The sequence below is a fragment of the Fistularia commersonii genome, chromosome 36, assembly GCF_037954325.1.
Source record: "Fistularia commersonii isolate RoL2024-O1a breed Wild chromosome 36, RoL_Fcom_v1.0, whole genome shotgun sequence".
NCBI lineage: Eukaryota > Metazoa > Chordata > Actinopteri > Syngnathiformes > Fistulariidae > Fistularia > Fistularia commersonii.
The window spans coordinates 2,516,984-2,661,162 of record NC_141319.1 but is presented as its reverse complement, the minus strand read 5'-3'; the positions used below and the strand labels follow the sequence as shown (position 1 = coordinate 2,661,162).

Sequence of the window (144,179 nt, the reverse complement as noted above, 5' to 3'; positions counted from 1 at the left end):
CTTCTTAGTAGTGAGGGAAAGGGGGAAAAGAGTTGAAACAAGAAAGCGGCGCTGCTGTTCCCTACCACAGAACTAATTATTTGATTAATACCTCCCCCACTCATGTCCTAACTCTGCAGTCTCTCTTTGTTTGTCCCAGCCTGCACACATCCTGCCTATTTTTGTTATTTATTTTATTCATTACAATTTATTTTTGTCACTGTATTTATAGTGTTGTTAGGTTCCCCATTAATGGGGTAGATCTTTCCGTTTGGCAGACGATGGCCTGGAAGTAGATTTATCGCACAGTCCCAGGGACGATGTGGAGGCAGCGCAGGGGCCCGTTGTGGACTGGAGACATCATTTTTTTTGACAAACCTGATCTGGGGCAGCTCAAGCATCAGCACAGTAAAAAGTCCTGAAAGAGAAAAGTTTTTACCTGTTTATTGAAGGTTGAGAGAGATGATGCTAGTCTTGTTGCTTCCGGAAGTTTGTTCCACCACCGAGAACAGTTTTTCCTGAGATCGCTTGGAGCGAGCAAAAAGGTACTGCTAGTAGGTTTGTATTAGAGGAACGCAGCTCTCAGCTCTCATAAGGTCTTATTTTGCTCAGATATGCTGGACCTGTTCCTGAGGTGGCTTTGAATGCCAGGGCCTTGTGCTTGATCCTGGCAGCACTTTTGGGTTGAGTGAATACCAACCGTGCTGCAGTATTCTGTACCATCTGCAGTGGTTTTATTGCACAAGCAGGTAGTCCAGCTAGGAGGGAATTGCAGTAGTCCAGGCGGGAGATGACCATGCCCTGAACCGATAGCTGTGCCGACTGTTTGGTCAGGTAGGGTCTGATTTTCTGAATGTTGTACAGCAACATTGTCTTAAACATGTAGAACCCCTATTCTAAGCTGAAGGGAGGAGGTCTGACAGTTGACTTGCCTGGGAGAGCGAGGTTTGCCCATCACTGATCGTACGATGAAGGTGGGAGAACATGGGATCCAGGGAATTTGCAGCTGCCGGCAGAGTGCACCGGAGATGAAGTTCCCCGCCGAGCCGGAGTCTCGGAGGGCATGCACAAGGTGGGTAGAGTCCGACACGTAAAGCTGGGCTGAGATAGTCAGTTTTAAATGGTCAGGGGAAGTCACTGCGCCCACCATGGTTCTTGGAGGTCTCGTGGGGCAGCGTGAGATACGGTGATCCTTCTCTCCGCAGTAGAGGCAGATGTTCAGGAGTCTGCGTCTTTCTGTGGTTGACAATTAAAGGGTATTCTCCTCCATGGCCTCATCTCCTTGATCCGGCTGGTTCAGGGATGGCCCTTAGGCAGTGGTAGACCCTCCAGGGCCCGTGAAGCAGGTCTCTCGCCAATGCAAGACTCGAATTGCCAGTTGGACGAACCTCTCCAGCCCCATGGTATCATCATACGCCGCCAAGTGGAGGCGCAAGGAGGGGTTGAGGACTCGTCGAAACGCTGTCATGAGGGCCAGTTCGTTCCATCCACTGGCGGCTGCCAGCGTCCTGAACTGCAAGACACTCCGTGATGGGCTGCTTCCCTCGGCGGAGGGTGAAAAGCCCAGCCTGAAGGGACGAATCACCATCTAGAAGGCTGAAGACTTCTCTGAAATGCTCCATGAAGCTCTGAGCCGTGGCTGTCACTGCATTTCTACTGTCACTGCAAGTAGAACTGCAGGTGGGTTTAATGTGTTCTCAATCTGGACCGTTGCTATACAAAGACAAGCTCAAGACAGCATAACTTCTTCTTCTAACAAACAAGACCAGACACCGACTGAAACTTTGGGTCCGTCTTTATACTCTGGCCTGATTAGTTGAATTGTTTTCTGGTGAGGTGTGGCCTCCAGGTGCGGAGGATAATTGCAGTGATTGTTGTGTCGCTGAGGATTTGAGGAGTCGTGACACATATGCTTTCTCTCGGTCTACAAAAACACAATGCAGCTCCCTATGGCCTTCTCTGTACTTCTCTTTTAGCATTCTTAATGCAAATACTGCATCTGCAGTACTCTTTCTAGGCATGAAGCCATACTGCTGTTCACAAATGCTGACTTCTGCTCTCAGTCTAGTTTCCACTACTCTTTCCCATAACTTCATAGTATGGCTCATCAACTTTATCCCTCTATATTTGCCGCAATTCTGCACATCCCCTTTATTCTTAAGAATAGGTACCATCACACTTCGTCTCCATTCTTCAGGCATCTTCTCACTCTCTAGGATCCTGTTGAATAATCTAGTCAGAAAATCTAACCGCTGCCTCTCCTAGACACTTCCACACCTCCACAGGTATATCATCAGGACCAACTGCTTTTCCACTCTTCATCCTCTTCAATGCCTTCTTCACTTTTACTAATTTGTGCTACTTTGTAGTCTATAATAGTCATCTCTTCTACCCTTGCCTCTCTCTCATTTTCCCAATTCATCAGCTCTTCAAAGTACTCTTTCCATCTTCCCATCACTCTTCTAGCATCTGTCAATACATTTCCCTCTCTATCCTCAATCACCCGGACCTGTTGTGCATCCTTTCCATCATTATCTCTCTGTTTCGCCAACCTGTATAGATCATTCTCACCCTCCTTACTATCCAACCAAGCATACAAGTCACCGTACGCCCTTTGTTTTGCCTTTGCTACCTCTATCTTTACCTTACATTGTATCTCCCTGTACTCCTGTCTGCTCTCTTCAGTCCTCTCAGTATCCCACTTCTTCTTTGCTAACCGTTTTCTATGTATATATTCCTGCACTTCCTCATTCCACCACCAAGTCTCCTTATCTACTTTCCTTCCAGATGACACACCAAGTACTCTCCTTCCTGTCTCCCTGAAAGCACTAGCTGTAGTTGTCCATTCATCTTGAAGCTCTCCCTGACTACCCAGACCCTTTCTCAACTCCTCCCTGAAAACCATACAACACTCCTCCCTTTTCAGCTTCCACCACTTTGTCCTCTGCTCTGCCTGTGTCCTCTTCATCTTCCTTGTCACCAGAGTTATCCTACAAACCACCATCCTATGCTGTCTGGCTACACTCTCACCTACAAGTACTTTGCAGTCACTGATCTCTTTCAGGTTACCTTGTCCATACAAGATGTAGTCTACCTGCGTGCTCCTACCTCCGCTCTTATAAGTTACCCTATGTTCCTGTTTTTTCTGGAAAAAAGTGTTCACTATAACCATTTCCATCCTTTTTGCATAATCTACCATCATCTGTCCCTCTGTATTCCTATCCTGTATACCATATCTGCCCATCACTTCTTCATCCCCTCTATTACTTGCAACAACATGCCATTTGAAGTCTGCCCAAATTACCATTCTCTTATCTCTGGGGATATTCTGCATCTCTCCATCTAGCTCATTCCAGAACTTCTCCTCTAAATCACATCCCACCTGCAGGGCATAGCCACTAACAAAACATAGTCCCGATATTCAAAGTCCCTATTCTAAGTCCCAGGCTCTTTCCTTTCCTCCTCTCTCTCTCCTTCCGAACACGCACTCCTCCTCTTCTTCTTGTTCTTGTTCTTCAACCCACTGCAGCCCAATTTCCATTAGTACCCTGTAGGTCATCAGTACCAATGGCGGTCGCTGTTAACCTGGTCCACGACCAATCTGGTATGATATGCTTATGGTTGACTCGCATGTTTGGTTTTGGCAAAAGTTTTACGCCAGATGCCCTTCCTGACGCAACCCTCTGCATTTATCCGGGCTTGGGACCGGCACAGGGAGACACTGCTCAGTGCCCCCCCAAGGCAGGCTTGGAGAGACACGGCCAGTGCTGCCCTGAGGCTGCATAATGGAAATTGGACTACTGTGGGTCGAAAAAGAAGAGGAGGAGGGCATATTTGGAAGCAATGAGCGAGGAGGAAAGGAAAGAGGCTGGGACTGAGAGTAAGGACTTTGAATATCGGACTATGACAGGAAAAGGTAGAGTTGGTCGACAAGATGCAGAGAAGGAAGGTGGATATACTGTATGTCCAAGAGACCAGGTGGAAAGGTAGTAAGGCTAGAAGCTTAGGAGCAGCTTTAAGTTGTACTATTATGGTACTGACAAGAAGGGAAATGGAGTAGGAATTATCTTGAAGGAGGAGTTTGTTAGGAATGTTCTAGGGGTGAAAAGAATGTCAGATAGACTTATGAATCTGAAACTGGAAATTGATGGTTTGATGCTCAGTTTTGTTAGTGGGTATGCCCTGCAGGTGGGATGGGAATTTGGGGATCAATAAAGTTTATATCATCTTAAAAATGCCTCCTGTGTTTTGAACTATTTGTTTGCATATTCCTGGTCAGACGGCCTGGTGCCTGCAGAGAGTGATGTGCGATGGAGTTGCGTCTCTCGCTTTAACCGTGTTCGCTCAATGTCCAGAAATCTCAAATCGTCAAAGAACTTAAAACAATCCAACGCAAAAGCAGCAAAGATTTCATGATTTGAATGTCACCTTTATTATTACTTTATTACAAAAATATGAATTGAAGGGTAACATGTCAGAAACAAGCAAAAATAAAAGAACATTCACTGCAGACAATGTCGTTGTGAATCATTCTGAAGATGACGTGACCACTCATGGATTTAAGAGACACACTGACCCGCCGGTTGGTGACCAGAACCTGCCGACTCTAAGCGTTAAGATTCTCCTGGGATTTTAGATTTAAGCAAAGTTGATGGAAAGTTTCGTTTGAATCAGCAAGACGTTTCAAAGACAGGGAATCTGGATCGGTGGGTCGCTGCATCTTTCATCATCATCCTCATCAGAAACAGAAATCAAAGAATTCTGTACATAAAGAGAGGAAATATAATCAAGTTATCGAGCCCTAATTGAACTAAGAGGGAATAATATATTCCATTATTTTACAAACTAGAGATTGATTAGTCTGTCTATAAGTGGACAAAACAATAAATTAGATTAAGAAGTGATGACATAATGAAGCAAATGTTAAAAAAAATGTATAGATATATATTTATGAAATTCAACATTTAGAAGCATTACATCCAACAGTCAAGATGAAGGATTTCAAGTATTTCCCTGCAGCTGCAGCCTGAGTTATTGGGCATATTTGAAAACAAATTAATAAAAAATACTGACAGAAATGTGAAAAATGTGATTAAACACAGTGAAGTCTTTCAGCTTAAAGCTCCAGTCTTAAAGTCTGTTGACAGCAGCACAATGGAAACCGGTGGATTTGAATCAGCCTGGTTCTTGGAGACTGAGCCAAGACACTGCAGAACATGTGAGGATGATGATTGTAACAAAGGTGGATATATTGCTAAGCTCCGTCCCTCAGTGCGATCACGCACACGATTGAGGACAGATGGTCGGTCACGGTGGAGAAATGTCTGCCAATATGAGTTCCATGGATGAATCCAAGCCGCTTAGGCTTTTCTAACGAACAGGAAGTTACAACCCTTTCACCCCAGAATAGTGCTGCTTGTTATTCTGTTCCGTTACCATCCTTTAAACCCCTGCAATCTTAATCTATTAGTCCTGGATTATAATAGTGTTGGGTTTTATAAGTTTCATCAGTTGGGTATCTGAGAATTTATACAAAAGAAAACTGATTTTTTTTTTGAACCCTTTCAATGCCGCATGGTTTTTGATGTAACGAAAAGAAAAAAAAAATCAGACCAAAAGTACCATCAAATTGGTGATATTTTTTTTTTTTTACTAGAAGCCAGATAAATGCTGAATTTTGTTGCGAAATATGCTCTTGATGGGTGGGACTTACAGATGTAACACACATCTCTATTGGACAGTCTATAAATCATGTTAACAGTCAGTGGGCGAATAGCGACATAGGTTACTTCCTGCTGGTCCCGCCACCAGTCTGGATGTTACATATTACGTATATGATAACTGTTTTAAGGCCTTGCAGATAGTTTTGCTCTTAATTTACTGCACTTTTTCTGTCGGCCTGAAAAAGCTTCTGGAACGTCATTAAACGTCATTTAAGAAAAAAAATCTATTAATTTCTATGGTTGTGATTGATATTTTGTAACAGGAGTGCTAATTACATGAGTTTTGACTGCGCTAGTCTTCAGAAGGTCGCAGACTTCTGTCCAAACACCCAAACAAGGAGTAAATGATCGTAAGTGATGACAGGAAGTTAAAACATATATTATGTTGTTTTTTTTTTTCTAAGGAGGTTTGTACAAGCCGGTGCTATAGTGGGTCGGTTTCGGTCAGGACCTCCTGTTTCTTGAGGTGCAGGGCAGCAAACTGGTCCTGGCTCTGCTGTACCATGGTCTGCACCTGGCTATCGTTCAGACTCTGAAGGCAGTGGAGTCTCACCAGCCCCGTCTGGCCTCCGGACGCCAACCACGTGTGGCTGCTCAAGTTGGGGCTGAAACGGACCTGAAAGCGAAGGAATCCCAGGACACCGTCACTGCCGGCCTAGAAAATCCGTTAAAATCCTAAAGGGTCCTCTTGAAAACCTGCCCCCCTTAAATTTTTCATCCCAGTGGATTAAATCTTGTCCCTTGACCCCAGTCTCACCCAGTTTCCATGGTTTTTCCCCTTGAATTTGACTTCATATCTCGGGAGGTTAAGATAAGTTTTTATATAAATAATTGCCAAATTTCAGATCATTTCAACTCAAATTGCCAACATTTCAGTATTAATCAATTTCACAAACCTCATTTACCTGATAATAGATATTGTTTTTCAGAATCAAACTGAATCAACAGGAAGGACAGTAGTTCAGGGGAAAAAAGAAAATACAGTTTGTTAGTATTTCTTCCTTTCACTGAGGAGTCATATTTATTTATTTTTTGGTCCAAAGAAATTCATAGGAGAACATCGCCCGTTCATCATCTCAACTGGATGTTCCCCCTCCACTTGTAAACACACACACCCTGAGATGGCGCCAGACACACATGCCTCGCTGATCCTCATCTCACTGACGGCGACGTTTTTCTCATTTTACACATCATTAGGCTCAGTGTGTTTATAGACGGCATCAGAGGAGGATCCCCTTCCTCTCACCTCATATAGCTTCTCTGGAGTGTGTGTGTGTGTGTGTGTGTGCATACCTTATGCAGTGCAGCCAGTGGCAGCTCATCCATGTTAATCTTCATCTTCCCTTCTGTCTCTTTCATGCGTTTCCACAGAGGACGCTTCTCGCTCTTAGCAAAACTTCGCTGCACGTCAGAAGGAATTTATCATTATTTTCATCATCATTATTGTTATTGTTACACAAAAACATAAGAAAAATGGGAAGCGGTGCAGGTGGGAGATGAATCTTGTAGGTGAAAATGAATCCGGTGTTTGTGAAAGATAACGTGGCATTTTTTCCAAAAGCAGCACATCATTCAGCATAATAATTATAATAAACGATTTTCTCAGTTGCAGACTAAAAAACGAGTTGTACTGGTGTCACAGCTCACTCCTGACAATATTGAACATATTTCAAGTTTTTCAGTCTTTATATTGACATAATACGATAAACAACCAATAGGATGAGCACTTACAAAATGGGAAAAAGGAAACATCATAGACAAACAATCAACAGAGGGGTATTTGTTGGCAGTATGGATGAATGGGAACGGCGAAGGACGTCCCATCAGTGTGGGCCATCCAGAAGGGGGACTGGATAGTGGAATTGTGGGCAGAACAGCTTGGCTTGGACAATGTCAAAAATCAACATATCACGACTGAGTGGAGAAGGAAAAGCGCTGGACTGCAAATTAACGGGGAAAACATTGCATGGTGGGCAATTTTGCAATTTTGGGTGGAATTTCCAGTCCTGGGGAAGTAAAGGGACTGAGGCTAGTCTACACAGCTTTCCAAGGAACAAGAAAAGAAAGGATTGGGAAATTGCTTGTGAATGAACACAACTTCCCAAGGATCCACTGCGGTGTTCTTGCCGCTTCTCTCAAGGGCGCTGCTAGTTTTAAACGAACACTGAAGCAAACAGCGTGCCTGCAGTTTTCTTTCAGAAGCATACAAAAGGTCCTTGGGAAACAAGTGAAAGCCCGCTCCAAGAAACACCACAGGGAGGAGACATTGGATGTTCTCCTACAAGGATATCAGTAACCTGCAGAAGTAGCATCTGATAAAAACTGGGCCCCGATACGGTAACGGGGGAAACTGACATCTCAGCCGGTCATTCAGCACAGCGGGCTGTAAGTCTGCTGTGGACAGCCAATGACAAAAAGTAGAGCTCCTTACAACAGACGCCATCTCTCTCTGTTAGCATAGCACACCGGTGACTTTTGCCAAGTCTTGCCTCTTTGCGTCTCTGTTTGCCTTCACTTTGAAGCTCATTTGAACTTCTGTCTTCAGCGTTATCCTCCTTGATCACGTCTCTCCCGGTTCCAAATGGGAGGTATTACACAGATGACATGTTTTTGCACAGCTGCATAAAATGATCTGGACCGAGCCCATGACAACCTTGTGACATCACTACCCAGACAGCGTTGTGATGTAAACAACAATGGTGGCCGACAAGTTTTTTTTTTATAATTTTATGCAAACTAAGACATGTTAATAGATTTTATTATTGTTTTTTATTTAGCTGGTACAAATATTGATCAAATGGGACAATAACTTCTTGGTATCTGGGTATTCCTTTAAAACTCTAAAGCTTTGAGATGATAGTCTTTTTTTCAAATCTTTTCTTCTGATGTGAGGGTAGCTTTATTTCTCAATTTGCTTGTTTTCATTTTAGCTGATCTATTTTCATTCTGAATATGATATGAATATGAGCACCAGACACGCACACACACACACACACACACACACACACACACACAAAGTCATTATTTTCAAATTCTGTTAATTCATTTATACCTTGTTTTGCTTAGGAAACGTCCAAAATTGTGAAACAAGTCAGATGAATCTTTCTTTCTGACTTAAAATCGGTAGCATGATAATGATCAGATGATGAAGACCAGATGATCACTGTCTGGTGAAAGGTTTTTCTTCTTAATTTAACTGAACAGGATAAAAAAACAACCTGCTTTTGACGTTTGTGAAATGTTTAATAAAGATCTCAGATCAGTGCTGAAGTCCAAACTCACCACGTCCATGTCGTCATGATGAAGGTAAAACCTCCTCACTGAATCCCTGTATGTCCGATACAGTGAAGGCCTCACGCTTCGATCCCCATCATCTCCATTTTCTTCATTCTTTTTCTCTGATGGTTCCCCTCCCTCCTCTGCTTCTTTGACCTCCTTGTCTTCCTCTTCATCCTCATTGTAAGGCACGAGGGAGGAGAAGTAGACAGGCTGTCGGGAGGCGTTAGACACACCAGTTGTGATCACAACAGCCAGAGAGATTAGCTGGTCAATAACCTATTTGGCAAAACACATGGTCTTTCATATCAAAAATCCTCAGGCTTGCCACATGGTAACATTCAGAACATTGGCTGTTAGCAATCTAATACTTCAGGTGAGATGTGTTATGTGACTTCAGGATGTAAAAACCCTATCCTTTTCTCACTTTTCTTTGTTTTTTTTTAAAGAGAAGCTATACACTCACAGGTCTGTGAAGCAGCAGTGTAGGAAGTGAGAATATTTCAAGTCTCAAACTCGAAGCTTGGATCGAGTATGTTTCATGAGTCGATGCTCACAGACCAGCCCGTGCAGTTGGCCATTTCTCTCTGGATGTATTCGATGCATTTATCTGGGTTAAGTTACTGAAAGAGCCCATGGGTGCTGCTAGTGTTAAACGGTCACTACAGCCAAACAACGTGCCAACAGCTTTCTGTATGACAAGCATACAGAAGGTCCTGGATGTTCTCCTATAAGGATATCAACAACCCGCTACTGCAGAAGTAGCATCTACAGTAAACAACCAATGATATAAAACACTCTCTCTCTCTGTTAGCATAGCAACACAGTTGCTGCACGCACACAGGTGACTATTGCCAAGTATTGCCTCTTCGCATCTTTGCTCGCTTTCAAGCTCATTTGAACTTCTGTCTTGAGTGTTATCCTCCTTGCTCACGTCTCTCTCGGTTCCAAATGGGAAGCATTGCACAGATGACATGTTTTTGCACAGCTGCATAAAATGATCTGGACCGAGCCTATGACAACCTTGTGACATCACTACCCAGAGAGCGATGTAAACAACAATGGTGGCCAACCATTTTTTTTTCCACAATTTTATGCAACTAAGATATGATGATAGATTTAATTGTCCAGGTAGAGCAGGCAGGAAGCTGCCCTGTCAGACTAGAATGTAGGAAAGGTCACCAGACAGGAAACTTACAAAGCGTCGCTCTGAGGCCCGTTTGATGTACTGAGGGCTGGAGCTCAGCTCGGGCAGCACCAGAAGGATGACTTCACCCACCATGTCTGATGTCACCATGCTGTTCAGCCAATCAGAGCAGGAGATTGACTGAAACACACACACACACACACAAAGGAAAACTGAAATTTACCCCTATTTACTGTGCTGGATGTTAAATAAAATGAATACATGCTATATGCATACATGCATAACAAATAGTGTAATTTACTTTTTTTGCCTTGCTGACATTTTGAGATATTGCTGTGGTAACGGTCAGTAAAGAATAAAGAATGGAAGCGGGAGGGAAAGAATCCTACATACCCACAGCGTTGCCATTCTGGGTGCAGCGAAGAAGGAGCGCATGTGGTGGTCAAAGTAGTGGATTCCATGGGAGCCATTTCTAATATAAATAAATAAATAAACGAAATCAAAAACAAAACGAGCCTCTCTTAGAGCCCTATAACATCAGGAATAACATTCAGTGTTAGGGACACGAGGGTGTAGAAGTCTTATTTTGAAAAGAGACTTATTTGGCCAAAGCTGTGATAAATCCCTCAACCACCCCTATTTTCTGACATTAGTCCCAATCTCACGTGGCATAGGTGACCTCCTGGGCCCACAGGAGCCCCGGTGAATTCAGCGGCCAGTAGATTTCGTTGACAAGGTTGCGTTTTTGGACAGTGATTGGCTCGTAAAGCCTCCTCAGATCCCAGGTCTTCAGGAATCGGTCCTCTCCTGCCGTCACCAGCAGGTGCCTGAGAGACACAGAGCAGGGATTAATCAACCACTGCAGACCATGGATGGGTGTTTTTCTCAAATTGTTCCATTTCTTTCGTACCTGCTTGCTGGACAGAAGGAAAGGGCTCGCACAGCGTGGTCATGAGCCAGGAAGCATTTGTATGGCAGCAGGCTGAGAGACTGGTGTGGGTCTCGCACTCGGAGCAGCGACGACTTGGTGGTCAAATCCCACAGGCCGACAATTCCTGGGAGACCCGGGGCGTCAGAGCACATACAGTAAGTCATTTTCTCCCGCTGGGGACCGGGAAACACACACACACACACACACATACACACACACACACACACAGTGCAGGCGGGGGTGGGGGGGTCTGACCGTCGTAGAATCCCAACGCCATGATGTTGTGGGGCTTCTCAGGCAGCCAGTCCATCGCCAGGACCTGTCCGCTCTTCTCTTGGCGAGGACACTTCAGCGAGCCCAGCTTTAGTGTCACCACTTCTTCCACCTGCAGAGAAAACAAACACAAACTTGCACATCACTTTGTGTAAGACCTGTCAGGAAATGTGGGGACTGTTCATCATCTTGACTAAATGCTTGTAAACACCCTGTATCTGGACTTGATTAGACATGAATGCTTATAACAATTCTCCTGGTGTTCGCCTTCTGCGTTATAACCTGTATGACGAACCGGCTGACAAAGATTACATAAACCTTGCTCTACAGATCAGAGGAAGGAGCTTTCTTTTTTCCTCACATCCACTCCACACCTCCAGAGCGAACTGCCTTGGCTACCTCCCGGTGTCTTGCCACTGGTGACTGCCAGAGGAGAGGTCTGGCAGTGGAGACCGACTGCGTCCTGCTAGCTACCATGCGGTTAGCCATCAAAAGCATGAGGTTGTAGCATTGCAGTTCGGGCCGTGGTGGAACAGTAGGTGGCAAATGCCAAATTTGTTAGCCAAAAACTTTGAATGCTCTCGCTAGCATTTTAGCATCAGGGGATGTTTTTCAACATTTGCTAGCAGAACTTCCGTCGCTAACGACGCCCGCCTTTTTCCGTGTGTCAACTAAACACGGGTATGGAGCATGTCATCCCTAAAGTGGGGCCTCCTGTTTTTGCGTGGGTGCGGCCCCTTGACACAGTCAAGCTAGCAACTGCTAAAGAGGAGTTTGCCACCATGGAGTTTCAGGGGATCATGAGGCGGTCCAACAGCCTCCCAGCTTCACATGGTGCCCGTGGCACTCTTGCAGCGACTTTCGCAGGTAAAACAACATCACCGTGAACGACCACTACCCTATCACCCACATTCAGGATTTTTCCGTGCAGCTGTCAGGCGCCACCATCTTTTCCAAGGTGGACCTGGTGCAAGGTTATAACAGGTGCCAGTGTGCACGAAAGACGTGCTCAAGACTGCGGTGATCACCCCATTTGGGCTTTTCGAATTTCTGCGTATGCCTTTCGGTTTGAAAGGAGCCACTTAGACCTTCCAGGGGCTCATGGACTCAGTGCTGCACGAACTCGGTTTGTGTTTTTCTATCTCAGTGACATTCTGGTGGCCAGCCCGTCGGCTGATGAGCACAAAGAGCACCTGACACAAATTTGCAGTTGTTTAGGAGACCATGGCCTCATAGTTAATCTGAGTAAGTGCCAGTTTGAACTGCTGGTAATTGACTTCTTGGGGTACCACATTTTCACATTTCGTCAAACTTAAAATTTTAAAAATATGAGTTTGAAATAAGACAAAACAGATCGAGAGAGAGAGAGAGAGAGAGAGAGAGAGAGAGAGAGAGAGAGAGAGAGAGAGAACACGAGAAACAAACCCACCGTGTAAATGGGCAAACGCTCGCTGACTCCCCCTGCTGGTGGAAAGATGAATCACAGTTAGCATTTGGATAACATATTGTTACAACAAATACAAATGATTACAGTTATATTCAGGAGTTATTCATGAGAGCATTTCACAGCTGTTCGTATAAAATCCAGCAACTGCTAAAAAACTCAATATTGCTGAATGTCTTGGTTTAGGTTTATCTTTAAAAAAAGCTTTCTTCTGAAATGATCTCAAGAACATGCTGGGACACACAACGGTTCAGCAGTGTCATGTCATGTCAAGAACAGTATTGATGAATCCATGATATGATATCGGCTTTAGTAGTAATTCTAAATAAAACAAAATGAAATTCACGCTGTGACTTATTTTACAAAGTATTTTTCATTTTCATCTATTCTCCATTAAACCAGGTAAACAAAACAGAAAATAGGGAATATGTTATTGATAATTACCAAAGGTGAGGCAAAACACTTCTACAAAAATTGTGGAATAAGAAAAAATAATCATAATGATTATTTATTCTTTATTAATTCCTTGTGGGGAATGTGGGAAAATTGTTCTCTGGGTTAGGGTTAGGGTGAACCCATCATGGATGAACCATGAGCTGTTGGCTGCCATCCGTCAGCAGAGCAGTTAAGGGTTCAGTGTTTTGCTCAAAAATACTTGGACACACTAGGAGGAACCGGAAATCAAACCAGGAATATGCGGTTCCAAAGACGATTAATAATAATAATTTATCCTTTATTAATCCCTCGTGGGGAAATTCATTCTGTGCAATTAACCTATCATGGATGAACCATGAGCAGTAGGCTGCCGTATTATTATTGTGCCGTAGTATTAACAAAAAATATTGCATGTATATTCAAGTGATTTCAAAATGATGCTAGAACACAGTTGCAAATTAACAGGTTTCTTTAAAAGGTTTCTTTAAGAATTGTGTTCAAGGTTAGGTGGAGAAATATAACTTAAAATTAGCACTTGTGTTATTCTGCCACCAAAACCACTGCTGTTATTGAGAGATGACAAATCCACACATAATTAAAACTTTATAAAAGGCTGTTTGAGGCGCAGATGTTGAATCAATGGAGGAGTCTCTCACTCCATCAACCCGTCACCTGCAATGCCTGATTAATACGCCCCCGCCCCCTGCTAAATCAAATTCAACCATTTGAAAGTTAAATGACAAAGCAAAAAGGTGCGTGACAACATTAGGGTTGCCGAGAGCCTCTGCTTTTCACAACTTAAAGGATTTTTCAGCGTAGCTAGTATCAGACTTCAGCTGATTTCTCTAAACATCTGGTTTTGCTCCATTCATTCCAAACCTAAAAAACTAGGTTTGGGTAGACATTGATTCATTCATGCATCATTTATACTGCTCTCCTTGCACACAGGCCGGAGCCAATCCCAGCTGCCATTGAGGCGAGAGGCTGGGTCGAACCTGCCATCTGTCAATCACAGGGCCACATATAGAAAGATAAAACAAATCACCGTTTCATCAAACCTTTTGAGTGGGAGAAAGGAGAACCTTAAGACGAACTACACAGGAACAGGGAGGACACACAACTCCATGAAGACCTTCCTGCTTATTCCTGCTGCTCTCTGGTTGAATAGATATCTTTCTATTAACAAACCCATGAGTACAACATATTGTAGTATTTATTCTTTCCCAAATGTTGACAACTATGATAGATCTTTTTACTCCCAATATCAAGGTCCTCTTCTCCAAGTAAAATTCAATTCACAGCTGGCTTTTGGACAAGTTTAAAAGTCAGAAGAAAAAAAAATTAATACATTTATTTGCAAAATCGTGATAAACTACAGAAAAATATAAAAAAAAAAATCATCAAAAATCTGCATGGAATCGGTAGGTAATGCAATTCAAACATCAGTTAAAATGACAAAAAAAAAACAAAAAAACACCACCACCAACACTAGGCCGCCAAAAAAAAACCAACTAAAAAACATAAAACATGTACGTGATTCAAAAAAGAAGAATGACCCTGTGAATTTTATTTATCAAAAGTTTTTCATCCTCTGAGCCACACAAGCCTATACACTTATTATTCCATCATTCCCGGCCTGATTTACAGAACACCTGCTAGGAAAAACACTTTTTATAACAGGGTTTCCTGATTTATACGGCGCTAAAAAAAAAGAGCCTAACAGGAGGTTTAACCATTCAGCCTGAGCTATCAATTCATGTTTTACAAATATCAACACGTTTAGTTGGATATTATTTTTGTAACAATACCATCATTTTAATTTTATCAAATATTTCGAGAGTCAGCAGGTTCCGAGACTTATCACATTTAAAACTCAGTTGACCCTGGACCGGAAAGTGATCAACTGATGCGCTGATGTGAAAGTGTATTTCAGCTCTGTACACAGACATGAAAACATTCTTTTTCATAATTCTTTTTCAGATAGGCCTCCTGCAGATGGCCATAATTAAGCTGCTATTTATCAAAAACAGTGGTATACCAATGATTAATGTTGCTGAAGAAAAAAAAAATCTAAAACACAGTAACGCATGTTAACCTCCGCATGAACCCCCCCCCCCCGCCACGGGATGATTGACAGCACAGGGAGGAAGGAGGCGTCAGCTCCTCTGCCTAAAATTCATAGCGTCCAACACTAACAACCAGCTTGGTGATGCATCTTCTTTGTCATTTCAATTATAGATCCTTGTCTGATGCCGAGCGGTGCTGTATATAAAGCTGTATATAAATTATACCAATGCCACTAAGCATTCTCCATATCGTGTGTGTGTGTGTATTGCTTTCAGTTGAGTGTTAACCACTGCACTGCCACTATGTTGTTCACATTTGCTTTCATTTATTATAATATATAAATATACAAATCGTATATCATAAATTATAAATAAACATTTCTTTATTTGTATACTACTTAATCTAAATCATTCTGATTGAAATATATTTTTCAACCATATATTTTTGAAGTTAGAAAGTTATTAAATCATACCATGGCAAAACACCTCCTGTCTCCTCCGTCATCTAATCAACTCAAATTACCAAAGGCTGAAAACTGAAAGAAAGAAACAAAAATGAGATAAAAAAAAGGAATCACCCCTTTGTTGGAAAAACCATGAATAAACCATTTTAACTCTGTCAGTGTGTGTGTGTATGTGTTTAAATTCTCAGGTGGAACCTTCCAGTGACCACAAGGTTCTTTTGAGGTGGTGAGGGGTGGAAACCAAACCTTATGGCCTTTACGTACAAAATGAAATGGAAACTCAGTACCATAAATACCGTGCAAAAAAAAAAAAAAAAATGTCAAGCTATATATGGGTGCAGCAGTGGAGACTCCTCTTAATTTCAAAGGCAAGTGGAGTGTAAGATGCTAGGCTGTGTGTGTTTCTGTGTGTTTCATCAAGCGTGGGCTCCTCTTAAATCAGACCGAGGCAGTTTGCAGCCCTTGGCTGCTGAAATCAGAGGAAACACAAAGGACAAAGCTGAAAAATAATCACAGTGCCCCTTTGTGGGATGGTTGTCATTGATGCTGTTGCATTTCCAAGCTGTTTAGTGACCAAAATACATTTTCCATAGGTAAACATCCACACAAGGTGACTCCCTTCAGAGGTCAATAGCTTCAAGTTCCAAAATGTAACATCCATCCAACATCTTAATAATGTTATACAGAAGTGCTTAATGTTAAACCAATGTCTTCCTCACAGTGACCTTAGCAATGCAGCTAATCATTACAGATATTAACAATATTGTGTGTTAATATTAGCTTAATTCCAAGATTGTAACAGTCCTCCAAAACGTCTAAGGAATGAAATGCTAATTTGGAGTTTCTGTGCAACAAATACTTTTGACATCTCTAAGAATCTTTTTTTTTATATGCTTAAAAAAAATGTATCGGCTTCTGCTGCAAGACCTGTGCAGCATAACACGCTGCCAGCAATAGCAACATTCCTTATCCTAGATGAACCTCTAACTCAGAAGCACGTGCACTCAAATAACCTGCTTCATCACATTATCAGTCTGCATTTTTCCAGCGATGAACTAACACACACACACACACACACACACACACACACACACACACACACACACACACACAGCAGGTTTCTGTGTATGATGGATGTGGCAGATAAACTGGCCATTAATCTGCTTCATACAGTTTTCTATCAGCGCAGCCCCAGAGGCAGCTGACGCAGTCGTCTGAATAGACCGGACCACGGGCTGCACCATCCATAATGTCCTCCTGGACAGCCTGCTGAGTGTGTGCATGTGTGTGAGTGTGTGTGCACGCTCATGTGTGTGTGCATGCACAGACTTTAGTGCAATGCTTAACTACGACCATTATCTATGCTGCATGAAGTGGTTTTATAGGCCCTCAAGCATTATATATAAACACATTTGGAGCATTAAATACGAGACTGCGCACGTGCCCACACACACACACACACACACACACACACACACACACACACACACACACAAACACACACACACACACACACACTTTCAAACAGATAGCAGTTTGAGATGCTGTTCTAAACAGTTTCCAATCTTTTATTTTTTGGCCACCTTGCTAATTCTGGTTTCTTGGCTTACCCTGCTTCCGGCACAGCAACTTCCTCATTATTACAGATACTGGCCATATAGCGGAGTACCAGGCTATTCCCTACACTTGGACTTCCAAAAATGTTGATTTTTGAAGGTCACAACTCCATGGACTCCAATCATTTCCTTAACCCCCCCCAGTCCTTAATATTTTTCAAGCTTCTCCATCTACCTGATGTTGCTGTCAAATATCAATCGATCACTACTGATTAGTAAGTCTTTCCCCACTGACTGATTAGTCTATCACCACTGTCTTCTGTTGAAGATGAGGGCAGTCAATCAATATGCCTGGCTGTCTGGTTGGTTACCATTATCCAGTTTGTCAGTCTGGGTGGAAGTGTCCGACAGTCCGACGTCTCTGCCACCTAAGGACAGGTGTCTCCACTCAGCACAGAGTCCAGATGGCCCTGGATACTTTGCCGAACATTTGGCTTTATCATGCTACATTCGCTTTTCCTGCCTACATCTTATACCCTACAATCATGAATTTATCTGTCACGGGGACTTCTTAGTCCAGTCCGTACCAGGGGCCCTGTCAGGTTCTGAAGACCCATGGCTCTAATACTCCGAAGCAGTACTCTGGGGGGGGTTACGCTCCAGAATCAGCCGCGATTAACGAAAATCCACAAAGTAGCTTTAATTGTATTATTTATACATATTTTAAAACGTAGAGCCCTCCCAGACTCTTATTAAACTTTCCCACACTCCTATTAACTTTTCCCATACTCTTAGAAACATTTCCTATATACAGTAATTATATACAGTAAACAAAAACACAACACTGCAGAGTGTACACTGTGAGTAGTGAGCGCATGTCGATGCAAAACTGATGAGGCGAGATGCTAAATCCATTCTATGTGCAGGAAATGCAGTGAATGATGCAAATTTCGCTGAGCCAATCAGAACCCAGAGTACAGACCACCATCTTGTGGGATGGTTGCCACTCTAGAAAATGCTTATTTTGCCACATAAACAATAGAAACAAGAAATATTTAAAAATACATTTATACCATAGTATCCACATATCTTCAATATTGTTGCAATATAAAATTGCCGCTAAAGGTGAGCAGCGATATGAAGAGGGACAAATGTAGATAAAAGTGATGCCCCTCTTTGGTCTGAGCAGTATTGCCTGTTTTTTGTGTTTTTTGGGGAAAAAAAAACAAAACATTTCACATGAGAGTCTATGAGAAAACACTAAGAGAGGGTGGTTTCGTGCAGAGCCCCACAACACACATTTTGGGCAAAATGTTCAGAGGCAGCTACAATGGTCAGAACAGCTGTAGTAGTGGAAGGATGTGATTTTAAAAATTCCCCCCCTTTGGAGATAGTTGCCCAGCTTGCTCTCATGAACAAACTGCCCTGCTCTGAAGCTGTGAACATCTGTTCACAGAGCATACAAGCATACATAAATATATAAACATATAAACATATATAAGTATGTATGTTAATAATCTGAAAATAAATATAACGGTGCAACTACAGTGTACATTATCCACTGTGTCATAAGTTGTGACCAACAGTCTTTCCCCATAGTGTTACAGGGAGATGGAGTGAGAGAGAAAGATGGAGAGGCAGAGACAGAGAGAAACAGAGTGACGGATGAAGGATGGTGGAAGAGTGGTTGAGAGAAAAAGGTGGATCGATGAATCCCCGCAGTAATGTGTCTTTTTATTCTTGTCCATGAAAAATATGGAGTAAGGATGGTATGTGATTCATTGCAGCATGGCTTGCCATTGTGTGTGTGTGTGTGTGTGTGTGTGTGTGTGTGTGTGTATGTGTATGAGGCATGAAAAGGCTAACTGTTAATCAGGACCCTGTAATCACCACTGAGCTGCCAACATCCTTACGACCCCTTTGTCTTCCCTGGAATCCAACGTGCAAGCTTTATAAAGACAATACTGCCCCCTGTTGAGTATAGGAGCCACTGCAGCATTTCACACCTAATTAATTCCATCATTGGTTGCTCCAAAAGCCATGCTTTTACTTCGAATGAAAGCTTTGACACTAATAACTTTATTGTTAATGCCATGGTGATGTGTTTTAATAGCCCCTGACTGGTAAATTTGTGCAAAAAGTTAGTCCTACCACGGTCGGAGACGTGTCCAGCATTCAGGGCATCCGGATGCGGCAGGCTGTAGATGGTGACCACAGAGGTGGATGTGGCCACAGCGAGAAGAGCCAGTCTGGGCAGGAAAGGAGCCTTAGAAGATCAGTAAAATAAAAGCGTTCAGTCAGATTTATTCCATCTGAAGCCATCAAAACCTAAAAACACACTCCAGATGCCCACCTCCCTGCTGCAGGTTGGAAGCTCCCAGACACCAGATGGACAGAACTTCAGATGCCAGATGAAGCCTCTCTCCTGGGCAAGGCCATACGCTAAGGCAGGCTTGGACTCCGGTCTGCAGAGGAGGGAGAACATAGGAGTCTCCGAAGACATGCAGAACCGCGTCCGGTCACATAACCCTGTACCTGACATTGTACTCCAGCTTCCCCATGTCCCACAGCTGCACCAGACCCGAGCCGGTGTAGGTCTTGTGGAAAAAGTGCCGGTCGTCCATCCCTTGGTGGCAGGCCACAGCCAGGTACTGGGAGGCCGGGGCGCCGTCAGGTGTCGGACACCAATCCATAGCCCAGACCGGCCCACCGGCATTCAGGAACATATCCCAGCGTTCCGGGTGGGGGGGCAAAGCATCGAATCTGGTTGGTTATATTGAAAGAAAGTTCGCTCTTAAATGTAACTGTTGTAATGTCCTTTCATAGTGTCGATTGTCCACTTTTCAGCAACAGATTTATGGTCATCTTTATATTTAAGTTCAGCAACAACTGTTGTTAAGTGAGATGTTTATAAACATGCATGTAAAAACTCTCAAAAACACATGAAATCTTTGTTTGTTCTCCAGAGCTAGTAAAAACAACAAAGACAGAAGGAGATTACAGGCCTGAAATTCAATTCTTTTAAGAAAAAACAAATATAACAGCTCACAACTCTGAGTTTTGAGGTGGAAACTTTCCTCCTCAGCCCATCAAAACTAAAATGTGATCAATTAAAAGTCAGTGGAGGTTTTCTTCTACAGTCTCACCTGTCAAGTCTTACTGGAGGCACGCTTTCCTGTTTGAGTCCTTCTCTCACCACCTTGAATCCTGCTGACTGAAGCTCCTGAGGTACATATTTCTCCAGCTCACTGAAAAAAACATCACACACACACACACACACACACACTTCTGTTATTTTTTTCATCGGTTCACTGAGCACTGAGATTCTGAGAGCTCTGTCTTTTGCAGCTTGAGCTGCAGTCAGTTATATTTTTGTAATTATTGTGGTGATGTAAAATGCATTAATTATGTAAGGGTAAATATACGTGGAAATACATAAATAGTGTGAGAGAAAACAAATATGTCCACTTTTTTAATCACATAAGATTGTTTTCTGTGATTTCATTTCCCTGTGCAGTGAAATTTTGAATAGCAGTCCCTTTCACAACAGAACAAGTATATTAAAAAGACCAAAGTATAAGTAGTAATAAATTAAATGTGAATGTTGCACTAAAATAGACAAGTATTTATTTGAATTTTAAGACTAAAGCAACTCCTTTCAGATTTTAAAAAGTATGAAATGATGATGTAAAGATTACTTTATTAGTTTGATATATTTATCGCAGGTATCTTACAACAAATAACTAGATTGCTTCTATTATTATATTTCTAGTGATGATACTATAAAGGAAGATAAATCTCAATTAGGAAACAACCACCACAATTTTACAGTAAAAATAGGGAAAGTACCTCTGTGGCACAGGCTTCCAGTCGCTGGTGGAGGGAATCCAGTCTGGGAACACCCAGCTGCTGAGGTGCTCCTCCCGGCTGAAAACGCACACCAGGGAAGAAAGTGACACACGGGTCACAGTACACATTATAGTAAAATGGACTACAATATATCTTTATAAACATCAAATAAAAAAATTAATGACGATCACTGAAAAGTGCGCTGCCATTCAGTGAACCATAAGAATAAAATGTCTGCTCACAATTTCTTGTGCGTGTTGGTGGCGTCCCAGATTACGCTCATGGTGCTGACCGGCAGTCCCGACGAGGACATTCGCCCCTGCTGGAGAGACGGTAATTTGACTTTTACTCCAAGTTAAATTTAACATTTTGATAAAAGTGAAACGTTTGTTGTCATGAAGGACAAAGGTCTTTCAGTCACTTCTGTGTAATTTAGGCGATTATCTGAACATTTGAACTTTCAAGCTCATTTGACAAATTAGCTTCCTGCTTTGTGGTGATTTCTGGTTACAAAATGTAAGTAGTTAAAATTATGTTTTCTGAGTGGAGTTTGGTTGTGGAGAATAAATACTTGATGGGGATTTGCGATTTTCACAGTTACTTTGTTTTACACTCGCAGATGTTTAGAAATTGGCATAAACAACTAAAATATATATGTTGAAATTTATACATAATTCGATTAATATACTTTCTTTACCTCTTTGAATCTCTTTTTAGCATTCTAAAAGTCTACAGATTTTTTTTTTTTTTAAATCACTTTTTTTTAATTTCTCCTGGTAGAGCTCACATTTCAGTGATGACATCATGGATTACCTCCTGATGAAGAAGGCTGGTGACCACAGCTCCAGGCAGTTGGTTAAATGGATCAAAAACATTACAACTACGATTGAAAATAATTTTACAGTTCATAACACAAAGCAGGGAGTTGAGAAACCACTGACATGATTCTTGTTGATGTTTGAAGTTCTTCGAGTCATCCAAATCTCTTCCCTTAGGTCCTCCTCCTCTTCTGCCTCCTCATCTTCCATCTGCTCCACTTCCTCTTCATCCTCTTTGTCTGGAACAAATTCTTCGTCTTCCGCAGAGTCGCTTTTGCGCCATTTTCTCTTTCGTCCTTGATGTCACGAGAGAAAATAATGTGGAGAAACAGATTTTACTGAGCCGATCAATATTATCGCCCTTGCTAAAATTTGCAAAGCGTCCATTCAGTGGTGTTCAAAATCATAATAAATATTTTTTTAATCAAATCAGGATTTTAATCTACCTGCCTATAAGTTTATACTTCGTAGATATTTTATGCAGATTTTGTGTAGTTGTGGGTCAAACAAACAATCAACTTCAATCAACAGTTGGTGCCAATACTGCAAACTGTTTCAGTTTGTTCTTTTGGACTCCTAACGAGGCAAATTGTCCTTGTTTATCGAAGAGAAAATTAATAATTCTGCCTAAATGCCTCACAAAAAAATTTAAAATATTTTGAACAAGAGTTTTATTGATTTAATCTGAAAGTATAAATGATACTGAATTTGTTATTTTAACCCCTGACGACATGGAAAAATCATCACAAGTCCAGAAAACACCAGTTTCTTCTCATCGAAAAAAATTGCGGAGGCTTTGCCTGTCTCTTCAAGTAAAAATAACAACCAGATCCTTCAATCAATTCCCAAAATGATGTTGTTTTTACAAAAACACCCCTCAGAGTTCCCGGCAGATGGTCATCTCCAGCGAGTTTTTGAAAGAAAGGAACAAATCTTATTAAATTAGGGCTTCACGGTAAAACTGTTCCACATTCTGAAGGATTATTTGAAAGGCAATATTGGCTATACTGAGAAATTAATCATATTTAATTATATTTATATTATAGCCCATCAACCCCCTACATGGATATTTACTTTAATATTATATACCAACAACCGGTATTCTAAATTAATATTATACCAAAATCACTTATGTATATTGGAGGATTATATCTCACCATTTTTTTGCTTTGCTTCTTTTTCTTTTGTATGTGTTCCTCATTGAGTTAACTGCTTCTTTGCTGACTCAGTGTTTTCCATTATTTTATTCAAAAGTACTGCACTTCACTTCACCTGTCTTCTGCTCTGTCACCGGGTGTGGTTCTGCCTCTCCGACTTCGCCGTTGGCTTGGACCTCATCGCCTTGATGGCTGAGCTCCTGGGTTGCCAGAGCCTGCAGGTATTTCAAGGCCCTGCAACATTTTTTAGAAATTTATATGAATGAACTGCTGAAAGAGAGAAAGAGAAACTACATAGGACGTGGAGCAGGATTATGAAAGGTGGAGTTGTGAGGAAGTGGTTGTAGCCACCATGACAGTAACTGTTACTTCAAATACTTCAGCATGCATTTCTGTTGTTTTGCAGACATGGCCATAATCACCATGGATGAGAAGAGGATATAGATGATTCAGATGTTCATATTTTTGATAACGTGTGTTGTTCCACCACAGACAATTATTCAATTATAATTCTTTTTGCAGTCAGTGCCCTCTGCTGCTCTCTGACTCAAGAGGTTACATCCCTTGTTTTTAACATATGGGATTCCCCTTGATTTTCACCTGAGAAGAAAACATTTGTTTGCACGAAGTTGGTAATTATTTGAAATACGACAAACAACCTTGAGTAACATCTCCAAAAACTACTGTCTGATGTGTCATGACTCACGCTTTAGCAGCCCCCCTTTGCCGCCGACCCAAGGGTTGGATCCCATCATTGGGTTCAGCCTGTATTTCCTTTGGGGACAGTGGTATTGTATCTTTGACAACCTGCTTCTTCACATACTTCCTCTTTGGCTTTTGTGTGCCATTTTCTTGTTTCGTCGCATCTGACAAGCCCTCTGCTGGAGGCAGGGATGCCTCCACCTTTTTAGGAGTAGTTTTTGATAGTGGGGATACGTCAACATTTTGAGCAGGAGTTTTTCTGGTAGGATTGCCTTTTGACTGTGACCTTCTGGGTCTGCCCCTCCTCTTAGGAGTTTTTTCTGAGATTGCTTCAGGCTCCTGAGGGGCTCTGTCCGCTTCCAGGCCTCTGTCCTCGGTCAATGTCCTGGTCCTCTTAGGCCTACCCCTCCTCACAGGGGACTTTTTAAAAGATTTTTCTTCATCTCCAGAGATGGCCTTTTCTTGTTCATGATCACTCTGACCATCAGTGGTGTCATAATCAAAGTATTTGGGGTTTTTCTTCCGCTGGCGTCCTTTGTTACTGGCAGGTAAATCGTGCGACGGCTGTGACAGCGTCTCTTTTCCTACAAAGTGACCAATGTCATCATCACACATAGGGTAGTATGAGGTTGCATTGAAAAACTACTTCAAAAAATGTTGAATTGTAAACTATCACTGAGCTACATACTCGCAATACGTAGGAAATCTTACTTGCGATGAAAAACAAGCCAAAGAGGTGTAAATGTTATTGCTATCCTTGGCCAGTGACTCAAATGTTGGTGAAAAACTTTGTGCTGATACTATAATAAAACTCAGAACTGAATTTACCTGGTTTATTCAAACAAACTGACCTTGTGCAGGATCGGGGTCATCCATCGGCTCAGTGAGTCCTGTGACTTTTGCTATAACAAGAATAGGACCAGGAATTGACAAAAAACAAATGACCAAAATAATATTTTGTCAAAATGTCATTCATACTAACCTAATTATAATCATGATATGTTCAGAATATCTTATTTAAGTCAATGTGTGAACTATTTATTTTTCTCCACATCTAAAACTATCTTGAAATTTATCAAGAAGGGAAAGCTACATTTGCAAAGACAAAAGGGGGAAACACGCTAATGTGGGGGGACCCTGACGGTATGACGTCACATGGGGGAGCCCACGGTTTGTGCCGTCATTGCGCAGCTGCAGTTACACTGCTACATTAGTTCAGTTCAAAATTGAGCAAAATGTTCACGCTGTGTCGCCTCTGGCTGCCAAATTCGATTTAATTCTCTATAGTCAGCTATCCATAATGAATATTTCCATTCACTATTTCTTTATATAACTTTGTGTTCAACTGTTATTGTGAATATGTTGCTAAATGATTATTGTGGTAAAGAGAAGTCAATACATAAAGTTATACCGACATCTCGTCACATGGCGTTGTCCTATCAGGATGCCAACCAAACCTCATCCAGTGTTGTGACAGTTTAAGCTTTCGTCCTCGTTCCAGAAATGCCGTGAACAACAGACAAAAACTAACCTATTTGCCTACACAATATATCATCAAACGCGATTTCGGCTTATCTTTTCAACACGAACTCGCAAAAACCATTACTATTTGTTTACAACTTCCAGACTCTATCATTGTTATTGACTCATATCCTCTTTCAAGCTATCGAGCTAAAACCTTTTAGCTAACGCGAAGTACAGCAAGGTAGCAGGCTTTTATCTTTTACACCACGATTAAACTATTGTCATATCAATCCTGTTACCAATAAAGTAGTAACACACACCGGGCCGGCAGATTTAAAAGCTCCCCTGGTTGTCAATGGAGGTTATTTTCCTCGGTGGCAGACGCTGGGCGGACTCGCACTGAGCTCCGTTCGTTACAATCTGACCGCTCGAGATCGAGTCCCGAACTCAGCGACCGTTACCGATTCCGGAAGTTGATATCCGGTGTAATGTCTGCACATCGACAACACGATTTCGGTGCTTTTTGTTTCCCCACCGATCGAAAGAGCCGTGCCGTTCCCTCCGCCCGTGGCTGCTAAAACCTGAAATTGAGCTCTCATCAGTCCGCCATGTTACCGTATAAGCGTGGTTGCCCAGAGCGCCCCCTAGCAACTTAAATAGGAACTAAATTTTCCGATGTTTCTCGTTTCATTTGAACAAGCGTTTGAAACGTTCATTCGTATTCTTGAATTACAGTATACCCTTGTTTTTTTGTGGGGGTTACGTTCCAAAAAGAACCCGTGATAGGAAAAATCCGTGAAGTAGAAACCCCTTTTTTTTTTACAATTGTTATACAATAAAATACTCTATTATACATTGCTGCTGTCGTCCTTATGTTTTTTTTCTTCCTTCTTTATGGAACGAACGAAAGATTCATTCATTCCGTAATGCCGACCTACAGCCGCATAGCTTTTACCTTCCCTTAGCATGTCCAGAAGTTTAACTTTTTCTGCGATAGATAGCATCTTCCGCTGCCTTTCGCAGGTGCTTTTGTCGGTCCAGAGCGTTTTGTCAACATTATGGGTTTTAGAAAAACTCGAAATTGCAAGAGAATTTGCACGTACGTCATGTAAATTTGGCAAGCTGTTTTACGTACGTGTACATATTAAACTGCAACGTTATTGACGCACAGGTAGAGAAGAAGCGGATGACTTTTTAGCCAATCAGAATGCAGAACACAATGCACGATGCAAATCCGTGAAGTAGCGAAACCGTGAAAAGCAAACCGCGTTATAGCGAGGGATCACTGTACTGTGGAAGCTAATTTAAAACAGTGGGATAAAAAACAACAGCATCATCATCTCATTATTTGTGGCATGTCTCCCTGTCATTGATGCGAAGAAAAACTAAATAAAAAGTCAAGTTAAAAAAAACATACTCAAGGGGACACAATCAATTGTTCATTGTCCCAAACCAGGTGTAAGGCCCGGATTATGCAAATTGAGTTTATGACATCCACACTTACGACATCCACACGGGTTAAGGGAAATCACCACCGTGCAGATAATCTAGACTCCAGATTTTCTGCACGATAGTGATTGCTGTTAACCAGTGGCACTGATAAACGAGGGCTAATAGAGTTAGATGAAATGGTGCAGAATATTCCCAGAGGTGAGGAAGTGCTAATGGGTGAAGACCTCAATGGGCCTGTTGGTGCAGGCAATAGATGAAGATGTGATGGGTTGGTTTGGTCTCCGGGATGGGAATGCAGAGGAACAGATGGTGGTAAAAGGATAGAACGGAATAGAATAGTATAATTCTGATAATGTGCTTTGATTGTTCCACAAAGGGTAAATTTCAATTCATACGACAGAAAGTGGACCTTTCAGAAGAGGTAGTTATGTTATAAATATTCCATCCATCCATCTTTGGCGCCAGGGCCGAGTAGTTATTCTACGATTATTTTGCAAGCAGGTAGTATTAATGGTTCCGCCAGGGTGTGTAGCTGTTTGGATTGAGTTCAGCAACTTTGTAATTAGCTTTCAGAGCTTTCTCACTCGTCCTGGTGGTTTTCTTGAACGACTGTCTGTTTCTCAGTGTGTTGACGCAGATGAACAAAATAGTCTGTGTTCTTATCTTGAAGTGAATGGTGTTTAGTTTAGAAATGGTTTGCTTGGAGTTTGCTTGGAACCATGGCACTGTAAACAATTTTCAGCACAATCAGGTGAAAGTGGGCTTTTTCCACGGCACACTAATGTGCAGCGGTGCACTGGTTGGGAAACGCTGTTTTAATCAACTCTTGTTGAAGCATTGCTTCCAGTGAGGTAGCTGCACAAAACTTAACAAAAAGCCCAAACTTTATTTAGACTCAGACTGGACATACTAAATTTCCTGTATAATTAGAATTACATAGTGATAGGATGTACATGAGAGACATAATTTTACTATCATCAAAGAATCCTTGACTGCTTCTTTGAAATGATTTCAATTATCATAATCACATCCAGATCACTCAAACTTACATTTAATCGCTTTTATAAAAAAATCTGACATGTTTAACCGAACAATAACAGAGAAGAATCAGGCTCAAATCCCTCCTGGACAAAGGCTATTGCTGCTGAAAATCCATACTGGACATCTAGTTACCATGTATACAACCTGTCCCCTTTATGTCCTGTAGAGGAGACGTCAACAAGAAATATGACAGATAGTCTAATTTCTTTTTTTCACCTCGTCATTATTCAAACCAATATTATTCCCAAATGATCCAAATATGGTAGTAACCTGCATCTTCCGGTGCTGCGATAGCATAGGGCACTGCTGTGGTAGATCTACCACCACAAATGACATTTTAAGCCCAAAATGATATAATCTGTGGTTCCAGGTTTAGCTCTTAATCTGATTTAAATCGATACGAAGAAATTCAAAATCTTAACAGGCAAAAGGAATAATCTAGTGTCCTCAATTATAAAAAGATGAAGTGTTGAAATTACAAACGTGCAGCTTGAACTTTAAGGTTCGTATTTCTGGATTTAGCTGCCATATTTTACCGGCTGACACAAATTTGGTCCCAACGGGAATTTTTAACACCGCTCAGTCTATGGGATTGTTGTCATAAAACATGGCATAAGAAACAGGGATAAGGAAGCGGGTTAACTTTCAGGCAGCTCGACTTTATACATTTATATATAAAGTTTTATATTTTCTCTTCATTCTGTTACCATTAAATGGATCTAAATGTGAAAAAAACAGGAATATTTACAGTTATAACGGTTAATGAACTGCAGGATTTTGGGCAGATGGCGGTGTTACCTGCCAGGCTTGGCGAGAGTCGGTGTTCTGAGTGGCACACAGAGGCAGAAATGAGGGAACCTTGGGTTGTCGGAAACCATCGTGAGGTTGTGTGACACTTCATCATGTTTGATGGAACATGCTTACACTTTCATGTAAATATGGAGGCGGTTAATTAAAGGAAAAAGTAGACCTTTTGGGAAATGAGCCACCAGACCGCAGCAAGACAGGAAGATTGCTTCTCTGCTCTGTGCAGATAATATGGAGCAAAACACCTGCCTGCCATGTGTTAGCTTAGCACAATGAATGGCAGGCTATAGTAACTGTTAACCTGTCTGTGTAATGTCAACAATTACTCGTCTCATGCAAACCACAAAACTTTAATGTCCAGTTCTGACTCACATGAACACCGTGTTATAAAACAATAAAGAAACAAATTATGATGCAACCCAGCTGGAACTACTTTCCTGACATACGTGCTGAGTTGAGTGACTTCAGTATGAAAAAAAATGATCTCTAAAGTGTCTTCAGTTTCAGGACAATGATTAAAAATAGACCCAGATACTGATTTTAAGGAACAATCATTTCTGCTTCATCACCTAGGAGTGCAATGTGACACACTATTCAGCTCAATCAATTTATCTATTTTCAATTAGTAATTTTTTTTAAAACTCAACAAGAAAATGTGGAACAGTCAGTGAACTTTAGAAGTACGGGAGTGTAAGAGCTGTGTCATTCTGTTTTACTTTCTCATGCTTGAGTTTTGATTTTTCTATCAAATCTGTACCTCTGACCAAAACTCTTTCTGAGAAAAATCTGCTTTTTCTACATCTTCGGAAAAAGGTTTCCATATCTTTAGTTTTTAATTCACTACAACATAATGAGCTTCTAATTATGATTTTTGCAAAGATTTTTCACTATATTCACTGTTCATTAATTTTCAAGGTCTACCTTTTCACTTATTTTTTTAAACCTGAATTATATTATCTGTAACATAAATATTTAAAAGTTTCAGTCAGATTCGTGAAAAAAGCTGCATTCATACATGACTAAAATATCCATCCATCTTCTGCCGCTTATCCCTCATTGAGGGTTGCGGGGGATGCTGGAGCCTATCGAGAGGCCTGTCAGTTCACTTGCCAACTCATTCGGGGCAAATTTCCCAAGTTTTTCCAATTAACCCCCTGCAGGTTTTTGGAATGTAGGAGGAAAACGGAGAACCCAGAGGAAACCCACGCAGACATGGGGAGAACATGCAAACTCCCCACAGAAGGGGTCCCTTGTTGAAATTGAACCAGAGTTCCTTCGTGCTGTGAGGCTAAGTAAAACAGATTCACTGAATTCTAATTAATTACAATTAATTGTGCAATAAATTTCAAATTAAATAACAATAACCGATCATTTCACCCCATTATTTTGAAACATTGAGACAAGAATTGCACTATAACGCAAAGTCAAAATTGATTTTTTTTTTTTTTCTTTTTAAAAATCAAGAGTAACTATTTGGATCAAAGCTGATTTTTATTTTCCCATTAATATTTTTCCAAATATTTTTTAGATATCAAAAAAGATCAATCTATTTTTTCCCAGTGGGTTTTCTCTCATTTCAGGGTCATCAGTTTACCTTCAGATAAAATGTGGAATCACTACATTTCTTTATTTTAAATGAGCAGATATTTTTTGGGGTGGTATGACGCAGGGGGTAGAGCGATCGCCCTTGGAACAGGACATTTCTGGTTTGATTTCCGTCTCGTCCAAGTGTGTCAAAGTATTGCTGAGCAAGACACCTACAACCTACAACCTTTTTTCTCAGTCCCTTTAAACAGAATCACGTCGAGCGTTTAAAGATGGAGAACTCGGAGGGATAAATTCGGATGGGTGATCGTGACCTTTTTAAGACAGAAATGACCTCTAAATCCTTACGAGGTGAGCAGCTGAAGAAAAGGAAAAATACCATCTATTATCAATATGATTTCTGATAACTTGAATAATTAGGTTTTATTTCTGATTTTCAGGGCAATTCCTTTCCTAAAGTATCATTTTCTTATCAGTTTTGATCATTTCTCCCCATTCACCCATTCTTTTCATAACGGTTTCTATATACTTTAATATTTTAATGTCTTATTTTACATTTTCAGGTTATTAATGTTGCATCAGTGAGTCATTTCTGGCTGATATTCAGGAGATAACTATCTTGCTGAATAGTAGTTAATGTAAACATGTTTTTAAATTCACTTGTGCCATTTTCTCAACAAGTGAGTTCACCGAGGTGGAAAAATTATGTATCAAAACAGGAAATAAATTCAAAACATTTGAAAGGACATTTCACAGAACATAAGTATTACATACTTATTATTTTAATAGTATTTTTATGACAATTTGGGATACTGCTCGTTTATGATTATTAGGCCTCTAACGAAAAACTGATTTAGTTTTATATTGGGTAGGAGGTCTTCAGTGAGGAACGTTAACGTCTCGGACATGAAGAGGCTCTACTCAAGGCCAGGTGTGTGTTCTGTGTCTTATGTCCACAGGGGGATTTGACGTTCTTCATCTGAGCCTCCATTTTGGCCTCCAGGCTCCGTCAACCTCCGCCTTCCTTCCAGCATGAAACGTAAGATGAAATCTCAAAAAAAAATTCAATTCATGTCATTTTTACAAATTTTTGGTTTTCCTGGGTTGTTTTTCCTCCATGACCCCAGGACGCTTCAGATTCCACTGGTCCATCTGTCTCCGCTCCGCCTCTGATTCCCCAGAAAAGTTCCCACCGTGTTCGAAGCAGTCCTTTCGTTTCCCATTGGACTTTCCCCGCTCCTCCCTCTCCCTACACTTGACCCCCACCACCGCCACCTCTACGCTCTCCTCTTCAGCTCTGTCGGGCAGGTCCATCTCGATGGGCGCCTGCTCGGCGTCTGGCGTGGCCCCCCCGGGGTCCACGTCCAGCCACAGTGGGCCAGGCGGAGGCTCCAGCGGCGTGTAGTGCAGCTGCTGGGCGTTGGCCTGCGGCGGGGAGAGGTCCTGGTGGTCCGGGTACAGTGGCTGCATCTGCTGGGGGAGGTGGTGCAGCGGCTGCAAGGGGTGGTGCTGGTGCTGCTCATAGTGCTGCAGGTGGTGATGATGGTGGTGATGTAGGTGGTGGTGATGGTACTGCTCCAGGATCTGCTTGTCCACATTCTGAACAAACTCCTTGGACTTGTTTTTGAGGAACTTCTCGAATTTTTTGGAGGCCTTTTTGTTGGTTACAAACCATTCCTGTTTAGATTAAGACAGTCAGATTCAGAGAGTAAAGAATGAGATCGGATCAGTTGTTGTTGTATCTACGCTCCCACCTGGACACCAACGTTGATTTGACGTTGGTATTTGGTTGAATGTACGTTGTGACGCTTCTGAAGACAGCTGACATCTCACTCATTTTTTGATAACAAGCTAATAAACAACACCTTTTAGATTTCCAGATGTTGAATTCCAATTCTTGTGATGTTTTACCATCTTTTGAACTTGATATCTAGTTCCTTCAGTCTAGTTTTCGATTTGTTTGTTTGTTTAGAAGTTTATTAGGACAGTGTACAAATACATTAAGCACCGAGGCAGAGATGTTTGTACCAGATTATAGCTCATAGCTAATTTCCATCTGTAGTCCTTAACCGTCAACCTGATTTTCATGTCCAACTAGGCCATTGCTTCTCAAACACAGGTGCGTTGCGATGCCAGGAGGGGTGCGTATGACCCCGGGAAACAAGCTTATGGTGTAGTATTAGCTCTACGGTGTAGGTTTTTTTGCACTGAGCATCCGGACACACAGCACAGAGCAGGAAATATGAAGTGCAGTGAACAAACCCTCGTGAGACACCATGGAAGAATATTTAACAGGGATGATAAGAAAGGCAGCGAGAGACGGAGATAATGAGACAAAAGAAAGTCACTCGAAAGCTAAGACAAGCGGGAGGCGAGGAAAGACCGGTGTGTTTACTGTGTCTAAAATTGATGGCAGTGGACAACATGAAGCCAAAAAAATTTAGGCAACACCTAAAGACATTTCTCCCCTAGTACGCGACAAGCCACTTAATTTTTTTCAGCAAAAACATGCCAAATATTGCCAACAATCATCCCGCTTAGCTACTTCAGTAAACCGGTGAGCACTGTTATGTTAATAAATATTAATATTATTCTTTGTTACAAGTAGATCTATATTTCTTTTTTTTTTCTTTAATGTTAATAAGGATACAATGTTTGCAGAGGTGTACATATGACAATTTTATAGACAAATGATACTACTTATAGTTAAATGTTTTCTTCGTCCTTCGGGGGGGTTGAAATTGATTGGCATAGATTATTCAGTGGTTTGTGTTTTGACATTAGCTTTAGTTGATGTTTTATTGCAATCATTAAAAAATAATGATCAATATCTAGCTTTGTGCTTGTTTATGTATTTATGGGATGTGTCTACTCCCACATACCAGTGTCATTATAAAAATCCTGTCCGGCACAAGATGTAAATGGGACAAAGTGATTGGCTAAAAAGCAAAAGCAAACAAATTTATATATATTAAAAAAAACAGTTAGATTTTATCACATTGAAATGATTAAAATGATCAACAATGAATGGTAAAAAGAATTAACTGCACTTCAAATTCAGTGCTAAATGGTTGGGCTCAGGAGGCATGAACAGTGTGACTGTATTTACCTGTGAGTGGATAGAGTTGATGTGATATTTCACTCCGCTCTCCGAGTTGAACTCTTTATTGCAGATCAGACATCGGTACTTTCCAGCCTCAAAGTCACCCTGGGAACCAAAGCCCATGTAAAGAATACAAAAATATGAAAAAAATGTCAACCTATTGGTGAAAGTGGAGAAGACCTCTCTCTGGTTTGACTTTTGTGTAATATATTGTTGGGAGCAAAGCAGGTTTGTGTTTCTCTCTCTGTATATGTTACTCTCATGCTTAATTGAGCGTTAACTTTCAACAACGAAACCCTTCATGGTGTGTATATCAAACCAGGTTAGGACAAGAGCTGGGTGACTTTTGATAATGTTTACCTAAAGCAGCAAAAATCGGACAAAAAATCTCAGGGCAATTGATTTTTAAAGTGATAAACTTTAGGTATCCTTCTTTGCATTTTGCTTACACTGGCATGCTTTCAGGACTTACCAGAGTGCAGAGACCCAAGTGTGCCTTCAGTCCAGACACACTGGTGTAAGTGCAGCCGCATCCCTGTAAAGAAGGGAAAGTTATTTGCAAACTCTGCTGGCCGGAAGAGCAGAATTTCCAAAGGAGCACTGAGATTAGGAATAAATAAAATACATCAAATTCAAGTAGAAGACCAGGTTTTAACAAAGAAGTGATCGATCGAAATATCAACAACAAAATCAGATAATGGATGCGGGGACCAAAATGCTGACGCTTTGCAATAAACAAATGTATTTACTCATTGAACAGGGAAAGGGATTTTATTGTTGACATTTTTCATAGTTACATATCCATCCATTTTTTGATCACTGAATTTATTTATTACTTCTGTTAATGGATTCCTTTTTGAACACAATTTTCCAGTTCTCGAGTTTCATCCTGCAATCACAGTGGCAACTTATTTTTTTAATAGCTTTTGTACTCTGTCTACAGTAAGCCCACCTGGTTGGGACACTGGACCTTCCTCTGTAGCTTGACCTCGTTCTTCCACTTCCTCAGGACTTCCTGGCTGAAGGCCGGCAGGCCGGGGCGAGCGTATTTCAGCTGAGACGGACAGACGGTCAGATTAGAGAGGTTTGTTTATTCACCTGACAGGTTCCTCCTCGGCTGCTGTGTGTCTGGGTGAATATTCCTGTGGAACGTCAGTTACGTCTTTCAGTTCCACGCACTGATGCAGGTTTAATCCACTACTGCGGGGCAAACGACAAAATGTTCAGACTGAGATCTTCACAAGATTTCAGGAGTCTCGCTGTACACTTTCTGTGCTGTTTTTCATTTTTTTCAACATTATTCCCATGGTTTCTTGAGGTTTCCAGGAAGTAACTCTACAGAGCATACCATCCATCAGAATATTAAAAAGTCTTTAATCTCATCATGTAATTTAAAACTTTGATCAATCAGACAGTTTGCTTTGTGTCAGTGAGTGATAAAATAATTGAGAAAATTGACCAAAAACGGTGCCTTCCATTGAGAATTTAACACGTTTAAAGTTTTATTTCACCCTTGAGAGTGTCTGGAAAAATGTCACATCTGGAGAATTTCCAGACGGTGATTGAGGCACCACACTGACAAATCTTCATCATGTGACGCGTCTTGAGTCTTTTTATTCAGAACCTGAATGAATAAATCCCTCTTGCCTTCTTGTCGTCGGGCACCAGGTCGTACTGGAACTTCCTCTTAGGCCAGTCTTTGGGGAGGTCATTGTTGGCAATCTCAGCCATGTGAAAGTTGGCCAACTGAGCGGAGGCCCTCTGCACGCGACCGCTGGCCGTGCGCTCGGTGTTGTCCTCTGCATGTGTCTGCAGCGCCTCATCGTCCTCACTCTTCTGTGTTGTCTATGTAATGGCGAACGAACAATACTTTAATAACCCTCATATTATGTCAAGGGTCAATTTGACCCATTGGGTCAATGGGTGAAATGGGTCAAATTGACCCTTAACATAATATGAGGGTTAACAAAAAATAACAGCCTTTGAGAAAATAGAAAAAATAGTGGCCTGGTTGATATAAAAACATTTTTTTAATGCTTATAACTAAAATTGACCGAAGCAGCCAGTAAAGCTTGTTGATCAATTTGCATTTATTTTTCCACATTTTTTCCACTAAATTACTGTGCTTTTTTTTGATAAATAGAAAATTCTACATCATGTTACATATATAATTTTGTTTTTTTAAGTTTCCTAGAATATTGTTTGTCATTTGCTCTGTGTGGAGGTAAATAGATGCGGGAGACATGGAGCTTTCTTCGGTGAGACTTATGACAAAGATGTTGAAAATGTTTACAGTTATTGCTATTGTATTGTTATTGTACTTTACTAATCCCAGAATCGGGAAATTATATGGCAGCAGCTGCCATAACATAACATAACATAACATAACATAACATAACATAACATAACATAACATAACATAACATAACATAACATGCGGTGATAAGCCAAAAATGAAATGAAATCAAATAAAATAAAATGAAATTATATTAAAAAAAACAATGAAATGAAATAATATAAAAAACAAAACAAAATCTGAAAGTAAAAAAAGCACAGAGTATTTTCTAAAAAATGTCTACAAGGATTTACCTCATATATAGCAGGAAATAAATGCAATTAGCAGCAATTAATAGTTAATGTGCGTGGGACTCACAGGGGGGTGCTCGGACTTGAGGTGATATTCCAGCCCAGCCTTGGACCTGTATGTCTTCCCGCAGTGGAAACAGCTCAGCATCATCTTCTCCAGCTCAGACTCCTCCTTCCCACACTTCCTCATGTGGTAAAAGTATCCCATAATGCTGGTGAAGGCGGACGTGCAGCCCTGAGAAGAGAGTCGCTGTCCTTAAGCCCTCTCAGCCTCAGGAACCTGCTGGGTTCAATGAATCTGCCCGATACAGGGGCTTGCCGTCACCTCTTTGGAGCACTTTAGCTTCCCCAGTCTCTTCAGGGCTTTACGCAGTTTGTCCTTGATGACACGATTGTCCAGGTCCTTGGCGTCCTCTACCGACGGCTGGCAAAAGGCGGGAAAAAACAATAGGAAAGCACAGTCTAAAGTTGTAGTAGCTTTAAAAGACACTGATGTGCAAAACGATTACCATCATAATGACTGTTGTCTAGAAGAACATACAACATCTCTCTTGGGTATTGTCTACCAGGAAGTAGAGGCCCAAACATCTCAACCTGTTGTTAATTAATGCCTCACAATTCATTCTTGATCAAAATGTACTCTTTCATTTATTTTTGTATTTCAAAAACCTTTCACTGAAATGAAATGATTTAGCATAGCATATATTAATTAGTACTAGAAAAGATTATTTTCAAAAACATAAATGCCACCGACTATAAATGATGATTGGTTATGATAGTGGGTCTTCTATAACTGGGGGATTTTATTTACAGACAGCAAAAAGTTGGATTTTTGGCAGCTACTATAGATATAGGGGATTATACAAATTTGTCAAAGACTTTGTAACAGACAATAACAAAATAAAAGGTTTCTGCTAAAGGTCTATCTCAGAAAGAGACCCGTCCGCTGTTTAAGGTGAATATTAAAAGGCCTAGGATAGTGAGTGAAGTATTATGGTATGGAAAAGTGACGGGTTCATGTTTGCCGTTCTTACCAGGTAGCTGTGGTCGGCCATGACGTGATATTTCATCCCAGTGGACGACTTCAGCTGCTTCCCACAGTGTGGGCACGTGAACAGCTGCTGCAAAACAGAAACAAGACGTTTGAAGACTCTTCAGTGGAGTTGTGATTTATCTGGGTTTTAACCATCTACACAGTGCAGCCTTAAATCCAACACACAAACATAGCTGTCATTTATATTGATGTTTGCTCCACATAGCATTCTCTTCGAAACTGTTCCGTTGTAATGGCATCTTTTTTGGTTTTATTAAGATTTTTTTTTCTGCTGCTGCTATTCATTTTGGTCCCATTCTCTCTGCATTATCTCACTGACCACTTTTCATTTGGAATATTACTTAACTACATTTCATTCGCATGGTGTTTTGTATTGTAAATCCCATTCTTTTGTCCAGTTGTTGTTTACCTTCCCGTCACTGCAAGGTGTAAATTAAAAGTATTTGCAAACATACTAGGCCACTGAAACTAACTCTGATTTTGATTATTAAATAATTTCACCTCTGAAATCAATAGTCCAAGAGACAAACCCAGTAATATTGTTCTGGATTAAAGTTGTGTATTGTATAGTTTGAAATGTCACAAAAGCGTCAAAGTCAGAGGTGAACCTGTGAAGGATTTGTTGATATGATAATTTTTTGTCTGTGTATGTTTTCATGTCAATTGACACTTACCAGCCTACAGTTCTCCATGTGCTTCTTCAAGCCCTCCACTGTCTTCCTGCTCACACTTTTGCATTTCGGACATGGGACTCTGCCTTTAGAAACGATCTGGACCTGCCAGCGTTCTTCCTGACTCCCTACAGGGGACACACACACACACACACACACACACAAAGGAGAAAGTCACAGCGGCAGAGCAACCTTCACCCATTCAGTGAATTGGTGCTTATAAACTGCTGATCCCGAATTATTAATCCCTGGAAATCTTAAATCTGAGGATTATAATCCGGTGCTGCGCTGTCACCTGGGGGATACGTGGGAGCCTCCTTCTTAGTGGAGACAACCACTGGTTTCTGGTCTTCAACGGGCTTCGGGTCGCCGCCTACTTCTGAACCTGTGTGATGACGCAGTGTTTTAGGGGACGTGTTGCTAGCTCTTTTTGGTTTTGTTTGGAAAATCCGAGAGAGGGTTTCAAGAGTTTTCTTTTAGAAAGAAACAGGTAAAAACTTTTCACTTTCAGGACTATTTACTGCGCTGATGCTTGAGCTGCCCCGGATCAGGATAGGCACCAAGATAGGCTATGCAGTGTGTGCGTGTGTGAGTGTACGCTTGTGTACGTCTTTGTCCAAAAAAAAAAAAAAAAAAACCAACAACAACTAACCCCAGCTTACTGTTCTGTATATTTCCTGTGCATCTTGTATTTGCAAGTGTTATTTGCAGTGCTTATGTCCTCTATTGTAAGTCGCTTTGGATAAAAGCGTCTGCTAAATGTAATGTAATGTTTATTCTTGGATTTGGGTAATTTCTTTGAATTTTTTCTTTTAATGTAATTTATATTTCTATTGGAGCTTTAGAAACAAATTGAATAAATATTCAAACAGAAAATAATTCATACACTTGTACATTCATAAGGCAGCGGCCATTTAAATGTGGCAGAAAGAACTCACCGGAGCGTCTGCAGGCAGGAGGGAAGTGACCAGGCAATCTCTGCTCCACCTCCGCCCTCGGCACTTTCGTCATGTTTCGGTCTATGAGGAGAATCACACACACACACACACACACACACACACACGCACACACGAAAAATCATTTTAAATTGCATAATTCCTAGGGAAGTCTGGAATAGAGCCACAGCCAGATACAGAGACGCCAGAAAATCAGACAAACGGGTTTGATCGTTTTCAAATCCCACCTCAATCAGTGCGGTGGAAAAACATAAGGCAATTTTTTTTGGAAATAACTGCTAAGGTTATTGGAAATATTACCAAGAGTCTAATCACACTCGTGCGTGTTTTGATAAAGGAGAAGGAGGAGTCTGCGGTGTCCCTGCTCACTTGTGCTCAACGGGAACAGCAATAAAGTAGGAAAGAGCAGTGATGGAGTGTCAAGACTTGTGGTCTTTGCTTCAAGAACTTGCGTTTTAGATTTCAGAGGTTGTCCTGAAGATAAAGGCTGTGACGTCAGAAGACGTTGGGCAACCTGGGGGTGAAGTCAAGAGGAGGAGGCTACAGATGTGGTGACTGTCTTTACACTGCAATTATTCCCATCTATTCAGGTGTCATTTATGTCTGATTATAAGGTGTTTTTTTAACTTAGTTGGAGATTTTTTTTTGCATACATTTAGAAAATATCAAGCAAATTAATATCTCCTTTCTAATTTTCTTCATCCTTATTTTAAGAAAAACAATCCTTCTTTGACATTTTTAGTTAAATATACAGCGGTTCAAAATATGACCGATCAGAACATTAAAAAGGGTCCAGACATTTTTTTAATAATAATAATCACCGGGCCTCCAGACATTTCCTCGGTCTCCGCTCGAGTTGCTCTGGTCCAGTTCTAGACCTTGGACTGGGCCCCAAGTCTGCTCGGAGTCTGGGGATCCCCGGCCCCGTCCGGGATCCCGGTCTGCATTCCAGCCTTCGTCCGGAACTTGGTCCCACACAGCCTCCCTTCCACTGTCCTGAGCCGCCACTGAGGCCCAGTTCGTTCCTGTTGGAGCCTGGTCCCCGCCCTGCGCCCGCACCTGGTCCTGACCCGAGGGTCCCTGGCCCGGCCCCCAGCTGACGGGCCTCCGGACCCTGCTGGTCGGGCTCCGGCCCTGAGGCCGTTCTCCGCTGGCCTCTGCACCTTGAGGCCATACATCCTTCGACGGCGGTCTGGGAGGAAGCCTGGCAGGGGGCGGAGCGGCAGAACCCGGGTCTGCCCCGTTGACCACCCCTGACAACATCACTGAACAGCTGACGGTGGGGAAACCAACCACTCCCATGGAGACGCTCTGCAGGTCTTCATATCTGAGAAAGCAACGAAAATTTTATTAGTAAAAATGTGAAACTGAAGACAGATTACAAGGAAAAATAAAGTCCAGGGTGTAGTTTTGCTCTAAATTTGACCAAATTTCTACGTAGCTGAAAAATTCATTCGAGGAATATCATGTCTGTTTACAGTCTTGTGATCGTGAAAATCATCAATTAAATTTTTTAGGAACAGAAGCTATGAAGAAATAATGATGACTAAAAATAGTGATAAATCTGAAATACATTTCAGAATAAAAACATTCAAGAATTTCTTATTAGTGGTTATTTTCTCAAAAAAAAAAATCTTCTTTATTTAGGGGGAGTAATCATTTGTTTCCTGAGAACAAAAGCAAAACGTCTATTAGTAAGCAATATATTAGAAACGCTTTTACGAAATGAAAATAACTTGTTTTGAACTTATTGTATTTAAAAACAAATCTGGATAGAACGGGATGTTTTTACAATTTTTACATTGGAATCAGTAGCGGTCTATTTAAAATGTATAAGCTTCTCACCTTTTTCTTGTGCAGCTCCTCCTCATCCTCTGACCTTCCTGAGCTGAAGCCTCCTCTCTCTGCTATATCAGACAGAAAAAAATTGCTGTTTGAATCGGCAGTGATTCCACCTGAAGACCGAAATGTTTGACTTTCATTATCGATTTTTTTTCCAGTTTATTATCCTACTTCGTGATCCTTAAAGGGAATAAGTAATCAGGTTTTAAATATGATTATAAAGGTGCCGGTGAATTCAGAAAAAAAAATCAGCATTTTCGTGTCAAACATTAGGTGGAGGAGACAGTGGTGAGATGCTCTACTAACAGTGACAATGACCAAAAGACAGAAGGCAGAGCTGGAGGTCGCACAGACGAAGATGTCAAGGTTCTCTTTGGAAGTGACCCGGACAAATAGGATAGGGAATGAGTCCGTCAGAGGGACGGCAGATGTTTTGGAGAGAATGTAAGAGATGGTCATGGACAGAGGAGGGATAATGAATATATTGGTAGACGGATGCTAGAATTGGAGCTGCCAGGCAGGAGGTCTCGAGGAAAACCAAAGAGAAGATTTATGGACGTAGTGAGAGAGGATATGAAGGTAGTTGTTGTGAGAGAGGAGGATACAGAGAACAGGGTTGGATGGAGAAAGTCGATTCGCTGTGGCGACCCCTGAAGGGAAAAGCCAAAAGAAGAAGAAGTGTCTCAAACAGAGTTTGAATATTAAAATGCACAGAGATCTATTTTGTGTCACCTTTTGTGTATTTCTGTTGCGAGAATTTCTGGTCTAAGGTTTTTCCTGGTTTTCCAGGATGTGTGGCTGGGACCTTGATTACTGTTGTGTGCGCTTGCGCTCACCTTTAGGTGCCCTGCAGCATTCGCGTCGCCTGATCTTTCGGGAATCCGCTGAACCACTGAGGGCGAGACAATCGGGGTCAGGTCAAGGTCACAAAGAGGTCAGACGACTGAGCTTCCACTGGAAGTTCAGAGATTCCGACCTGAACTAAAAAATCCAGTAGAACAGACGGATGTTTTAAAGCCAACATTTTAAGAAATGTCAAAAACCAGACATGCGCATTTTGAGTAGGGGTATTTTTTGGGGTTGGAGGAGGTGCCTTGTATTTTTGCAATAAAGATACTTCCAGTGCCTGGCTTTGATTAACAATTCAGAATTGATGTGCGTTCAAATCCATTTGTGGTGATTTTTGCAAGATTTTTATTGCCAACAGAAGTGAAAATGATTGCCTGCATACAGAGCGGATTGCCCGCCTGTTTTTCTTTTTAGCAGTTCCTAAGAGACCTTTTTTGGCTAATTTGCAGAGAAATGTGTTAATCCTCAAATAACTTGCTTTCATGTTTTGAAAAAATTACATGAATGGATAAATGGAAACATACGGAACCGAGGGGGGAAACGAATCACGTTTTCCAAACTGCCAGCCCCTTCACACCATCCTCCCGAGGACACTGACCTGGGTACGGCACTCCACCTCTCGGCTGCGACTGGATGGTATTCCTCTTGTGAGGCACGTGCAGGGGTGATGTGCCCCTTCTCATGCGAGCAGCATCCATTCTTTGCCCAGCAGCCTGGAGACAAACGAGGCGCCACAGCTTTGAAGTGATGCAGCTCACGGTTTCATCATCGGAGAGTTTTTGCACTCTAACAAGACTACGGAAACAAATGCTGTGAGAAATTATTTAAAATATCAAAAGAGTCAGGTTACAATGCAGTCAGGGGTGAACCCTGCTGTAGTCCCACCTCCACCTAGAATTCCTCTGTCATGCCTCACCACTGTTTTATGGTTCTCATACATGTCCTGCACCGAACCATGCGTACTTCTCTGCCACTCTTGACCTCCTCATACAGTATCATAGTTCCTCGCTCGGTACCCTGTCGCTTCCTTTACTAGATCTAAAAAAGGAACATAGCAGCTCCCTCTGACCTTTTCTATCAAATTCTCAAAGCCAAAACTGCATCTATAGTACCGTAATTTCCAGACGATAAGCCGCGACTTTTTTCACGTAAACAACGATGCGGCTAATGTATGGACGTTTTTTGGGGGGGAGCCACTAACGAGCTTCACGCCGCTAAAACGTTTATCCTCGTCACATCGGACCAATGAAATGACAGGTAAATTCTGAGTTCGTTCAACTCCGACACCGAAGAAGACGACTTTGACGGTTTTAGTGCGCAGGAGGAAGCCCGAGATAGCGATCGGCTAGCCGGTGCGGTTTATATTGAGGTGCGCTCAATAGTCCGGATACTACGGTACTTTTTCTTGGCATACAACCACAATACTGCTCACAAATGCCCACTTCCGCCCTCATTCTAGCTTCCGCTACTCTTTCCCATAACTTCATGGTATGGCTTATCAACTTTATTCCTCTGGAGTGAAACATCTGTGCACATCTCTCTTGTTCTTAATGATTCACAACAGCAAACCTTCTTCTCTTTCTCAGGCATCTTTTCACTCCTTAAGATTATGTTGATCAGCTGAGTCAAAAACTCGACTGCCACCTCTCCTCGACACTTCCATACCACCACAGGTATATCATCCGGATCAACTGCATTTTCAGTGCACTCCTCACGTCACCTTTCCTAATATCTGCTACTTGTAGCCCACAATGCATTACATTACATTACATTACATTGCATTTGGCAGACGCTTTTATCCAAAGCGACTTACAATAGAGGACATAATGCATTGTTCTCTCTTCACTTTCCTCATTCATCATCTCTTCAAAGTACTCTTTCCATCTTTCCATCACTCATCTGGCACCTGTCAATACATTTCCCTCTATGTCCTGAATCAGCCAATATCATTCCAGGTCCTTCCAATTTCTATCTCTCTATTTTGCCAACTTGAATAAATCACTCTGTTCCGTCTTGCTGTCCCACCTAGCATACATTGCATCATATGCCCTCTGTTTGGCCCTTGCCACATCTCCCTTCACCTTGCGCTGCATCTCCCTGTCTGTCCTCATCAGTCCCCTCAGCGTCCCACTTCCTTGCGAACCTCTCTCTGTATATACTCCTGCACTTCTTCATTCCACCACCAGGTCTCCTCATCTACTTTCCTTCCAGATGACAATTCTCCAGTCATCTGGAAGCTCCTCCTGATCACCCAGAGCCTGTCTCAACTCCTCTCTGAAAACCACTCATCATTCCTCCTTTTTTCAGCTCCCACCAATTCTTCCTCTGCTCTTCTTTGTCCTCTTCATCTTCCTGGCCACGGGAACATCCTATACACCACCATCTGCAACTTTGCGGTCACTGATCTCCTTCAGATTTCTTTGTCAATACAAGACGTTGTTTACCTGTGTGCTCCAATCGCCCCTCTTATAAATTACCAAATGTACATGCCTCTTTAGGGAAAAAAGGTATTTACTACAGGCATCTTGTTAGCAAAATCCTGTCTCATCACCTGTTTCGTGCACCACATGCACAATGAAATCTGCACCAATTACCGTTCTTTCTACCTTTGGGGATATTCTGCATCGGTTCATCTAACTTATTCCAGAATTTCTCCTTTTCCTCTCCCTCACATCCAACCTGTGGGGCATAGCCACTAACAGCACTGAATGTCACACCTTCAACTTCAAGCTCAAGGGGTGTCACCCTATCTGACACCCCTCCAAGATGACTCCTGCTCCATAGCTCTTTCCATCAATACCGTGATAGAAATTCTCCGCATTTGATCCACAAGCGACCAATTGCCACCCGTACCTTGTAGGTTCTCAGCACTACTGTCAGTTGTTGTTAACTTGGGCCTTGTCCAATCTAGTATGGAAGTTTTGCACAAGATTTTATAGATTTTAGATGCCTTTACCTGACACAAGCCTCCACATTTATCCATGCTTGGCACTGGCTCAAGAACAACACTGGCTTGTAACCCTTAAGACTACATTCTCACTTTATCTAATATTATTAAGAATTCATTACCATTAACTACCTTCTTGGCCCGTTCAGATATACAACTTTATTAGCGAAATAACTGACCTCTTTATATTATGGCCTCATTTCTGCCAATTATGACTTAAATCTCACGATACATGTTTTTAAAATAAAATTTCTCTGCATACCCCTGCAAACATGATGGCGCATTAATAATGTCAATACAAACATTTACTTCCAAGATTGTGTTTTGAGTACAACAAAGTTCACAACAGGAAATAAGTGGCAGACCCAAAAGCCCTAAGAGATAGTCATGCATTTCAATATCATGTGACTATAATAGTTCATCATGCTTTAACTTTAAACTTTAATATCTGAGGTTATTGATAAAGAAAGGGTGTAATCAGTGGTGTGTACAGAGTGATCTAATGCAGAAGGAAGGTTAAATACCTATTTAGGCCTTTTTTCCCTTTTTTAACCCCTTTATTCTTATATCTCAGATATTATGTTTCCACCCATCCTCAGGATAAACTCAGTTAAGACAGAAATTAAATATCAGGTAAACAAAAGTCCATTCTCCTGATCAGCTGCTGCAGTCGAGTTGGATCGAAGTGAAAATAACAACAATAATAATAATCATAATAATATCAATAATCCAGAAAAATTAAATGTTATTAAAGTAGCATAAACGAGATTTTTTCCGGGCTTGTTCTAATACTTCTCTACTCGGTTGATGTCCCCGCCGGGTCCGATCGTTACGCGGCGTTTAAAGGCTGCGCGGAGCCGGATATGAATCGCCTCAGGCGGTCAGGAGAACCGCGACATCAGTCGTTTCCTCCATCATCACCTCTCCTCCGGGTGGGGATGGGGCAAATAACCTCGCTTTCATGACGACGGACGAGATATATGTCGAAAAAGAAGGTGAATGCTCATAAAAAACCCGGAGCGTGCTGTTAGCTAGGCGCTTCAATGTTTGCTCCAGAGAGGGGACTCGGCTGCGCAGTCTTACCCGCCTCTCATTGTCTCCGAGCGGATGAAGAAACGCGAAAGAACCCTTTCCGTCCTCCGGCTCATTCCCCTCTGCGCGGACGGCTAGCCTCCATGTCTGCCTTCCCAGCCCTTCTCTGTCGACCCTTCACCGGCAGAGACACCGCCGAGAAGGACGGGAAAAGCGGGGACGGGGTTGTTTATGTTCGGAGGGCAAACATTCGGACACCGACGCACCGTCGTCCCCGTCCAGGGGCCGGAGGTCCGGGCTCCGTGCGGCGCCCTCGGCGGAGGAGAAACGCCGGACAAGTAGAGCCGCATCTACTGCTGCCTTCAGGGACCCCCGGAAATAGAGCCACTTGCGTAATCTGACCGAAGAAAACAAAAACAAACACCGCAGCAATGAAGCACAGGGACACGATTTTTTTTTATTTTCGCAACGCGTTAGACATTATTTGTTTTCATGTAACTCATTTCTGTCTTCTAAACTACGAGTCTTACTGTTAAATTTGAATCCGTTATTTTTTTAGAAATAATGTAAACCCACAAAGTAACAGTGTGTTTTCTGTATAGATGTCATATGCTGTAACTTCGACATCTATATCTACATAAGTCGTGATTTTATATATTTACATTTTTTAATGAATAATTCAGCAATTGTTTTCCCTTTATTTTATTTTATGTTTATTATTATGCCCTTTAATTTATGCCAATGCATTGGCCATTTTTTTGTAATTTAAGACACTCGGTCTTCCAGGTTTTTTTTGCGGAAGGTATTTTCAGATACAGTTTTTTCCTTTTTTCAAAATTTAAATGTTTTTTTTTTTGTTGAACTATTGGAATCATTTTCACTAATGTTCAAACATGGTTCATTTCTTTAAATCGCCCCATAATTATAGAAGAAAATTTAGTTGTTTTCTTTATTCAAATACAGCATAATTTTGTCAAAACACCTATTTCTTTGCATCATTGATTTCTTTCTTAAATCCCCAACAAATCTTCCTTACTGAGCATCATCAACAGTAAACACACACACACACACACACACCCACACACACACACACACACACACACACACACACACACAAACTCACCCACCCACCCACACACACACACATACACTGATGTGTTTCCTAAACAGATTTTTCATCACTAATCTGGTTGCTGGCTTTCAAAAGTTAAAAATCCTTGTTGCAAGTCTTGAGGGATACCCATAAAAAGGTAGTATTATAAAATGTAATATTCTTGCATAGAAAATTCAGTCATTGAAGTTTGACTTCCTCTTTAAAATAATGAGAAAAATTGGTAATATATTACTGTAAGTGTTGATCACAGAAATTAGAAGTGGTGGCATCGATTTATTTAGTATTGAATATTGAATAGTATTTCATATTGAATATTGAATATAAGTATTTAACTTACCTTTCTCATTGTGTTGTAGTTCTTGTGTATTGCTTTTAATTTTGTTAAATTCTAACTGTTCAACATAATTCTCATTTCAATGTCATCTGCCATCTGTTGTTCCCTCCCTTGGTTTCAAGTTCTGTCCTGTGCAGAAATTTTATGGTTTATTTCTTCATTTTTTTTATTTATGCTTGAATATACATATCACAAACACTCATTGAGAAATAGACATGCACATGTAGAAAACAATTACACACACATAAATATGGACACACACATAGATCGAAGTTGTAGTTTCATACAAATTTAATTGGATTTCACGTATTTGATTTTTGTTAATTGCAATTTTTAGTAACTGATATCCATGTGCGTATACTTCAATAATACACCAGGTAGGCACAGAGGTAGTCCTGCAACAAGCACCGAATCTCTGCAGCTCTGCAGGGGTGGGGGGGCTGTAAGTCTCCCTGCGCCGGGGGAGGATGAAGGGGGGTGTTAAGGTTACGCCTCTGGCCTAAAAAGGAGAGGCAGAATACCAGAGGCAGGGAGCAGCTCTAAGAATAACCCGCGGGGGGGTCCTGAGGCTGAGAAGCATAGCGTGAATGAGTTTCTGCCTCATTTGAATCAAAACTTTATCGTCCAAGAAAACACTCCAAGTGAGTGAGTGTTCGTTCAAACGCAGGGTTTTTGCAAAGTGTCTTTAAGTGACATGAAGACAAGCTTGTCAGTGACCAGGAGGATAAAGTTACCCCTCTTTCCCCTCCGTCATCCCGGAGTCTAAATCTGTCAGAGGGGAGGTGGGGGGAAGCGGAGGGAGGTCCGCGACTCCAGCTTCGGCCAGGCAAAGGGCACAGAGTCGGACCGCCGCACACGCCCTCGGCCTCGTCCCCTCGGGACACAATCAGCTTCTTGGAGCCTCCTGTGATCGCAGGGCTCCCGAGTGTGTGGGCTTGAGGCACTTACGGGAGTCATAGCGGAGGTGGGGGTGCCACGAAGTCTTATCCTGGATTGGAATTAAAAACTGGGATTAAAAAAATCACACGGAGAAGCGAAGAAGCTGGTCGTCAACGTTCATGGAAAACTAGTCTGCTCTGAGGATTAGCTGTTTGAAACAATGACAGAAATTGAAGGTACTAAAGTCTTCTTTTTCTTAGTGAAGTTACTTTTGCTAGAATAAAAGCAGTTTTTGCAATAGATCAGCAATTGACTTAAAAAAATGCAAAAATTATCAATTCATTTGTAAAAAAGTCTGAATATAAAATAACCAATTTCAACGCAGTTCTATTCGTGGCTATGTTATCCAAATATTTTATTTCACTTTGTTCTTAAACAGCCAAAGATAAACGCAATAAAAAGAAACAAAAACTGAAAAACTCAAGGAGAAATTAAATTTTCAACATTTTTATCATTACATTTGAAATTAAATATTGGGAAAATATTCAATATTTAATTCAATGGATGATTCATAAATATCTTTATTAATTGGAGTATGTCTCATGAATAATGCATTTGTTATTTCTGAGTTTTGACGTTTTCGGGGTGCTTGGATGAGGAGACCATTGGCTCAGGAACTGTTGTCATTTGCATCAAGGGCCATTTTGTGTGTCTTTGTGTATCACGGATATTGGGAGTGTCTAAAAATACGCTGCTATCATGTATCGGCTATTTGTGAAGTGTGTCGCAGATCCGCAGATGTCCAGAGCCAGTCTGCTTTCCGCTTCCCGCATGGAGCATTTTATTTCATTTTATTTTATTTCATATATTTTTTTGTTGTTTTGGAAATATGATGAACCAAACAGTTTTTGTTCCATAAAAAGCTCGAATTGCTCAAATATATTTTACACACAGAAAGAAGCTTCTCTGCAAGACATTCTTTTGCTTTACTTTGATTTTAAGTTTGACTATTATTGTTATCATAATTAATACTATTCATTTTACTGTATTTGTATCTCTATCTTGCCAGCTGCAGCTCATTTCATACATGAAGCACTGCTTATGTGTGTCAACAAACGCGGCACATCAAAATACTGTCTCGCTCTATTTATAACGCATTAATCTTTTGACATTTTGGGGGAGTTTGTGGGTTTAGTATCCAGTCTTGAAGTTGCACAGCTGAAGTTGGGCAAAGTCACCAGCAAATCATTGCTGTGGCTGAATGATTTTGTTGAATCCCAAATGTGGACATTTTAAACAGTTGGAAACTCTGATACCAAAAGCCTGGGTCCGGATCTCTTATAACACACCAATAACTGATTAAAAGTCCACACTTCTTTGACTAATTCCCCCTGAAACCTCTGGCTTCTTGTAATTTTAAGCCGGGAGAGAGGTGTCTTGAAACTACCAGCCAGCGTTATCAATTCCTCCCCACAGCTTTCAGGCAGATGAGGATTGATCGGTTGGGTGACCTCACTTACCGATAAGATCAGTATTTAAACTTTACTGATCCAAATACCGTTGTATCTACACTCCCAGCTTGACACCGGTATTGTTAAGATGTTGGCATTTGAGGGGGCAGCTTGTTGGCGCAGGGGTTAAGGGATTCTTGCCTTACACCAAGAAGGTCCTTGGTGCGACTCCAAAAGTTTGCCTTTTCTGTATGCCATTTGCTTGTTCTCTGCGTGGATCTCCACTCTCCTCCAACAGTCCAAAGACATGTGATGGGTCAGTTTGGGACAGTAACTTGCCCAGTGGTTGTTTGTCTCTATATGTGGCTATGTGATCAACTGGTGACTGGTCCAGGGTGTACCCTGCCTCTGGCATGGTTCGAGTCCAGCATCCTCCCAAGGGTAGGGTAAACGCTACAGATAATGAATGTACATGCGGTATTGAATGAGTGTAGGTTGTGATGTCAATGTCATTATGTATGACATCTATGTTGTATTGTAATTTGGTTGTTAATGAACCAGAATATAATGTCTGCTGATCTGAATATTAATGCTGTTTGTGTTCATCTAGTTGTCATACAATGGCGATCATTTTACTTCTGATTGCCATCTTTATATTCAACAACCATCAGGCCTCTTTTTAAACGATCGTCGTTCTGATGTTGACTCAACCTCCACGCAGTCAAGGTTGTTTCCATGGCACGGCGTCCGTGCTGTATCTACTGTTTGACTGTCAATTAACTTTAGAAAAATAGATGAGGAAACCCATTAGACTCCATAAAAAAACAACATTGCACTAAATATTGAAACCACCTTCTGAAGCTTCACCTTCTAACTTCACCCTCAGCTCAGATTCCCCCACTTCAGCCAAATGACATTCCATAAATACATCTCGATAATGTCATTATCTCCGATAACAAATGGAGGCTACAGGAGCAGGTGTCGGGTTTGACTAATGTCGTCCCTCTGTCGTTGCCTGTGTGTCGGCATTGGTCTTCAACATGTTCTAATCCCTTACTTCTTCTAAACTGCTTGATTTTGACCTCTAGATAAGACTAAACTCCCTGCAGTTAAACAATTAACCTGGTTAAAGTGGTAGATCACAAATTCAGACAAGAGGCGGTGATTGAGTTTGTAAGGAAAGTTGGCGCCTCCAATGTTATTGATTTTTTTTTTTTTTCTGATGAAAAGTAGATCAGCTAAAAAGATCTTTTGCAGATCAGTAATGTCAGGGTAGACGTAACTAATCGACAACATCTAAAATACATTTCTAAATATTAATTTGATATCTTCTGGTGTTCTCGACCTCTCCCCAGAGTGTCTCAACAGCGAGAGGTTGTTTGGAAAGCAGAGTTTCACTAAAGCCTGAACGTGAAAGGGTGTGAAATATTCACAGCTTCTTCCGGTGTTCCATGGCCCAAACAGCATGTGCCGAGGGTTTGTCTTTGTTACTACGCAGAGGCTACAAAATACATATGTAAAAGCACAATTTTAAAATAAGCATGAAAATGTTAAAATGATCAAAAAAAGAGTAATTCGATGGTGGTTGATTTCTCGCTGACTGACTTAATTTCGACTTGAACGATGGGAGGAAAGAAGTTTGAAAAAGAGATTTTCATTTACAGTATGGGAAAAGTGAAAATTCAAGGTGGGACATTTTTAAAACTGTGTTCTAAAAGGAAATTGTCATTGAAATGTTGCTATTTTCATCCAAATAGGACAGTATTTTGTAATTTGTCTCGATCAATGAAGTTTGGAATTTGTTTCTGCTTTTTAAAACAGGTTTCATTTCAGGTCATTTATATTTGATACTGACATCTTTTGATGAAAGTAATGAGCTGTGAGAGTGCACGTCTATGTGTGTGTGTGTGTGTGTGTGTGTGTGTGTATGTGGCACACTGGCCCGTGTGCTCTTCAAGTGTTGCTAAGCTGTTTGAGTCAGCAGAAAGAGAGAGTAACCTGTAGTGGCTGCCAACCAACATGAAGCTGAAGCGAGGCAGCAGGTGGACACACACCCACCCACCCACACACACACACACACACACACACACACACACAGCCAAGGCAACATTAGAAATATTTCTAATTAATCACTTAGCTACAAAATATGAGACAAATATTGAAATATGTTTAAATGTTGACGTTTCTGTCGACAAATTCTGGTAACAGTCAATATGATTAACAAGTTAGTTAACGATCTACAGCTGAAGGTCATACGAACTGGAAGAAATTCAACACGCCACTTTGAGGAAAAAATGTGATCAAATCCCAGGAGAGTCCCGAAGAATTTACTGAAAATTTTCTCCTTGTTGCTTCAAGCTTCTTTAAAACTACTGATAAGTTATTGACAGAGAATTCATTCAATGAGAAATTGTGCAAATATAAGAAAGAAATCATGCGGTAAATAGTGCACAAGTCAGTGGAAATTATGCAAAATTGCGAAATCAATAAGAATGTAAAAACAGGACAATATCCTGTTCCCTGATCTTTTCAAGGCAAACCTGAAAAAACAAACAAACCTCAATGCAGGTATTTTTTTGTTGCTCTAAAAGGTTACTGTTTACCTGGCACGCCATGCAGACCGCTAAGTCGGCGAGTGTAAAGAAATTAAACTCTGCAACCGAGGGACGTTGCTTTTTATCGTGTGCGTGTCTTTCCCCCACTGCCATGGACGTGTACTCATAGCAACGACCTTCAAAAAGTCTCATGATTTGATTGAAAGTGGGCAGCGCAGTGGTTAGCGCTTCTGCGTCACAGCAAAAGGTTTCTGATTCAGTTCCGACAGGGAGTGTGTGGAGTTTTTGTGTTGTCTTTGTGTCTGTGTGCATTTCCTCCAGGTATTCTGGTTTCCTCCCACAGTCCAAGCACATGCAGCAGGTCCCTAAATTCCCCTGGAGTGTGGATGAGGAAGGGAGTGGTTTACAGTAGAACCTCGGCTTACGAATTTAATTCACTCTTTGACTTTGTTAGTACACCGAATACATTTTTCCCATTCAAGTCAATGAAAATCCTATCGATCCATTCTCCAGTCCTAAAAAAGCATACTGTACTGTTTTTGAAAAATCGTATGGGTTAATTTGTGCCAAAAATACAGAAAGGAATTCAAGATGGCCTTAATTATTAATGTGTTTCCAGTGTGTTTTCTCTTCATATCAGCACTTTTACTCAACATTTCCTTCACTAAAATCACTGTGCCAAAGTAAATGTATCTCCAGCAAGCTGTATTTAATTAAGCCAAACTAAGAATCGCGTTTCTTCTTCTTCTGAGACTTGAGACTTTTGATTTGTGAATGTAGTCGCCTTTTTAGCCGCATCAGCCGTCTTTAGCGTATCTTTGTTCTTCAGGATTGTACAGATGGCTGCTTCGTGAGATCAGTAACACAAGCGCCACTCTCACAATTAGCTGTTATTTCCTTCTTCAGATCGGCTGTAATTCTTAACTTCTTAGCCCAAGCGTCACTAGCACTTTTAAACTCTTTTGGGGAGCTATAAATAGGGCTAACTTGCTGAAAAAAAGCACGAAAAATCAATATGACAGGAGAATATGATGATGAATAATGTAAACAACGCAAAGTACCGTGCACGACTGCTGCTACGCAACTATGCAGGAAGCCCATGAGTTTGTTTGTTTGTTTGTTTGTGCGTTTGTGCAAATTTGTTGGCAGGTCGATTCAAAATGTGATCGGAAAATGTTCGATTTGTTTGTTGTCTATTGTATGTCTCTATGTGTGATGTGTGTATGAAAAAGTGAATGGTTATAGGATAAGCTTTTTTCGGTTTATCGGTTGCCACTTGGACTCTGAGATGAAGGGATTTCGAGGATTGGGAGTCAAAGGTCACCTCTTTGATTTGAACAACATGCCTAAGTAAGAAACCCCTGAAGAAAAATTTGTTATTATAGCTGGAGAAAATGTCAATTTTGCACACTTATAAGACTGGTGTCAAAGGTCAGCATCACAACTTCAAAAAAACCATAACAAAATGTAACACTAAATGTGGTAAAATGCATCAGCAATGTTATGTGCAGATTTCAACAGGGAAAGGGTCAAAGGTTAAAGGTTAAAGGTGTCTTCTGATTCATCACATGCCTTAAATGACCATATTTCTGTCTTTTATGACCAAAAATTATTGTGATGAGGGTTTTTTTCCCCACAACGCTTTGCTCAAGCAAAGCCTTGAAAGTTAACAGTCAAACAGTTACTTCTGGTAAGAGAACACAGAAATGACTTAATTCATGAATTTAATTGATTCTTTGAAAGAGCTCATAATTTATTTTGCTCTTTTATCAAATAAAATTTCCCCATTGAAATGTAGTGAAATGCCGTTAATCCTTTCCAGCCCCTCGATTTTGTTCAATGATTTTTAAGAAAAATGTACTTTATTAATAACAAATAGTATATAAACAATAATAATACTTAATAAAATAGAATGTGAAGAAATAAACTGGCTTTGTTAAGTGTATTTACTGCGGAAGCTTAACTTAACTTACTCACTACAATCTTAATGTGAGCAATGCATTGCTTAATGTAACTTGCATTCTATGCTACACCGAATTATTACATTTAATTTAGCTATGGAGTGAATGTCAGTTCTCTTTTCAAAATAATCAAACCATCCCCAATTGGCTTTGAATGAATCTTCTAATGCTTCATCCGTCGATGTTGCCGCCCTGCGCTGCACTAAATCCCTGTAAATGTGCCACGCCTCTCACAACTCTCCATCTCATCATCAACATGCACACCTTGCAAATTATTTTAGATGATTTTTGAAAAAAAACTATGTCGTAAGTTTGGGCACTTGCAAGTCAAGGTTCCACTGTAATTGTTTTTTGTCATTGCTGCTGAAGGCTGAACTGGCTAAAAACCAGCTTGATGGTCCTGGTAACTAGCAGCCTGCATTTACTCTGGTGTGCGATGCTTTTCTCCTCAGCGAGGTCATCCACCACCACCACCACCATGGTCATCGACAGTAAGAACGTGGACAGCAGCTTACCTCCTGCCACGACGTCCAAGAGGACGTTTACGGACGACCTGTACGCGACGTTCAGCTCGCCGCTGGCCTGGATCTTGGTTCTGGCTCTCGTCATCACTTGGTCCTGTGTTTTTGTCATCATGTTTGATCTGACGGATTACAAGACCATTTCAGGCGAGTGTCTCCGCTGCTTCCTCACAACATCGATGATGATATGACTCAGGTGTTTGACATTTACTCACAGATGGTGAAAATATAACAATAAAACCCCAACTTGGTCATGACAAACCAGAAAAATGAAATTACCAGGGCTGCGACTTTCATTATAGACCAAATAATATGAAAATATGAACACATTTCAATTTGCAAAACATTTCTCAGTGTACGACTTCCAGGCGTAGAGATTACATCGGTGCACTGAGTGATAGCGTTACAGATGGGGAAGATAAGCCAAAGTTGGCTGGAGGGAAATGTACATATATAGGAAACTCTCTCCAGAGGGAGGTAAAAACAGAAATGCTGCTTTTTGGACATTGTGAGAGAGGAAGTTTGAGTTTGTATCACCCTTGACCCTTCATTAGCGCCTCAGTTTTAAACACAGTTGGGCTAGCATGCAGGTCGCTAATGCTAACTTTGTATAAGCATGCGGGTCGATCATTTTAATTTCGTACGAGCACACACATCGCTAATTTGAACGTTGTACGAGCATGCGGGTTGGTAATGCTAAATTTTCACCAATGTTTACTTTCCATAAGCACCTGTCATTGATGTTAACTTTGCAGGAGAAGGAGGGATGCTAATTTAAACTCTGCAAGAGCACACGGGTCGCTAATGTTAGCTTCGTATGAGCGTGCAGGTTTAAGCATTAAACTAGTTTTGATGTATATCGATTCGTTCGACAAACACTATTTTTCTCGTGTCGGTTATTGAAATGCGATGAATTTTGGTTCCCTAATTAACTAAGCCTCTGATTTATCGGATTTAATTTTCGAGTGCCAAGCGTAATAATTATATGCGGGTTGTGTGTTTCCACGAGGCCAGGAAAAGCCCCCCTCCCGTGGCCAAACAATAGTATTACACCGGCTTTTCATACCGCTACCTCCATTTCTCTTTTAATGTTTGTGTTTCTCCCATCTTGGTATTTTAAACTCTAACAATCAAATCCTGTACAGAATGACAAACATTCTCCACCGGCTCCCTCCATCACTGCTCCCTCACCCTGCTGGAAGAATATTATTGTTTTTTTCTCATAAAATGAAAGTGAAAATCTGGCTTCGGATGTGTTTCTACTCACTTTCTAACAACAGAATGAACCCAATAACATTGTCATAATAATTAATCTTCACAAGGCTGGAATCCGTCATTAACTTAAAGCAGGACAAAGATGAAACATCCCAAAAAATTTAGCTGTCAAATAAAAATGTAATGCGGCAGTTATCTGACCTTCTCCAGAAGTGTTTTTCCTTCTCCTACTGTAAATCTGAAGCAAAATTGAAGATAATTTTTTTTTTTCCCCATTTCTTTTGTTAATTTTCCAATTAATTTTTATGCAATTTCCCAAAGGGCGTGAAACAAGTTTTGTTTTCAGGCATTAATAAAAGGTTTGTCTGAATTTTTATTTTTATTTGGAGGCAAAAGGCGGTGGTTTTTGAAACCACCCACTTTAGCAGATATAAGTCTCCTCTTCCTCCTCTTTTTGACTCTACCTTTGCTACTGACACTGTGTTTCTCATCCACCCAGGTCGCCCCCCTCCTCACGTCAGGAAGGTTTTAAAGGATTCAGGGCATAGAGGCAAGGCACCTTATTGACCTGCTGCTTCCTCACCCTTAGAAAAAAACACTAACTGGCCGAAAATGATCCGCTAGCTCCAGCTGCCTGTTGCACAAAGAGTTCACACACCACGTTTCACTTGTGCCAAAATGACGTTAACCGACATGACAGGTTTTTACCTTGAATAAAAAAAGAGGTTTGAATTTCTTTTCCATTCCTTGATGTCTGAAGGTAATCACTTGTAAAGGGATTCCTTGCTGATTATCATTTCCTGAGTTTTGGGAGGGACATTGGAATGAATAAACATGTGGTTTTCGGAGCTGATTTGTTCCAAAATGAGGAAAAAAAGCAGTAAAAATAAAAGTTATGATTGGTGAAGTTGGTGGCTATCAACAGACCAGAGCAGAGAGGTGCGTGTTTGGTTACATGATAATGGCAGCGTACCTTTGGCACAAATGACTCCACATACATGCAGACGAATGACGAGCTCTGGTTAGATTTCTTATCGCTGTCTTTCTGTCTGATGTTTCTATTTCCAGGACTTGACCTGCGCTGAGGTTTTGCAGATTGTTCCGTCGATTCTTCTTAATGTCTTTCCATCTCCTTCAGCATGTCTGTGTTCGTTACTTTTGCTTCGATCGCCAGAGAAGCGAAGCGATCCATTAATCGATCGATTCATGTTTTTTTTTTTTTTTTTGATAAATAGGTAGAAATGTTAAGGGTCAGGTCAAACTGAAGCAGGAGCGATACGTTTCTGCATCTCCTCATCATTGAAAACCCTGTGAGTGCAGAATGAGTCATGGCACATTTTAAAACAGAGAAGACGAGGATTTGAAGTAGTCGAGCCCTATTTCTCATACTTATATCGGCATACTTTAGATAACTGACAAAGTAGAAGGAAAGTAGGACTTTTTATCTGAGAGGATCTTTAAAAATCAGTTCATGCAAAATTCAGGACTTGGCTTTGTGAGTCCGAATGTTCTGTCTGTCTCAGAAATGCTTTCAATAGTTTTCCTTTTCCTCTCTCTCTTTTTCCCTTCTCCTCCTTTTCCTCCAGTGCGGAAAACTTCTTCTCTCTGCAAATTTTCATTGCCGCCTTGAGAATTTGAATTCCCATTACATATCCTGTTGGACGTCTGACATGCAAAGAACAAAAAAAAAAAGTTTCAATGCAGAGCTGATCAGAGCTGATTTGCCAAGGGTTGATGGGAATTTTCAAATGTATTTTTTTTTTTTTTGCACAGCGACATCTTCAGGGACTAATTGCTGTGGTTAAACTGGAAGATAAATTTCATATTATTTTGTTGAATTCGTTCTCCGGGTTCCAGTTTAACCCTACTGGCTTCGTACTTGGACGTTGCATCGGTGCATTCACACTCTTCTGCGCTGAGCAAACTGCGGCAAAAGTTTTAATTTAACCACGTCTCCATATTGATCCAGGAGGTCTCAGTAAAATCGGCTCCGACCCGATGAAGGTGGTGAACGATGCTGTGGAGGAATCGACAAACTTGGTCGGCGCCGTGTTGAAATTTGCTGCAAATCTCGTTGCGCCTGAAGAAGATGAAGGTACAGGAGAGAATATGAAAAAAAAAATGTAGATGTGGAAAATATGTGCGTAATTTCAGTATTAATCTCCTCCTGTCTCTCCCCTTTAGGAAATCTTTATGCAGTGAGAAAAAAAGGTTTGTATTCTAGCGGCTTATTAAAAAAAATTGAACATCCCGTAATCCTAAATTCTCCACACTTTGAATGTTCACAATGATGTAATGACTTATTTCTATTGTTTTGGGCTACTTTCATAGTCTGACATCAGTGAGCTCATAAAACAACTTTAAATAACTGGGTTGCTCTTCTTCCTAAAATGACATGCTGGTGGCAAATTCTTTAATTTGGGATTGAAAGAAAGCACAAGGGATCAAAAGTGGACCTAAAAAAACTAAAAAACAATAAATTGACGAGTAATGACATTTTTTTTGTTGAAGAAATCGTCCAGAATCAGCCAGAAACGGAGATTTAGGGTAAAAAGACTTCTAACCTGCCGATAGAAATTACAATACAATTGGAATACATTTTAACACTATTGTTCTTTATCTTATCACTACAAAATAAAACTGACTTCCACGTCAAAGGTTCACGATGGTTGGGAGAGGAGGAGGAGGAGGAGGAGGTGAAGAATAAGAAAGAGAAAGGTACCTTGTGGCTGGTCTCCTTCCACGACCATGTAAAGAGTCTGACCGCTTTACCCATCAGCCAATATCACCCATCAGTGTTTTGTAGGTAAAATACGCTTAATGCGATGAATAAATGGTATATGAAATGTATATGATTTTATTTATAGCTGTGTACTTTTGATACTTATGGAAAAGTACAACTGCAGTATCGGTCGGACTCTGAACATGCGATCCCCTCTAAACAAATTCACCCAAATCTCCTCTCCCTGTAACAGCCAACCAAGTGGGAAACAAATACAGATGCTGTGTTTACATTGTTTGAGTTTTAAAACTTTTCCTAACTGCTAATGGTTTTTTGACTCACGCTAAAATTGCGTCTGTGTGTATCGGTCTCTCGTGTGATTGATTCAATTAAGCCTATATTAATTTATTTTTAAACTAGTTTCCATCTCCTTAATCCCACAGGGGAGTTTCTACCTTCTCGACGAAAAGGTTCGTAAAAAATATTCATCCTCTCATAATCCAGCCTGATTGACGCAAATAAGAAATATTAGCATCTTCTCTGTTGTGTCAGTCATAGTTAACTGTGTTCATTTGGCAATTATTTACCATCACGATTTACAGATACATCCGTTTTTAAAGACTCCGTGCTCAAATAGCCACGAAGTCATAACATTTTGCATCTGTGATTGATTCATTAATTGATCGGTCGATTGATTGGTTGATCGGTTTATAAGTGGGTCGACGCATCCATCCTTCCTAACTTCAGTCTTTTACCCATGGATATTAATTGTCACAAACATTTGACGTCTCGTTTCAGTGTTTAAGTGATAAGCGAAACCACTGTTACTATGGAAACTAAACTCTTCTTCTAAAACACTTCCCTATGTTTGCTTTAGTCGTAGAGATGCAGGTCAAGACTAAAACACAGCCAGTGGTTGAAATTGTGGAGGAAGAGGAGGGAGGAGAGCCGGAGGCCACTGGGGAGGAAGAGCAGGAAGAGGAAATAGTCCAGGATGAAGAGCCGGAGGAGGATGGGGAATATGAAGATGAGGAGGAATATGAGGAAGAGGATGGCGAGGAGGAGGAAGAGGAAGAGGAGGAGGAGGAAGAGATAGAGGAGGAAGAGGAGGAGGAGGAGGAAGAGATAGAGGAGGAAGAGGGGGTGGAGGAGGAGGATGAAGAAGTAGAAGAGGAAGAAGGGGTGGAGGAGGGGAAAGAAGTGGAGGGGGTGGAGGAGGAGGGTGAAAAAGAAGAGGAGGAAGAGGGGTTAGAGAAGGATGAAGAAGAAGAAGAAGAGGAAGAGGAGGTAGAGGCTGTTGCAGAGAGGGAAGGAGGAGGAGAAGAAGAAGAGGAGGAAAAGGAAGAGGAGAGGGAAGCGGGAGATGAGGAGGTGGAGGAAGAGGAAGAAGGGCTGGCGGGAGCGGAGGAGGAAGAAAAGCCGAAAGGAGAGGAAGAAGAGGAGGACGATCATGAAGAGGAGGCCACAGGAGTAGCTGAAGAAGAGGAGGATGATCATGAGGAGGAGGCCACAGGAGTAGCTGAAGAAGAGGAGGATGATCATGAGGAGGAGGCCACAGGAGTAGCTGAAGAAGAGGAGGAAACGGGGGGACAAGAGGAAGTGGAGGATGGAGCTGAAGTAGCTGCAGAAGAAAAAGAGGAGGACGATGAAGAGGAGGCAGCTGCCGAGCCGGGAGACGAAGAGGCGGATGACGGGGATGGTGATGATGATGTGGCGAAAGGTGAAAAAGAAGCGGCGGACGAGGACGATGCCGAGGATGAGGGAGAGGAATCCGATGTCACTGAAGAAGTCGCCGATGAAGAGTCTGCTGAGGAAGATGAAGCTTCCCCAGAATCCATTTCTTCTCCCGATGACAGAGATTCTGACACACCTGTAGACTCAGAGGAGAGCGAGGAAGACGCTGCCACATCAGCGGAAGAACACGATACTGAAGATGACGACAGCAGCAAATTCACCGACACCTCGGACACGACCGAGTCGGCGTCGCTCTCCAGCGATGAAGACGAGGATGATATATCAGCCGACAGCGACGATGTCGATGCGGACCTTGACCTTGACCTTGACCTTCCTCCTGTAACCATGGCAGCTGAGGATGATGAAGACGACGATTTTGAAAGCAAACTTGCAGAGAATGACGCATTGGCCTCTCCGCCAGATGATGAAGATGGTGATGAAGGTCTGGTAATGGACTTACCAGCTGGTGAAGACCTCCGGGATGATGATGATGATGATGATGATGATGACGCTCTGAGCCAATCAGACATGGCCGTATCTTCTGATCACTTTGCTGATGATGAGGGTGATGATAATGATGATGATGATGTGGAGGATCTCAGGGACTTGTATCATGATCTTCACCTGGACGGTGATGAAGATGCAGAAAGTGCTCCTTATGATGATGTCGCTGAGGAAGATGAAGATGAAGAAAAGGATGACGATGAGGAGGAGGAGGAGGACGTAAATGTGGATACGTTATCTTTTGAAAGCACAGACAGCGGTGTCTTAGGTGATGACGATGATGATGATGATGATGATGAGAGTGAGGAAGACAAATCTGCCGGAGAGTCTGAATCCAGTGATGACATTAGCTACGACACATCCGATACAGAAGGTGCATACGAAGATGATGATGATGAAGACATTGATACAAGCTCCTTCGAGTTCAACTTTGATCTGAAAGATAAAGAGTCCTCCGACGATGACCTTGACAGTGACAGCAAGGACGGGTCTTTGGATTCTCTGGTAGACCAAGACGATGGAGATGAAGATGAAGATGGGGTTGAGGATGAGGATGAAGATGAAAATGAAGATGATGTGGGTGTCTTGCTATCAGGTGGGGTTACTCGTTTCACATTCTCATTTAGTCAAACTGTTTTTGTCATGTTTTTCCCTTTATGGAATTATTCATACATATATGTGTGTCCATATGGATATATATATACACGTGTATGTGTGTGTATATATATATACATATATATATGTATATATATATACACACACACACACGTATATATATGTGTGTAATATAGGAAGAGTGTATGTATATATATATACATGTATATATACATGTACACATACATATATACATGTATATATATATGTGTATGTATATATACATATATATATATATGGAGGAAGAGTGTGTGTATATATATATATGTATTCATAGATAGATAGATAGATAGATAGATAGATAGATAGATGTGTATGTGTGTATATGTATGTATATGCACTATAAGGCCCAAACTATTGGCTCAGCCATCCAAATAATCTGAATCAGGTGTTGCAATCACTTCCATGACCACAGCTGTATAAAATCAGCACCTCGGCATGGAGACCGTTTTTACAAATATTTGTGAAAGAATGAACGACTCTCAGGAGCTCAGTGAATTCCAGCGTGGAAGAGTGATCGGATGCCACCTGTGCAACAAATCCAGTTGTGAAATTTCCTCGTTCCTAAATATTCCACAGTCGGCTGGATTATAAGAACATGGAAGTGTTTGGGAATGACAGCAACTCAGCTACGAAGTTGCAGGCTACGTCCACTGACAGAGCATAGTGCACAGAGGTCACCAACCTTCTGCAGAGTCAATCACTTCAGACCTCCAAACTTAATGTTAAATAAATTAAAAATAAAAAGCATAGATCGTAAAAATCATCAAACACATGAAACCCCATACAGACTCTATTCTCCGAACCGTTTCCCAACCAAGGTTCGTCCGTTGCAGCAGCATTTACCGTCCAGGAGGGGACGGTAGAGACTGAGACTGACGAGGGTGAAGGCGAGGAAGAAAAGCACATCAGACAGACTGATGAAGAGTCTGAGGACGAGACAGAAGAACCCAGTGAGTCCAATTTAGAAGTGTGAGTGTGTCCTGTGTATTTGAGTGAGCATAATGTGTGCGTCATGTTTCATGCATTTTGACCTGAAAAACATCCTGAGCTACTTAAACGCATTTTCGTAAACATTATCGAAAGACAGGCTTCGTATGTTTGTGGCACGAGCATCTCTATCAAAAAAAAAATGTGTCTCTCTGAAATCCTTGAAAAGCAATTTTTACATTTAACTTCTATTTACTCAACTTTTTCGGACCCTTTTCTTTTAAAGTTTTTAAAATAATGGAAAATGTTGAATTAAAATAGACCCAAAACATCCATTAACTCTCCTCAGCTTTTACTTTTGAAGGTGTTTGACTTCCCGTTCTTCCCTCAGTTTCCCTCCAGTTTGAGGACGACGACGAGGACGACGACGATGATCACGACGACGACGACGAAGAGGCGGGAGATGAGGAGCTGACATCCGAGCCCCTGAGATCAGTGGATGAAACCGAAGACAGCAAAGAGGACGAGGATGAAGAAGACGCCGAGGAGCGGCGAGCGACGGTGGACGTGAGCAAACCTGTTCTCGAAGGGGAAGCAGTGAAGACCGAGGCCACAGGTCAGGGAGGAAGACGAATAGTGATAATAACATTGTTACTACACTAATAGTCACGTGACCTGCTGTCTCTGTCCTCAGTGTGTCCCTGTATGAGCTCCAAGAGCCTGGACTCAGCTGACAAGACCAGTGAGAAAAAAGGTCTGTTTTTATTTGTGATGAGGAGTAAGCATTTCTAAAAAAATCATTTCCAGGTCCTCTCCTTTATAAATGACCAATGACTGACAGGACATCCCACTCTGTATTCATTTCTACTTGTACAAACACTGTTTCTGAAAAAACAAAAAAAAGCATCAAGACATGATACATGATTACATGATAATGTAATAACAATAGCATGTTGTAATTAATAATCTGCATGGGATATCTAATAAATGTCATGCATGCTGTGATTAAATATTTCACTTTGTAAACTGCAGACTACAAAATTGCATATCTTTTTTATGACCGAAGGATTGTGTGTGTGTGTGTGTGTGTGTGTGTGTGTGTGTGTTCAGATTCTCCTAGGAGAGTTTCCGGTGTGAGAAGAAGAGGTACGACAAGCACCATGATGTTATACTTTTTTGTTATATAAATTGTAAATAAACTCACGATCGAATTGTTTTGATGTGACGTCCCCATCAAAAAGTGAAAGTGAAAAATTGAAAATGTACGAATATTAATGATCGTGAGAAAAAATTAAAAAAATCTTTTAACTTGTGGTATGGTATAAGCTCTTGTTAAGTTTCAGCGATTGAACATAAAATCCAAACCTTTTTTTTTCAAAAGTTTTTTAAAGCTTTATCATGTGTTTGTTGAACTGAAACCTCATTTGTTTGTTTTAAAGCTGCAAAGGTGGTGGCGCAATCGGACGACAAGCCCAAAAGAGCAGGTGGCCTAATCTTTATTTTACTTTCTTCTTCGAAACTTAATGTTTTATTGCTTGAATGAAGAGTCTTTGGTTTCCAGGTTTGCCTCGCATTGCAAGTCTGGAGCCAAAAATCAGGAGGATCAGGAGGTTCCCGCCTTTTCCCAAAGGTACTTCCTCATTTTTGCGTACATTAATATAAGCTGTTGATGAATTCATTAAATACTGTGATCACATTAAAAAGGATATGGGTTCATTTGTAAGCTTTGCCTTTACCCACCCCAAAACATTAATGTCTTTCTATTTCCAATAAAAAGCCAAAAAAGATGAAAAGGCTTCCCCTCTCAAGACGGGTGAGTGATTCATTCCTACGTTGATATTATAACATCTCACACGAATATGTCATAAATCATACATTGTCATTTTGAATTCAGAAAAGGAAAAGGAAACAACAAAGCAGCCAGAAGCTTCAGAATCAGGACAAGATGGTATGGTAGCTTTTTCTTTAAATCCCTGCTTCCAAAAATTTCTTGAAAACAAACTGAGTCTCCGTTATTCAAAAAGATGGCGTTTTGTTTCAGTTGGTCCATGTCGACCTGCCCCTGTTTACTGCCCGTCCCCACCTGGCTGGTATGGTAAGTGCTAAAATAAAATAATACACTATTATTTTATTTTTATTTTTCTGCTCCTTCTCGCATGCTGTCCTTGAAATTGCTGCATGTACCTAATAAATATTATACTTTCCAGTTCATCACGTGGTGACCGACAACCCGTACCCTCCTCCGACGCTGTCAGGTATAGTTGGAAGGCGGAGGTGTGATGTGTAAAAGAAGCGGGCGTCCCCTCATAATTTTTAGATCCCACTTGTGGACTTTTGATTTAAACATTGTGTTTAATTTTCTTTAGCAAAGTTATGTTACAAGTTCTATCAGTATCACTTCCCCTGTGGAACCAGTGTTGAGCCTGGTGCTGGTGGATGTGCAGCCTGCTGCTCATGGTTCACTGCCAAGAACGAATATCGCCATGGGGATTAATAAGGGATATATTATCATTATTCGTGATGTAGCTGCTGGGCACTTTCTGAAGTTCATTCATTCGTGCAAGGAGCTGGGTTCAACCTGGACTGGTCACTAATCAATCACAAGGCCACATATAGACATATAACTATTCACTCCCTCATTCAAATATTATTAAGAGACGCAACCATTTATTCTCATTCATATTCTCATACAACCCTCTCATTCACCTGCCATAAAGAGACATACAACCCATTCACACTCTCATTTACATGTCGAAGAGACATACAGGCATTCACTCTTTCATTCACACGCCATAGAGAAATACCATTCCCTCTTTAATTCAAAAACCATGTAGAGGAAACAAGATCACTCTTAAGCATACGTCATATAGAGACATACAGCAATTCACTCTCTTATTCACACACCGTGTAGAGACCAAAACATTCACCCTGTTATTCAAATATCATATAGAGACACAGAACCGTTCATGTGTTAAGAGACATACTACTACTCACCCTGGCATTCAAACATTATATAGACATACATTTCAATCTGTCATTTGGACATGATAAAGAGACATGCAATCATTCAGCGTCATTCACATGCCATATAGACATACAATTCACATTCTCATGAACAAACCATATAGAGAAAAAAAAACACCCTCTCATTTGCACACAGTATAGCGAGATACAACCAATCACCGCTCATCCAAATGTTATATAGAGACATAGAACCTTTTACTTTCTCATTAACATGTTAAGAGACATACCGCCATTCACCCTCACCTTCACACTTCATATAGAGATATACTTCCATTCACTCTCTCCTTCAAATGTCATTTGAGATATACATTTCACGTTATAAAGAGACATCCAACCTTTTATCCTCTTTATCACACGCCATATAAACATACAACAATTTATTCTCTCATTCACCTGTCAAATAGAAATGCAGCCATTCAAGCTTCATAAAGGGGTAAACAACCATTCACTCTCCCATTCACACGCCATGTAAAGACAGAACTATTAACTTTTTCTGGAGCGAAAAAGAAATCACTCTCTTACCTATATCATATAGAGACATACAACAATTCACACTTTCATTCACATGTCAAAGAGACATACAACCATTCACCCTCTTATTTACATGTTTGGGTAATTAAGGGTCACCAAAGAACCTACTACATGTTTTTGGACTGTTGGAGGAAACTGGATAAACTTGAGAAAACTCATGCAGACACTGGAAAGACATGAAGACTCCAGACAGAATGGCCCCGTGTCGGAATCAAACCTTCTTCTAACTAAATTCAAGCTGTGTCAAGTACTTAAAAGTGCCTTTTTTTCTGAGCTCTCTTTACAATCAGACCGCAGCAGAAGTGATAACCCCCTACTGCTGGGGACCATCTTTATTTTCCTTATCCACTTTTCTCACACAGTCACGGGAATCACTGGAATGCTTCATCTAGTCCAGTGTTTCCCAACCATTGTGCCGCGGCACATTAGTGTGCCGTGAGAGATCATCAGGTGTGCCGTGGAAAAATGCCCACTTTCACCCGATTGGTCTGAAAATTATTTATCCAACGCAAATAATGTGTCTTCCCATGTCTATGTGGGCAGCGTGCCAATTCCATGGCAACGGGTAGTGACTTAACCTGTGCATCTGTGTATCATAGTGATTAGTGACGCTTTGCGTAATACATTTTTAATATAAAAAGTACTTGTATCTGCGTAAACAAACAGGCAGCATTGTTGAAAACTACCAAGACGAGTGAGAAAGCAGTGAAAGCTTGCTATAAAGTTGCTGAACTCATCTCTAAATCCAAACAGCCACACACCGTAGCAAAACATTAATACTACCTGCCGGCAAAATCATTGTAGAAGAAATGCTCGGCTCTGGCGTTGATAAAGAAATAGCCTGAGTTTTCTCAAATAATACCATTTTCAGATATATTGATGACGTGTCTTCAGTCATTGAAAAAAGGGTTCTGGAAAAGTTGTACATCAGTGGGAACTTTGCATTGCAACTTGATGAATCTACAGATATTAGATATATTAGATGTCACACTAAGTAAATTGAGACTATGGGGTTTTTTTTCAATTTGTTAAAAAATGTTTTTTACATATTTATTTGGTGTTGTGTCGTGTGATTTTTCTAATGTAAAATATGTGCCGTGGCTCAAAAAAGGTTGGGAAACACTGGTTTAGACGGCTCGATCCACAATTGAGTCAATTAGATGATCATTTAGCAACCAGGCAGCATGTGAAATCCATCATTTCAATTTCACACTGCATTTTACGCTGCAAAAAAGTGTTCTGGAAAAGTTGCAAATCAGAGGGAAATTTGCATTGCAACTTGACGAATCTACAGATATTAGATACAATAGGTTTCACACTGAGTAAATTTAGACTACGGTTTCATTCTAACTTGTTAAAAAATGTTTTGGACATATTTATTCGGTGGTGTGCCGTGTGATTTTTCTAATGTAAAATATGTGCCGTGGCTCAAAAAAGGTTGGGAAACACTGATCTAGTCTGGTGATGTGTATTCTGAGTTTTGGATCACGGATTATCTTTGGTTTTTCAGCTCCCTCCGCTCCAGTTCTGACGGCCCATCCTGCTGCCCCGCATCTTTATCAGCCTCAACAGCCGCCCCAGCAGATGCATCCATTCTTCGCCCAGTACCAGCCCTATGCGCCCATGATGCAGCCTCCGCCCGAGCAGGCTCAGCCAGCGCAAGCGGCGGACACAGTCCAGCAGGAAGTGGCGGGAAAAGAAGCTCCGGCTCCAGAGCAGGTCCAGTCTACTGCCGCTGAACCCCAGCCAGCTACAGCTGCAGGTGAGGGAGGGGGTAACGGAGAAGATACCGAAACTATAACCAGCATCAGATCTGGAGTTTAGGAACATCCACGAGCCATTTCCCACTCCTGTCTTCTCTTGGGCTGGAAATTGCACCCAAAAGCAGCACAATACGGCATTATTACCTATATATTACCTATATACCATACCAATCCAAAGTTAACACGAGCGGAAAGCCAAAGTTAACACGTGCAACCGTTATACGTCTTCAACCCAGCATGCATGGCACTAGTAAAACAGTGGCGGGGCCCCTGGGTTAAAATATGTGTTATAAATTGTGATTTTTTAAAGAAATAACAATGCCGCATGCTTTTTTTAACAACACATTGTAGTATGAGAGAAAGATGAAATTAGATGTATGCCTATTAGTTCTCCCAGGTGGGGCTACCTTTAAAAGAAGGGTACAAGAGGAGGAACTCAGTGCATGACGTTGGTCAGTTAACTCACACCAACCCACGGACTCACTTTGACCATTTGAAATTTGTCACCAGAAACTCAGTAAAGGGTGTTGTGGATCTATACGGGTAACATTTGATCATATATAAGAGCAAATTCAGAAATAATATGCATGGTACATTTTATATAAAATGCATATAGATGACTTATTGGCCTGTAAAACAAGCATGTGATGAATAAGTCACCACTAGTTTTTCTAACACACTCCACTAATATGTCCTGTTTAAAGAGCCTGTAAAAGAGCTGGTAAAAGAAGAGGTGACGCCCTCTCTAACGAAGAAAGGTATTTCAAACATTTACTTACATCCAGTATATTATATTTATCGTGACTTACGCGCGATCATTTTTTTGAATCTGGTTCTTTTCCAGCTGCAAAGAAGAAGAGGGAGAGCAGTGATGCCAGTGAAGGTACCGAGAAATTCACTGAAATCTAACCGTGCCACTTTACCATTGAATTGCTGTAGAGAGTCAGTTTCTGACACGGAAATGATCAGACCGTACCGTCTGAAAGACTTTTATCTCTGTTTCTAAGGGAGCTCTCATTAGAAACTAGCTCTGACTGTCATTTGGAAACGGGGAAATTACACGTTGTCCTCGTTTGTGGCTGCCGTTTTTATCTTTGTGCCTTTTTTTTTTTCAATACTCTGTTCAGAAGTGTTAGATCTGCTTGACTAAAGTTTCATGGATGAATTTTGCAAACAGAAACTGACCACTTTATTTACTGGAAATTCGACTGTGCGGCTGTAGCTCAACGGCGATGCCCAAATTAATTATCCGTATAAAATTAAATCTGCATGCTCTTCTTTTTTTTCGTCCAATAACCTCCTCAGAGCCGTCTGCTGCTAAAGAGAAAAAAAACAAAGGTAATTCTCATTAACAAGCAGCTAATTTAGTGTTGGAAAAAATGGCACAAGGAAAACAATTTGTCAATTACAGATGTCATTTCTGAAGAGAAAATGAAGGGAGCGACTCCAAAGAAAGGTGAGCAGCTTACTAACTGAGGCCAGATACCAGGATGAATGGACGTAACAATCTAATGAAATAACATTGTGTTTGTTGTCACAGAGTCCGCCGTCAAAAAGGACAAATCGAAAAGTCCTGCAGCGGCAGAGAAAGGTCTCAAGTTTGAAGATAATACTTGGTGAAAATGATGGATTACTGTCTGGTCTTTCACGCGGCTGTTCTTTCAGAGTTGCCCGGAAGAGAGAAAACCACAACCGCAGCTGCTGCTAAAAAAGGTAAAAATACCTCGAAAGTGTGCAGAAGTGTCACATTCCCCCTAACCAATGACGGAGAGAATACAAGATGATATAATCTGTCATAACACACTTACACATTTATGCTGTTTATACAAAAACATTTCCCAACTGTGGGATGATTACAGGAATATTCTATTCTATTCTATTCTATTCTATTCTATTCTATTCTATTCTATTCTAGTTGAAATCTTCTTGTCTTGGCAACTGGACTTGTATTTCTTCACTTGAAGACGTTTCACCTCTCTTCCTAAAGGCTTCTTCAGTTCTGATGACATATGGAGAATTTGCTAATATAGATGCCAGGGTTTTGGGCGGGTCTAGGTTGTGGTAGTTTGTTGTAAAAATGAAAGAGTTGATCTGCAGAAAGTAGGCGTAAGGGGGGTTGTTAGCTAATGGGGGTGTCATTGGTTGGAACAAAAGAGCGACTTAGCGGGTTTAATGTGTAATGTGGTGTATGCTGTCACTTGCACTGAGGATTATGATGACATCTACATCGGAGAGAGCAAACAACATCTGCGGAAACAGATGGCCCAACACAGTAGAGCCATCACTTCAGGACAGGACTTCCTAGTCCACCTACACCTGAAGGACAAGGGACATTTGTTTGAAGACAACAATGTCTGTATTCTGGCCAGAGAAGACAGCTGGTTAGATGGAAGAGCAAAAGAAGCCATTTTTGTCAAAACAGAAAAGCAATCTCTGAACAGAGAAGGGGGCCTCAGACACAACCTTTCACAAATGTACAACGCCGTACTGGGATCAATACCAAGACGGATTTGCAAACACAATCCAGACCCATCTGCACCCTCCAAACAACCTGGAAAGATCCACCACCAGAAACAGCCCCGCGTAACGTCCACATGTGCTTTAGTTTTACAATTCCAATCCAGGTAATCCCACTAAGCTGCTCTTTTATTCCAATAAACGACACCTCCATTAGCACAACAACCCCCCTTAAACCTAGTTTCCGCAGATCAACTCCTCTATTTTCACAGCATGCCACCATAACTTAGACCAGCGGTGGGCAAACTACGGCCCGCGGGCCACATCCGGCCCGTTGGTCTTCTCAATCTGACCCGCCAAAGATTGGTACAGAATTCATACTTGATGTGAATGATTGGATCAATGAATGTGGGAATTCAAACAGGGGATTATTTCATTTTAGGAGCTACTTGAGAACACTTGAATTTTCCTAAACTGAATGACACAGATTGGATTTGTGATTTAGCCTTTACTGTGGACATACTGACACACATGAATGAGCTGTATGTGAAGCTACAAGGGAAAAAATGGATAGTGCATGAAAAGCAAGCAAATGTCAGAGCTTTCAAAACCAAGCTGGATTGACTTTCAAATCAAATGTCAGACGACTGCGTTTTTTTTATATGTATTGTCTCTTGTGGTGACCCAGCCCATCTGTCAAATTTTAAAAGTTAATGCGGCCCCAGAGCCAAAAAGTTTGACCACCCCTGACCAAGACCCACCAAAAACCCTGGCAGATATATTTGGAAACTCCCCATTGGTCATTATGTCGAAGAAGCCTCTCGGACGGGGCGGGGGGGGTGACGTCTTCAGGTGAAGAAATTCAAGTCCAGTTGCCAAGACAAGAAGATTTCGACACATGAATTCACCATGACCTGGATGACTGAGAACCTCCACAGACATTCTATTCTATTCTAAACATTCATTTAGTATCTATACCGCTTATCCTGCATTCTGGGTTGCAGGGACGCTATCCCGGGTGTCATGAGGCGCGAAGCTGGGTTCACCCTGCATTAGTTGCCAGTGTTTCACCCCTCCTACCGTGAGCATGAAGCCCTGACCTTGAGCCACTGTTCCATGCCAAACTTATTCTAAACACATCTGTTCAAGTAGGCTGAACAGATTTTGGGAAAATGGCAAAGGGAGAAGCTCTAAAATGGTAATGTGCTGTTGTTTTCAATAATTAGCAGGCTGTTGCTCGGACCTATGCAATGGTGATTTTGCAGAATCACAATTACGAGAAAGAATTTTAATCACCATGAATCTATCTGGAGGTTAAGAGGTTAACAGTATTCACTAACAAGTTGTCTTTCATTAGAAGTCATACTTTATTTTCATTGCCTGCCAACTTCCTTTGTTACAAATGACTAGGAAAAAGTAAATTATTGCTTAGGAGAGATTTAGTGATTATAATGTATACTTTATTAATCCTTTGCCTGGAAAGTCATTCTCTGCAATTAACCCATCGTGGATGAACCATGAGCAGTGTCTGCCATCTGTCAGCGCCAGGGGAGAAGTTAGGGGTTTGGTGTCTTGCTCAACAACACTTTGACACACAAGGAGGAGCCAGGAATCGAACCAGAATGATGTCCGCCTCCACCTTTTTGTGGCGGAGGGATTTGCGCATCCCGGTGATCTTAGGAGCTACCTTGTCATGGGCTTTATGCCCCTGGAAGTCATCCAAGTCAAACAGGGCCCAGGGGAGGGACCAGACAAAGCGTGGTTCAGAAGACCCTCATGAAGAATAACACAATTGGACCCAGTTTTACCCTGCCTGGACGTGACCCTCCGGGAGCCAGGCCCAGGAATGGGGCTTGATGGCGAGTGCTTGGTGGCCAAGCCTGCACCCATGGCTCCCCCTTACCCTGGGCTCACCGCCACCGGAAGGGCCGAGGGGGGATCGGGTGCAGTGTGAGCTGGGCGGTGGGTGACCTTGGCAATGCAACCCTTGCTTACAGAAGCTGGCTCAAGGGACGTGGAATGTCACCCCTCTGGCGGGGAAGGTGCCCGAGCTGGTGAGCGAGGCTGAGAGATTCCGACTAGATATAGTCGGACTCACCTTCATAGGAGTTTGCCCAACCAGCGACTGGTTGTTTTGTGGATCTGGAGAAGGAATTCAACCATGTCCTGCAGGCAATACTATGGGGGGTGCTCTAGGAATATGGGGTACCGAACCCCGTTATATGGGCCGTTTGGTCCCTGTATGACTGTTGTCAGACCTCGGTGCTTACTTCAGGTTGGGGAAAAGGTCCTTCCCCAAGTGGAGGTTGGCTGCTGTCCCCGCTACTCAACTTCGTATAAGCGGCAGAAGATGTATGAATGGATGATATAAATAACTAAAGCTGATAATTGGAGTTGGACTGAATATGAGAAAATGTCATGTATGAATATTTTAATCTTTTTGGTGCCACTGTGGACGCTCGCTCTCTTTCACTTTTATGAAACGACCTGCTTCATGTGCTGTGATTTTGCACATATTTGTGGCAGGAAAAAATAAACTGCAAAACCAGCTTCATAATGTCATTGTGTGTTCCAGGTGAAAGAGAAGCCATTGCATATTAGACAAAACGAATTATTCAGGCCTGAAATTCACCTAATCTGGGATCTTTCTCCATTATATCAGAACCAGCCGCAGCACAGCCAAGAAGGAGGTCAGAGAGGACAGGTAGTTAAACAAGCTGGTGAACCTCGTTTGCATAAAGTAAATCATAATTCTTGTCAGCGTCTTAAAAGATGATTGAAACTAACTGTTTTTTTGTTTCTAATATGCACCAGCTGTCAAGACCAGAGCCAAAACCTCAACCACCAAGAAAGGTTCGAGTTGATTTTCACGCTACTCAGCTTATGCACACGCTAAACCAGGGTTTAAATTAGCTTGCGGTTCCATTTTAACAGTTTTTTTTTTTGGTGTGTGTGTTTTGAACACCTCACACTAATTTTCATCTTCTACTTCACCATCCAGAGGCAGAACCTCGCCCTCAGCCAAAGAGATTAAGGTCAGGACTAGAATCCATGAAGCGATTGAATGTTACCTCTCCAGCTAAAGAGGAAAACACCTCCAAGTCTTCACCTGGAGCAGGTAAATTCACTGTTTAATGAATTTGGTCGGAGATTTTAAACCGAGTGTTTCTCTGAAACGTACTCTTTTTAATCTTTTACCTTTAGCCAAGACAAGATCAAAAGTGTCCGCTGACAAGAAAAGTAAGTACACAAATGGTTTGTGTTTTTAAGTTTTGGATTAAAATCTGCGCTCTGTAGATTGATTCAGTGGTTTGCTCTTTTGCCTCACAGAAAGAGGGTCCCTGGTTTGATTCCAACAGGCGGCTGTTTCTCCCAAAAACATGCAATAGGTTAATAAGAGACCCTGACAAGTGAATGGTTGTATGTCTCTATATGTGGCCCTGTGATTGACCGATGACAGGTCCAAGGCCAACCATAACTCTTACCCAATGGCTGTTTCCACCCAACAACCCTGAGTGTGGGATTAGCGGTATAGAGATTAAATGATTTACAACTGCAGGCTTTTGGTTTGGAGTTCGAAAGCTCAAAACAGATCTGGGAAAAATACACCCTGCTGTTATGCATATGAACCCCAAAACAGCACGCAAATCCAAATCTGTCTCTGCAAGTGCCAAAACCGATGATTGATACTGAAACTTAGAAGCAAACTTGATCGTAAAAACAAAAACAACCAAACAACCCGCGACCCCTTTCATCGCTACACTGCGGCTCCGAGTGGCCTGGGAAAATATGTTATAGGTATTTAATTGAAGTGTATTTTGTTTGTGTTAGTTCCTTTTTTGAATTCTAGTTCTAAATTTGAAGATTATTGCGATCTTGAAATAGTAAAATTCAATTATATCTATTGTTTTTCGACACTCAAAATAAATGCCACACTAACGGAAGCCGGTATACCCGCCAACTGGTATAGCCCCGATTTGCAGATGCTGTGCGCAGAACTTCCATTAACCAGGTAAAATAAATATTTATGCAGATATTCATTGTTTACTGACACAGCTATTTTTTTCCCAATTTTATTTTTAAAATTCAAGGCTCCGCTACACACTCTGAAAGCCCAAAGCTCAAAATGTTCAAAATGTGTTCATTACATAAATAAAATTAAATTTTCTCTGTAGCACTTCGTGGATTTCATAAGCAACACACGACACACTTGTTTATACAAAGTGTAAAGGTAATAAAAAGCAATATGTACAGTGGTACCTTTACTATAGACGTCAAAAAGTAATGGCAGCTCCCAGGGTTTTCTTTTCCATGGAAAGCAGGTCCAAATTGCTCTTTGGGTGTTAAAGGTTGCCGACCACTGGTGTAGCACCCAACCCAAGTAGCTAGGTATTAACCTCTTAGTTAATGCAGTGATAGTACAATGGGTGGGGCCCTGGGAACGTTACTTAGGTGAAATTTTTAGTGGTAAACAGGAGAAACAATAATACTTTTTTTTTTAACTTGAACTTATTTATGCTTTTTAATTATGGCAGTGCCTCCATCTCCTAAGGAGAAAATATGAATTAAGACAAAACACAGATCTCTTTAAGTACAAAGTTAAAGTTTAGTTTCACAAAATTAAAAGAAAGAAAAATGAAATAAAATTGGTAGTGCGTTCATTTGAGATTTTGTCGCTTTGCAACTACATAAACATATTCAAAAACCATGTAAATCCCTTCAAGTTCAGTTCAGTTCAAAAACCATAACCTTAAAGTCCTTTTTGTTTTTCTCAGAAAGTTCAATCGTGGCAGGCCTGATTCGATGCTCGGGTTCGTTGGACCAGAAAAACAGAAAATGGCCGTTTCGCTTGTTCACAAGCCCCAAAATAAAATGCACGTGCTTTGATGTACTCACAAATCCTTTTGGTTTCGAAGCAATGGATAGTCAAACGTTGTCCATCACCATGCGATTCCCTCTCGGCAAACGGGTTGGCAATGACTTGGCATCATGGCATTATGAAGTGTACCCGGTGAAACTCATCGATTAAGCCTCAGCAGAAAAGTCCAGAGAATTCCTCTCGGTCCACTGTGCATTAAAAGTCTCCAATGAGTCTCATATATTCATCCAAGCTCATATATACTGCTCAAAAAAATAAAGGGAACACTTGAACAGCACAATGTAACTCCAAGTCAATCACACTTCTGTGAAATCATAGTGTCCACTCAGAATGCAACAGATTCATTTTGACTTGTTTTAAGGACATTACATCAAAGTTGGATCAGCCTGGAGTTTGTTTATACACTTTAATTTTGAATGTGATTCTTATCCAGACCTCCATGGGTTGATACAATTGATTTCCATTGATCATTTTTGTGTGATTTTGTTGTCAGCACATTCAACTGTGTAAAGAGCAAAGTATTTCATAAGAATATTTCATTCATTTAGATCTAGGATGTGTTTTTTAAGTGTTCCCTTTATTTTTTTGAGCAGTGTACTTTACAGAGTATGAAATTAACTCGCGGTAAAATGATAACAATGCTAACGCTCGATTAGCATCGCATATGTGCACTTAAACATATCGTTTAAGCATAAAAGTCACATACATCGAGTACTCACTCATCACAGGGTTAAATAGTCGAAAACAACAATGTAGACTCTGCATCCACAATGTTTTTATGACCATTCTCCTTTCAGCTTAGCTTCACAAACTTCCCTCGGGCAAACGCAGCAGTCGAATGCCTCGCGCCTAGATGTTCTATTGCACTTCCTCATTCCGATCCCGCCCTCACGCATGTGATTGGACAATAAGTTTACATCAACCAATACAATTAAAGAAAATACCATATTGACACTTAACAGGTTCGGACGCAAACAAAAGCCCATGTTGAGCTGTACGTTTCACACAAGCTTGCGGCGATTAAAAGCACGATTCCCAACTAAATGACAAAAACCTTAGATAAGATTAAACCTTGTTTTTAACCATTTATGAACACATTTTAAACATGAAATATTAAATGTTTTACTGCCATTTCAGTCTTATTTAATTTTACTTAAATGTTAAAACATATTTACATTTTAGCCTGTATGGTTTGTAATGAAATTTTAGACTGGGCCACACTGGATTAGACCAATGATGCACAGGAACTAAGACTTGTGTCATCATACGAGACTGCAGTGCCTAAAAATCACCCACCGATTACTAGAAACCAATAAGCGCTGCAGGGTTGCCAATAAAGGTTGCAGGGATGCTGGAGCCTGTCCACGCAGTCGCTGGGCGAGAGGCAGGGTACACCCTGGATGAGTCGCCAGTCAATGGCAGGGCCACATATAGAGGCAAACAATAATGTTGTAGTTCTTTCTGAATGTATAAACACAGTCACATGAGACGATACTGCTTTAGTTTCAATGCTACATTTATCTGTTGTCAGAATAATCAGATAAGTCACTTTGCAGCTTGGAAAATTCACCAAAATACCACTTCATGTGAAAACGGGCTACCGGGCAAGTCAGGAAACTTTGTTGCCAAATGATATGTGACATCATGATTACTGAAATGTTACAAAGCACTTAAAAACGCACCACGGTTGGACATCTAGGTGTACAAACAGTGTAAAAATCAACAGCTCAAGCAAAAATCTAATCATCCAACTCATGTTGTGATGGTCGCAAGACAAAACCGAGAATATAATATGAAATGAGATTTTTTTTTCTGGTAAAGTTAATTTCTAAGGGAAAGGAACAAGTTTGAGTCGATGTTAATGAAAATAATCAAACGAGATAAAGTTGGACAATGACCTTTCATTCTTTTAATAGCATCATTCGGGACAAAGCAATGTCCTCAGAGAAACATCTGCACGTTCTAAGACTGAAAATGCCGCTGTGTACAGGATAACATTCTAATGAAGGACCTTCCAGACATAGTTCTACTCAGAGAGCAGTGATATCACAGAAATAATCAATGTCCTCCACAGTGCCTGCAAAAATACTTGGCAGGTTTTAACGAGTCTGTGTCTCCTTGCAGGCAAAGAGAAGGAATCCATCAAAGAGGCTCCAGGTTCGGATATAGAATCAGAAATTCATTTGATTAATATGTCTTCCTGACATTTTTTTGGACTGAGCCGTATCCTTGCTTCCCCTTTTTCGCCCTTTCAGAAAAAGAAGATAGAAAATCCCCACAAGCGAGTGAGTATGAACAAGTGAAAGTAATCGTCACAAAAAGCAATGAACTCGCGCTTTGTTTACTCAAACATACAAAATGAAAGAAGTTGACTTTCCTTGAAGCAGCTCAGAGATAATTCAAACTGTTAACTCATTTAATTGAAATTCAGCAGCTCTTTGTAGCACAAATGTTTATTCAGTCCAAACTCTATTTTGCACTTGCACCTCCTGGGTTTGACTGTAGGATCATTTTTCTAATTTCCCATGAATAAACATTACTTCCTGCCGTTTCCTTCTCAAATCAACCACGATTGAGAACCTCACTGTTGCATCATTGTATTCTTTGTTATGAGAGATATCGTGTTAACACACACACACCGTTATCTCTGAATTCAGTGGCAGCTGCTACTGTGGATTGAAGGACCTCGGCAGTTTATTTACTTAAAAACATGAGAAAAAATATACATATTTCTGTAAAGTAACACGCTTAATGCATGACTGCTCAGCCTAAAATGGCATTGGGCTGTCGCGCAAGTCTCAGTGTAACGTCACACACATTCACATGTTCCTGTCTGGGGTTGATCCATCACGTGTTCACATGCATCGATTGGTTATAGGTCTGGTCAGATCTATTCTTAGCACTGCTCGGCTCATGGAGAAACAACTGTGAGAAATCGGTACCATTCACGATGGAGATTTAGTTTCACAGGCAAGGAACTCTGCCATGTTGGGAGAATCTCAGCACTGACAGGTGATGCTGAGGCACAGGATGGAAAATCTATGTCCTTTATATAATGTCTGGTATATTCTTCTTCTTCTTCTTCTTTGGGGTTTTCCCTTCAGGGGTCGCCTCAGCGAATCAACTTTCTCCATCTAACCCTATTCTTACCGTTAGTCCAAAATATGATAGCTGAGATTGCAGTTGCGGACAGTTAAAACAGGTCCATATGAGTATGTATATATTGGTACTTAACATAGATAGTTTTGTTTTAGAGGTTTTTTGAGGTTTGTTCAATTAATTTCCAAAGATTACCATGAAGGATGACACTCACTTTTGGTGTCAAGCATGAGTCTTATACTTTTACGGGTTTACATGAAAAACACACAGCAACTTGGAACAGGATTTGACATTAGACTCTTGAAAAGTGATACTTTCTGAGCTGCAAAAACTTCAAACTTGTATAGATTATCACCCAGTCGAAGCAGAATCTTGTATGATTGTGTTATTAGTATTCAAATTCTTCACAAAGATGCTTGTTGTTTTTAGAGATTGGAATAAAAGCATCGCTTCACATCTCATGTAACAAGTTAATACTCACCTTCTTTCTACCGGTTGACTCAATACAAGGAGACATTCACTCTAATGACATTACGAATGTAAGTGATTAGAATTTAATGAGACAAGCTGATTGAAACCAGATTACTGGCCTTTGAGCTGCATTGAGTTATTGGCTTTTGATGAATCTAGCAACAATAATACTTAGTGGAATTGATTAAATCCCTGAACCAAATCCCATTAAATGTGGGCGTTCTGTTCTGATTGAGTCATCCGGTGAAGAATCAACAATCCCACCGCCCGGAGTGACTCCACACTTTCCTTCCGAGGTCTCACACAATTTGGCTCCAGGAGTTCTGTGATCCGAGCCGTAACAGAGGGGCAGATAGTCTCTAGAGCGCGCAGAGTAAACAATTCGCTTCCCCAAAATAAATCACACCCGTGACCTGAACAACTTCTGCCCGGGCCTATCTTGTCCCTTTAACTGGGTTTTCGAGCCGGAGCCCAAAACAATTGGATTTTTTCCTGTTGTTTTATTTTTTTTTTTGAAGTCAGTTGATGTTTCAGACGATAAAGCACAGAAAGCATCTGGCTGTTTTTATCTGTTTGAACGAGCTTTCTACACTAAACCTGAGAGATAAACAAAGAGTTTAAAAAAAAATAATTAAAAACTTCATCAGCGAAAGAACCAATCCAGTCCTGTTACAATTCTTCACGACTGACAAGAGCGTTAATTCCTGTGTTAATTCCTTTTTTTAACTTTTAGTTCTAAATTGGGAGATTATTGTGATCTTGAAATGTTAAATAAAATTGCATTTATTATTTTTTGCCGCTCAAAATAACGTCACACTCGCGGAAGCCGGTATACCCGCCAGCCGGGAAAGTCCCGATTTGCAGATGCTGTGCGCAGAAGTTCAGGCGCAGAAGTCTCATAAACCTGGTAAAATGAATATTTATGAAGATATTTTGCAAATAATTATTTTTTATTGTTTACTGACAGTGATTTTTTCCCGATTTATTTTTAAAATTCAGGTCAAGGCTCCGCTACACGCTCTGAAGCCCAAAGCTCAAAATGGGTTCATTACATAAATAAAATTTAATTTTCTCTGTAATACCTTGTGAATTTCAGAAGCAACACACTACACACTTGTTTGTACAAAGCGTAAAGGTAATAAAAAGCAATATATACAGTGATACCTTTATTTTAGACGTCAAAAAGTAATTGCGGCTCTCAGTGTTTTCTTTCCGAGGAAACCGGGTCCAAATGGCTCTTTGGGTGTGAAAGGTTGCCGACCCCTGGACTAGCTGGTCTTGAATACGGGAGCTTCTTTGAGGCAGTGCAAACTCCATGCTAGCCCCGAAATAATCAGTCTGCAGAATTATGTCTTTAGAAGGCACTAATATGGTCCGGCAGTGGAACCTTAACTTGTTTAATTTGTTCTTTGACTCCCCCAAAAAACATACTGTGCCTTTTTGAAACTTTTTGTGGCAAAAATACAGAAAGAAGCTGTTTTCCATTTATCCAAACTAACATTTATTTTTCTATTTCTTCTAAGACTTGAGACCTTTGCTTTGTTAACGTAGTCACTCCGTTAGCCAAATCAGCCATCTTCAACGCATCTTTGCTACTCAGGATTGTACAGGTGGTTGACTTAGCCATGTCATAGCGCTTGGCGAGATCATTAACATGAACACCGCTCTCACGTCTAGGTAATAGCCTTCTTCAGATTGACTATAATTCATCTTCTAACCACCACTGTTGCCAGCACTTTTACCTGTTTTGGGAGCTTTAATGAGGGTTAACTTACTGAAGAAGGTACAAAAAAGCATTATGAAAGGAGAACACAATGATGAATGATGTAAACAACACGGAGTACCATGCACACTGCCGCTACGCATCAATACCACAACGCAGAAAAGCTGTTGACTTTGTTTGCTTTTTCTTTCGTGCACTGAGGAGCGTTCACAACTCGATTCACAATTTTATCAAAACCTCTGTTTGTTGGACGATTCGTTGGTGGATTCAATCGTAAGCCAGGGTTTTACTCCATATTTTTGCCTCCGTTTGATGATACATCTGTGTTCTGGTGATCGGTTTTTCACAGACTCTATTCAGAGACATAAATGGAGAAACAAAACAAATGTGATCATGGTTTGGATGAACAAGTCAGAATATCCGTATGTTTTCGCGTGTTCATCCAAATGTCAATACATTGTGGACCAATAGCTATTATGTTCCATCCTATGCATGATGAAATTGACTGAAAAAACCCTGATTGTGACAGTCCGAAGGGAGATCCTATGTGTAAAAAATGAATTATTGAGAAAGGATGTGTGTCTTCTTCCTATTCACGGCAGCTTTTCCTCCCTTTCCTCCTCAGTGAACCACAAATGCATGTTAACTCTCATCCGTTATTAAACACCCACAACACGTAGTAGCATTTTAATTTCACAGAGGAGTTCCAGGTGAAAGATAGTATTGCTAAAAAGAATAAACCAGGTTTGGAAATGTTACATGAATTCACATTAAATCATCACAAACGTATTCATAATTCCGATCTTTTCACTGAATAAAAGCAGGTTTAGCTTTAACCCTCATATTAAGGGTCAAATTGACCCTTAACATAATATGAGGGTTAAGGATCTGGACCCTTCTAATATGTCATATCACTGGTGCATAACTTAAATATTCTGTGACATAATTTTCAATTATGCAAATATTTATTTACATTTTCTCTACCTTTTCTCTTTGAGCATCTAAGTCTCTTTGCTATGATAGACACCCAATACAACAGATTCAGCTCCAGCTAACTTTGCTGTTAGCATTGAACAGAACGTATTAGCATAATACATAAACTCTGCACATCTACAAAGCTCTTAGTTTAGACCAGTGTTTCCCAACCACTGTGCACATTAGTGTGCCGTGAGAGATCATCAGGTGTGCCGTGGAAAAATGCCCACTTTCACCCGATTGGTCTGAAAATTATTTATCCAACGCAAATAATGTGTCTTCCTATGTCTATGTGGGCAGCGTGCCCATTCCATGGCAACGGGTAGTGAATTAACCTGTGCATCTGTGTATCAGAGTGATTAGTGACGCTTTGCATGATACATTTTTAAGATAAAAAGTACTTGTATCTGCGTAAACAAACAGGCAGCATTGTTGAAAACTACCAAGACGAGTGAGAAAGCAGTGAAAGCTTGCTATAAAGTTGCTGAACTCATCTCTAAATCCAAACAGCCACACACCGTAGCAAAACATTAATACTACCTGCCGGCAAAATCATTGTAGAAGAAATGCTCGGCTCTGGCGTTGATAAAGAAATAGCCTGAGTTTTCTCAAATAATACCATTTTCAGATGTATTGATGACATGTCTTCAGTCATTGAAAAAAGGGTTCTGGAAAAGTTGTACATCAGTGGGAACTTTGCATTGCAACTTGATGAATCTACAGATATTAGATATATTAGATGTCACACTAAGTAAATTGAGACTATGGGGTTTTTTTTCAATTTGTTAAAAAATGTTTTTTACATATTTATTTGGTGTTGTGTCGTGTGATTTTTCTAATGTAAAATATGTGCCGTGGCTCAAAAAAGGTTGGGAAACACTGGTTTAGACGGCTCGATCCACAATTGAGTCAATTAGATGATCATTTAGCAACCAGGCAGCATGTGAAATCCATCATTTTAATTTCACACTGCATTTTACGCATCTTCCGAGCAGTGGGGGACAGACTTGTCCGCTAAATGCTATATTTGCCTTTCCCTTCCCGCCCGATACCTGCTTGAAGGGGGCGTTCCCTGGGACGACCAGCACAGCAGCGGTCCCTTGTGGCACCAAATAATATCACAAGCGACACTTGGAAGGGAATGATAATGCAGTGTGAATGTACACTGCTCAAAAAAATAAAGGGAACACTTAAAAAACACATCCTAGATCTAAATGAATGAAATATTCTTATGACATACTTTGCTCTTTACACAGTTGAATGTGCTGACAACAAAATCACACAAAAATGATCAATGGAAATTAATTGTATTAACCCATAGAGGTCTGGATTAGGAATCACACTCAAAATTAAAGTGTAAAAACAAACTCCAGGCTGATCCAACTTTGATGTAATGTCCTTAAAACAAGTCAAAATGAATCTGTGTTGCTTCCTGAGTGGACACTATGATTTCAAAGAAGTGTGATTGACTTGGAGTTACATTGTGCTGTTCAAGTGTTCCCTTTATTTTTTTGAGCAGTATATAACAAAACCCTTGGGTACTTTAGATTTTACTTTTAGCACTTGTGTGTTCACTTTTACTTTCACTTTCTACATTTTGTAAATATTGTAGCTTTTGATAAATATAGTGGACACAAACAATCTCAATAAACTGAACATTTAGTTTTTTTGGATAGAAGGAAAGCAGAAAATTAACTCATATTATCCTTTTGATGTGTTCACAGAACAGAGATTTTTCCAGTGCATTTATGTGCCTGGAAAAAATGCACAGTACCCTTTGCGACCTCCTTTCACGCCGACCATGTCCCCCGCCATGATGTCCCCTGCAATCAGGTCGATGCTGGAACAGCAGCGCGCCGCCAAGGCCTCGGCTCAGTAGGAGATCCCGACTTCTCGCCGTATTCAGTACCCGACCTCATGAACTCTTCCGGTGACAGCAGCGAGAGATTCAATTCCATCCATGAGGACAGTCTCTTATGGATGTGAGAGGATCACTTGGACAGTTACGCAATATTTTGTCTCGAGTTATGTATTTTCTCACTTTGTGGTTGAGCTCCTGGGATTGCCTTTCATACGTTCTGGTGCTTTGCTTTGAGGTTGTGCCTTCATTCGGATAGTAAAATGCCTTTTCATCCAAAACAACACCATCAACAAAAGGAGTATTTTTGAAGGAGCAGTGTTTAAGATGTGGTGAGATTGCAGTTAAATGTATAATTTTTTGCCATTTTACGGCCGGTATGATCACCCGGAACTAAGACTTTCATTAACTTAACATAACGCTCGTAAATTTTCAGACAAGCTGGTATAAATCACTCCGCTCTCCTTTTTTTAGTATGAATTTGCTCTTCCCTGCTACAAAAATGTATTCTTTAGCTATATATATTTACCATACTGCAGTCAGAACAGGGGAAAATGAAATCCTCGCTAGTAATTTCGGTTTGCGAAGGTGTTCTGTCTGAGCTGCAGGTGTTGATAAACAATTTCTTCCAGTAAAAAGATTGACAAACCAAAACGATGTGTGGATGGATAATCCTGCACGCAACCGTGGGTTTTCTTTAAACAAACCTTGATCTAATATCGCAATGTCACGCGATTTTAAACGCTGCTCTTCTAAGTTAATATGAATACAGTGTGTAATTGTAATTTGTAATTGTAATTTTCGTTGGGCTGACTGATTTAATTTCATAGCCCATTCTGTCAGTTAATCATTAATTACATTTGTTTTATGACTTCATAACGTTGAGAGCTGTAAAGTCATTATTATGACAGGGAGACAGTTTATTTCAAATGACACTTTTTCTCATAGCTTTATATTATATTAAAACCAGGATGAAAAAATATATTTTGTACTATTTTTGGACTATCTAGAGAGTACTACCTGGCACAGCACTTTGCACTAAATAAGAAGATCTACGAGCTCAGGTTTTAAAATAAAAAAATGATGCCAAATGATGCAAAGAAAAATATTGACTTGAAACTTGTAAAAAACTTTGGAATCACTGGTTTCCTGCGCACCACTGCTGCACTTGGTCCGCTTTGCTGCATTTTTTTACTAATTAACGTGCAAATAAATGACGGGCGGTCGAATCCCAGGAGCTCCCGTGGTCGATCCTGCACTCCCCGTCTCTGATCGCAAGCATGAACATCCATCAGTTCCCTTGGCAGGCGACGCTTCCCTTCACCTAATTTTAGGGAGGCAGGGAGAAGATGGTGCAATCCGTCAGCTGTGAAACTTCATCCCGGGTTATGAATTAAAGGCGGGGACTGAAGTTTTCTTAGTTTAATGAGATACTTGACGCATTGGACACAGTTTTATTCCAATGATCGGACTGATTTCAACAGGGACGCCTTGAAAAAGGGCAAAGCGGGCAGTCGATATTGAAGATTCGCTGTCCAGTCAATCGATGCATTTCTAACAGCTGCGTCTCTCAGAAATATGACCCCCACCTTCAATCGTGGCATGTCGCTACGTGTTGTGTTTACATGTCGGCACTGTGAAAACACAACGGAGTCGGCAAGGATACATTTGTTGTGGACAATAAATCCCTGAGCCACAAGGGAATGCTAAATCAGGCGGTATGCCAACAGATTTATGAGTTTAGATAAAAATCATACGTTGTCATTTCTAAATGTGACTAAGGTTGAGGCACAATAATGTGATTATCATTAGTGTCGTCATCATTGTCTTCCAGACTGATTGACGTGTTGGGGGGCTAAACTGTCTCGAAAACATTGACACATTTTCTGGGAGGTCGAACTTCGATGTAATACTTGAATTCTTTTTATTTGTTTTTGTCATAAATATTATCACAGGGTGCTTACATCTTCCGCAGCAATGGAAAACTCTAGCACCAGTACGGAGATAAACAAAGGGAATTATATGTTTTGGTATTATCAATAACGCTAGTTGGTACGTGATGACGAACGATCGTTTCAGAGACGGGGAAGTCGGAACAGGACAACTTTAACGTGACCAACTCATTAGACGCCGTGATGTCTGCTCCAATGGATGAATGTCTTTTTCCAGATCTTGTGTATTTATTGTTACGGATGGATACATGGTCATTTTACCAGTTACCTCACTCGTCCGTTTTTTTTTTTTGTGCCGAGGCGACGGAGGTTGTGCCTCGTTGCTGCGGCAAAGCTGTTGCTGAGATTTACCGGTAATAGCTGTTGTTGTCTTACTGGTGAAAAACCTGGCGTTTGAAGAACCGCAGTGTTTTCACACCAGGACTGACCTTGAATTAAAACCTTGAACAGTCAAAACCTAACCCAAGTTACCGTACGACATTCGACACTAATACTGTAACTATGGTTACCTAAGGCTGAAGACTGTCTTTATTGGTGTCTTGACTTATGATGATGTCATCGTTGCAAGGTGAGTAGTTTTACCGGCCACAAACAGAGCGCAATGTTTCCTGATATTAGTTCAGGATAAACAAAGCTTTATCTCCGTGCCTGGTGACCGTCAACCTTTTTTTTTTAATTATTTAAAATTTCTGTTGTGCTTGGACTGAACTTGAAACAAATCCTGGAGTTCGATTCATTTTCAGACGCTGACAAAACCTAACAACTCTCTTGACCTCTGGAGACTGGATATTTTCACCAACATCGCCCGGCTGGTTGGATGTTGCGTCTAACTTCCGAAATACTTGCTGTGTTTGTTCTATTAGTAACATTTCGTTGATGATCGGTCCCGAACGTCTATCAGTTCGGAGGTGCTGTAGATCCAGTCGGATCTTCAGGGCTGAAGCTACGACCTCTCGGTGCCACTCTGTGGTTTGAGAGCGGATCGGTCGAGGTCGATTTCAAGGCTTGTCGGACGTGGCGGTAAGAAATTAGAGCGGTTTTTGCTTCTTCCTTGCTGGCCGATCATCATCACTGGTTTAAGATATGACGTCGCTGAGCTGAAGCATCTGGAGCAGCTCCTCCAGAGGCTCCTGGAGATGCTGGCAAAGATATTACCGTCGGTTTAGTCAAAAAAGATCTCTTTGTCGAAGGAGCAGCAAGGATGGCATCTGATTGGTTAGCTTGTTGAGTGATGGAAGGTTCATCCAATCACCTGCCATCTCAAATCAAAGAGTTTCTCTTGGTTCTGATGGAGCATCCTGTTAGTCAGGTAACATCAATTTCTGGAAAAAGTCCCAAAAGTCCACCAAATATGGAAACAAAAAGAAGCGCTGGAAGGCTGATGGAGTCTAAAGGCTGTTTTTTTTTTTGTTTTTTTTTTCCTTGAAACGGAACATTAAACCTCCAGATTGTCAAAACGACAAGAGGAAGCATTGCTCTGGTTAAACATTCGCCATCAGATCACACCGTGCTCTCCGTGATGCCCTGGGCTCCGGTTCCACGGTGGTGTGAATCTCAAGAGGCTTGGCGAGCAACGTGTTAAGGACGATTAAGGACGCTGTGGACTTCCTGTCGCCCGGCGGCGGTCTCCGATCAGCAGCTCCATACATGAACATGTCAAGAGATCCTAACATTTCAAGGCCAAATGAGGTCTGACAAGCAATCTGACGCCTGCAGAGGCAAAAGCAGTTGAGCGTGCAGTGTTTACTTTAGATGTGAATACATTCATTAATTTTTTTTTTTTCTTTATTCTCGGATAAGCTTTAACCCCGCAGGGTGACGAGGCGGTCGTCTGGCTGTGTGTTTAATCAGACCAGACAGCTCAAGCTACATGGTGTGATTTTGTTTTTAGATAATAGTAATGATTTTACGCCCAGTCCATGTTAAGCCCTGCCTCCTGCTCAATGACAGCTGGGATTGTCTCCAGCCACTCCCCGATTAAGACTTTTAAAACCTCCTAACAAAGAAGGTTATCTGATGGAATAGATAGTCTGATCTCCATAGGTCATGGCCTCAATTAATGTTGGAGTCATCAGAAACGTGCGAAAATTAGAAGATCCTTGTTGGATGGATGAATGGAGCTGTTGAAAAAACAGACGATCCTATATCTTTTACGGTTTTACTTTTTTTTTTTTTTGCATGATGGCGCAGCGGTTGTCAATACTTTTACCTTGGCTTTGTTTAGTGTTTTCTTATGTCGGCTATTCAGATTCGTGGATTTTTGTCTTTTCAGCAGAAACAACCGGCTTTACATATGTTTATTCTAATACAAAATGTACAGCACTGATGAATGTGTCCTGTTTTATTATCAAGTGACTTGATATTTGTTTTGTTGCCCTGTTGAGACTCAGGTCTCGTCCCGCATAAAGAAGGTCTAAAACATTAGTTGACTTTACTGAGTATTTTTTCAAGCAGTCAAGTCAAGCCTTATTAATTTCTTTTATATAGTTAGGTATTTATTTATTCCTTTATTAGGAAAATTCACTGGACTATATGCCATATTGAAAGTAAATGCTTGTGTAACATGTTGGCTGAAAATGATTAATTTCCTAAAATGTCAGTCCGATGGCTGTACAATTCAAAAGAATTGACAATAAAATTACAATAAAATCAACAGTAAAAATCTTCTCATGAGAGAGATTGAAATTACCCCCAAATTCTGATTCCCCCAAAAATGATTGAAAATAATTTAAAACAATAATGAGATCTGCAGGATTTACTCCCCGGACCAGACCGCCCCTCATTCTTCTTATTCCGGGGAATTCTTGTTTGCTATTCTTTTTGTTTTCTCTTTAATTACTAAACAATGTATTCAGAATTTCTGGAGCAAAATAAATAAATCACATAAATAAGAACTAACACAATAAATCAATTTCTTGCTAACTACTAAATCCACAACAGCTATTTTACTCCTCATAATACCTCGTGATGGGAAGGTTCAATATGATAAAATTTCAAAAAAATAATAAATAAATTACCAAATGAAAGCTTGTGATTGGGAGCTGTTGTTTTTTTTAAACTCACACAATGTTATGACTTAAAAATTATGATTAAAAACACACAATGAGATTTGAGTATGTGAAATTGTGACAAAAAGTCAACCTGCAGAAGATGAAATTGAAACTGATGATCTATCTATCTATCTATCTATCTATCTATCTATCTATCTATCTATCTATCTATCTATCTGCAGACACATGACCCAGCCATACATTTGTGTGTCCATATTTATTTTGCTTGTTTTACATAATGCGTTTCAGCCAAGTTTTCCTTTTAGGACATTGTACACATGAAACACCGGCCGGCCGGAATACCCGTCCGTCTCCGGCTGCAAATATACAATCAAATAATAAGACCGACAATCCAGCATGATGCATTCATTGAAGGAAATCGGCAATTTGAAAAATAATTGATAAATAAATACAGACTTCGTTCAGTGTCTGAAGGGATTCAGAAACAATACATCAAGTGTTGTGATGGAAGAGGAGGCTTTGGCTGCAGGACGTCGCCGTAAACACCAAAATGCACCGTAGAAACGATATTTTTGTGTATAGAGAAAGACAAAAGGAATAATAATCACCATGTGACCTGGTTTTGGAACTCCGCTTAAGACTTCTAGAACTACTCTAAAGACTGAGACGTGTGTGTCGCTGTGTGATTTGTTCCAAGAGGCACAGGAACCCCTGACGGTACAATTTAACCTTTGACCTCGCGGTAAAACCTCCAACAATAATGCAAAGGTCGAAAAAAGAAACAAAAAAACACATTTGTGTTCATCCTGAAGGTTCACCTCACAGATTTTATGTTAACTTTCTGCAAATGTTTTCACAATAAAAAGAACAGAAAATAAAATACAGCTTATTTTTCCTGGTAGCTAATAAAAGTTAAGGAAATTACTTGAAGATTAGAAAAAACTATTAAACAAAAGAAATAAGAATATAATGAAGAGGACAAGGGGGATTTAAATTATTCCACGTGTATAAGAATCTGTTCCAATCTGTTCCAGTCTTTAATTTGTTAGGAGTGGGATGTTAAGAATAAAAACAAGTAAAAACAGTTTTTTCTCCTTAACTGAGAAACACCTCTTGAAAATTAGTGAAAAACTGAAAAACAAAATTAAAATAAAAATGAGCTGAACTTCTAGCGACTGGGTGGCTATTTTTGTTTTTGAATGAAATTTTACATCAAAAATGACCAACATTAGCTAAATTAATACTTGTCTGCGACATATCTGTTAACATTTGCAGTTTTTATTCCTGGAAAAGATCTAAGAAAAACACAGAACCTCCAAAATGGCCACCAAAAGTGTTTTTTTGCCAGACATTTTCCACGAAATGACGATCCGGCGCCCACAACGACACAGAGAGGACATTCAAAATGCTGAAATTCTTCAATAAAAACCTCTGTTTATCTTTTCATACAACATATATCTTTCTGTCAATAAACAATGTCCATAGAAACTTTTCCCAAAAATCCTAAACAGGAAAAAAAAGACTGCATTCAAAGGAAGTGGTGTTTGAACTACATTCAGAACAAAAATGTCAAGAGCTTGAAAACATGAGGATATTTCTTCACTTTAACAGTCATGATGTTGTTTTTTTGTTCAACTAATATTTGGATTCTTTACATTTGTATTTGTTATCTTGCCGTTACATTCATTTTTGTTAAGTAGCCATGAAGATCCTGTTTATAACATTGTTACATCTATCTTTAAGATGTTTATCTTGCTTAGCTTCATGTTGTATTAATGTCATTATGTTATATGTTTATCTATAATATTGTTTCATGTGTATGTTAAGTTATTTTAGATTAGTAATATGAGCATTTTTAAATTTGTTATGTAAAGTCTCTCTGGATTGTTCATTTATCCTATGTTGTTCATTAGCTTTGTTCATAACCTGTAAAATTAACATTTTAAGGAGTTGTGGTATCGAAGTTTGTTGAGTTTTTGTTATTCATATTAAAGGTTGATCCATACGTTCGTTCTACTGTTGACCTCAAATATTCAAGCCCATCACACTTGATGATTTCAACATTTTGCTTGAAAGTAATTTAAAACAGTTTAGTGAAAAATAGAGTGTGTGTGCCCCTAAAAGTGTATTTGTGATAGTCAAAATATTGGAGTTCCTTTACATACAGTGTGTTTTACAATAGAACAAAGCAGCCTCTCATAACTTAACGTAACCCAAAAAAATATACAACGGGCGACAGTATTATTTTTAGCAAAATTCAAGCACTAACACATGTTTATTTTATGTAAACGTTGTTTCCTAACAACTGGAAGCATCTACAGTGAGTGTGTGTGTGTGCGTATGTGTGTGTGTGTGTGTGTGTGTCTTTGTAGTCTCCCAAATTTGCAGCCCCTCAAACCTGCATCGTGTCTGTTGGAAAATTGTATTTTCTGTCTTTTTTTCTTTTAAGCCCCGAAGTGGTCAGTTCTACGCACTGAACGCAAATGCAGTAGTTTTTTTTGCAATTAAAGCATAGGGAAAAAAAAAATTAAAAAGTCATTTAGTTGAACATCAGAAAAAAAATGTTTTTTTGGCTCTTTGTCCCAATGCGTACCTCCTGTTTTGGATCCTTTCTATGAGTTCAGGTTAAATAGAGGCCGGCTGTTAATGGGGTTTTAAAAGCAGTTACATTACAGTTTAAACACAGTTTTTGAAGGAGTATTTGAAAGTTGCAGTTGTAGTCGGTCTTGCTAACACGACTGGTCTGGATTCAAATATTTTTGTCGTCTTTTGGCGTCACTTCACTGCTCTAAAGAACCGTCTTGAACTGTTTTTGGGGTCCAGTCGATGCAGTTGGGTGTCAGTTAGGAGGAAAATGAAACTTGGTCTCGGCAAATGTCCCAGTTTGCGAGGTAATGAGGTAAAAATGTTGGCTTATGATGTTGAGCAAAAAAGTTTACCAGAAAAGTTTTGCCAAGTTCCGCAAATTTCATGTGTTCCTTTCAGTTTCACTTATTTAGACGCAAGAAATACTGATTATAAATCAACTTTTCCAAAACTTTAGCTTTTTATTGGTCATTTTTGAGTCTAAAACAAGACCAGCTTCAGTTTCTAATCTTGAAAAAAAAAAAAAAAAAAAATCATTGTTAATTTCTGGCGTCTTAACAAGGCATTCCTGTGACTCGGACTCGTCTTCGGAAAGTTGAGGGTGCCGAGCGGGAGGGTCATTATTATTTGGATTATTTTGGAGTTCTACTTCACAGCTGAGAAGAAAGCGCTGCGTTCATCACTGTGGACAGTCAAAAAAAAAAAGAAAAATGACAAGTCTTCTGAAACGATTAGCTCAGAGGGTCTGTGGCGCTCATTTGACTCAGTACCAATGATGAAATTTCTCATCGTAACTCGCTTTGGACAAGTGATGTAACGTGATGTAAAGATGCGCTCAAAAAAGGAGGTATTGCTACAAAGACTTTGTGCTTCAAACTTCTATTCAGAGGGCAAAAAAATGGAAAAGCAGCCTGCAGACTGTTTGTGTCCCCGAGACTCGAGTTCTTGAGATAATGCAAACATTTGTTTTTTTTTTACTAGATCTTGTGATTGTAAACTTTGGAAAGGACATTATCGATTTGTGTTATTCTGAATATGAGTACCAATGTCGCAGGGAAGCTTTTCAACCGAGGCTGGAGAGCTTCATGATATACCTTTTGTTGTTTCCGTCAAAAGAAAATATGTAAACCTATGTATCAGCAGATACACCGATAGAAATAAGATAGAAAGAAATACATATGACTGTATTAAAGAAAATGCATTGAATCATGTTCTCTAAATGCTTCATGAACCCCCATCCCCACCACTGCACACATATGGAATTTGTGAAATTGTGAAAACCCCCAAGCCTTGTCGAAAACCGAGCTGTGTTATCGCGGGATCTAGGAAAAATATCCCGTTATCTCAGGGAAAAACCAAAGCTGAGATAAGATAATCCTTCACTGGTCCCACAACCAGCGAGCAATGTCAAAATATGACACACTTCAGAGCGAAAAAAAAAAAAAAAAAAAAGGAACTTGCAATGGAAAACGGAGTGTGACGAATTCGGTTAGACGAAGCGACACAACCATCTCAGAGGAACGCGGGCCGAGAGCCGATGACAACGTTCACATGGAATCCGACAGACACGTTTTCAGTGAAGGGAGCAGGACGTTGACCTGAGCTGAGCCAGGCGGAGAACACTGCCGTCCAGAGGAGAAGGTTTTTGTAAGTTTGGACTTCCTCAGTGATGGGATAGGAACTTTGAGAAAACCAAAAATCAGATAAAAGACTTCAGTTTCGGAGGGAATTTGTTTTTTTTTAGTAGAAAGCTGCAATTTAAAGCTAAGTGCATTTCTAGAAATGATCTGAAGCTAGTACTTGACATAACTATCTTCTTTCAGGCATGAGTGTTATTCTTTATTGCCATGGATAATCCAAACTTAACCAATTGAATGGATTGTTTGGACTTGCATGGAGGAGAGTCAGCCTGAACAGATATGGAGGACAGCGGTAAATGGTGCACAGCAGGTACACCGTATCACCATGGCAACATGTGCCAGTTCTGGTCTGTCATCCTGCAGGTCCGACAGTTTTTTTTCTCCCTTTGTGTCCTGACGGTGCCGTCCTGACGGATTCCGTGTGAGGGCAGTTAGTGATGCAGCATAAATAGCAGCCGCAGGCAGGAAATCCTCGCTGTAGTTTTCACCTCACACACACTGCTACGATAGTCAAGTATTACAGCTGTTGGCCTCTTGTCGCGGCCCCACGCCTCAAACCTCCATTTCCACCGACAGGTCGGCAACACACTCGGGTGTCTGCTCGCACACCGTTTTTTTTTCTCCTCCGGTATTCTACCCATGATTTTTCCTGTCTGTCAACTGCTTAGCCCTCCATGATAGAGATCAGGGTCGGAATGATTGGAAGTGTTGGACAAAAAGGTACCAAAAAAAAAAAAAAAAAACTGAAATTGTGCCACTTTTGTCAGAAAATACTTTGACCTTCAAGTATTTTGTTCAAGTGTTTGGTCCAGAGTACTTTTGAAACACTAGAAATCAACCAAATCCTGGCAAGATATTTGAAAAAAAAAAGGAAAGAAGTCCAAAACTGAAAGACTTTTTCCTCGTTCTTTCTTGGTGAGTTGAGGGATATAAGTCTAAATCTACACTGCATGTGGCACTACACTGCATGTTCACCTGATGCTGAAGTAAAATTTGAAATAAGACTATATTTATATAAAATACTGCATTTAAAACATGAAATAAAACCGGTATGAAGATATAACGTTTGAATATACTTAAGCATAAACCACAAATGCTCAGCAAAAAAAAGAACACCACATTTTGGCACATTTCCATCCAGTTTTTGTATTTTTTAGCTATTTAGCTTTAGCATGAAGTATAATTTGGATCTTGTTTCATGGATGACTTGTTAAATAAATTGTAGTACATAGTGAAATACTTATTAACAAATACTTAACTGGTTGATTCCTAACCTAAAATATTTAAGAAAGTGTTTTGTCTAAATATGTGACTAAATATGTATAATGGCATAAAAAATACTTTTTTCTTGGTAACAGTTTAGTTTTGAAAACCCTGGATTTTGTTGAGTCGCCGATCGATTTTAGCTCTTTAGAGGAAATTATTTTGGGGAGTATGCTAATTTGTTTTCTTGCCAAGAGTTAGATGAAAATATTGATACCACTCTCATGTGTTTGTAAATAATATGAAGCTATCAATTTAGCATTTGCTTCATATATCTGGTGAAAACAAACAAACAAAGATTTGAAATAATAATACTGTCCAATAGAAGGAAAAACATTACAAACATTTTGAAAATGAACAAGCATTCCGTTTCTTTAACCTGTGAAAATACTGGGCTCCTTGCAATAAAGTTAGCGAAAACAAAAACAAACAACAACATGCATCAGGAAAAATGATTAGCCCTCACAGTAAAGGCTCTCACAGCAAAATACAAATTGTCGTCAGAAAAATGTACCGAGAAGTTTGTAAAAAAAATGAATGTCTTTTTCATGTATCTCGCGCAGCAAAGCAGAAAATGAGAGGAAATATTGAAATTGCGGTAGATTTTCTGGCCTTAGCACTTGTAGGTCAAGGCTGGATCATAGTTAGCTTGCTGCACACAAAATGAGAGACCACCTTGGCCAGGTAGTCAGAGAACAGCGAGCACGTTACAATAAAACATGTATAATGTAACAGCTAAAACCTAATACATATGTGAGGTGTCCAACCAGTAGCTGGGATAGCATGAAGATGCTAATGTATCTAGTATCAACATGGTAACATTCACAGAACAGAGATAGCTGCACATTTAGCCGTGTAAACATGTCCTGTCTGTTTTTGTGGTGTACATACATTTTAGGTGTCCAACATAACATTATTAAGGGGAGCTATTCTGTTTTTGGTCAAAAACACTAAATAGAAGTGTGACTTATTCATGAATGAATCAATTATGTGATCTGCACTCCTCACGTTGCCATTTTCACATCATACTACGGGAAATAATGTAATCTGGAAAGACGGATATGAGAATGGTATCAATTCTATGATCAAACTCCGGAAGACTGTGTTTCGTAAACTGTAACTGGTAAGCGAAACATTCAAAAGAAAAGTAGTGAGCAAACCTTGAGTTTGGATCACTTATGCGGTTACTTCAATTTCCTGCTGCATCACAAAATACCCACAATGTGCTGAAATTGATGGAAGATACCAGCACTTGAATAGAAACAGAGCGCCTGTGCAACCACATCATCCCGGGGAGAAATATTGGTGCTAAAATATGCCAGCAGATTTCTTTTAATGCCTGTTAAACTATTAAGAAGCTAAATGGTCAGTTCATATAGAGCTTTCCTTCCTCAATGACACTCAAAACATTGTAGGACAATGACTTTAATTTATATCCACTTTCGCAGAAGGCCCCAGTTAATGATAGCATGTCAGTGTTGTTAAAAAATACTCGCCACTTAATGCAAACTAAAATGCCTTTTACATATGCACTGTCAACCCGAAATGATCTCGTCCTCATCTAGAAGGGCGAAATATATTGGAAAGCATGTAGAAAAATAAATTGGTTTCGGACATTAATTGTCTTTAACCAGTCAGTTGCCAAGCAGGTCCTCCCCAGGTTACCAGCGAGAATGTCTGTTTTTGTCAATGAAGTGAAGTAAACCGATATGCCGCTGATGGAGGCATTTTATAAGAGATACCAAGGAAATGCAAAGTGGTTTTCCTTTACCATATTTCATTTATGAAAAGGTATACAGTGTTAGCAAGCTACTGTAGTTGGCCAAAGCCGCTAGCCTGAGTTAATGTAAAATGAATGCTAACACGCCAGCAGAGTTAGCAGATATTTGGCAATTGTTGTTGTTATCTCTATGCCGGCAGTTAGCCTTTATGTTAGACATCGATGAATGTTAGCTTTGTGTTAGCTTGCTATTGCAGTTCACTAAGACATTTGGCTACTGTTATAATTATCTGTGTGTCGGCATGCTAGTGCAGTTAGCCATTCTGCTTGACCCAAGTTACTGCTAGCTTTGGACTAGCGTTCTACTGTAATAAGCTACAAATGAAAAAAAAAATCAATTAGAGGGTTTCACCTTTTCAACATTTCTCTGTAACACCATTTACACTCTAAGATTCTTTTAACTCATCTCAGACATTTTTCATGTTAATAGGAGATCTGGTAATGTTACGTAATCTGTTAATGCTTGTGGCACACATTGGCTATTTTCAGTCACGCACCCGAATACTTTTGGTTCAGCAGCTCTTTTAAAAAACGTATTCTAGGATATTTTTGCAGTCGCGTTTGGCGTTTTTCATTTTTCTGCTATTACACACAATCTTCATTGACAGGCATGGGAAAATAAATGATAAACACCTTAAAGTGTTGGCAGGGCTAAAAGGCGCTCTGTCTCTATGGTTAACAATGTGTAAGAAGTGGAAACATTGTCCTTTTGTGCCCTCATGAATATAACTGACATATTTTCAGATTAAGACTGTTACTGCCTGGTGAAGAGGATCCGCGACCACTATATTCTAAAATATATTGTATCTGCTGGCCATGTGATGCAATCTGCAGGAAATTAACTGCATAACATTATGTCTGTAGCTTTTCGTTTTTGGCCGGAGGAGGAAGTGCATTACTCTTTCATATGTGATTCTAGAAAAAAATGGGCAGAAGGAAGAAAGAGGATGATTTATGGAGCCGTCTCTTAGAGTAAAGGGGGGTTTGCTTTTGAAGAGATAACTAGTGCGAAACCTATAGTCTGGACATTTCTTACAAGGAAAAACAGCCGAAAGCCAAGTGAACTCACAATAAACTCACCGGTCCCCTGTCTGTTGGCAGATTTGGGTTCAGGAACTCTTACTATTCCGCTGTACAAAGGAGATGGAGTTCTGGTACGGAGCTCAAGTTAAAGTACGATTTACAGTTTTGCCATTCCTTCATCATGCCTGAAATGTACAACTGGAGGAAAGACTGGTTTCACACAAACATGGCACCTTGACTGCTCGTCTACTCGAGGCCGTCCCTTCCCTGCTTCTTGTCGAGGAGCTCGGTTGTTTTAAAGATTTACAGTTCGTGGAATTGGCACTTGACAAAAAAAAAAAATTAAATAAATATTATATGGAACTCCGTCAGTAGCTCTTAAAATCCCGCTCTTGCCGCCAATCTGCCGCCTTTCGGCTTGTTTTGACTTTCACAAGTTCAAGGGAACACAAATCCGTCAGCAGCAGCAGAGGCAGCAGTGTTCTCTCCAGTGTTCAGGTACATCTGTGTGTTTGTTTATGATTCTATGTATGTGTGTGTGTGTGTGTATGTATGTAGATTCAATTGTAATCTTTCTTCTCCTTTTTAGTCCAGCGAAAGCAGCGGCTGCATGTTGTCCTCTTCGCTCTTGACTTTATCCGGTCGTTTCAGCACGCCGGGCTCTACCACCGACTGAGACCTGCAGAGACACAACAAGTTGTGCATTAAAATGTATTCATTCATTATCTACACTGATTATCCTGCACTCAGGTTCGGGCTTCATTGCCGCATTTTATGCAGAGCAGCTTGGTCTGTGGGAATCACCTGTTACAATAAATCCACATTTCAAGTAGAACTCCAGGTAAAATGTTAAAATCTTCCTTTTTCTCGGAAGTTGTAGGCTCTTCTTCTGTCTCTTCACTGGACCTTTTACCCTTTGAAAAGAAACTTTCCCCTCCAACGTCTGTTTTTTACTCTTTTTGGTAGCTTGTAGGTTACATTTTTGGAGCTCAGATGAGCGAGATGTAATCAAGAGAGTCCGGTCATTTTTCAAAATAAAAGAAGAATGTTCAGACTCAGATAATAAATCCAACAGACATAATTGATTATTTCTTGGGCGGCCCGGTACCAATTGATCCACAGTACCGGTCTCAACCCGGGGGTCGGGGACCACTGATCTAGGGTGTCCATGTTTTAGGATCATAGTAGGAAATCGGAGCACCTGGAGATAAACCAAGCAGACGAGGAAAGAACATGCAAACTCCACACAGAAACTCCCCGGTTGCATTCACACTTTTTGCTGTGAGGTGAAAGCCTTGCTTTCAGCCACCCTGCATTTCAATTGGTTCCTATATTTATCCTTTTTAATTTCAGGTTTTAGGGGGACTTTGTTTTAAATCATATGTAGACATCCCGTGTTGTCACAGGTTACATAAAAGTTTTGGATACCTGTTATGTTTACACATGAACTCATTTTGCAGAGGTTTGGTAAAAGAATGTGTGCAGCCTGAAGGACCCCTGCTCAATTCTGACCAGGGGACCGTTCTGTGTGGAGTTTCCATGTTCTCCCCGGCTGGGGTTTCCTCCATGTTCTCCGGTTTCCTCCCAAATTGGAAAAATTGGGAAATGAAGAATAAGAGTGAATGGTTGTCTGTCTGTATATTTGGCCCTGCGATTGACTGGCGACCAGTCCAGGGTGAACCCCTGATGGCAGCTGGAATATGCTGGAATAAGTAGGACAAGAATAGGAATAAGAATAAGAATAACTTTATTCATCCCGAAGGAAATTGTTGTGCCAGAGTTTCAAGTAAAACATAACAATAATAAATAATAGTAGGAAATTGTATAAACAGTAAAAAAAGAAGGGGGAGAATGAGAAATACAAATAAAACTATAAAGTGTCAAAGTCAAGGCTATAAAGTGTTTTAAGGTCTTAAATGCAAAGATTAGAATAATCTAATAGGATAAGCAGACAATGAATGAATGAATGGTAAAAGAGTCCAGTAAAGACAAACACGTTTCATCCATTCCAGTGGAAAGCAATGATCTGTAGGAAAATCTAGAGGTGAAGGGATGCTCTTAAAGGAGAGGAATGTCACAGCCCGAAGTGTGAATGAGAGGGACCCAAGTGGAACTGTGAAGTTACAGGAAGAGGAGATAAAGAAGGTGGACAACTGCATCCAACCAGATTGGTACAGGTCGATAAAAATGTCAGGGGAAATGTGCAAAAAAAGAGTATCGGCTAGAATGAAAAGCAGGGTGTATAAGACAGTGGTGAGATTAAGGATATTGTATGGTTTAGAGCAGTGGTCCCCAACCTTTTTATCGCCCCGGACCGGTCAACACTTGACAATTTTACTGTGGACCGGGGAGGGGGGGCGCAATATATTTTTTTATATTGCGCCTATAATAATAAACGTGAATCATCCACTGTGTGGATCCACCTTTTCCCCTTCGAAAAGAAACTTTCCGTCTGACGTCTGTTTTTTACTCATTTTGCTAGCTTGTGGGTTACATTTTTGGCGCTCAAGTCACCGAGATGTAACCAAGAGAAAGATCGTGCAGACTCAGATAATAAATCCAACGCAAATACTTTACATTACATTTGGCAGATGCTTTCATCCAAAGCGACTTACAATAGAGGACATAAGCACTGCAAATAACACTTGCAAATACAAGATGCACAGGAAATATACAGAACAGTAAGCTGGGGTTAGTTTTTTTTTTTTTTTTAGGACAAAGACAGAAACAGAGAAGGGATAGGAAATATATTGGCATGCTGAAGTTGCAACTGTCAGGTAGGAGGTATAAAGGAAGACCAAATGGAAGATCTATGAACGCAGTTAAAGAGAACACAAAGTTAGTTGATGTGAGAGAAGATACAGAGAACAGGTTTCAATGAGACAAACGATTCACCACGGCAACCCCTGAAGGAAGGAGCCAAAAGGAAAAGGTGATACCATGAAGCTCGTCAGTGGAAAACCCCAGACAGGACAAACCTTTTCAGTTGAATCATGTGAAGGCAGAGAGAACTTTAAATCTCAGGTGCGCTAGCGTGGAAGACTACCTTTTCATGGTTTTCGGCGACAGGTTCTTATCCAGGTCTCGCTCCAGATCCTGCACCGACAAGGTGTAAGACTCCGGGCAGTAGTCCGTCTCTTCGTCATAGGCGTGGTCAAGCAGTGTCCGCGCCCACGTGCCCATGTCGTACGGTGGCATCATACCGCCAAGCTCCGACGGCAGGATCTCTGGGTGGATCAGCTGGTGGAGGCTGTTCAGGTTGTTACCGTGCATGAAGATCTGAAGAACACAAGATTTTCCTTTTACTGAGAATCGGACTTGATGGACTTGCAGATGAATGTGATCCCATCTTTCATCTTGAATTACAATTGCAAATGACAGTCCAACAACAATCAAGTATGGCAAAGTTGTTTTGCCATTGTTTTCAGTCATTTAGCCGTTAGCAGGAGCGTCAACTTTTACATAAGAATAAGAATAAGAATAACTTTATTTATCCCAAAGGAAATGGTTGTGCCAGAGTTTCAAGTAAAACATAACAATAATAAATAATAGCAGGAAATTCTATAAACAGTAAAATAAATAAATAAATAAATAAAAATACAAAAAAACATACATAAAACAAACAAAAAAACCCACACATAAAGATAAACTTAATAAACTGTGGCTCCATGCCAGGGGGATTGGTTAACTTCCTGTCTCACTTTTTGGTTGGTAATAGTAAAAGAGAAACATCAACAGATATGTCTCGTTGCTTTATAAACCCTTTCAAATTTCAGAGGAACGTCATAGAATACACAGAAAAATCCCAGAAAGGCTATAATGTAGCGGCAGCTGAGTAAAAATGGCAGGTAGTAAGTAGTGCTGTACACATTTTACAAGTTCATTCCTCTCTTGTCTCTTTGGGCTGATCAATCAGATATTTATTCAAATAAATCTGTCTTGATTATCTTTAAAATGTTCCCGCTGAGTGTAAGATGTTCTCACCCTCTTCCTGGTCTTGTCCTTGAGGAAGGGCCTGATGACGGTGTAAAGGGCGTGAATGTACCACGGCTGGTTCACAAAGTGGATCCCCCCGAACCGGGCCGGAAAACTGTCCTGTTGGGAAAAATGAATAAAACAAATGAATAAAAACAACAGAGACCTATCTTTATATTTTCACAAGAATTGCATATGTATTAGCATGTAAGAGTGACGTTTAAAAAAAAGGTATTTCCAAATACATTCTCATGCTGCCCATCTTTCTGTGATCTCTGTCTGATTGTTAAATATTAATTTAGACAATGGAATTTCTCACTTATTTCTATCAATTATAATAATATATAATAATAATCTGTAATATAATAATATATAATAATAATCAGTTAAACAGGCAGTTTCCCTGTGATTGAAATGTCATGATCTGGTTTTGGACTCTTTTTTTTAGACTATTGTCTTCTGGTCGTCGTAAGTTTTGGCATTTGATTATTGAATGTTGGTCCAGTTTATTGATTTGATTCAACCCCTGTCTGTTATTTTTCCATCTTGGTTTTTCTTTGTTTTGTTTTTTTTTTTACCTTCCCTGTCCTTGTTCATTTCTCCTGTCAATTTATTCAGTCTTGTTCTTCTAGCTTCTCCTATCACACAAATCAGCCTCTTGCTTGTCAGTATCGTCTGTATTTGCATTCTGTCCCCGATGTTAAGATGTCCCTCTGTTTATCTCTATATTCCAGAGCCTGTTGCTTGTTTAGTTTTCCGATGTTGAGTTTAAGGTTTTGATTATTTGCCTGAAATCATTTAAATGAACACTGCAACACCTCGCTTCATATCATCAGCAAATTATACTTAGTAGTACAAACAGATGCAGAAAATTTGATTTTTACTATTGCTGATTATGTTTTTTTTTTGATTTACTCATGAAAACATTCATTCATCCATCATCTCTGCTGCTCATCCTACATGCAGGGTTGGGGTTCCTTGTTCCCACCTTACACCCCCATTAACACAACAACCCCCTTCAACCTAGTTTCTGCAAAACAACTCTCCCATTTACATCACAACTTGTATTCAGAGTTGTCACATTTGACATGAAGAAGCCTCTTGGATTAGAGGTGAAACATCTTCAAGGGGAGAAAATCAAATCAAGTCGCCATGAGAAGAATATTTTGACAAGAGTTAACCATGAATCGAATGACTGAGAACATCCATAGAGAACAGTCCGGAGACAACGGTTGACTGGGTGGCTTTTGCTACATAACTGCTGGACTTGGGCGTTGGTTAAAGTCGACAACCGTAAGAGCCATCACAACTTGGACCAACGCTCAACCCTGGCAGTTATATACCAACAACTCCCCCGGGGTCCAAACTGAAGAAGAGAGTTGAAAACATAAGCCCGGTTGTCACAACAGGATTCGGCAAGAATCTATTGGCTGTTTTTGGACTGTGAGGGGAAGAGAAAACACAGAAAATCCAAGTAGAAACGGCCCGGTCAGGCGCAAACCGCCTCTATGCCACCTTGGGAGTGAAAGACACCAAAAAGAAGCAAACCATGCAAGTGTCTCCGTGACACTGAGTGCTTGTTGGAAACCGTTCCAATTTCGGTTAATCCCTTCCAGTTTCTCTGCAGCGGCTTCTTAGCTTTAGTTATGGGTGTTTCCCACTCGAGGAACAAAAAAACACACTTTGTGACAGCCCCCCGTGAACCCGCGAACACGCCTAGCCTTCAAGGAACGTGAATGACTCGAATACGATGAACCGGCCGCTCATTTTTTAAAAACAACAATAAGGGAACGGCGCAATGTCACCTGACGTATTATTTTTCGACACAGATTTAATTAAGCCAGCAATCAGCTGAAAGCTCTGCCTCTCATCCCAGATAACAAAGTCAATTTTTCAGTCCCTCTCTGAATCCGAGCAAATGAAAAATTGCCTCTGTGAATTTCCTGTTCCTTTTTCATTAGATTACATCCGTAAATGGGCTCTAATCTCGTGGTCGATAGGAAACGCCGGGGTCTATTTTGGAGTCACTGCAGCGCTGAGAGAAATGAATCATTGTTTTAACGGGTTGGGACGTGACGCCAGGCCAGACTTCGTGTTTTCTAGAACACCGGGCACTCTTATTATAATTAAACTCCACCCTGTGTGTTCCTGAGTCATGATTTGGCCGAAGTCCAGCAGCAGTATAATCTGACACGATTCTCCGCTAGTGCTAATACATGGAGCGAAGGCCGGGATTGGAGACGGATGAGTGTCGTCTGAGGTCAGACAGGTTTGATAATGAATGAGATGTTTTGACACGCCTTACACGCTTCAACACACAGCCAGGCGCTGTATTTTACCCTTCGTGGTTAGCCTTTTGAAGGCAAAGTATTTAAAAACAATATCGTGCAATGCGGTTTGTTGATTAATCTCATTTGTTTTTCCCATCACTATTAGAACGTCTTCTTTTTGTCCTTTCGGCTTTTACCGTCTGGGGTCATCACAGCAAATCAACGTTCTCCATCTAACCCTGTTCTCTGCATCCTCTTCTCTCGAACCAACTAAATGATGTGACATTTGATGAAAATAAGAACACAGCGAATCAACCTTCTCCATCTAACCCAGCGGTCGGGAACCTATGGCTTGCAAGCCATATAGAAGAATAAGAATAACTTTATTTATCCCGAAGGAAATTGTTGTGCCTGGCCATCAGATAGCTAGTTTATCCGCGTCAACCCTCATAACGGAAAAGATGGCGAAAAGAAAAAGAAGACAATGATTACCGTGCACTCCGGGACTCTGGGCTGCGTGGACAGAGGAATTTGCATTTGGATCTGCCTTATGGCTTTTATGGCTCTCCCAGTCAAAAAAAGTTCCCGACCCCTGATTTAACCCTATTCTCTGTATCCTCAGTTAACTTCATGTCCTCTCTCAGTACATCCAGAAATCTTCTCTTTGGTCTTCCTCAAGACCTCCAGCCTGGCAGCTCCAAGCCCAGCATCCTTCTACCAATATCTTCACTATTTGTTCTCTGGACGTGACAGAATCCTCTCAGTCCGCCTTCTCTGACCGTCTCTCCGAAACATGGAACGTGCTGTCCCTCTGATAGATTGATTCCTGATCCTATCCATCCTGGTCACTCCCAAAGAGAACCTCAACATCTTCATCTCGGCCACCTCCAGCTCTGCTTCCTGTCTTTTCATAATTGCCACTGTCTCCAAACCATACATCATTGCTGGTCCCACAACTGGCTTGTAAACCTTTCCTTTCATTTCTGGCTGATATTTTTTTTATTACACATAAACCCCTGACGGTTTTCTCCTCCCATTCCGACCGGCTTGAACCTGATTCTTCACCTCCTCTCCACAACCTCCTTTGCTCTGGACTGTTGACCCAAAGTATTTAAAATCTTCCACCTTCTTTATATCCACTCCCCGCGGCCTCATTGCTCCACTTGGATTCATTTCATTCACACATATGTATTCTGTCTTGGGAGGACTAAGATTCATTCTGGAGGGTCGTCCTTTGGAACCGAACAGTCCTGGTTCAGTTCCCATGCTTCTCCAAGAGAGATGAAATGTTGTTGAGCAAGACACTCAACCCCAAGCTGCTCCTTAGTCACCTTGTGCTGCCTCACTGCTGGGTTAATGCAGTGGTCATAATTTGCTGATGTTGTGCTCTATGTATCACTGAATGTGACAGAAAAGGTATTTCTTCTTCATTCCTCTCCTTTCCTGAGCATACCTCCAACTCTAGATTTTCCTCCACCTGTTCCCTGCTCTCACTACAGATCACAATGTCATCTACAAACATCATTGTCCATGGAGATTCCTTTCTACTCTCATCTGTCAGCTTGTTCATCGACACTGCAAACAGGAAGGGGCTCAGAGCCGATCCCCGATGTCCTTCCAATACCCTGAATGTATTTCTCACACCTACAGCATACATGTCCTGCACCAGTCTAGCATACTTCTCTGCCACTCCAGAATCTGTCACTATTAGAACAAAAAGCCAAAATGAAGTCATGAAGGGAATTGAAATTCAATGTCCTCATACGAGGACTCGACATCGCAAGAGGTCGAATTTGGGTTAAATTTAATCACGGGCCTCTGTCTACCCTCCCGATGTCTGCCGGGAAAAGCGAGAATTTCACATTTCAAAAGGAGGGAATCAATTAATTCTTTTTTTTTTTTTTTTTTTTGAAGTTTGCTGGTCTAATTTTCAGCTCTAGTTTTCTGTCTCACAGCCGTCTATGATCAGAAACTTAAGAAAGATGAAACATTTGATATTGGCTCCAAAGGATTTCCGGAAGAGAATACAGTCAAAAAAAAAAAATACTGACAGCACTTTTCCAAAATTGCTCTTATGGCCAGATGCCCTTCTTTGCCTCTCTCCGGACGCTACCCCTGGGGCTGTCCTGCCGTCCGTCCATGCACACGTTTACGCTTTGATGAACTGCTGCATTAAACATAAAAAGCTGGAAATGGGAGATGAGCTCCTGCTCTGAGCCGTGGCCGCTTCCGGAGGCCCCGAGGAAGAGGGGGAAGAAAAATGCAGCCGATCCTCCGAGAGAAGAGACGGCCGGGAGGTGAGGAAGGGAAGAGAGAGGAGAGGAGGACGGCAAAGAAGGCAGGAGGTACAGAAACCATGAAAGACGCAGAGACGGTTTATCTTCATGGACAGAAATAATCCAATTCTTACCTCAATCTCAAGCCAAACAACATAGAGTGACCATGGACTAAAAAGATGGAATTTCTCTTCTATCTTTTAATTGAGTTTATTTAAAATACATTTGCAATTTATTTAAAAAAAAAACATAATCTTTAAGAAAATTTGAGAGCACGGATTTGTATTTACTGAAATTTTGACAATGTTTAAATGATGCCTTTATGTGTGTTCAGTTCATATTTAAGAATAAGAATAAGAATAAGAACAACTTTATTAATCCCGAAGGAAATTGCAAATTTTAATGCCAAAATAAAAGCTGCCATGAAACTGTGCAGTAATTTCTCAATATCTTCCAGCTATTTCTATTTTATTTATCAAAAAGCAGAACTTAATTTAATTACACACTCAAACTACATTACTGTGCATTGAATTTACTTGAAAAAGAAATTTACTTTTCGCACTAAAGCAAACAGACTAATTCCTAGTATTGAGACTACCGTATTTTACATTTAAACTACAACTTAATCTTTTCATCTTTTTTTAATTCTCATGAGGATGAGGACGGGGCGATGATTTTGACAAAGGACGAAGGATAAAAACGTGTAGATGGGACAGGAAGTTCAATCAAACACAGCAGCACATGACAGGAAGTACCTGACAATTCTAACTTTCTTATGTTCTTATTTTGTAGGGTTTCGGTCTTGGTGTGCACAGCAACAGTTCTGTTGACATATTTTTTTTCTTCCCCATCTTATTTTATTTCCTGTCATTCCTTAACGTCACTTCCTGATCCTGATGTTTCCATCCAAATAGCTCCTTCCTGTCATGATCAGCTGAGATGGCGCTGCCATCCCGACATTTGGTTAAATCTTTGTGTGTTTATTTTGTTTGTTTTGCCCGGAATTTATTTCTTATTTAAATATTGACACTTCCTGATTGTAAGTTTCTGTCTTTGACATTGTCTTGAATTTTAAATGGAGTAATTCTGTTGTTTCTAATGCTAAAAAAAAATGCACTGATGACGGTGGTGATCTTCACAGATAAAAACAGGTAATGCGGCAGGGTTTGTAAGTAGAAAATGTTTTGATGTTTGGCTTCGGAAGCCAAAGCGTGGATTCAACGGGGAGAAAGAGCGATAAAGAAAAAAAAAAGAAAAAGGAACCAGCAGGTTTATTTTTGGATGTAGACTTCAGGCCTCAGCAGTTCAGAGTTTCAGGTTACAGTGAAGGTCGAAGAGTCACAGGTGACAGGAGGGATGCAACCGGAGTCATTAGCACTGCGTATCCCATAATGCCCTGCGGCTTCAGCTAACGCCTCCTGCACAAAAACACCATGAAGCTTTTAAAAATAATAATTTCCCTCCTTCAAAGCCTGGCATCGGAGGAGAGGTAACGATTGCATCCTGCCTGAATGTCTGACCTGCGGCGACAGGAAAACACATCCAGATGCCGTAAATCAAGTCAGTGATGCTTTTTTTTTTTTTTGTTCCTGCACAACAGATAATCTGATGACTGGAAACCTTCTTGGAAAAGAGAGATACAGTAGAAAAAGGAAACCCCACATCTTTCTGAATTGAAGGCAGCCTCTTCAGATGCTGTGAATCAACATGGAAATTAAATTAAAATGAATCCAACATCTCGTACCGTTAATCTTTTGATTTTCTGACAATGGATTCAAGCTTCAACCTCAATTTATTTCCAGCAAATTCAAACAAAATTTACAGATATTTATAGATATATAACCTAAAAAGTTTTTGATAACTTTCAGTTGTTGATTTAATGAATATATATATATATTTTTTTTTTTTTTCCCACTTTTTTTCAGCCCTGTTTAATTTCAGCTGAGAAATGCATATCCTATGTTTTGCATCAGGATGCCAGGACCACCTGGCTGCTTGTTCAGACGTTCCTGCCTGCAGAGATGCAGCAGGAGGAAGACGATGAAGGTCTGACAAACAAAGCTGCAGAATCAGCCGGTCAAACTGAGCTGCAACCTTTTAACCACGACCTGCTCATTTATTATTTAGTTCGGCCGAGGCGCCACAGAAAAAGAAAAACGAGAAAAGCGCACATAAATGACTGACGGAGAGAGTAAAATTATCTTTAGGTGCTATAGCAGTTGTGTAGGTAGAAATGATTTATTTATCTTTCATTAGCTAAATACAAGTCATTTATGAGAGTAAATATGTAATTGATTCAATGCTCAAGAATTGCTGATAGATATCCAGAAAATGATATCTGCAAAACAATCATAGCCTATAATAACAGGCATATTAACTCAAGGTTCACTTGTGTTTTTATTGTGATTCTTTTGTGGTAGGCAGCTCATTAACTATTAAAGTAAAAGTAAATTATTGGACTGAGAATCAACTTGTAATTTATCATTACGTCATCCAATCTTTTGGATTTTACCCTATGGTGATTAAAATATATCATATTGTTATATGTTCTCATGCTCTCAGCCATATCATGCTTTTTACTGAGTACATTTTTGGTCTTTCCTAGCGTAGCTTTCTCAACATGTTTATATCATGTTTTACAGTATAAGACATGTATGACTTTACATATGGAGTATATATATGGAGGAAGGAAAGCAGCACGAGTAGACTTTCAAACAGTTTGAGGCTGCAAGGGAAAAAAATCACAGGATGTCTATATATAGAGATGTGGGGGGGTCGACAGAGGGGGTGGGGATTCTTGTGTTCAGGGGGAGGTTTGAAGGGAGATGACGGTTTGATCCGCTTCCAAATGCCGCTTTCATGTTTGGTGAGTCATAGCTGTCTTTCCTTTTTTTTAAAAAAAAGAAGAAGATAAAGTTTTATATGTAAAATCATCATGACAAAGAGTGAGGAAGCAGGAAGTTTGGGGAAAAAACAAAAACAGGTGAGTCTAGAAATATTACCAAGATCAAAATAAGTCCCAACATTTGTTGAGTTTTGGCTTTGGATTTAGTGTGAATTAAATTTTTCATAAATTCAGTGTGAAACTACAAATTATTATCAACTATGACTTCCAATAGGAAACAGGTAAAGGTAGATTCATATACATATATATATATATATATATATGTATGTATATATACATACATATAGATAGATAGATAGATAGATAGATAGATAGATAGATAGATAGATAGATAGATATAAATATAAATATATACATACATACATATATACATATATACATATAGATAGATAGATAGATAGATAGATAGATAGATAGATAGATAGATAGATAGATAGATAGATAGATAGATAGAAATAGAAATATATACATACATACATACATCATACATACACACACACACAAACATCTATCTATCTATCTATATATATATATATACATATATGAAAAAAGGAAGACGAAGCAAATACCAAACAATTTTTTTGAATTACTTGAAGAGCGTATTGCATGATTTTTTTTTTCTTAGAATAAAATAACCCAACAACAAAATGGGTCAAATTCTTGAAAAAGAAATTAGACAACATATATTTCACAGGTAACCTATGATCTTAAAGTATTTCCAATTTACTTGAAAATAAAAATAAAAAAAAATCCCTCTCCTCTGGATGCTCTGTGTTTGTTATAATGCGATTGGTCCCGTCTGGACTCGTAAATCTCCTCTTTTTCATGAAGCACATCAGGCTGATGAGCCTTTCCTCTCTGTCCCTGCTGCTGTCACTTCTCATCCGGCGAGGGATGAGTAAACATGTCCTCCAGTGAAAAGAGGGCAAAGTGAAAAAAAAAGAATGCACAAAAAAGAACACGCATCCATTGAAGTGCTTGTTGTATATTTCAAGAGATGAAGTGTCGCCCGCAGTGACAACATTGTTTGGCTGCCAGCTCCTTATTTTACGGCCGGACGTCCGACTGCAGCCCAAGACTGGAAAGACGGAGCCACTTCACTCGTATAAATCTCAGGTTTTATTGACTATAAAGAAAAATATAAGGCCTTTTACAGACGCTGACCCTGTCAAGGACACACGCGATCAGTCTGCCACGATAAAGACGTGTTGATATACGCTGTTCAAAAAAATTAAGGGAACACTAAAATAACACATCCTAGATCTGATTGAATGAAATAATTGTATTAAATACTTTGTTTTTTACGTAGTTGAATGTACTGAAAAAAAACAAAATCCCACAAAAATGATCAATGGAAATTAAATTTATGAACCCATGAGGTCTGGATTTGGAGTCACACTCGAAATTAAAGTGGAAAAACACACTACAGGCTGATCCAATGTTGACGTAATGTTCTTAAAGTCAAAATGAATCAGTGACACTTATTTCACACAAGTGTGATTGACTTAGTTACATTGCGTTGTTTCAGTGTTCTGTTTATTTTTTTGAGCAGTATATGTACATATACATGTATAGTATGCTAGGGGAGAATGTAAAGAAATAAAATACAATTTGAGACGGAACAAGAGTTTACAAAACTTTAGTTTTGCATTTTTTTTTCTTCCCAAATGACTTAATTTATAATTAAAAAGTTGAAAATTTCCGAAATACCAGTGGAAGTGATTTAGCCCTCCAGGACCTTTGACGCATGTAGGCTGCGGCGGTCACGTTATGTACATTTTTTTGAATACATTTTTGTTAAGAGCTGAACTTTTTACAAAAAAAATTTAATAATTTTGTAGTAGAGTTGAAGTAATTTTGATTCACAAACCATTGGAAAATTTGACAGAATGTGACGGGCAGATAAATCAAAAGTGAAATCAATTATAGCTCGTCACAACATGCAATTGCTTGTTAACTCTTTTTTTCAGCTTTTTGTTTTGGAAAAAAAAATATTGAACTGAAACCTTGTGTATGAAATAAAAAAGTAGCCGGAACAAGTTGCAGTCTCACTGAGAGGAAACCCAGCACTATCACAGGCAGAAAAATAAAAGGGGTGGACTTTGGTTCGCTCTGGAAAGAATTAAGAAAAATAAAAAAATTTGGATGATAGACTTTGACGAGACTTTCTTTTTTCTCCCTATTTACACACCCGTCATGCGCAGATGGTTGTGGGGAGAAATGTGTGAAACATCTGGTCCATTTGTTTCTCCTCAAGCAGTTCCAGCCTGCAACGTCTCAGTCGATTCAAAGAAGAGCTGCAAAATTAATCTAAATTTAATTAAAATCTCAATCCGGCCAGCTGCAATTTTCAAATGGCGGGAAGCCACGATTTTCATTGACGGTTTTCAATTAAACCGCGTATTTGTGAAGAGACTGCCTGCCTTAATAAACACATTGGTTTGTTTCCAATCCCCACAGATGTTACAGAGTAATCAGGTTAATATGTTTTTTTTAATTAAAAAAAGATGAGAATAATGATGTGAAATAATAAACAACTAATACAAAACATAATGTGGAAATTTGTTTTTTTTTAATCAAAATATGGCGAAGCAGATCAGAGACAAATGGATGCATGGGAAGAGTTGATTTGGTCATGTCATGATTCTCTCTTTTTTCCACTTTCCCTTCAGATTTCCCCGTCTTTTCTTTCATTTTATCTCCATAATTTTAATGAAAAGAAAATGATCGAGAAAAAATCTGCCTCCTTCACTTCTTAATTTGGCTTTTAATGTCTAATGTCTAAAACATTTGACTATTTTTTTCACTTTGCAAGCTTTTATAATTGACCGCTTTTATTGATGTACTGATTTTATATTTTATACACAGTATATGTTTCAACCTATACTTTTATATGTAGGCATGACTGAGGAGGAGGAGGAGTGTATTAGTGCGCGTGTGCGTGTGTGTGTGTGTGTGGGGCACAATCCATGTACAGTTTGTTTTACAGAGGAACATCACACCTAAAAAAAAACCCCAGTGTTAACAAATATCTTCATTTTTCAGTTTCTTGCCAATATTGATGACTTCTTACTGTATATCTAACAACCATTTAGGTAGCAAATTTTCAAAAATCCAAATAATACACTTATTGATATTATAATGAAAAAATAAAACAAATATAGCCTGAATGCTTGTTAGCTCAGTCACGTCTGTCCAGTTTAAAAACATTTTTCAACGAGAGATATGGAGTTTCAAAACGCGCTTGGCCTCTCAGTAGATGATAAGGCTCAATCATAAAAGATGTGAGGAGCAGAGCAGCCGCTGTGTTTCTCCTGCTGGAAGCAGCAGCTTCAAGCAGCTGCAGAAAATCCTTTCACCAGTTTCTCAATTTGGAAAAAAAAAAGAAAAAAAAGGAGCTTTTGTGTTTCTCTGCTGCCAAAGACGAAGGTCACACCGATACGACTGAAGCAGCGGCAGAAACTTCCTCTCCAACTTACAGAAGGTGATTTCTGCCGCGCGCAGGGAGGTGGACTCCCTCTCAATCCCCAGTTACCTTCACCCAGATGTCCAACCCTCCGCTTTGGTCGACAGATACCAGAAAAACATCTTTAATCGGGTCGATCGGGACAGATAATGTATCGGAGCCATGGCAGCGCAACGGGTAACATGAAAGGGAAAAGGATGGGGTTAGAAATATAATTGAATTACAATAACACTATTATTTAAAGGGAAATATCATAACTGTTATCAAATGAAGTTTTAATTGATTTAAAAATACAGAGGTAACATTTCAGGAGAAAAAAAGATGTCGAACTAATTGATTAGAGCCGAATTAAAAAAAAAAAAAAGATTTCATTAAGAAAAGACAAAAAAATAATTTAATAGGAATGAAGGTATAATGATAACAACTCAAGTAATATTGGGAAACTAATGAAAAGGTGATGAAAAGGTGCCATAATATGAAAATAAGAAAATTAAAAAAAAAAATTTGATACTTTGAGGACAAAGTCACAAATTTTAAGAACGAATGTCCCAGATTATAGGAATAAAACTGTGATCTACCGTGAATTAACAATATAATCTTTTCCGAACACAAACTACAATATCTATGCCACCGTTAAACTGTCCATGTTTTAAAAAATCAAATTTTTAAGAGATCCATGGAATTATAATTTTATATTATCCAGATTAAATTATTTAAAGGAGGTGGTCAATTTCATTCACCCCACTCACTTATTCATCTCTCTTATTGACTGAATTCACCAAGTCATTCACTGGCAAATACTGAAACACTGACTCACTGGCTAATGAACTCTTTCACTCACCGAATTGATGATTCATTGACTGAATTACAGTTTAACATGCTCACTCATCCGCCAACTTCCTTAATGACTGAATTTCTCACTCATTCACTCACTTACTAACTGAATTGCTGATTCTTTGTCTGAGTAACAGAATTAAGACACTCGCTCATTCGTTAACTCACTGACTGGATGACTCTTTTGACTCACTAACACTTTCCTGCACTGAATCACCAACTGACTCACTAACTGACTCATTCACTCGCCGACTCACTTTCTAGCAAACAAGTAACTTTCACACCGTCTCACCAAATCACCTCTTGACTAATTGACTGACTAAATTATAGATTCACTCATCCACTGACTGACTCAGTTACCGAAACACTGACTCACAGACTGATTTAATGATTTGTTAACCGAGTTACAGATGAATATGCCCACTCATCGACCGACTCGCTTGACGACTGACTGAATTTCTCAGTCATTCAGTCACTAACTGAATGACTGATTCATTGACTGAGTTCTGATCAACATGCTCGCTCATCCGCTAACTCACTCAGGAATTCCTGCACCAAATCTCTAACTGACTCACTTACTGATGAACTCACTTTCTGACTTCCTGACTGACTAACTGACTCATACACTCACTGACTTGCTCTGTAAACGACTCACTTTGACACTATCTCACTTACTCCCTAACTGGATGACTCTTTTGACTCACATACCAATACTTTCCTGCACTGAATCACTAACTGAAAGACCAGCTGACAAACGTATTCGGTAACTGAATTACTGACTCACTCACTCATCACAAATATGACTAACTGGACTTGAGTTACTAACGGACTCACTCACTCCAAAAATTTTAACACAAATTCCTAGAAACGCATGCACACTTACTCACATGCAAATCCATGCAATAAAAACAGCCACCAGTATGAACTTTCTTTTCAAATGCAAGGGGTGTTGGTAAAAAACTATCCTGACGGGGTATTGAAGCTCACCGGGGATCCTGCCGATGACATTTTACCCATCAATAATTAAAACCGAGCCGCGCCCGTTCATGAAAATGTTATTACAGTTCGTACTCAGCGTAAGTCATCCCCGAAACAGCGACCTATTCTCACTGAAATGACCCTTTACTTCTATTCTGTACATTTCAAAACCTCGGCCGTCCGTCGAGACGAAATACACTCGGCTCCGTCGCACGATCACAAGACGGCATTTCTTCCGTTTTGTTTTTCTTTTCACATTGTCTGAACAATTGACCCGCTCCCCTTGTTTTCTGCCTCTTTATCAGCTCAGAGGATGATCCCGAATATTGGCAGACAATATTCGTTGGCAGCTTCTGGTTTTGAAAAAAAAAAAAAAAAAAAAAAAAAAAAAAAAAAAGCAACCAAACAAACGAACCGACAAGCCAGAGCTCTTATCGGTGAAACAGTGTGCCATTTAATTGAGTGAGGAGGAAGAGCGTTTTGCTCTGGCACCATCTTCGTCTTGCAGCTGCAACTGTAGATAACAAGTGGAAAGGACACGGCGCGAATCGATGCCGCGCTGGATTTTTTTTTTTTTTTTCCTTAAACAACACAACAAAGCCAGCGAACACATTTCCTGTTTACCGATAAACACTTTAAGTTTGTTTGAACCCCGGAGTGGATAAAATCAGCGTGGAAACTGCGAGGAAATCTGTTGGTCGTAATAGAGTTTTAGAAAGGGGAGAAAGAAAAAAGTCAACACACTTAACTCTTCAATAAATCCCTCTCGTAAAGCACTCCAGATAAAAACATGACATAATTATATGGTGATTACAATGTTTTTATTGTTTTATTTGTGTTTTATTATACACGCTCTCTACTGTGTGTTTCTTTTTCGAAAGATTAAATGGCAAGATCCTTTGTGTCTCTTCAATGACTAATCGGTATTTCCTAAAAAGAAATACTTGTTAATCTTGAACTTTCAAGGCCCCTACAAGTGCAGTTCTCACTTCCAGGGCTGCAGAACCAAATGGCATAATTTGGTCCTGCAGGCCCGGCGTCTTTTCTGAGTTTCTGCAGCTTGTCCTTGACATCTAATCGGGGCAGAACGTATTTTTCTCCTGGGATGTCCAAGAACCATCTTCAGTGGTCAAAAAAAGGGAGGATCCGCCGGTCGAGGTGGTGAGGAAGTATGAAAATTGAGCCTAACACATCTGGCCAAGAAAATGGCCGGGGATAGAGTTAACCTGGACATGCACAGAGGAGAGAGTTTGTCGCAACACCCTGACAGCGATAACTTTGCGACAAATTCGGAAAGGCCAAATGGCATGTGCGGATTAACCTCAGCGGGAGGAAATCAATCCAAGCACCGTGCATCTGTTTGCGAAGCACAATGAAACAAGCAGCACCTTGACAGCTTAACTCTCCGCCGTCGTCCCTGTGCGGTCGCTGCATTGTTGTCGTTTCTGTCGGATTCCTTTCCGACGTGCTAAGCGGCAGTGGGCTTCAGCGGAGTACCGCACCTGAGTTTCTCGCATGAAATGTCATGGCGAGAAAGAACTTTGTGTTCAACCGTCCCAAATTCTCCCACACGACTCCCCTTCTTACGTCCCTTCACTGGCTCCCGGTAGCGTCAAGTTCAAGACCGGGCGGTGAATTGGACGGCCACGTTATATCTTCAGGATACGGTCGAGCCACATGTCCCTACCCGTCCTATCTGCCACCTCTCGGGGACCGTCCACCCCATCACTCCGAGCCCGCGGCCGCAGATCCAGCCTCTCTTCTCGGTCTCGGCTCCTCAGCGGTGGAACGAACTCCCGGAAAAGGTCAGAACAACGGGTTTCGCTGCCCATCTTCCGCCGTGATCTGTAAATGTACCTCTTCAACGAGCACTAACCCACTGAGATGGTTATTTGGCAGAGTGGTGACTTCTGAATAACGACTACTGGTGCTTTGGATTTTCGGTTATTGAATTGCAATTTTTGCAAGTCGCTTTGGATAAAAGCGTCTGCTAAATGACTGTAATGTAATGTAATGTAGTGTACAAATATGAAATGATGCATAAAAAAACACGGATTTTCTGTAGCGATAGGTGTTATTTACCTTAAACTCTAAATCAATAATAGCCGCACTTCAAAGTAGACGGTTATATTGGTAGCAAGTCCTGATCTAAGTGAGTAACCTTTTCATTAGCCACAGATAAATAATCATTATTATTGTTATTAAACTGTGTGTACCCTGCTGTGCTGTCTTGCCATTGGAATCATAGCTAGATTGTAGTCTCATCTGCTGGAAATAGTTGTATAATTATCATTATATTATTATTGTGATTACCATTAGCGTTGTTGACTGGTGTTTGGACAGTCACAGTATTTGTTTCATTAGTATTATAATTATTTTTTATTGTTTTTATAACACAAGCCAACTTGCTGGTAGCTTCTAAACGTTTTGATTTGTTAAGTCAAATAAGTCGTCAAAAAAAAAAAAAAAGAATCGTCTTTCAATGTTCTCTTTTTGTTCTTCAGTTTGTATGTACTTTGTATGTACAACTTTGTCGCAAAAGGGTAATTCCAAGTTAGTTATTTTCCTGATCGTTGAATAATCAATTGCTAATTGATCGAAAAATGGTATCATCATTTAGCTAAGAGTATTTAAAAATTGGATTAAAATCCAATTGACACAAAAATTTTGACACAATTGACACAAACTATTGTTTCAACATCTGTCTCCAGTTCCATTATTTTATGATTTAATGAGTTATTCTTTTATATAAATGAGGAAATGATTAACTATAGATTAATCTAGAAACAATCCCACTGTAAGGGGACGGGGGGGAACCACTAAGTTGCAGCCAGAAACACATCAAAGCATCAAGCAAACATTATGTAATCATCCAAAACTATTTCAACGACTCATGAATAAAAAATTTGTTGGTTGGCAATAAATGATTTATCCAGCATCACACGTTTACATAACACTTTTTTTTTTACATTTGCATTATTTGGCGGCACATCCTTGGAAGGAAAACAGACCGTCTGCGCTCTCACACATACACACACGCATGCATCCATGCATGCACACACACACACACACACACACACACACGCGTACACGTACACATGCACAACAAAAGGGAGCCCATCTGGAGGAGAGGGCAGAGCAGATAGCGAGGCAGTCGGACATGTTGCCGTGGCAACGTGATGAGGAGGGCGGCGAGAGGGAGGAGGAGGAAAAGGAGGGTGGTGACAAAGAGTGTTGCATCATGTTAGAGACTCGCTCTCAAAACAGGTGGAAAACAGGAGGTTTTAAAAGGGTTTGAGTTCATTTGTGTGACTAAATGTTCACACTTGCGTGTCGCTAAATCACCCAATGTGACAGATATCTGTAATTTTTAAATGACTGGGTTCATTTCAAACAAAGGGATGATTCACCTGATATTAGGCTTTAACCCTTTTCATGTTTTATTTCACATTTCAGCAGCAGCTGCCTCATCTTAATCTCAAATTATGTGCATCCTGATCGATATGCCTGAGCAAATCGCTTGCTTTAGGTTTGTTTAAATACCTACAGTACATGGAAATTACAAAGATGATGACATGAATCAGAACCACTATAGATATTCTCTATAGAACTGCAAAAAAAAAAAAAAAAGAGGCAAAAAATAGAGTAAAATTTGTCCATAAACCTGCATGCAACTTTACAGACATTAGTGATCATTACCTCAAAATTACAACTGATTAGCTACAGGTCACAGAGACAGGGACTTACTAACTCCCTTAAAATAACACAATAATTCTTCGGAAAATCTGCATGAAATATAGTTGGCATCTGCAAAGAATATGAGCCCTAAATGAGCTACAAATTTGCCAGAACTAGAGCAAAAATCTAAATGGAAAAATATACACAAATAGAAGATTATGACCTACAATACATTTCTATAATACACTCATATTTCATACATCTGTATTACAACAAATATTCGTGGGTACAAAAAAAAAAACCTAGTTCCTAATAAATAAAAAATAATTATAACGTTGTTACGAGAACAAAAAAGAAGAGGACACATTGAGCCCTTGTTTGTGAGACATGCATGGGTTAAAGGCAGGAGTGAAATTATTTTGTCTCCTGCTATGAAGAATGTAGTGACACTGAACACAGAGACTCTGGATTGAGAGACAAGTAGTGTGTGTGTGTGTGTGTGTGTGTGTGTGTGTGTGTGTTGGGGAGGGTAAAGAAAACACAAGAGACCAAGAGAAGGGTGTGGGGAGATGGAAGGAGATAAAGGCCACCCCTTCGATTATTGCTACCACATTTTGTGCAGTGAATTGTCGCTATCTCCTTTCATTTTTCTCCATTGAAATGTTTCCTTTGATAAATGCCAGATAAATGCAGAGGGTTGCATGAGGAAGGGCATCCGGCATAAAGTTTTGCCAAAACCAAACATGCAAATCAAAACTGATGACCAGATCATACCAGATCGGTAGAGGCCCGGGTTAACAACGACCGCCACTGGTACAAATGACCGAAAGGTTACTGTGGAAACTGGGCTACTGTAGGTCAAAGAAAGAGAGGAGGAAAGTGTTTTTGGAAGCAAAGAGAGAAATGGAAAAGCAGGAGTCTGGGACTGAGAGTAGGGACCCTGAATATTGGGACTATGACAGGAAAAGGTAGAGAGTTGGTCGACATGATGCAGAGAAGGAAAGTGGATATACTGTGTGTCCAGAAGACCAGGTGGAAAGGTAGTAAGGCTAGAAGCTTAGGAGCAGCTTTAAGTTGTACTATCATGGTACTAACAAGAAGAGACATGGAGTAGGAGTTATCTTGAAGGAGTTTGTTAGAAGCATTCTGGAGGTGAAGGAATGTCAGCTAGACCTATGAGTCTGAAACTGGAGGGTTAGCTGGAGGAGGTTGATTCGCTGTGGTGACCCCTGAAGGGAAAAGCTGAAAGGAGAAGATGAAGATGCTCAATGTTATTAGTGGCTTTGCCTCGCAGGTGGGATGTGAGTTTGAGGAGAAGGAGAAGTTCTGGAATAAGCTAGATGAAGTGATGCCCAGAAAATCCCCAGAGATGGGCGTAGTAGCAGTAATTGGTGCAGACTTCAATGGACATGTAGGTGCACGCAATAGGGATGATGAAGTGATGGGCAGATTTGGTTTACAGGATAGGAACCCATAATCTACCACCATCTGTCCCAGATGACTGGACAACTACAGCTATCAGGGAGGCCGGTAGGGAAGTACTTGGTGTGTCATCTGGAAGGAAAATGGATAAGGAGACTTAGTGGTGGGGGGAGGAAGTGCAGGAGTATATACAGAGGAGGTTTTAGCAAAGAAGTGGGACACTGAGAGGACTGAAGAGAACAGACAGGAGTACAGGGAGATACAACGTAAGGTGAAGATGGAGGGAGAGAATGATCTATACAGGTTGGTGAAACAGAGATATAGATGGTGAGGATGTACAACAGGTCCTGGTGATTAAGGATAGAAATGTATTGACAGATGTTAGAAGAGTGATGGGAAGATGGAAAGAGTACTTTGAAGAGTTGATGAATGTGGAAATTGAAGAGAGGCAAGGGTAGAAGAAGTGACTATTGTAGACCATAAACTAGCAGACGCTAGTAAAAGTGAAGTGAGGGAGGCATTGAAAAGGATGAAGAGTGGAAAGGCAGTTGGTCCAGATGATATACCTGTGGAGGTGTGGAGGTGTCTAGGAGAGGCAGCGGTAGAGTTTCTGACTCGATTAATCAACAGGATCTTAGAGAGTAAGACGATGCCTGAAGAATTGGGGCAAAGTGTGATGGTGCCCATTTTTAAGAATAAGGGGGATGGGCAGAATTGCGGCAACTATAGAGGGATAAAGTTGATGAGCCATAGAATGAAGTTATGGGAAAGAGTAGCGGAAACTAGACTGAGAGCAGAAGTCAGCGTTTGTGAATGTTCGGACATTGAATATCCCTCCAATAGTGAATATATTGCTAGAAGGATGCTGGAAGCTGCCAGGATGGAGATCTTGATGAAGTTCAAAGAGAAGATTTATGGACATAATGGATTTATGTATGTACTTCTTTGTATGTACTATTATGTACCACTCTTAATTTTTGGGGGAGCCATAATGAGGGCTAACTTACTGAAAAAAAGCATTATTACAAGAGAACACAACAATGAACGATGTTCACTACGCTACAGTGCCAAACGTCCGAAAGCCCGTGAGTCTGTTTGTGTGTTCGAGCACCGAGGCTTGTTTGCAGCTCAATTCAAAATGTGATGGAAAACTCTGTTCGTAGGCCGATTTGTTTGTGAATAGGGTCGTTCGTAAACCGACGTTTTACCGTATCAGTTTTACACCAGTAATGTGCCAGTTTAATGTGGAAGAGGAAACAATTTAATGTCCAAATTATATGAACAATGTCACTTTAATGTCGTGACGACTAAATTTCAAGTGCCAAATATGGGGGTTTGGCTTGATTAGCAGGCTGAAGGAGTGGCTGCGGTGCCGGACACTTCTGCTAGGAGTCTGAAATCCAGAAAGTTGTTAGTGACTCACGCTCCTCTTCAGGGAAGCCTCTCTTCGTCTTGACAGCTCGTAGCTTCACTGAATGCTCAATTCACTCTCGCGTTCTTTAGCTAGTGCTGGAAATGATCCGGGGCGACACCCGGGGTGTCAAGCAGCAGATACAGTCAAATTTCAAGCTGTGTATAATTTAAAAGTGTATAACAAGGTGTTAAGAAGATAAAGAGGGATGTGTACTCACATGTAGAATTAAAAAAAAAAATGTAAAGAGTTTGCGATAAACCAAAGAATATTAAATGAATGAATATTAAACATAAGTAACAAACATAGTTGTGTTGATGAACTGAAATGTTATTATTTTCAGATTGCACTCATGCAACTGTGACTTCTGTAGAGCAGAAGTCGGCATTTGTGAACAGCAGTATGGCTTCATACCTAGAAAGACTCCTACAGATGCAGTATTTACTTTGTGAATGCTAATAGAGAAGCACAGAGAAGGTCAGAGGAAGCTCCATTGTGTTTTTGTAGACCTGGACAAAGCATATGACAAGGTGTGTGTGAAGGAGAAGAACTCAGGTGGAACAGTGAGGTTACAGTGAAGCTACAGGGAGTGGAGATCAAGAAGTTGGAGGATTCCAGGTACTTGGGGTCAGTGGTCCCGAGCATTGGAGAGTATGGAAAAGAGGTGAAGAGACAGGTTGAAGCAGGTTGGAATGGGTGGAGAAAAGTGTCAGGGGTACTATGGGCTAGAAGACTGTCAGCCAGAATAAAAGGAAAGGTGGACAAGACAGCGGTGAGACCAGATTAGAAAGAGTTCCAATGACGAAAAGACAGGAGGCATAACTAGAGGTTGCAGAGATGAAGATGTTGAGGTTCTCTTTGGGAGTGACCAGGATGGATAGGATCAGGAATGAGTCTATCAGAGGAACAGCACGTGTTAGATGTTTTGGAGAGAAGGTCAGAGAAGCCAGACTGAGATGGTTGGGTCATGTACAGAGGAGGGATAGTGAATATATTGGTAGACGGATGCTGGAATTGGAGCTGTCAGGCAGGAGGTCTGGAGGAAGACCAAAGAGAAGATTTATGGACGTAGTGAGAGAAGATATGAAGGTAGTTGGTGTGAGAGAGGAGGATATGGAGAATAGGGTTAGATGGAGAAAGTCGATATGCCGGGTGACCCCTGAAGGGAAAAGCCGAAAGAAGAAGATTTGTGGCCAAAAAAAACCTAGAAAGGAATTAAAGAAGACCTTAATTATAGCTGTGGTGTCCTTTCTCTTTTTGCCAGCACATTCCACTGCAATAGCTTAATGGAGAGGAAGAAGAAGAAGATTTTATTTTTTTTGTTTGTATTGTGTCTTGACTCTTTGGGCATCCCTGGGGACGCTGACTGTCATTCATTGCACTGCCTGACAGGAAGTGGGTGTGAGGTCACACAGGGTCAAACTGTGAGACTGAGCTACGACAGGTTGACTGACGTCCAGCGACTTCAGCGAAAAAGAAAGCCGTGCCTTTCAGAATCCACAAATAACGTTATGTTTTCTTAGAAACATTTCAAAATGCTCCTTTGTAATCCACCATCTTCACTTTTCTGAGTCTCAAATCTATCAAAAAAAAACTTGATTTTGGTCTTACTTTTTTACTTGTCTTTTTTAAATCAGGTATTCATCCTCTCATTTTCAAACTGTCCTAAACTTTTAACCTGAATTGCCACATCCAATCTCCCCTTTTTCCATAAATTCAAAACAATTTCCTGTACTCAGGTTTTAAGCAGTTGTCAGGGTTCACATTTACTTTTTTATCCAATTATCTAAAGTGTTTCCGTGGTTGGGTTATTGTTGATCTGTTTCTGCACTTTCCATTGCTCAATGGGTATCTTCATATTGGGCAAAATGAGTAAAAAAAATCTCCTCGGAGAAAAGGTAGACAAAACGGACACCATGGAGAGCAAAGTTCCCACAGCATTCATGTTCTGCATGGGGAGAATAATAACCATAGACTACCCAATGGATTAAAGTGCTTTTATTTTCTCCCTTCACCGCTTTGTGGTGAGAAAACTCAGTCCGAAATGCACCAAAAAAAAACAGCCTAATTTCTAATAAGGTTATGGGAAGTGCAAAAAGGTCCGACAGTGCAAAAGAGGCTAATGTGCCTGTAAAATCTCTGCTCAATTCGGATTATTTTAAGATCTAGTTGTCACATTATTGTTACCAAAAAGTGATTTTTTTTTTTTAATTTCTTTGCTCATTTATTTCTAACACATTAGGATGTATAGAAAGACAGCACGTCAAAGATTTGGACATATTTAATCCCTGTGCAACATTGTAATCCTGCAGGATTATAACTGGAGGATTTCTGCACCTGTTTCCCAGACACATCACATAATTACATTTGGGAAATTTTCAAAGAGGCGGTGGAAAAACGCACCAGAAGAGAGTGTGTGTTCAGACACTTAGGTGAAAACGGTGTGTCGAGGGTTAAGGTCAGATGATTCAACAACATTCGGAAAGCAGCTTTTGTCTTTGTGGAGTTGAAGGCGAGAAAGAAGCAAAGATTTACGATAGGTAGAGACAAAAAGAGCAGTTCTGAGCTCATTGCTCTGCCTTCAAATACTGTAAATCACAACTTAAACACAGAAGTTTCACTTTTAGCTGCTATTTGTGGAGGAAACATCAGATTTGATCATTTCAAATCCACCACTAATTCATTCCTATGGGACTATCAGTCTATTTTTCTGGTGATCTTTGTTGCCACGGTTACCCCACTGTCAAAGAAGTTCCCCCCGCTCCCATCTTGATGGAGGCTCATTTTTCAACGCACACTTTGTTGTATTTTTAGTAAATCCAACAGATTTAAAGATCACAGCTACTTCCTGTTCGATCCTGTGAGATTTCCGGGACAGTTTGGGGGATATTTGTTGCCATGGTAACTAGGAACTCGACAGAAGAGTAATTTTACACATGTCCGGGTTGATACGCATGCTTGATACGTCTACTATTGTGATTTATGTGAAGCAGCAGGACTGACACCCCGTCAGGAAAAAATATAGAAACATTATTCAGAAAAAAAGGAACTTTTTCTTGATCCATTTCTTTAACTTAGATTGTGCTATATTTTTCAAATGTCTAATTGTTTTTGGTGAAATAAAGAATAAATTGAAAAAACACTAATTTCCCCCATGTTTTTCACAATTAAATTTTTCCTTATTTTGCAGGTTTTTCAGGATGCACAGAAACTCCAGTTATATTATCAATGCAGATGCATGACCACAATCTGAAAATAATAACATTTCAGTTCATCAACACAACTATGTTTGTTACTCATCTTTAATATTCATTTATTTAATATTCTTTGGTTTATCGCAAACTCTTTACATTTTTTTTTTACTCTATATGTGAGTACACATCACATACACGTTTAAATTATACACAGCTTGAAATTTGACTGTATCTGCTGCTTGACACCCCGGGTGTCGCCCCGGATCATTTCCAGCACTAGCTAAAGAACGCGAGAGTGAATTGAGCATTCAGAGAAGCTACGAGCTGTCAAGACGAAGAGAGGCTTCCCTGAAGAGGAGCGTGAGTCACTAACAACTTTCTGGATTTCAGACTCCTAGCAGAAGTGTCCGGCACCGCAGCCACTCCTTCAGCCTGCTAATCAAGCCAAACCCCCATATTAGGCACTTGAAATTTAGTCGTCACGACATTAAAGTGACATTCTTCATATAATTTGGACATTAAATTCATCAAATTTTGAATTGAGCTGCGAACAAGCCCCGGTGCTCGAACACACAAACAGAATCACGGGCTTTCGGACGTTTGGCACTGTAGCGTAGTGAACATCGTTCATCTTTGTGTTCTCTTGTAATAATGCTTTTTTTCAGTAAGTTAGCCCTCATTATGGCTCCCCAAAAATTAAGAGTGATAGTGCTAGTGGTGTTCAGAGGAAGATAGGAAAGGCTGTCAATCTGAAGAAGAAAATAATAACTAAACATGTGTTCTCGTCAACCATCTGTTCAATCCTGTAGACCGAGGATGCGGTAAGGACAGCTGATTCGGCGAAGAGGCGGCTACACTAATGAAGCAAGTTTGGATAAATGAAAGAGGGCTTTCTGGAGCTTTCGAGAGGGAGGCACTTCACACTTTAGTCAAGGACACGCCTAGAACATGTGCTGGCAAGAAAGAAAGGACACCACAGCTATAATTAAGGTCTTCTTTATTTCCTTTCTAGGTTTTTTTTGGCCACAAATCTTCTTCTCCTCTCGGCTTTTCCCTTCAGGGGTCAACTGGCAAATCAACCTTCTCCATCTAACCCTATTCTCTGTATCCTCCTCTCTCACACCAACTACCTTCATATCTTCTCTCACTACGTCCATAAATCTTCTCTTTGGTCTTCCTCCAGACCTCCTGCCTGGCAGCTCCAATTCCAGCATCCGTCTACCAATATATTCACTATCCCTCCTCTGTACATGACCCAACCATCTCAGTCTGGCTTCTCTGACCTTCTCTCCAAAACATCTAACACGTGCTGTTCCTCTGATAGACTCATTCCTGATCCTATCCATCCTGGTCACTCCCAAAGAGTTCTGCCTCCTGTCTTTTTGTCATTGTAACAGTTTCTAGGCCATACAGTATCGCTGGTCTCACCACTGTCTTGTACATCTTTCCTTTCACTCTGGCCGATAGTCTTCTATCACATAGTACCCCTGACACTTTTCTCCACCCATTCCAACCTGCTTGGACCCGTCTCTTCACCTCTTTTCCGCACTCTCTGTTGCTCTGGACTGTTGACCCCAAGTACCTGAAATTCTCCAGCTTCTTGATCTCCACTCCCTGTAGCCTCACCGTTCCACTTGAGTTCCTCTCATTCACACACATATATTCTGTCTTGCAGCGACTAACTTTCATTCCTCTCCTTTCCAGAGCATACCTCCACCTCTCTAGATTTTCCTCAACCTGTTTTCTGCTCTCACTACAGATCACAATGTCATCTGCAAACATCATGGTCCATGGGGATTCCCGTCTAACCTCATCTGTCAGCCTGTACATCACCATTGCGAACAAGAAGGGGCTCAGAGCTGATCTCTGGTGGAGTCCCACCTCCACCTTGAACTTCTCTGTTACCCCTACAGCACACCGTACCGCTGTCTCACAGTTAGCATACATGTCCTGCACCAGTTTAACATACTTCTCTGCCACTCCAGACTTCCTCATACAATACCAGAGCTCCTCTCTTGGCACCCTGTCATATGCTTTTTCTAGATCTACAAACGCAAAATGCAGCTCCCTCTGGCCTTCTCTGTACTTCTCTATTAGCATTCTCAAAGCAAATACTGCATCTGTGGTACTCTTTCTAGGTATGAAGCCATACTGCTGTTCACAAATGCTGACTTCTGCTCTACAGAAGTCACAGTACACAACATGTACTGTTGTGATTTAAGTGAAGAAGCAGCACTAACAACACGTCAGGCAAAAATATAGAAACATTTTTAGAAAAAAAAGGAACATTTTCTGTTTGTTTTTTTTCTCTTCAGTCCTCTCACTATCTCACTTCTTCTTTGCTAACCGCTTTCTCTGTATATACTCCTGCACTTCCTCATTCCACCACCAAGTCTCCTTATCTACTTTCCCTCCAGATGACACACCAAGTACTCTCCTACCTGTCTCCCTGATAGCTGTAGTTGTCCAGTCATCTGAGACAGATGGTGGTAGATTTTGCGTTCCTATCCTGTACACCAAATCTGTCCATCACTTCCTCCCAAACATTTCCATTGAAGTCTGCACCAATTACTACTCTCATCTCTGGGGATATTCTGCATCAAGCCTGCTCCTCAGCTTCTAGCTTTAATACCTTTCCTCCTGGTCTCCTGGACACACAATATATCGCCTTTCCTTCTCTGCATCATGTCGACGACCTCTCGACCTTTCCCTATCATAGTCCAATTATTCAAAGCCCTAATCTCAGTCCCAGACTTTTGCTTTTCCTCTTCTCTCTCTACTTCCTAACACGCCTTCCTCCTCTCCTTCTTTGACCTACAGTAGCCCAGTTTCCATTGGTTCCCTGTAGGTCATCAGTGCCAATGGCGGTCGTCGTTAACCCGGGCCTCGACCGATCCAGTATGATCTTGTTATTATGAATGATTCGCGTGTTTGGTTTTGGCAAAAGTTTTACAACGGATGCCCTTCCTGACGCAACCCTCTGCATTTATTCGGGCTTGGGACCGGCTCAGGGAAACACCAACCAGTGCCGCCCTGAGGCTGTCTTTTTTTTGCCACAAATAAACCCACAAAAATGTTTCCAAAGACCACAGTATGTTTTTCTGAGCTGGCACCTCCACAGACTGAGTTAAATTTGTAAGCCGAGGTGCTATCATACGGTCCTGATATCATATTAACATAATTCTGGTTTCCTGATAGGGATTGGTGTGGCTCAGGTGGTCTTGGAACTGAAAGTTACAGGTCAGATTCCCAAGTTTCTCTTCGCCCTGCTGATGTATTGTTGGACAGGACAGTGAGCCCCTAACTGTGCTGCTAAGTGGCTGCATGCTGCTCATGATTGAGCCACGGTGGGTTGAATGCAGAGGTCAAATTTTGCTGATGTTGTGCTCTATGTATCACTGTATGTGATTAAAATAAAGGGCTTTCTTCTTGCGGTGAAGCAGAAGCTTTAACACCTGTGCAACCATGCTGCCCACATCTGAAGACGGATAGATTCATTGATTTAGTCAGCAAATTTGTTCATAGTAGACTTTAACCTCAAAAAAGGTCTGCAAAAGCTACAAAAATTCCTTAAAGGTTTATCTCTGATATAAATGTCATAATAGTACTGAAACATATTTTAACCTCAATAAAATAAACTGCCTTAACGTCGTACAATAAAAGGTACTGACTACATTTACTCTTTCCAGCAGAGGAGAAACACAATAATCAATGTTTATGTTCATGTACTTCTTCCCCATTTAAGAGAGCGAGAGGGAAAGGTTTCTCTTTCTTCCCGACGGTTTCGCCTAAAACCTCCGCGTCGCCACCGCGCCTCCCGACCGAGTTACGGCAACAATATTAGTTTGCAGCAGGCTGATGCGAACAGCATGTAGGACACATGCCTTGGGATCCACTTTCTAAGCTCAGTATGTTGTGTTGCAGCAACACACTCTGCCTGCATCCCTGTTGGTCTTCAATAAGCCATGGAAAATATAGAAAAAAAAACATGCCAATGTTTTAGGTTAGTTTTTGCTTAAACCATTTAATGACTATTTAAAGGAAGGTAATGGGAAATCTCCCTTATTTCATATTTACAGATTAAGATTAGAGATGCCAACCATGCTTGACAATGATAGAACAGAACATTGAAACAATAGTTAAAAATTTATATATATATATTTTCAAGTAGTTGCAGTGACGGCGGAGGAAAAAAAGTGTGTAAAACCACTGAAGTAAAGAGTTTTTTTCTCCATGTCCCACATTCGCAGCTATTCTTAGCGTCTAAACAGCAGAGTGGCTTAATGTGTTACCTTCGCCCCGAGGCCGGCGCCACTTATTAAAGGTTCATCTTCAAGAATTAGCATTAATGTTTTCAGCAGATTTTACTGCAAATTAAAAGATTTCTTACTAAGGGCTGTGGGGTTGGTGATAAGAAGGGAAGACACAGAATTATCAAGATATTACTTGTGAATGTGAATAAGTCATTGTGCCGCAAGTACTGAAAACTTTATTGCTGTTATTGGGAAAAAAGAATCAAAACAATGTTTGATTTTCTTTTAACAAGCAGAAGTTTTCTATAATATGAGTTCCTTCCTTTGAGAAAAGAGAGAAAGAGCAGGAAACAGCCTGGTAATTGGCCAGACATTTTCTAAAATGTGAGCGAAATTACAAAATTTGCATAAAAAAAAAAAAAAAAAAAAAATAGTTTCTTTGCTTTTTAATCATCCAAAAAAATTTGCAAGAAAGTAAATGCCGAAAAAAAATCACAGGTGGGTTCAAATGAGCAAGAAAACGACTTACATTTCCAAATAACATTCTCTCAATAAACATTATAAGGTTAATAAATTTGAGCTGTTAATATAGTTATTTATTTAAGCAAACGCAAAGAGGTTAAGAAAAAACCAACCCTTGCACAACATAAAGACAACTTTTAAAGTAAATTATAGCTTTTTGAGTGTGTGATATAGTCCAGTTTGGTTCAATTTGTTGCAATGACAGCAATATCAAGAAAAATCCTCACAATGAGGGTGCGTTTTTTTTTCAGAATAGAATAGAATTTGGAAGGATTTAAAAAGTAAAAATGTGCTCAACAATAGTTTGGCTCATAAATGTGCATTCAAAAGAGCATTTTTGTCTCTTTGGGGAATCATTTTCACACAAAAAATTCTCATTGGAGGATTTTTTTTTTTGTTTTTTTTTTACCATTTTTGAACACTCAGCAGGATGTTAAAACATCTACGGCTTTGAATATGGGCTCAAAATCTTTATCAAAAAGTATTTCATTAGTTCAGTTTATTTATGTGACTCATCCAGTGGCCTCATTGTGCCTCTTGCTGCTCCAAGTAATGAGTATCTGCACATTTGAGAATAATCGTGGTCTTCAGGTAACGGCTACAGTAAATAATTCAGGCTCTAGACTGTTTCTAGACAGAAACCTGCACATCTGCAGCGATGAAGCTATTGTGTCTGATGAGGAAGAAGAGGAAGTGGGAACATTTTGCCCTTGATTAAAAATAAATGAATAAATAAATCTAAAACCCACCATGACTCTGCTGACCCACGGGAGAGTATGTCTGGAGTGCAAAAACAGGGCAGCAACAGTGGTTTGCAGGTCATGTCAGGTACGCTGTAATAAAAATAATACACTAAACATCGATGTTGTGAAAAAAACGTTTCGTGATGGCTGTATAAAAAGGTGAAATTCAAGACTCCTACACAAAAATGACTAGAGGAACAGGAAAATTCTGGCATTGAGTCATCTGTTACTCATATCTCACCTGTACAATGAACTGAACAGACGTACACACACTGTTTATTTTTAGGAGCTCCCACGTTGATAAACAGAGCATATCTGCTTGTGTGTTTAAAGAGCACATTTTCAAATTATGTTGCCAAATTTTCAGATAAACTAAAACATTTTGTATACAGTAGTCATGTCGCGGAGAACAGTGTCACAAAATAGGCTGCATTAAAAAGATGCTTGTGAAAGCATTAGCTAACAGGCTAATACATTTGACCAACAGAGATCAAGTATCTTCGCTAACACCTGCACTGAGCTAACACACAACTAACACTGACTGAAGCCTATACGAGTTAAGAAGTAAACCAGTACACATTTACAGCAAGTCAAAGTACGTGCTCTTGTCAACAGCAGTAACATACTTATACACTGGCAATGTAGCTGACGCAGTCTGATGCTAAAAGTCTGCTAACAACAGTAGCATGCTCACAAGCAGCTCTAACATTTATAGCATGGTAAACCTGCGCTAACTGTAAAACTGCTGTAGCCAAATGCATTCTTCTTCTTCTTCTTCTTCTTCTTCTTCTTTCAGCTTTTCCCTTCAGCGGTCGCCACAGCGGATCAACTTTCTCCATCTAACCCTATTCTCTGTATCCTCCTCTCTCACACCAACTACCTTCATATCTTCTCTCACTACGTCCATAAATCTTCTCTTTGGTCTTCCTCGAGACCTCTTGCCTGGCAGCTCCAATTCCAGCATCCGTCTACCAATATATTCACTATCCCTCCTCTGTACATGACCCAACCATCTCAGTCTGGCTTCTCTGACCTTCTCTCCAAAACATCTAACACGTGCTGTTCCTCTGATAGACTCATTCCTGATCCTATCCATCCTGGTCACTCCCAAAGAGTTCTGCCTCCTGTCTTTTTGTCATAGTAACAGTTTCTAGGCCATACAGTATCGCTGGTCTCACCACTGTCTTGTACACCTTTCCTTTCACTCTGGCCGATAGTCTTCTATCACATAGTACCCCTGACACTTTTCTCCACCCATTCCAACCTGCTTGGACCCGTCTCTTCACCTCTTTTCCACACTCTCTGTTGCTCTGGACTGTTGACCCCAAGTACCTGAAATTCTCCAGCTTCTTGATCTCCACTCCCTGTAGCCTCACCGTTCCACCTGAGTTCCTCTCATTCACACACATATATTCAGTCTTGCAGCGACTAACTTTCATTCCTCTCCTTTCCAGAGCATACCTCCACCTCTAGATTTTCCTCTACCTGTTTTCTGCTCTCACTACAGATCACAATGTCATCTGCAAACATCATGGCCCATGGGGATTCCCGTCTAACCTTATCCGTCAGCTTGTCCATCACCATTGCGAACAAGAAGGGGCTCAGAGCTGATCCCTGGTGGAGTCCCAGCTCCACCTTGAACTTCTCTGTTACCCCTACAGCACACCGTACCGCTGTCTCACAGTTAGCATACATGTCCTGCACCAGTTTAACATACTTCTCTGCCACTCCAGACTTCCTCATACAATACCAGAGCTCCTCTCTTGGCACCCTGTCATATGCTTTTTCTAGGTCTACAAACGCACAATGCAGCTCCCTCTGGCCTTCTCTGTATTTCTCTGTAGCATTCTCAAAGCAAATACTGCATCTGTTGTACTCTTTCTAGGTATGAAGCCATACTGCTGTTCACAAATGCTGACTTCTGCTCTCAGTCTAGTTTCCACTACTCTTTCCCATAACTTCATTGTATGGCTCATCAACTTTATCCGTCTATAATTGCCACAATTCTGCACATCCCCCTTCTTCTTAAAAATAGGCACCATAACGTTTTGTCTCTATTTTTCAGGCATCTTCTCACTCTCTAAGATCCTGTTGAATAATCTAGTCAGAAACTCTACCGCTGCCTCTCCTAGACACTTCCACACCTCCACAGGTATATCATCAGGACCAACTGCTTTTCCACTCTTCATCCTCTTCAATGCCTTCCTCGCTTCACTTTTACTAATTTGTGCTACTTTGTGGTCTACAATAGTCACCTCTTCTACCCTTGCCTCTCTTTCATTTTCCACATTCATCAGCTCTTCAAAGTACTGTAGCCTAATACATTAGTTCAGATAATTGCATGCTAAAACAAAGCTAACACCAATCAAAGCCAAGCCTTCTCACAACAGTCAGTCAAGATGTGATGTTGAAAACAAGTTTAACAATTGCCAGACAGTGAATTTTGATGTTTCTGCTTTCGGCAGACATTGCTCGCTCATATTATTGATTGTTTCAGCTTTTGGAAGAATGACCTCAGTCACTTGCCCGCTTGGTGTGAATTCTCAGTTGAGCCAGGCAAAGGTGAAACTCAACATCGAATAAATTCTCCTATTAGTATTTTTCAGACAGAACAGTTGTGGCATGTGTCTAATGGCCTCTGAATAGTCAATACAGATTAAATATTTACTCAAGTTCCTTGCAATGTAGCTTATTTTAGTCCCTAGTTACACTCTGAGATCTTTAAAGTTCAATTATACACTATCAAATTAAATATCAGACTAATTTGAAAATGAGAATGGCTTTTTTTCGTAGCCCAGGAACAAAAATATAGGCAGTGATTTAAGTGTAAAATTAGACAAAAACTCTTTCCGACAGTTTTGGCAACTATCAAAAGCACATCACGATAAGCTGTGTAGAACTCAACACTTTCCCCCCGGAAACATTTCCTCTCAGATCTCACTTTCACTAATGGAGCCCAACACAAATTGGCAGCTCATTCACAAGGATGTTGAAGAGCCACGAAAAAAGATCCTGGACCACACACACATGCACACACACACGCATGCACACACACACACACACGCACACACACACACACAGACACAAGGACCTTGTCAAGTCATTGTATCAGGGTGTAAAAGATCTCAATCAATGAGTGGATAAGGAGCCATACATTTAAATAAAAATGAAGACTGTAACTGAATCATTATGATATTGATATATTTCTAATATATTTGACTGTGATGCATATGATGGATTTTTTTTTTTAATTTATTATTTTACAGTCAGCATACATGGATAATTTTAGTTAAGACAATTCATATTTCATTGTATAGTTAAGACAATTCATATTTCATATTTCATTGTATTTCTTATTCTTCCTCCTTTCTACTATTATCTATTACTGTTGTTTTTTACTTGAAACTCTGGCACAACAGTTTCCTTCGGGATAAATAAAGTTGTTCTCATCTCATCTTTCATTTTTTGTGACAAATCTTGATGTTTAAAATGTTTTTGCCAATTTAGTGTGACCTTATACGACAACAACAACAACAACAAGCAATCACCGAAGATTTTCAAATGAAAAATACCATTAAAATCTTCTGATTTCCCCCCACATCATTTTAAATTGCCCCAAATATTGCACCACACAGTTACCTCAAAGTAATAATAGCTGTCAAAAGTCAGCAAGAAGTGACCTAAATATCAGCAAGAAATCTAAAAATCCAATTTTTCATCCTTCTTTGCCAGACCACTCACAATTTTCCTCAGCTGTGTAGGAAAAGTAATATTTACACAGGCATTTCAATATCTTTCTGCAAACATAGAAGATGACACAAGGCAACTGGTTAGAACAGAGAGGAAGCGACAGAGACTTTGTGGCTCATCTACCTGCCAAAGAGGCCGTGAAGGATGGAAATGGAAACGTCATTATTCCCGCCGAGCAGCTCTAATGTGACTCTTTGACAAGCCGCTTCTTAACTACAGCTCTTGAAACGTAGCGTGTCCTCCATCCATGACAGCCAACAACTGTGTCTCAGCGCTTGAGCCGGTCAATATTTAAAATACTTGTACTCTACGTAGAGGGGGGGAGATGTCTTTTGGCCAAATGGGCAAAAAGTCAGCAGGCAAATGCCAAAACATCCACAAGAAATCACCAGAATTAACCAGAACTCCCGACAGATGAGCAAGAAATTTCAAGAACTGAAGAAGAAAAACTGCTTCAGAATTGAACCAGAGTCCCTCTGGTTACCAAAACAACAGGGACAAAATCAAGCAGCAAGATATCTTTTGAAAATTCAAATAAAATGCCTTGAAGAGCTGGAATAAAGTAAATGCAAGTTCCCTAAATCTTGTAAGTAAATTCCTGCAAAATCTGTAAGGAATTAAAAATAAATAATATCTAAAGACACTGATTTAAAGTAAAAAAGCACTGCTGAAAAATAATCCCTAAAAAGGATGACGAAATGTCCTTAATGTCAAAGAGAGCTTACCTTGAAAGATAAGAATCAAAACTCGAAACTATGAAAAGAGAAATAATAAAAATGAATAAAGAAAAAACTTTTCAAAAGATTATTTTTAGTCATTTTCTACAGCGAGATAAAATGCAGGAAGCACGAGCATGAAGCTGACAAACACTCAACTGTAACCACTTGAAGGAAATTATCCACAAAAGGGGGGAATGAACGACCAAAATAAATTAAGAATTAATTGTCAAAAAGAGCAGAAAAAGGACAGCAAGAAATATCCAAACTATTAGAAAGAAATTACCCACCAACCAACTGACAAAAATTCAGATGTTCATGGTCACTGCTTCCTAAGATGTTTTCTGAAAGTCCAGGGTCAATTAAGACCCAGAAGAAAAAAAAAAAGCTAGCAAGAAATTTCCCCTTCAAATCAGCAACATTGGAAATAACAAAACAAAACCAACACTTGTATCAAACTTGTGATTTTTTTCACAGCTGATACAAAAAGGTGCCGTCAACACATCGCAGCGTTCAAACTCGAGCAGCAAAGGTTAAGCACTGGGTGTTCGACGCCTGAGAAATTGAGGGTCCCACCTGCAGCCCCTCGATGGCGAGCCTCAGCATGGACGGCGTCAGCTTGGATGCCTGCTTGAAGGTGAAGTTGCTCCAGTCGATGATGAGGACAAAGCCGTTGACCTGCAGCTCAGCGTCTTCGATCATGGACTCCAGCGACAGTAGGATGGCCCGCAGGATGTCCACGAACGTGTACCTGAGGACAGGTGGCTGCGTTAAAGACACTGAACACACATGGGTGACGGTGAGAGACTGTGTCCTCTCCTGGCATGAAGTGTTACTACAGGAGATTAACTCTTTCCCTTCTTCTTGTCCTTTCGGCTTTTCCCTTCAGGGGTCGCTATAGCGAATCAAACTTCTCCATCTAACCCTATTCTCTGTATCCTCCTCTCTCACACCAACTACCTTCATATCCTCTCTCACTACGTCCATAAATCTTCTCTTTGGTCTTCCTTGAGATCTCTTGCCTGGCAGCTCCAATTCCAGCATCCGTCTACCAATATATTCATTATCCCTCTGTACATGACCCAACCATCTCAGTCTGGCTTCTCTGACCTTCTCTCCAAAACATCTAACATGTGCTGATCCTCTGATAGACTCATTCCTGATCCTATCCATCCTGGTCACTCCCAAAGACAACCTCAACATCTTCATCTCTGCAACCTCTAGTTATGCCTCCTGTCTTTTCATCATTGTCATGGTTCCAAGTCCATACAGCATCGCTGGTCTCACCACTGTCTTGTACACCTTTCCTTTTATTCTGGCTGATAGTCTTCTATCCCATAGTACCCCTGACACTTTTCTCCACCCATTCCAACCTGCTTGGACCCGTCTCCTCACCTCTTTTCCGCACTCTCCGCTGATCTGGACTGTTGACCCCAAGTACCTGAAATCCTCCAACCTCTTGATCTCCACTCCCTGTTGCTTCACCGTTCCACCTGAATTCCTCTTATTCACACACATATATTCTGTCTTGCTGCAACTAACTTTCATTCCTCTGTTTTCCAGAACATACCTCCACCTCACTAGGTTTTTCTCAACCTGTTCTCTCCTATCACTACAGATCACAATGTCATTTGCAAACATCATGGTCCATGGAGATTCCTGTCTAACTTCATCTGTCATCCTGTCCATCTCCACAGCAAACAAGAAGGGGCTCAGAGCTGATCCTTGATGGAGTCCCACCTCCACCTTGAACTTCTCTGTTACCCCTCCAGCACACCGCATCACTGTCTAACAGCTAGCATACATGTCCTGCACCAGTCTAGCATACTTTGTTGCCACTCTAGACTTCTTCATACAATACCAGAGTTCCTCTAATGACATCCTTTCATGTGCTTTTTCTAGGTCTACAAAAACACAATGCAGCTCCTTCTGGTCTTCTCTGTACTTCTCTATTAGCATTCTCAAAGCAAATACTGCATCTGTAGTGCTCTTCCTAGGCATGAAGCTATACTGCTGCTCATAAATGCTGACTTCTGCTAACGGTGTAATTTCCTCTACTCTTTCCCATAGCTTAATTTTATGGCTCATTGACTTTATCCCTCCAGAGTTGCTGTAATTCTGCACCCTTATTCTTAAAAATGGTCACCATCACACTTTGTCCCCATTCTTCAGGCATCTCACTCTCTAAGATCCTGTTGAATAATCTATTCAGAAACTCTACCGATACTAGATACTTCCATACTCCACAGGTACAGTGGTACAAAAATATTTAGTCTGCCACCAAGTTCTACAAGTTCTCCCACTTATAAAGATAAGAGATGCCTGTAATTTTCATCATAGGTACACTTAAACTATGAGAGACAGTATGGAGAGAAAGAATCCAGGAATCACATTGTAAGATTTTTAATGAATTAATTGGTAAAATCTTCGGTAAAATAAGTACCGTATTTTATAAGGTACTATAAGGCACTATAGGCACAGGTTAACAACAACCGCCATTGCTACTGATGACCTACAGGGTACCAGTGGAAACTGGGCAACTGTAGGGTCAAAGAAAGAGAGGAGGAAGGCGTGTTAGGTAGCGGAGAGAGAAGAGGAAAGGCAAGAGTCTGGGACTGAGAGTAGGGACTTTGAATATTGGGACTATGACAGGAAAAGGAAGAGAGTTAGTCAACATGATGCAGAGAAGGAAGGTGGATACACTGTGTGTCCAGGAGACCAGGTGGAAAGGTAGTAAGGCTAGAAGCTTAGGAGCAGGCTTTAAGTTGTACAATCATGGTACTGACAGGAAGAGAAATGGATTAGGAGTTATCTTAAAGGAGGAGTTTGTTGGGAATGTTCTGGAGGTGAAAAGAATGTCAGATAGACTTATGAGTCTGAAACTGGAAATTTAAGGTGTGATGCTCAATGTCATTAGTGGCTATACCCCTTAGGTGGGATGTGAGTTTTTTGGGGGGCGAAGGAGACATTCTGGATTGAGCTAGAATAAGTGATGCAGAATATCCCCAGAGATGAGAGAGTGTTAATTGGTGGAGACTTCAATGTACATGTTGGTCCAGGCAATAGAGGGGATGAAGAAGTGATAGGCAGATTTGGTACCCGGGATAGGAACGCAGAGGGACAGATGATGGTAGATTTTGTAAAGAGGATGGAAATGGCTGTAGTGAACACCTATTTCCAGAAAAGACAGGAACATAGGGTAACTTGCAAGAGCGGAGGTAGGAGCACATGGTCAGATTACATCTTGTATAGACAAAGTAACCTGAAAGAGATCAGTGACTGCAAAGTAGTTGTAGATGAGAGTGTAACCAGATAGCATAGGATGGGGGTTTGTAGGATGACTTTGGTGACAAGGAAGATCAAGAGGACAAAGAAAGAGCAGATGACATAGCGGTGCAAGCTAAAAAGGAAGGGGTGTTGTGTGATCTACTGCGAGGAGTTGAGAAAGGCTCTGGTTGGTCAGGGTGAGCTTCCAGGTGATTGGACAACAACAGCTAGTGCTATCAGGTAGACAGGTAGGAGAGTACTTGGAGTATCATCCAGAAGGAAAGTAGATAGGGAGACTTGGTGGTGGAATCAGGAAGAGCAGGAGTATATACAGTAAAAGCGGTTAGCAAAGAAGAAGTGGGACTCTGAGGGGACTGAAGGGAACAGACAGAACTACAGGGAGATAGAGCGTAAGGTAAAGATAGAGATAGCCAAGGCAAATCAAAGGGCATACAATGACTTGTATGCTCAGTTGGACAGTAAGGAGAGAGAGAATGATCTATACAGGTAGGCAAAACAGAGAGATAGACTATTGCAGACCACAAAGTAGCAGAGATTAGTAACGGTGAAGTGAGGAAAGCATTAAAGAGAAGCAAAGGTGGAAAGATAGTTGGTCCTGATGGACCTGTGGAGGTATGGAAGTGTCTAGGAGAGGCAGTGGTAGAGTTTCTGACTCGATTATTCAACGGGATCTTAGAAAGTGAGAAGACGCCTAAGGAGTGTAGACGAAGTGTGACGATGCCCATTTTAAAGAATTAGGGGGATGTGCAGAATTACAGCAACCATAGAGGGATAAAGTTGAGCCATACAATGAAGTTGTATGAGTGAGAGCAGAAGTCAGTGCTGAACTCGGCTGGAACGGTGAGGTTACAGGGAGTGGAGATCAAGAAGTTGGAGGATTTCAGGTACTTGGGGTCAAGAGGCCAGAGCAGCGGAGAGTGTGGAAAAGAGGTGAAGAGACGGGTCCAAGCAGGTTGGAATGGGTGGAGAAAAGTGTCTGGAGTATTATGTGATAGAAGACTATCGGCCAGAATGAAGGGAAAGGAGTACAAGACAGTGGTGCTGTTTGGACTAGAAACTGTGATAATGACCAAAAGACAGGAGGCAGAACCAGAGGTTGCAGACATGAAGATGCTAAGGTTCTCTTTGGGAGTGACCAGGATGGATAGGAACAGAAATGAGTCTATCCGAGGAACAGCACATGTGAGATGTTTTGGTGAGAAGGTCAGAGAAGCCAGACTGAGATTGTTGGGTCATATACAGAGGAGGGATAGTGAATATACTGGTAGACGGATGCTGGAATTGGAGCTGCCTGGCAGGAGGTCTCAAGGAAGACCGAAGAGAAGATTCATGGACGTAGTGAGAGAGGATATGAAGGAAGTTGATGTGAGAGAGGAGGATACAGAGAATAGGGTTAGATGGAGAAGGTTGATTTTCTGTGGCGACCCTGAAGGGAAAAGCCGAAAGGGGAAGAAGAAGCAGATCTTCAATACACTCCTGTTTCTTATTATTAACTATAATAAGACTACAATGTTATGAGACGATTAATAAGCGATTAGTCATTTTCTGCCCTTCAGGTAAGCTTTGGTCACTGTTCATGATGCTTCGGAAATCCTTAAGCAAATCTGCCCAATTTTTTCTTTATTTTTTGGTTCAACTGTTCTGCTAATGTCCAGGTATAATTTTAAGTAAATTTCAGGTAGGTCATTGCTGAGCGTTTGTATAATCCCCCTATCTGCCATCTTTTGGAAAATTCAAGTCAACGGCGGATAATTTCTTGATAAGATAAGATAAGATAAGATAAGATAAGATAAGATAAGATAAGATAAGATAAGATAAGATAAGATAAGATATACTTAGATATACTAAGATATATTGATCCCCATTGGGGATATTCTTTGATCAAAGCAACACAATAATGACAGTATCAATAAATATGAATATAAATATAAATAGAGAGACAATTAAAAGATAGATTGGTCAGTTGTAAGTAGTGTTTTTACACCATGACAAACATGCTGGTGACTCTGCAATGGCTGATATGACATGAGAGCATTAAATCTCCGTCCTCATCATCCTCAGTGCCATGAATTGTCTTACAGCTGTAGGAGCGAGAAAGTGATGGTGTTTAACAACCAGACGATTCACACACTCCAGGATTTTATTGTAAACATATTGTAATTTACTGTGATGTTTAAAGACAAAGAAGACGTGGGAGTCTTTGCGAGGGTCCCTGCAGTGACACCAGATGCTTGGAAGCCACTAGAGGAGCCTTAAAGGAGGCTAGTGAAGGTATCAGGTGCATTACAGAGCCACTGGGTTCTAAACTGAAGAAATTTGACGATAAATTCAGATTTGAAAGTAAATCTTTAAGAACTGGGTGAAAGAAAGTTAGAAACAAATATTTTTCAGACGTAATAGTAATTTTGTAAAAGGAAAAAAAAGGCTTATTTTTTTTGGGTTATCTCTTGACATTTTATATCAATTTGTGCCGTTTTGAATATAAGTATGAGTGTTTTATCAATACGGATTTCAAGCCATCCATTCATCCGTACATCGTCTGACGCTTATCCAGAGAACCCGGAGGAAACCCAGGCAGACAACATGCACTATGCCGGTGATTTCCATGTATTTGAGGAAAATATTTGGGTTATATCCTGGTGACCTCGATGTATTTCAGGTAAACATTTAGGGTTTATTTTGGTGATTCCATGTATTCAAGGTTGAGTTTGGGGGTCTATTTTTTGTGATCTTAAAGTATTTAAGGTAAACTTTGGGATATATTGTGTGATCTTGATGTATTTCAGGTAAACTTTCAGGGCATAGTTTGTTGAATTCAAGTATTTGAGGTTAGCTTTTAGGGTGTACAGTGATCCCTCGCTAAAACTTTCCACGGTTTCGCTTCTTCACGGATTTGCACCGTGCATTGTGTTCTGCATTCTGATTGGCTAAAAAGTCACTCCGCTTCTTCTCTACCTGTGCGTCAACAACGTTGCAGTTTAATGTGTACACGTACGTAAAACAGCTTGCCAAATTTACATTACGTACGTGCAAATTCTCTTGCGATTTCGTGTTTCTCTAAAACCCATAATGTTGACAAAACGCTCTGGACTGAGCGTTCGCGGTGGGCGGTGCTAATCTCGCAATTTGAAGCCTTCTGTTCACATTAATGATTAAAATTATTATTTGACAGTACAGTACAGAAGTTATTTGTTGAAAAAAACGTTTCTAAAGTACAGTACTTTTATTTGTGAAACAAATGATTGAGCCTGTAAAATGGCTCGTTCTTTCTTTTCAATGTATAATAGAGTATTTAATTGTAAAATAATTGTAAAAAAAAAATAAAGGTTTCTACTTCACGGATTTTGCCTATCTCGGGTTCTTTATGGAACGTAACCCCCGCAAAAAACAAGGGTATACCGTATTTGGTTATCGCAATGTACTGTCAGTAAACTTTTAGCGTATATTTTGGCTGATTTCAGACTGACTTAATCCAGAGGGTCATCCTCCCCCAAGAGACTGCAACGACCACACTGCCACGAGAACTCGTCCTTTTGGTCAAAATTAGCCTAAGTCATCGTGCTAACAGTGCCGCCGCCGTAAGGGCGCCACGGAGGAAGGCTTTGAGCGTCAGAAGCTGCGGTATGCAGCTGTTAAGCAGTTAAGGTGGGGTGTGTGGGCTTTGTGGCCGGTACAATGGCAAAGCTTCTTCGGGAGGTTGGAGTCAGAAGATGTGCTCATTGACAGGCCATCAGAGAACCGGCCAATACCGCCAAGAGGACCAATCATTGGCTATGACTGAAGAGGAGTGACACCACCTGGGCAGCTAAGGTGACTAGCTAAGACGCACACACATGCTTGATCAACCTGCGGTGGGCCCACCTCGGCGGAGGGTGTCTTGCGGTAAATGGCCGAAACGCCCGGTGACGGGTGACGTGATGAGATGAGAAGCATACTGAAGCAGCCATGCCCCGCATCCCGTTCATTCCCCTACTTTGGAACACATCCGATCAAGGGATATGAGTTTCAGTAAACATATCGAGGATTTGTTCGGACGTGTAAAGTGCCCTCGCAGAACTTCCGCCACAAGTAGGTGCAAATTGGATGTAACCGATCGAATTGGAAACTTTCTAATGCCCGGGTCGTCTCATTCGTTCTCCATGTCCTCTTGCATCGGCTCTTTCTCCGTTCCCCATTAGAAGCGATGCAAATTGTAACAACTAGTCCTTTCATTGAATGTACTTGAGCTACACTTTTGGGTTCCATTTTGGTCACGATCGTAAACATTCAGGTTATATTTCGGGGTACGATTTAGTGATCATCTATTTCAGGTCAACTTTCTGGGTGTATTTTGGCTGATTTACGTTCTTTCTCGGCTGATATTCGCATCATTTTTTTTAAGTTCCCGCTACCTTTTTCATGTATATTCAGCCTTGAATTGCTCATTTTCTTTTCTTACTGCTTCCTGCTTCACAGCTGATGTGTCACTCCACCCTCCTCCTCCTTCTCCTCCTCTTTCTCTCACCTGCTCTGGTCCCAGTTGGCTGCAAACAGGACCAGTATTTTCCTGCCGTACCGGTCCAGGTGGGACAGAACCCCGGGGAATCCGTCCTTCAGCGCCTGCTTGATCCCGGGATCCGTCGCCTTGAGGTTCTTGAACATGTCCAGGTTCTGCTGCCGGTACTCGAAGTATTGAGCCAGCAACCGGAAAGCCTCGAAGTGGTTGAATTTCCGGGCTCGGAGGAATCGGAGGATGAAGGCGTCGTCCGTCCTGAGGAAGCCAATATCCGGCCGTGTGATGATCATGTCCCGGACCTCCTGGATGTCCTGGTGCAAAGTCTCCGGGTTTTCCTTCAGCTCCACCTTGGCCTTTTCTAGAGTCTCCGGAGAAAGTCCAGCCTGCAAGTGAGTCATCTTTTTGCTCTCTCTCTTTCTCCTGTCCACGAGAAAAAGAATAATCCACCCAGCTTCCGGTGAGAAATCGAGTCAAACTGCAGCTCCAGCAACAGGGCGAAGGGTTGATACTTTCTCTCGATGATTTCTTTATTTATTTGTGTTAAATCCCGGGGTCCGATGGAAAATGGAGGCCCGACGATGTTCAGATCATAATCCACCGTGAATCGGGTTGACCGGGAGCCATTCTTGGATTTCAAAACAGGCGCGCCACTTACTTTTACGCACGGAAACGATAAAAATCCACAACTTTTTTTGTGAAAGAAAGGGGTAAAAAATCTCCAAGGAAGCGGAGGAGTGACGCCCCCCCCTCCCACCCAAACACACACACACTCACACACTCACACACACACACACACACACACTCACACACACACTCACACACTCACACAGACTCCACTGGCTTCAAGCGGTGCGTCCAGCCTGCAGATCGTCGCGGCCGCCGCTTCCCTCCATTGTTAACGCTTCCTCGCCGTCCCGGTATTCCGCTACGGTGACGTTAATCGCGGCGGCATCGCCGTTGTCCGTATTTTTTTTTTTTTTTTTTTTTTGTGTGTGTTTTTTTTTTTTTTTTTCAATGCGGCACTGAGTGAAGGACCCGCAGCACCTGCTAGATCATCCTCCTCCTCATCGTCATCATCATCATCATCATCATCATCCTGGTCGTCGTCGTCGTCGTCGTCGTCGCGCCTCCGCCTTCACATCGCATCCCACCCCCGCCCGCCCGCCCGCCCGCCCGGGCGGTGATGCTGCCGCCGCCGCCGCCGCCGCCGCCGCCTCCCTCACCGGCTTTCACCCGTCAAGTGCGTAAATCCAAACAAATGTTCATCCGCAAACCACCTGAAAGAGAGAGAGAGAGAGAAAAAAAATGTACCAGCAAGCAGCGGCTCATGTATCTCCCTGGACTTTTTTTTTTTTTTTTAAATATATTCTTATATATTTTTTTTCTGTCCCCCCTTCCCTACCCTTCCTTTGTGGGTGGGGTGGGCGGAGGGGATTACCGTCTCTGCTCCTCCCGCCGCCGCTGCCGTCTGTTCAGCGGGGAGGGTGAGTGACAGGCGGGGTGGGGGCGGAAAGAAATATATAGAAAGAAAGAGTGAGGGGAGGAGCTGGTATGAAGGGAGGATGAGGTAAAAGAGGTGTGTGTATATATGTGTGTGTGTGCATGTAAATATATATGTATATGTGTGGTGTGTGTGTATAATAAAACGATACTTCATTTTATCTAAGGCGCCATATTCATATACGCAAGATACAGATTTAATGCAAGTGTCAAAAAAATAAAATAAATATAAAAAATAGATAAAAATCAAAAGGATGTGTGTGTGTGTGTGTGTGTGTGTGTGTGTGTGTGTACATAAATAATTTGCAGAATTTTATATTTGTATTCAAACATATTCATATCAAATGAGCAAGAATTCATATTTAAAAGAAATAATAAAAATAACAGCAATACAAGTGATAAAGTGGTAAAAAAAAATCAAGTAAAATTAAATAAAAAATAAATGTTTATATATGTATATACATGAATAATTTGCAGAATTGTATATTTATATTTAAGCCTATTCATATCAAATGAGCAAGAGTACAGATTTAAAAGAAATAATAAAAATAACAACAATACGAATAAAAAGTGGTGAAAAAATCAGGTAAAATTAAATAAAAAAATACATGTTTATATATGTATATACATAAATAATTTGCAGAATTGTATATTTATATTTAAACATATTCATATCAAATGAAATAATACATTCAGATTTAAAAGAAATAATAAAAATAACAGCAATACAAGAGACAGTTGTAAAAAAATCAAGTAAAATTGAATAAAAATTAAATGTTTGTATATGTATATATATAAATAATTTGCAGAATTGTATATTTATATTTAAACATATTCGTATCAAATGAGCAAGAATACAGATTTAAAAGAAATAATAAAAATAACGATGATACAAGTGACAAAGTGGTACAAAAATCAAGTAAGACTAAATAAAAAATAATAGTTTATATATGTATATACATAAATAATTTGTAGAATTGTATATTTATATTTAAACATATTCATATCAAATGAGCAAGAATACAGATTTAAAAGAAATAATAAAAATAACAACAATACAAGTGACAAAGTGGTAAAAAAAATCAAGTAAAACTAAATGAAAAATAAATGTTTATGTATGTATATACATAAATAATTTGCAGAATTGTACATTTTTATCTAGATTTATTCAGATCAAATTAGCAGAAATACAGATTTCAAAGAAACAAGGAAAACAAGAACAATGAAAGTAGGAAAAAAATTAAACAGATAGATAAAGAAAAGTTACTCTATTACTGTATTACTGTACTCTATTATTGTATGTCTGTGGAGGTTCTCAGTCATACAGGTCATGATTAATTCTTGTCAAAATTTTCTTATCATAGTAACTGGACATAGCATCTGGCTACAAGGGGTTTCCAGAAAATAAATAGCCCATAAAATCTTAAAAAAAAAAATCGAATAATAAATGAATGATATAAACAACTGATTATAAAAGAATAAGGGCCAATTAAAATCCAAACAAAGCGTGTACTTAAAATCCAAAAAAAAAAAAAAAAAAAATGGACGTAGGCAAGTTGTATCACCTACAACTGAGAAAGATTAAACTCAATTAACTTGAAAAAAAATAAGAGAGAGATACTAATCAGTTCTAATGCACCGGAGAGAGAGAAGGATTGGAGTGGATTTGCAATTAAGAGAAGGTGAGCTGAGAGAGGGAGAGAGGAGGAGGAGCTGAGGCGAAGGGACTGGAGGAGGAGGTGAGGAGGGTCACTTGCTACAGGGGAAGATGATAGATGGATAAAGGAGGTTTTTAAAAGCCAGAAGCTAAAATGTGGGCTTTTAAGCTCCCCCTATTTTATTTTATTGAAAGCCCGTAGCAATTATACATCTGGAGATGAATGTATAATTAAATGCAGTTTTTGCCGAAAAAAAGGGAATCGACAATTTAAAATAGCAAATAAACAAACAAACAAGAAGCCTGCGAAAAAAGTACTTAAACTGAAAAAAGTAAGGAAACACCTTAAAAAGAAGAGGAAAAATTGAGAAATAAAAATTAAAAATAAAAAAATCAGCTGTTAATGATTCAGCAGTAACTCTGTGTGTGTGTGTGTGTGTGTGTGTGTGTGTGTGTGTGTGTGTGTGTGTGGTGGGGTGGGGTTGTGTGGGGGGGGGCATCAGACAGCAGCTGCACTTTAAGAGGCTGAATTATTCTCCATTTAATGCGTCTTTGTCCCATGTCAAGGTTGCAGACAAGAACACATGATCAGGTGATCGGACGACGGTGTGTAGTTCAGGATTGTTTATATCATTTTTTATGCCATTTTCATCATTAATATTATCATCTCAAAATAATAATGACGTAAATACAACATAAGAAATAGATATACACTGACCAGATGAGAAAGGCATGGGTTAACATGAAAAGACGTTTCTTTTCCCTAATTTTCTTGCCAAATTGATAGGTATTTCTAACCCATTTTAAGTCATTGTAATAAACCGACGATATATTATTCAAAATTTTTATATTTTTTAACTAAGCATATGCAATTTCTTGCTCATTTATTTGAATTTTTGACATTTTGCTCGCTGAGTATTTCCAGTGATTTTTGCAGCCTCGATAGGAAAGAGGTTCATTATTTTGTTTTCCTACAAAATGAAGCTAAAAAACCAACTTTTCAACTTTTCCTGGAGACATTGTTAAAGCTGTGTGGATTCGAGAACAGAATAATGATGATGGGTTGTA

General features: G+C 40.5%; 4 protein-coding genes across 13 annotated transcripts; 1 reads left to right on the top strand and 3 right to left on the bottom strand.

The window, feature by feature from the left end:
- Positions 1-4,408: 4,408 nt before the first annotated feature.
- On the bottom strand, positions 4,409-25,906 carry gtf3c2 (general transcription factor IIIC, polypeptide 2, beta). Of its 5 annotated transcripts, none has more exons than XM_086143324.1 (20): positions 25,820-25,906; positions 24,672-24,722; positions 23,825-24,404; positions 23,234-23,352; positions 22,085-22,257; positions 21,386-21,465; positions 21,144-21,221; positions 20,441-20,542; positions 19,830-20,057; positions 19,648-19,759; positions 19,446-19,560; positions 12,759-12,793; positions 11,312-11,441; positions 11,036-11,180; positions 10,791-10,952; positions 10,519-10,597; positions 10,177-10,305; positions 8,985-9,191; positions 6,996-7,103; positions 4,409-6,318 (listed from the first exon to the last, which is right to left on the bottom strand). In XM_086143324.1, exons 1-20 carry the CDS (start codon positions 25,881-25,883, stop codon positions 6,127-6,129), a joined length of 2,889 nt encoding a protein of 962 aa, XP_085999450.1. In that variant the 5' UTR covers positions 25,884-25,906; the 3' UTR covers positions 4,409-6,126. The 5 variants fall into 5 exon arrangements, with proteins under 5 accessions (XP_085999450.1, XP_085999451.1, XP_085999453.1 ...); XM_086143325.1 differs by having other exon boundaries at positions 12,759-12,790; XM_086143327.1 differs by having other exon boundaries at positions 12,759-12,790; positions 19,449-19,560.
- Positions 25,907-28,920: 3,014 nt separating this feature from the next.
- Positions 28,921-45,523, bottom strand: znf512 (zinc finger protein 512). Of its 2 annotated transcripts, none has more exons than XM_086143387.1 (16): positions 45,221-45,523; positions 41,789-41,903; positions 41,178-41,233; positions 40,345-40,406; positions 39,321-39,826; positions 38,482-38,562; positions 37,839-37,928; positions 37,547-37,671; positions 36,853-36,939; positions 36,144-36,242; positions 35,886-36,053; positions 34,880-35,077; positions 34,185-34,286; positions 33,705-33,767; positions 33,239-33,337; positions 28,921-31,806 (listed from the first exon to the last, which is right to left on the bottom strand). In XM_086143387.1, exons 2-16 carry the CDS (start codon positions 41,886-41,888, stop codon positions 31,210-31,212), a joined length of 2,433 nt encoding a protein of 810 aa, XP_085999513.1. In that variant the 5' UTR covers positions 41,889-41,903; positions 45,221-45,523; the 3' UTR covers positions 28,921-31,209. The 2 variants fall into 2 exon arrangements, with proteins under 2 accessions (XP_085999513.1, XP_085999514.1); XM_086143388.1 differs by having other exon boundaries at positions 40,345-40,403.
- A 2,057-nt stretch (positions 45,524-47,580) lies between these two features.
- Positions 47,581-83,605, top strand: LOC147213344 (uncharacterized). 5 transcript variants are annotated; one of them, XM_086143417.1, is made up of 31 exons: positions 47,581-47,732; positions 53,916-54,131; positions 55,699-55,749; positions 57,169-57,294; positions 57,384-57,410; positions 58,365-58,391; positions 58,799-60,754; positions 61,653-61,766; positions 62,135-62,359; positions 62,438-62,497; positions 62,854-62,889; positions 63,183-63,227; positions 63,305-63,373; positions 63,521-63,556; positions 63,638-63,691; positions 63,785-63,838; positions 63,951-63,998; positions 66,809-67,060; positions 67,766-67,819; positions 67,906-67,944; positions 68,367-68,399; positions 68,473-68,517; positions 68,602-68,652; positions 68,727-68,774; positions 72,181-72,222; positions 72,333-72,371; positions 72,520-72,636; positions 72,723-72,758; positions 76,522-76,554; positions 76,653-76,682; positions 82,390-83,605. In XM_086143417.1, the coding sequence occupies exons 1-31, from the start codon at positions 47,717-47,719 to the stop codon at positions 82,542-82,544; spliced, it is 4,134 nt and encodes a 1,377-aa protein (XP_085999543.1). In that variant the 5' UTR covers positions 47,581-47,716; the 3' UTR covers positions 82,545-83,605. The 5 variants fall into 5 exon arrangements, with proteins under 5 accessions (XP_085999543.1, XP_085999542.1, XP_085999541.1 ...); XM_086143416.1 differs by having other exon boundaries at positions 61,650-61,766; XM_086143415.1 differs by having other exon boundaries at positions 61,635-61,766.
- A 12,030-nt stretch (positions 83,606-95,635) lies between these two features.
- On the bottom strand, positions 95,636-140,750 carry clvs2 (clavesin 2). Its single transcript, XM_086143421.1, has 5 exons — positions 139,964-140,750; positions 132,748-132,922; positions 99,763-99,873; positions 98,825-99,057; positions 95,636-96,457 (listed from the first exon to the last, which is right to left on the bottom strand). Exons 1-5 carry the CDS (start codon positions 140,350-140,352, stop codon positions 96,364-96,366), a joined length of 1,002 nt encoding a protein of 333 aa, XP_085999547.1. The 5' UTR covers positions 140,353-140,750; the 3' UTR covers positions 95,636-96,363.
- Positions 140,751-144,179: the final 3,429 nt, after the last annotated feature.

Bases quoted from the DNA above. Each gene is read 5' to 3' on its own strand.
- LOC147213344 (XM_086143415.1), top strand. The intron at 57,295-57,383 runs GTACAGGAGAGA...TCTCCCCTTTAG, and splicing joins TGCGCCTGAAGAAGATGAAG to GAAATCTTTATGCAGTGAGA. The intron at 62,498-62,853 runs GTCTGTTTTTAT...GTGTGTGTTCAG, and splicing joins CAAGACCAGTGAGAAAAAAG to ATTCTCCTAGGAGAGTTTCC.
- znf512 (XM_086143387.1), bottom strand. From the start codon at position 41,888: ATGGATGCTGCTCGCATGAGAAGGGGCACATCACCCCTGCACGTGCCT. The intron at 37,672-37,838 runs GTGACAGCGCAG...TGTCCCCTGTAG, and splicing joins GGCTCCCACGTATCCCCCAG to GGAGTCAGGAAGAACGCTGG. The intron at 36,243-36,852 runs GTAAGAACGGCA...GCCTTTTGCCAG, and splicing joins TGGCCGACCACAGCTACCTG to CCGTCGGTAGAGGACGCCAA.
- gtf3c2 (XM_086143324.1), bottom strand. From the start codon at position 25,883: ATGAGAGCTCAATTTCAGGTTTTAGCAGCCACGGGCGGAGGGAACGGC. The intron at 22,258-23,233 runs GTGAAGTGAAGT...CGTGACATCAAG, and splicing joins GGTGACAGAGCAGAAGACAG to GACGAAAGAGAAAATGGCGC. The intron at 20,058-20,440 runs GTGAGACTGTAG...ATAACCAACCAG, and splicing joins CCTCCAGTAAGACTTGACAG to ATTCGATGCTTTGCCCCCCC.
- clvs2 (XM_086143421.1), bottom strand. From the start codon at position 140,352: ATGACTCACTTGCAGGCTGGACTTTCTCCGGAGACTCTAGAAAAGGCC. The intron at 99,058-99,762 runs GTGAGAACATCT...TGTGTTCTTCAG, and splicing joins AGGACAAGACCAGGAAGAGG to ATCTTCATGCACGGTAACAA. The intron at 96,458-98,824 runs GTAGTCTTCCAC...GTGTCTCTGCAG, and splicing joins TCGCCGAAAACCATGAAAAG to GTCTCAGTCGGTGGTAGAGC.